Genomic DNA, 121,896 nt, shown 5'->3' with positions numbered 1-121,896 from the left:
TTACCAGCCCTGAATCATTTTTCTAAGGTGCAGTGGGAAGAGCACAGGCTTAGCAATCAGCGAGACTAGGGTGTGAATCCCTCCAACATTTAAGGATTGAGTGACTCAGCGAGTAACTTAACCCCTCTGAACTTCAGTTTCCTCGTCTGTAAAATGGACATAACAATACTTATCCACATGAGATTGCTTTGAGGGGTAAATGAGATAGCATAGTTCTTGGCAATGACCAGGTACTCCAAGAACTACATTCATCCCTTTTCCCCCTTCCCCGAAGACTAAAACATCCTTTGAGCCAGAAAGCATGACGAAAATAAAGGCAAGAAAAAGATGAAACAATATTCTGAAGAATTGCAAGTAAAACGATGATATAGTATGTCTTTAAGGTCATTTTTAACACTTGAAAATTTGTCCTTTTAAACCAAAGCTCCAGGAGCATAAGAGGTAATGATTTATCCACTTCTCTTATTTTCTGATCTTTTTATCTGTTAGGGTGTGAGAGAATGAAACGGAATTAATAGAATGATCTTTAGATCTCTGAGCTAACTGCTATAAAAACTCTAAATTTTATTTTTATTTTTGGTTATTTTTATTTGAAAGTGTAGTGTCTTTGTAGCTATGCTTTCATTCATAAACAGGGGAAGAACGACGAGAGCAGAAGAGAATAAGCCTGCCCTGGTGTAATAAGTCAGGAAGGAAAGTCTTGTTAGCTGGGCAAGCGCTGGACCAGTGACTCAGGTGCTGTGCAAAGGTCCCATCCCCTGCCAACCAACTGATGCCTTCCTCTGTCCTCCATGTTACCGGCTTCCTTGCTGGGATGAAGACAGCAGAGCAATTTTAGGTTAATTTCTCCATCTTATTCTCTAAAGGATTGAGGTAGCAGATGGTCTAAGAAGCGTGAAACTTCGTATAAATCACAAATCACAAATTCTTAATAAATGTTCCATAATAATAATAATACAAGGCAAAGAGTGATCTCCTTTGCTCAGGGCATCGTTTTTGTATCAATTTTTCTTTAAATGCTTTCCCTCAGGTTTCTTTCCTCCCAAGGGAGGTTCATCTAAATCCAGCTTATTTAATGACCTGTCTTTTTTTCTCACTCCATCTTGTTGAAAGTCCATCGACTTCTGGGCCCAAGAGAGATCCAAAGGGCAGGGGCTGCACAGAACTGCAAAGCCAGCACTATTAAACTTATCTAACTCTCACCTTGCAAGCAGATCTTGCATCTTCGTGTCACTCGGATGAAAACTCTGGATGGTAGGGAGGTGGTTTTAGTCTTGTCTCTGCCAACTTGCTCCCCACCCCCCTCCACCCTGGGGGGTGATCAGGAGCACATTCCTTGCTTCTCTGGGTCAAATTCCATTCATAGGTAAAGCATCTGGGTTGGATTAGATTTCTGAGTTCTCTTGCATGTCTAAATGCTCTGCTGAGGTGTGACTGAATGATGAACCTTTATGAGGGGGTAGGGGTAATTTTCACATTCCAGCCTGGCATTAATCCCCTAAACCAAGAGGCCACCACTGCCCACAGAGCCAGCTTCCATGCTCCCTAAGTTCTGCAGGCAGTACTTTATTCACTACATTATGAGTCTGGACCCCCAGCCTTTTGAGTTTTTGACCCCCGAGATCCACTTTTATGCCAAAGTTGGGATCATACTGTGTGTAAGGATGAGCTCATTTCAGTTCTTAGTTGATAGAACTGGCCTGAGCAGACATGGGAGTGCTGGTCATACACTCTTTTTAAAAAAAATCTGGGAAGACTTGGTGGAGATGAGAACAGAGACACAGAACTTCCCTATAGCCTAAAAGTCAGTAAACTGTGTAGAAAGGAATGGTGTGGGGCAAAAGGGATGAACCACTGTTTTCATACTTGTGAGAAAACTTGAGTGTGGTCAGGGTCCACAGGTTTTTTGAACTCCCATCTCACACAGACTCCATGATGCTGGCAAGATGAGAAAACTGAGGCTCAGGAAGGTTAGGCAGCTTAATCTGGACTTCAGAAACCTACGCTTTGCAAGGCGTCTTTGTATAGGTCAGAACCGGAGGTGGTCAGTGTAAAAAGGGAATTGTCCTCCTGGGGGATGGATGGCTCTAGCCGCCTTTGAGAAGCTAGTAGGAGGTATGGTGCCCTTCTCAGAAATATGTGTACACACAGGAACACAAAAAGTGCATATCTCTTTAGGAGGTTCCCACACCCGGCGAGCCCCTGGTACCTATGGACCGTCCCCAGTCTGCTGCAGTGACTCTCTGCGGGGATGCAGCACACATCCTTCTCAGCGTCCTTGCCCACTACCTGTCTGCCAAAGATAGGAGTGTATTGTTAGTGCAGTCCACCTGGGGGACAGACTAAATGTCCTTAGATGCCGCCTCCCTCCTTCAGCACCCTGTGTGCACTGCGGGGGCGCCCCCCTTTTCCGTGGAGCTGTCACAAAGAACAGCACTTGGCATCCTCACTCCTCACTGCCCAGGAGCACCGACTCCACAAAGTTCTGGTGCCCGTTTCTCTGGGATCACTGCCAGCTGGGTATACAGCTCCGGCCAGGAGGGCGCCCGGCGGCCCCCGGAGCCTGGGAGACCAGGGGCGACTCGTACTCCTTTCTCCACTCCGGCTCCCCACAAGTGCGCACGGTTCTTGGCTGGCCCGCGCGAACACGCGGTGGGCAGCCGGGGCGCAGCGGCGCCGGGGGCCGCGCGCGTGTGCGCACTGAGAGGGCGCCTGGCCGACGGTGTCCACCTCTCCAGCGGCCCTGGTGGCTCCGGGCCGGCCTGAGACCACGGCCCGGGCCGCGTCCTCCCTCTGCCTGGCCGGCCTGCCCTAGCCCGGCCCGAAGGAGCCGCGAGAGCAGAAGCAGCGCCCCTACCGCCCGCTTTTCCGCCTCCATCTCCTCCTCCTCCTTCCCCCAGCCAACCGCGCAGTCACAACCGGTTCAGACTGGCCAGGGTGCCCCGCAAAGAAGAGAGAGAGGGGGGGAAAACGCAGGGAATAAGTTCCAGGGGAGAAGGAGGAGAAAGAGAAGGTGGAGCTCAGAGGAGGGGGCCGGCTCCCTCCCTCCAGGTGGCCGCCGCCGCCGCCGCCGCGGGGCTCGGCGGGGGCGGAGGGCGGCGGCTCCCGGGGCCGCGCGCGTAGCGGGACCAATTGCCCAACACTCCGGCAGGAGCCGGGCCGGGCCCGGGCCCCGGGATAAATAGCCGCCCGGCAGGGAGCGGCAGGGGAGAGCGGCGGCCGCGGTCCTCGCCGCACCACCCGCCCGGCCTGCCTGGGCCACCGCGCCCTGTGCTGCGCCCCGGCGCCCCCGCCGAGGCCCGTACCCAGGTAAAGGGCTGGAGCTCGCGGGGAGGGTCCCGAGGGTCGGCGGCTGCCCGCATTATCTAGCCGCCTGGAGGCGGGAAGTGACTCCTCCGACTCTGAGCGGTAGGGGGAGGCAGCGGCGACGCTGTCACCGGCGGCCGAGCAGCTTGGAACCGGCTTCTTGTTTGGGGTGTGTGAAAGTGTCCTGGCGCCCGCTCCTTCATACCCTCTTTTTGATGGAGTGCTTCTCCGCGGTGGGAGAGTTTTCCCAGGAATCTGAGGGCGGCATTTTGCACCGAGTTGGAAGAGAGAAAGAAAGGGGGAGAGAGAGAGAAAGAGGGAGGGAGGAAGAGAAAGGGGGACCGAGCCCTCGGTTTGGGTTCGGGGTGGAGATCTGCCCAGGGACTCCCCAGACTGCTTTTGGGGCTGCTGGTGGCAGAGCGATGAGTGGAGGGAATGGAACCCAAGTGGGCCTCTGTTTCCCAGAGGGCAGCGAGGCCTACAAGTGCTCTGGCTGGGAGCTGGTGCACGCAGGTGCCCCCGGGAGGGTCGGGCTTGGGGTGCCCGAGGTGCTCCTGGGCTGGGAGGAAAGCAGCGCCCTGGGCTGGTGGATTCTGCACCGCGCGCCGGTTCAGCACCACCGGGTCAGCTCCGGCGAGCGCAGGAGCACAGCCTCCGCCACCGCCGCGGAGGCACCGGCATCTCGGCCGCCGGGACGCCGAGCGGGGACTTGGGAAAACTTGGTGCTTAATGCTCCATCTGTGGCTCGCTCTAGGTAACCTGCTCTGGCTTCAGCAGCGTTCAGGTACTTTGGAGAGACCATTTAAAAACTTAGTCATCAAAAACAAGTCAGTGCTTCTTGGAATACCAGGTCTAATCCAGCACAGGTCAATCCATCTGGGAGGATTAGGCAAGATTTACCTTAAATATAATACTTATATAGTAAGTTATTTAATATAACAATTTTTTAAACAATTTCCTGGGTCACGGTTAGTTTGGGTGTATTTTAAAAAAATCTTCAATTACTTGGATGATAGTTCAGATTGCAGGTGGATCCCTCCACCTCCCCCCGTAGGACTTTTCAGTTGTTCCATCAGATTCTGTTCGTTTGGTATGTCCTAACAGTTTCTTGATTTGGGGTGGCTTCAGCTCTGAGAAATTGTTCTGGCTGGTTCAGGCAGAGCACTGAGGCAGGGAGAGAAGATTCTGAATGAAAGCTGCAAATGCAAATAACAGGGTTAGTACCCGTATCATTGCCAGAAATAAATTTGTTTTCTTTTTAAGGCCCTGGGAAGTGGAAATTACATGATAAAATAGTTTGTCTGCAATTTTCCAATAACATACTTTTAGCACCACTGGCTGCCTAAGAACATCCTTCTCTGTTTCTTCCCTTTTGTGTGTGGGTGAGTGGAGTCACAAGGACTCTTCATATCTATAGAATGAATGTAAGGAGGGACTAAAGATGTGGAGAGGTAGATCAGGACCCTGGGCAATCTTTTCCCACTTCTGACTTTGACTCTGAAAAGATAGTGATGGTGTGTATTGGTTGGTGTCTAAATCTGTATCAGGGCAGATCATGGTGCTTTGGCGGTGGATCTGGTCATGAAACTAGAGCTAGAGGATGACAATTAGACAGATTTGGTTGGATTTTCAAGCTTTACTTCTTCACCCCAATTCTTTGAACCCCTACTTTTTGTAGTGTTTTTCTCCAGTGACATATCTCTTGAACTTAATTCATAGAATGCAATTGCGTCTAGAAGGCCAGTGTGAAGGTGCAAAAGAAATGATGTTTTGCTTGTATAACTACAGCTTTCCAAGAAAGTATCACTGAGTGACTAATTTTGATTAAAGAGTGCAAGAATGCATATATTTTGATCTAGTTGGCCTTTTCTTTGAGAGGTTCTTTGTAGACACCAAAGTATCTCCTGTAGATAAGGAGATTGAATGATAACTTAAAATTGAGTTCGAGGAAAGATGGTCCCCACCTTCAAAGAGTTTAATCTGGTGGGAAAGATAGGCATGTTTACAAAGATCTACAACACAAGATAGTATAAATGGAGTCATGACAGGAACATCAGTGGTGTGCTATTGAGTGGCCGAGAAAAGGACAGGTTCGTTCAAGGTTAAGAACTTGTGGTGGCTGTAGCATTTCAGCTGGGACTTGAAGAAGGAAGATTTCCTCGATGGAAAGGAGGCCTGCTCAAACTAGGAAATAGCACAGAGGTAAGGAAGTCTGGTATGTTCAAAGGAAGCAGAGCAATTTGGAGTTTGGAAGTTAAGATAACTTAAGATCATCCCAGCCTGGAGCCTGGAATTTAAGATAGATAAGTTTGGGAGATAAGACGCAGCTGGAGTATGGAGAGCATGACAAGCTATGCTAAGAAATAAGATGTGATTGAACAGTATTATGTTTATATCAACAACGTTAGCATCTTTAACTGAAGTTTATGCCTTGAAGTTCAATTTTGTGAGCTTCCCCCTAAAATAAATAAATGAATAAAATCTTAATGGTATTTACTTCTTATCAATGTTACTGTAAAAGAGTAATGTGTTCCAAAGAGCCTTCAATGTTTCATTTAAATCCAGCAGTTTTTTCCTCCAAAATCTGCAATCTTGTGGTATAACAACTCTTAGTTTGACTAAAACTTTGGATAGGAAAACACCTCCACTTTCCTGGGCCAATATGCAGAGTAAAGCGACTTTCCATTTTCTGTTTCAATTGTCAATAACAATAATAATTATTATTAATGTTTACTAACGTGATATGTTAAGTGAGCCACATACCTTTTTTTTTGTTTTTTTTGAGGAAGATTAGCCCTCAGCTAACTACTGCCAGTCCTCCTCTTTTTGCTGAGGAAGCCTGGCTCTGAGCTAACATCCGTGCCCATCTTCCTCTACTTTATATGTGGGATGCCTACCACAGCATGGCTGCCAAATGGTGCCATGTCCACACCCAGGATCGGAACCAGTGAACCCCGGGCCGCCGAGAAGTGGAACGTGCAAACTTAACTGCTGCTCCACAGGGCCGGCCCCATCCACATACCTTATTTTATCTAGGGAGCCATAATTTTTATCTCAGACTAAGAATTTTAATCGGGTCGCTCAGCTAAGTAAATGATGGGACCAAGAAGTCTGTCTCGAGAGACTATCCTTTGAACAATTGTGCTATCACATAACAAGGGCATAATGCGTGATAACTATTATTAATAGTAGTTACAAATTGGGCCCGCTACCTGTAGGAATGTTTCTCTATTTTTTTCTTTGCATCCTCATTCTCATCACTTTTATTTTATTTTACTTTGTTTTTTAGATTGAGATATAATTGACATATAACATTGTATTACTTTTAGGTGTACAACATAATGATTTGGTATATGTATATATGGTGAAATGATTACCACAATACGTTTAGTTAACATTCCCTCACCACATGTAGTTACAATTTTTGGTGATAAAAACTTTTAAGATCTACCCTCTTAGCAATTTTCAAATATACAATACAGTACGTTAACTATAGTTATCATGCTGTACATTACCCATTGTTCTGATTAATTGTACTTTACAGATTCAATGATGGGACATATTACAATGCTGTAACACATCTTCAAACTGTTATATCATCTTGTACTTTTATGACCCACTCAAAAGAAGCCCTTAAGCTCTTTGAGAAGAGATGGGATGTGGGATGAGAAAAACATTAGTAAATGTGACAGCATTGAACACAAAGACCAGATCTGCCAGATTCTCTTAAAGACTGTCAGTTTCAAGTATTCTTCTCATTATTCCCAATAAACCCTCAAATGCACCAGATCTTTTCGTATTTCAGAATCCCATCTATGTTGTTATGTGTCTTGATTTTTCTATTCTGAAAGTGATATAGCAAATATACTAGTTTGTACATGACATACTAATGTGTGTATTCAGACAAAAAACTGGATTCTACATAATCATGTACAAATTATGCAAAACATATACTAAGCAAAAGGACACACCAATGTAGATAGCATCATCGTAGATTTTTTCACCAGAACTAGTACTTGGGCCAAGCTTTGTGGGATATGGGTTGTGTGGGATAGAGATAAACTGAAACAAGAGCCTGGCAGTCTAGGGAGCATGATAAGAGTGTGGGATACAGGAAGATGATCATATCAACTTGTATCTAAGTGTCAGGCCCTCATTTTGCCTACATTTAACTATTAAATCTCTAGATCTTTTCATGTTTTCTCAGACTCTGAATGGTTCACAAATTCTGTTTTCTCTTCTGAGCCTGGGAGCAGGACTTGGAAATAGGCTGGCTGTTCGCTGGATTGGTCAGTAAGGAATCTTGATTCTGGTCTCCCTAAACCTCAGTTTTCTCATACAGATGAAGAAACTGAGGAGTTGATAAAATTGCTGGTGGCAAGTTTACAAGATTCACCCAGGGGGAACAGGCACCATAAATGACCAGAGCAGACTAGGGTTGGAGGGTGGGGAGAGCACAGGTGAAACTCTAAAAGCAAGTCAACCTTTGTCCTGTGTCAGGGAGACACTAGGGAGTGGAAGGAACTGGAGTGAACATGCCCATGCACTGATGGCCAGAGTTACTCAGTTCCAGCCAATTCTTAGATAAGAAGGAGGGCCCACTGTTGCCAGATCTTCTGATTTTTCAATACAATATGGAAATTCAGATTTTTATGTGAACTCTTCCAGTTTTAAAACATTGACAATTCACTCAAAATTTCTGAAAGTAAAATAAAAATTGGGTGGGCCAGACAAAACACCTCTGGAGATCTAGAGATCAGATTTGGCCTGAGTGCTGCCAATTTGTTAGATCGTTTCCAAGGTTCCTTCTGGCTTCAACTTCTATGATCCTATACTCAATCCGTTTTATCTCTAACCCATATCTTCCCCTTTGCTAAAACATATTCTAGTACTCGCCATATCTAAAATATGAGAGCTTTGGAGGCGCTCTTTGGCAAGTGCTGGACTATGATAGACCTATAAGGCCTTTAAGGTCAAAAGATGTCCTGTTTCAGTGAACATGCTGTTGATATAATTCAGAGGCCTCAGCAGTTAAATACTTGTGTTAATTATCCCTTTCAGAGACAATTAGTGTGGTTTAATTCCAGGACCTAGAGTTGTTTCTCTAAACATTTTCCTTCCTGCTCTTCCTTCTCACCCCACTGTGAGGTAATAACCAGCTAGGAAATTGATCCTGGTTTCTACTTGGGCAAGGTGTATTTATAGACTTGACTTATGGTGCTCAGACGAAGAAATCTTCATCATCTTTACCCTGGCAAGATTTCACCATGTAGTCTGTCTGTCTTCTCAAACATAGAGCTCTTTGGGGATGTCCTTGAATTGCAGCTAGGTGAATAAGTTGAGTTAGGCTTTGATGAGCTGCGTTAATACAGCAGTTTAGTTTTTTTTTTTTTAAGTATATTTATATGGATCCAAAAGATAAAAATGAAAACGAAAGTAATGGATTTGCATATGAATCCAATTCCACATTATTTTGAATAACTCTGACTCCTAGGAGAACTATGCACTAAAATTCTTTAATATAAAATTTTTTTTTTAAAGCTTGGATTCTTGAATTTGACTGGCTAGGATGTGTTCTTTATTTTATATCAATGAGCTATTTTACAAACAAGTGGACTGACTGTGTCTGAAGAGCTCAGAGTAGATATTAACAATGAGAAGGAAGCATCTGAGTAAATAAAACAAGATTGGCATGTTCAGAGAAAGCACATACCTTATTGTGACTGAGCTGACTGTGAGAAGACAAACAGAAGGCTCTGAGCTACCGTTTGTCCTTGTCCTGGCTCTAGCGATGTCACATTTCCTTGTACTTCAGAGGGTACATTAACTGTGTTTGGATGTTTAACATTTAAAACAAAGTCTAAAAGAATCAGGTAATTATCTGATTATTCGAGAGATACCATCTGATGTTATATTGGTAAAAAATTTGGATTAAAAAATCAATTTCTGTATTTCTACCCGTGTATTTGGGTAGTCCTTCAGATTCGATGATGGAAGCAGGCTCTAAGTTTCATGGAGGTGGGGACCACATTGCCGTCACTCCATAATACCTTCTAAATGCACTCGATTCATTTTGTTGATTGAAAGATATTTGATTAATCAATATACAGGAGATTTAGGTAAGAATGTTTTCTATGCATTCCTTCATTCACTTCATAAAGATTTATTGAGTTTTTACTATGTGCCAAGCACAATTCATAGTGCTGGGGATATGGGCGAGGCTTATGGGTTAGATACCTTAACAAATAATAACAATATATTATGATAAATGTTGTAATAGCAAGGCTGCCCAATCGGTGTGAGCCCTGTGAGGAGGAATGACTAACTGTTGGAGAGTCAGGATGGCATCAAGTAGCCCAAGACTTTGAGCTAAGTCGTGAAGGAAAAGCAGGAGTTTGTCAGGAGGCTGATTGGAGAAAGCATTACAGCCCTCTCTACCAGCTGGTGGGAACTGAGGGCTCAAAGGCATGGAGGAGGGAAAGAGTCTGGCTTAAGAGCTGAATTGTGACAGTGACCTGGGGAACACAGGTTTGTGCGACGTCCTAGAGAGGTGTGGGGTTGGGAGCCAGATTGTTGTAGATCTTTAGACAAAAACCGAAAGAATCAGATAACTAGCTGAGTGTTTAAAGATCTAAATATTAATAGCATGTGGACAAAACATGGATTTGGAAAACCAGTTTTTTCATTTTTATTTATAAGTGTTGAATAACATTGATTGATGGAGGGCTGTAAGCTCCATCAGGGCAGCAACAATCATCTTTGATTTTCTTGTGCATTTATGATAATAAATTAAAGAAAAAACTTGTTGTCTGCTAATGGGTAAACTGTGAGCAGTGAGGAACCACTGAAAGATTTGAAAGGTTGGAAGCAGAAGTTGAGATGATCAGAAGCATGGTTTGAAAAGATGGCTCTAGCGGCCGCCTGACAGATGCATTGCAGCAGGAAGAGACTGCAAGCAGAGGGATCCATCAGTAGGCGCTGTGACTGTCCAGGGATTTGCAGAGAAGATGGAGAGCAAGAGTCTGATTGCAGAGCTCTTTGTCTGCAGGACCGTGTTCCTGATTGACATGGGACGCTGGAGAGGAGGAACAGGGAGGGGATGAAAGGGGCTTTCTGCTTTTGGGCAAATGGAGGTATGGTGATGTTAGTTTTCCCCGTGAAATTCAGGAGGAAGAATTATGAATATGTTGAGTGTGAGGGGCCTGAGCACATGCAGATGAGCTCTTGACATAGAAAATGGTGAGAAATTGGTTAGAAATGTGGATCTGGAGTTCTGAAGAGAGGTCTGGCCTGAGAATGGAGACTTTGGACTCTGCCCTTGGCATATCTGTGATCATTTGATGAGGCTAGAGAGAGCCTGTGGGGAGTCATGTGGGAGTGGGCTCAGGAGAGTTAAGGAGGCAGCGGTTTGCAAAGAAGAAGAGAGAGGTAAACAGTATCAAGGCTGAGGGGGGTGCAGTGGCTCAGTGATGAGGAGGTAGGGGGCACCACAGGGAGAAGACTTTTCTTGTTTGGGTGCATGACAGCCAGAAAACACTGAGCTGGGGAATGATTAGGAGGTGAGAAAGTGGAGGCAGGGAGAGGACTTTTTCAGGTTCTTCTGAAAAAGCCTTTAAAAGATGCAACAATATCTATGAACTTTTACTGTATGCCAAGGACCATACCTAGTGCTTCATAGAGATTATTTCTATATTCCTCATAAAAATCCTGAGAGGAAGGAGTTCTTACTATTCCTATTTTATAAGATGAAGAAATAGAGAAGTTTGTTAACTTGCTTAAAGTCACATGGCTGATGGCAGAGCCTTAACTATGAACCCAGGAGAAATGACTCCAGGATCTGTGTTCTAGACCAGGGACTTTCAGTGTTTTGACTGTGACCCACAGTAAAATGTATTTTACAGCCTGGCCCTGTACACGTACTCAGGCACATATATAAAGACTGAAATAGCATTGAACTCAAAATAATGCTGAACCCTTACCATCATGCTGAGGGTGCTCTTATGTTTTCTATTCTCATTTATTTTATTCTGTTCTAAATTCCAGTTTTACAAAGTGCTGTGCACAGTCCACAATTGATTTCACAACCCATGAGGCAGAGTTTGAACAACACTGCTCTAGACACCACTTTGTGTTGCTTCCCAAACTGTAGCTTAATACTCTTTTCTATTAAACTCAACAAACATTTATTGAGTGCCTACTTTATGCATAGATATGGAAAGAACATAAAGCATATAAGATGTGCCTTGATCCCAGGGAATTTTCAGTGTAGTGAAGAGAAAGGGAGAAAGACGAGTCAATGGCTAATTATAATGCCTGCCAGAGTGAAATAAGAAAAGAGAGGTGTAAGCAACATATCGTGGAAGCATACAGGAAAGAGTGATTAATGTCGGCTCTGAATATATGTTGATTTAACTAGTAGTGTTTAGTGTCTTTTGTGCTACGAGAATATTAAAAAGCTTTTATGAAATGAATAGAAATGTCTTTGGTAAAGACTTTGATGCATAAAGACTAAAGGGGTCTGGCCCGGTGGCTTAGTGGTTGGGTTCACACTCTCCACTTTGGTAGCCTGGGGTTTGTGGGTTCAGATCCCAAGTGCAGACCTACACCCTGCTCATCAATCCATGCTGTGGCAGCATCCCACGTACAAAATAGAGGAAGAGTGGCACAGGTGTTAGCTCAGGGACAATCTTCCTTAAGCAACAAGAGGAAGATTGGCAGTAGATGTTAGCTCAGTGCCAATCTTCCTCACCAAAGGAAAAAAAAAAAAAAGAATAAAGGCTAAAGGAGATTTGGAGACCATAATATTCTGTGTATTATACTCAAAGGTCTGAAGTGGTCAGAGTATAATAAATATTATTTAGATATCAGTTTGTTCAGTATAAGCCCCTGAATGATGTCAACAAGTTGAGTCGTATTAAAAGTATCCATTAAAAAAAGTTTTAAAATCAAGGTGCATTCATTAAAAAAAAGTTTATAATCAACTTCCCAAAGTAAAAGAATGCAGCCATAGTGACCCTTTATGAACCCGCATGAAGTGATAACTCCTGGGTTAAACGGAGAGAGGCTTAAATAGAATGTAGTAAAAAGCCTGTGGACACTGGGGTAGACTGACGATTATTAATACCTACCTCAGAGAGCTTTGTGTAGATTAAAAAGATAACATTTGAAAGTCCTTGGCACTGTGTCTGATACCTAGAAAGTGTTAATAGAAAATGGTAATTAAAAGTTATTCCATGATATAGTTAAGTAATAGTATATTTAATCCTTAGAAAAATTTAATTCCACTGTTTAGGGAATTCCTAAGAAAAGATGGTTTCACTATAGGGATTTAAGGACATTTGAAATATTTTTCCATAGCCATGATTCAAGTGGGTTAAAAAAATGATCAATTTAAATAACTAAAAGCCGTCAAGTCTTTCATTTTATGCTTGTACACGAGGACTTGCATTTATTTAAGATGGCCTGTAGTCCACTCCTTTTGCTCAATAACCACACAATGAAATCACCTGGAGCCCTTTAGCAACCTGGCCTCAACCACAGGGATCCTGTATTACTGGGTCCAGCATGGGCCCAGGCATTGGTCATATGTAAGCCCCCAAGGTGATTCTACTGTGCAGCTGGATTTGAAACCCCCTGCAGGTCTTCATGTATGCTCTGATGATTGGAAACACGCTCATGTGGAGATACAACCTTAAAATGGGGTCTTTCATTTGCTTTTTTGATGCACACAGAGTTACCACCTTTTCTTGAGAACTAGTTTAGAAAGGAAGATCTTAGGAGTCTTTGGAATAAGGGTGGGGTCTCTTTGAACTGGGGAGAGAGTATGAAACTGGGGTCTGAAGAATGACAGACAGACTTGACTTCACGCAATGCTTCAGAGACAAAGGAGCCGATTTTGAAAAGTCGTGTGTAGCCCTTGTCAACTTTGATGATGAATTCTCACCTCCATTCTGCCAATGAGTACCCTAATAACTGCACAGCAGCCTCTGGGAAAGGGGTGCTTGTAGGCTCTGTAGTTTCCTGAGCTGAGAAGAAAAGGAAGGAAGGAAGGGAAAGGAAGAAAGAATGACGGAAAGGAAGCAAAGGCAAACCTTGTTTTGAGTTTGGTGCCTCTTTGCTTCATCTTCTCTTGGCTGTTGGTGACCTGAAGGCTCTTGGTGACCTAAGAGCATACCATTGTTGTCTTTGTGGTCTTTCCTCACTGAGACTTCCCTCTTCCCATTTGCTGACTTTTTCTTACTGTCAGGAAATTATTCGAGTTGTTGAAAATGCCAGTTCCAGCGCCTATCGTTTTTTTGGAGGTAGGAATTTGGTAATAATTGTGTGTGTGTGCGCACATGCGTGTGCGTGTGCTTTTGTGGCAGGAAAGGAGGAGAGTCGTGGATGTTCTGGCCAGCTGTATTTGTGGGGCTAATACTTTCAGATTTTGAGGGGATCTATGTCAAGATAAAAAAGCAAATTTTTATAACAATCCATTAGGTTTAAAAGGATAAAAAGTAATGATCACTTATGCTGAGATGACTGTGTGCCAGACGCTGGGCTATGGGCTTTATATAAACTAACTCAATCATCACGACAGTTTGATGAAGTAAGTACTATTCATTCCCCCACTTCATAGATGAGGGAAGTGAGGTGCAGAGATATTTAAGTAACTTGCGAAGATCACAACTCTTGGCTGGTATCAGAGCTGGGATGTGCACCAAGCCCATGCTCTTATTCCTTATGCTAAATTTTCTAGAATACATGTCTTCACGTGTTTATAGATATAAATAACTGTGTGTGTGCTTGTATGAAACTGTAGCTATTGACATAGCAGAAAGGTAGAAATTCTACTAACTATTCTTTGGGACCATATCATGCCATTACCAAAAGATCCTAGCTTCCTCCCCAATACCTTCTCCAAATTGGGAGGTTGTTTTGCTAATTTGAACAAATTAAAGTTGACTCCATCCTCATGTTGACAGCTTTATTATAATTATCACCATCATCATCAACATTATCCTCATCATTAGAATCTCTGAGTTTTGCCTGCCAACCCTATGCCTGCTCTGTTGGAGACTGTAGCTGGTGGCTGGGGCATGTGGCTTGGACCCAGAGAGGTGGGGCGGCCATTTTGGCATTGGCTGCCTGGAGGTTCTTGCAGCTGCTCCTCCCCAGGTCTTTTCCTGGGCTGCTGTACAGCAGAAGGATGGCATTATGGGTGGTTGAGTGATTCTTTAGAGGCTGTGTGCCCAGGCTTGGCCATTTGGGACAATGGGAAAGAGACAGGAAAAGACTCTCCTCTCTTCTGGCTGGCAGTGGTGTGTGCTTGCTCTCTCTGGAGCCGCAAGGGTGAAACTGTGCTCATTCTCTAGCCGAACACCAGCCAACAAATTTTGGGGGTTTGCCATGTCAAACTGTGGGGGTTAATAGCGTTGCCTCTACCAGTGGGGACAGAGCCAAATGTCACAGTGAGGAGGGAGCAGGCAACTCTCCATTCCTTTGTTCTCCTTTTTTGCTCCAGGGTGCTTAGAAAAATATCGTGCTCTCCTGAGAAGGTCCAATTATTCTGCTCTCTTGTAAAGTTCTGATCTTTAGAGAGAGATGCTTACTTTTCTATAACCTTCCAATTCACTTAGGTGAGTTAGCGCGTTAGAGTTATTTTTTTGAGTTGTTTGATAACACTTTTTCCTATTTTCATTAAAAAGAGTTTTGCTAATCTGCAGATAAATGGATGTAACCATCTTTTAAATTTCGTATCACAATGATTCCCTTCTGCATTTTCCCAAACATTTTATAGAGAATCAAGAAAATAACTTGTGCCATGGTCATCACTCCTATCAGAAGTTTTGCTTTTGTTGCTATTGGAATCCTAGATGTGCTGATCAATAGAGATTTTAGGGGGTAAATAAGCTTTGTTCTTGACAGTGTGGATGACAGGTACAGCTAAAAGAACCGCCAAGTGCTGGCTGTTGCACTGGGGTGGGTGGACTCAGGGCAGAAGAGTTTCCACTTGCTCCAGTCCCCTTCTTTACCCCTAACTGCCTCTATCGTCTTCCCTCCCTCACCTGTGTCCTTCCTCCACTGGGACAGAAGATGGCACAGCTGGTCAGAAGTTGTTCTTCTGTCCTATAGGGCAATGATTCTCAGCCCTGGCTGCACATTAGAATGACAGAAGGGTCAGGCTCACCCGGGGCTTGGCATCAGGGATGTTTAAAAGCTCCCCAGATGATTCCAGCGCAATAGGGGTCAAGAACCACTGAGGTTGGGCAGCGTTGTTCAGAGTGCATCTGTGGATGGCCTGGCTCAGAATCGCAGGTTGACTTTTTAAAAAGGCAAATTCTGAGATTCCTAACACACTAAAAATGCTTAGGCCTTGAACTTGAAACTTGAAAGGAAACCAAATCGTAGGAGTAAACATCACTTTTGAATTATTCCAAATCGCAATCTGCCAATGTCCAGATCTTGGTTTAAATATGCTAAGTATTAAGAAATAACTAAAGATTAAAAATTCTCGGAAGCCCTAAATTTATAAATGATTCAGTAACTGCTTGCTGAAGAACTGTGGTGTAAAGCTAACATTTGTTAACATTTTTACTGTGTGCTAGGCACTGAGCTTTGCACTTTAAATTCATTTTCATCTCATTTTACAGATGAGAAAACTGAGGCTCAGACATTAAGTAATTGGCTCAAAAACATAGCAAATAGCATAGTCTGGCTCGGAACCCAGAAAAGCATGTAAGAACAAAGCTCATGATTTTAATCATTACTCAGTTCCTGCCATTCTGGAACCAGACACTAGAAAAATTTTCCCTCTTCCTTTCTACCTCATCTTTACGGTAAAACTAAGAAGATTAAAGGGAAGCTATCAAGCAATTGAATATATTATTAACTCGCTCCCTATCATTTTCTTTACATCCTTCTTCTATATGTACATAAAGCAGCCAAAGATCACTGATGTTTACTTCAGAAACCCTGAATTTATGTTTGTTTTCAGTCGTTAGACACTTCTTTTATGATGTGTAGTCATTTCTGCTCGCGAGGAGAAGCTTTGCTCTCCTTTGCTCCTTTGGGGAGCCACACTACAATGGAATAAACAACACATAATCTCTTGATTTTATTGCCCTACTGTAGACCTGTTTAGGTTAAAAATCTGGGAGTGTCTGTGGGGAGGTGTGTGGGCATGAGTGGGGAGGACCGCTGGCCTCGGGGAGGGGCTGCACATCTACGAAAGGCCTCGTAAAGATATTGTTGATTTTAGCTCCAAATCAGGCTGTATATATGGTGATTGTAACCATGTGTGTGTTTATAGCTTTATTTTTGCTTTATAAATCAGCTTTATTGAGGTATAATTTACATACAATAAAATACAATAATTATAAGTGGACAATATGATGAATTTTTAAAAATTAATATAGTTGGGTTTACATTAATTTTTTTAATAACAGCTTTATTAAAATACAATTCACATACCCTATAATTCATCTATTTAAAGATTCTATTTTTCCTTTTCTCCCCAAAGCTCCCCCAGTACATAGTTGTGTATTTTTACTTGTGGGTCCTTCTAGTTGTGGCATGTGGGATGCCGCCTTAGCGTGGCCTAATGAGTGGTGCCATGTCCGTGCCCAGGATCTGAACCTGCGAATCCCTGGGCTGCCGAAGCAGAGCTCATGAACTTAACCACTCGGCCACAGGGCCGACCCCTCCTTCATCTATTTAACGTGTACAATTTTATGGCTTTTAGTATATTCACAGACTTGTGCAACCATCACCACAATCAGTTCTAAAACATTTTCATCACCCCCAAAAGAAACCTCATACCCATCAGCAGTCACTTCCCATTTCCCCCCAAACATCCTGGCCCTAGGCGACCACTAATCTACTTTCCATCTCTAAAGATTTGCCTATTCTGGAAGTTTCATGTAAATGGAATCATAAAATATGTGGTCTTTTGTGATTGGCTGCTTTCACTTAGCATAGTGTTTTTAAGGTTCGTCCATGTTGTGGCCTGTCTCAGTGCTTCAGTCCTTTTTGTTGCTGAATAATATTCCAGTGTGTAGATATACCACATTTTATTTATCCATTCATCAGTTGATGGGCATTTGGGTGGTTTCCACTTTTTTGACTGATAGCATTAATTTTGACAGTGTAAATGTTTAACAGATATCTTGATTTTTACAGACTCATTTTGGCTTTTGTTTTCCTTCAACATTTAATATGCCAGGAGTCTGAGGTAACTTAGTCTTCTCTGACTTCTAAGACAATCTTATTAACACCACCACAATTGGATTCACAGTTATACTAAAGTTATGATTTCTTTATAGCTATTTCATATTGTAAAAAATTCTTATAGAATTATAAATAGAGAAATACATATAATGAGGATGACTCAGTATGATTTTACAGAAAGTTTTAATAGTTTATTTAGAAGGACAAGAGGGTGGGTTCTTTTTCTTTTCTTTTATAAAATGACATTGATATAAAACTAAATTTATTTTACTTCAGAAGAGAAATCTTAAACTGTGCTGATTATGAAATGTCATGGGAGAGGGACAAAACTGATCCAGCAACTATATCTTTTAAAGGACTAACTTTGGCATTAATGTGACAACGTTCGCTAATATATGAATCAACAAATAGAGTAGACTCACTTGAAAGTTTCTGTCTCTGACTCAGAGGAACTTATATTATTTTAAAGCTTTTTGGTTTATAATTTGTCAAAAATCCGTCTTACCTGTGTAGACATTTTTGCAACTGATGACTGCAAATGTTGCACTTTTTACCCCTTAAACATTGTAGAGTGAAACTACTTTAGAACTAGAAAAGTGAAAGTAGAAGTGGAATAATAGCTGTGGTAGGAGGCCGACTCAAGAATCAGAAACAGGCATTATTACCTGTACACCTTAACCGCCTCTCCTGTGCTTGTCTCCCATTAAACGACATTTAATTAATTAATGTTTGAAAGATGAGCTTCAGTGTGTATTAAAGTATATTTGTTTACCTATATTTCATTAGAGTTCCAAAAGAGTTGTTTGCTTATCTTCATTTTCATTAGCACACTCAAAGAATGATTTGTTTACCTACATTTTTATGACAATTCCCAAAGAGATTTTTCTCAATTCCCAGAATGCCTTTACCAACTGTGGTGCTGGCGAATAAATGACAGATGTTTGGGGGGGACAAAACTCACAGCCGGCAAATAGCAATGTCAACACTAGAACCGCTCTGGCAGAACAGGTCTGCTCTTTCGTTCGTGAAACTTGTGACCTATATAGGAGTCAGAACTGAAACTAATTTCCAGTAGCTTTTGAAGGAATTTTATTTTAACAGCTTTGTTGAGATATAATTCACATATGATAAAATTCCCCCGTTTAATATGTACGGTTCAGGTGGTTTTATCCGTGGAGTTGTGCAACTTGCACCACAGTCTACTTTTAAAACATTTAAAAATAATTTTAAACCGTTTTCGTTACCCCCAAAAGAAACCTTCTACCATTTAACAGTCATTCCTCATTCCTACCCCTCAAACTGTTTTCTGAAGTGGCTGCAGCCTTTTCATCCCCACCAGCAACATATGAGCGTTTCAGTTCTCTACATCTGGCTGTGGTTTATAGCCCTCCATAAAATAAGAGTGGCATAAATGGAAATGAAGGAAGGTCATGAGGTCCAGTATGACTTAGACTTTTTTTTTTGAGGCAGATTAGCCCTAAGCTAACCTCTGCCGCCAATCCTCCTCTTTTTGCTGAGGAACACTGGCCCTGAGCTAACATCCGTGCTCGTCTTCCTCTACTTTATGTGTGGGATACTTGCCCCAGCATGGCTTGACAAGCAGTGCATAGGTCCGCACCCAGGATCCAAACCGTTGAACTGCAGGCCGCCGAGGCAGAATGTACAAACTTAACTGCTGCACCACTGGGCCGGCCCTAGACTTTTCACTCACCTCATGGATGACTAAATCAAGACAAAGTCAACCTGGAATCAACCATTTTTTCCCAGGATGTAGTCACATGATCCTAGACTCTAAATAAAGTGCTTTAGCACCAGGTAATTTGGTAATGATTGAGACTCAAAGAAAAATTTGCTGTTTTAACCTCCTCCTGTAATTCAAGTGAAGAATATGTCTAGGAATCTTTTGTGAGATATTTGTAGATAACATTCAAAAAGAAGTTATTAGAGAATGATTATTGTGGTGGGGTAAAAAGGCAGGAGGGAACTGTGCACTGAAAATAAGATCAAACAATTGTGAATCACTTGGAATTTGGCAAAAAATAGTAGGTATGTTTACAGTTCAGGGACTGAAAGCTTCTGGATCAACATTAAATGTTCATAAATATCAAACATGCAATTCTGATGTCCTGCATTCGGCAGAATAGAGGTTTCCAGCCAGCACAGAGTTGAGAAAATAACAAAGAACTGGCATTATTTGAACAGAACAGAAGGCACTCTAAGCCACTGGAGCTTCAAAGCTTTACCGTGAGTGAAATGTGGACTTTCATCAACACTCCTTTTCGTTTTCTGAAGCAAGTGTCTTGGAACTTGCTGAACTCCCCTTTCCCTCTAACAAAACAAATTCTGGCTTTAGGAGATTTGTTATCCTTTATACTAATGATAATCTAATTTGGTTGAGCAATGATATCTTATTATGGTTAGTTTTATTTCAGCTCTCCTCTCCTGTCCAAGAGAGATTTATAGTATGTGGAATATATTTAAATTTTTTTTTTTAGAAAGATTAGTCGTGAGCTAACATCTGCTGCCAATCCTCCTCTTTTTGCTGAGGAAGACTGGCCCTGAGCTAACATCCGTGCCCATCTTCCTCTATTTTACATGTGGGATGCCCACCACAGCATGGCTTGATAAGCAGTGCATGGGTCTGTGCCTGGGACCCGAACTGGCAAAGCTGGGCCAGAAGCAGAGTGTGTGAACTTAACCACTGTGCCACTGGGCCAGCCCTGAGTATATTTAATTTTTAAGTTAAAGCTAAGAAATATACTTAAATTATAAGTTAATTTTATAATTTTAATTATTTTATTAAATTAAAATTAATTCTGTGATATCCCATCAGACCCTGTAATGTGACAAAACTGCCCCTAAATTACACTGCTTTTCAAATGGTCTCTCAAAATGGCTTCTAATTTTGAGTTTTGTAAGATGTCTCCTCATGCAGACTCTGAGTTTTTTGACACTCTGGTTAAAAGAGATTCCAGGGGCTGGCCCGGTGGCGCAGCCGTTAAGTGCCCACGTTCCACTTCTCAGCAGCTGGGGGTTCGCCCATTCGGATCCTGGGTTGGACATTGGCACCGTTTGGCACGCCATGCTGTGGTAGGCGTCCCACATATAAAGTAGAGGAAGATGGACACGATGTTAGCTCAGGGCCAGGCTTCCTCAGCAAAAAAGAGGAGGACTGGCAGTAGTTAGCTCAGGGCTAATCTTCCTCAAAAAAAAAAGCAAAACAAAACAAAAAAAAGAGATTCCAAATTCTCAAAGAATATACTGGAATATACTACAGTGTTTTTGTTTCCCAGAAGCATATTTTCATACAATTGTATGAATAAGAGCTCAAATCTTTGCATATACTCATGGAAGGCTAGTCCCAATAAAACAACACCTTCTGGTACTTACAGATCTTATTATCTTTTAGGCAAAAAATCCACCACTTAGATAATATAATGGATTATTAATGCCAGGATTTATTATGGAAATTGTGAAAAGAATCTTTTCTTGGGGTTATAAACACAGGCTTTTTGAGACACTTTCTTATTCTTAAATTTTAACTGAGAGTGCCATGTTTCTAATCTTGTTTTCCTCAGTGAGCCCTCTAAGACCTGCCCTCTTTACTTTCCACTGAACCTATCAGGCCTACCCTGATTCCACACCCATGTTTGTATTGTACCTGTTGCTGGAGTCACCCTTTCGTAAATCTCTCCATTGTTCTTTAGAACCAACCTACTTCATGAGGCCTTCCACTCCTGCTCTCTCCTTGATTGCCTTCATTTCCCTCCGATTCCTAAACGGTTAGTATCTATCCACCTCTTGGGTTCTCAATCATATGCTCTCTTGTGTACATATCTTACCTTCCTAACTGGATTATAAGCTTCTAGAGGGCAAGGGCCAGGCTTATATTTATTCTGACTTCCTTTGGTATCTAGTGCAATATAGTTTAAATTGTGATCAAAAAGACTTTTTGAATAAAGATCACTTTTATAATTCTGTGTTTCTGTAATTTTAGGGTAAGTGGGTTAGTATAAATTTCAGTTAATTTAGTTTTTATTTAAAAGAATACCAGAGAAGGGATTTTATCATATTGGATCAAAAGATATGAAGAAGAAAGGTTAATAAGATGATATATTCAGAAAAAAAAAGATATATTTGATATATTCAGGAAAAAAGATATGGTATCTGTATTTCCTATATTTTGTGGTCATAGACTATACTCCTAGGCTTAATCTTTGGCCCATATGGGACCAAGTAGGGGACGGATGGTTAAAATAATCAACTTGAAATTACTGCATACTCTCAATATGTTTATTTTGTTCCACATAAAATAAACGAATACTAGCTAACTTAACAAGTTTACTAGGTTAGCTCATAGAGTGAAGGCTGGATAAACCAGGCTTGGGTATTGCTAGGGAGTTAAAGTAGTGGGAACTGTCAGAGGGTCTCCATGATGTACTACCATTGGGATCAATAAACTCCAAATATTTTTCTTTTATTATAGCGTTTCACTCAAGATTCAGGGTCCTGGGAGAGAGGTCCTGATGGCCTCATTTGGGTCAAGTACCACAGTATGGGTCAAGATCAAGGCACCTTGATTAACAGTCCCACCAACTCTCTACCCGTAAGGAAGATACAAGTTCCCCAAAGGGAAGTGGTTCCATTACAAAAGGAAGGAAATGAAGACCAGACTGTTTGTGAAATCACATTACAAAATATAGAATATCAGAGAACTAGCAGGTGAGAGACATCTAAGGAATAGAGGGAATTACAGAAGAAAGGTGTTACCCTGACAGAAAACAAGAAATCCCTAAATGGTATTCACCATGTTCTACTAAGACTACATATATCTCAAACTATGAGACAATTAAAGGTCAGAAGCTGTTAGCCAACTTTTTGTAAAAACTTGTCTTTCTAGTCAGAGTTGATATATATGGGAGCTTTGTATTTCAAAGATTTCCTCTCCCATGTATTTACTGTGTGAAGAATTTCTCTGGCTCCTGTCCTATGTGTCAGAATGTCACCTAAGGCAAGACAAGGCAAGGCATTTCTGTTGACTTAGGTTTGAAAACTGGCAAGGGAGATATTCCTCGTCCTTTCACTCACTTTCCTCATCTAGAAAATACTGGCTTTATTCATGATTCTGGTGCTTTACCTATGTAAATGTGTACTCTTCCTGACGTGCTGTAACTTGTGGATTTAAATGAAGGACAATCTCATATGCATTTGTTTTTGCACAACCTTTTAGTCTCATTAGATGTTTGGCTATGTTTGGCTAGTTTAGGGAGTTGACTCTATTTTCTTTAAAAGGGATTCTGTACAGGAATTGCAAAGTACTAAATTGTCATTAGAAAGACCAGAATTATGTTGTTTACTTTTACAATAGTGTAGGTACTGGAGAGACTAAACTTCTGATGAAGGGGCATATCTGATTACCTCAAAGGATTTCGGTATTTGGAAGTTTAGAGCATTCTGTCTGCTAACACAATCATGTGGTCTGAGAGAATGGATTTTAGACTCTACAGTTTTGTGCACAAATTGTAACATCTTTCAGTTTTCAGTTATTAAATATTGAGGTTGTTAATTTTTACAAAGGCCTGTGGCAGGTGATGGTGTTATTTTTGCCCAGTGCTCTGAATGTCAAAGTGAAGAAATTTACTGAAACCCAGGTAGATTGATGGGTGTAACCATGACTCTCTTAAGGTAGCCAAATGCCTCACCATCTAGTTAGGGACATGCATGAATGAATGAATGATATTCCTGTTGTCTTTACCTATTATTTGATAAAACTGCAGCCAGGGTGATGGCTGGGCAAAATCTGTGGGCCGAGAAGACTCTGCTGCACTTGATTGTAAACCTGGCATGGTGAAGAGGCACAGGAGGTGTAGATTAAGTGGGAGGCCCTGTTAGGAGCCGGGACGTCAGGCCTTGAGCCTCCAAATCCATGGCCATGTAAACTGTTTCAGAACTTAGAAAAAGAAGGAACATTTCCAAATTCTTTTTAAATATCATTTTGATACCAAAACCAAGTAAAAATTAAAAACAAAAATAGACAAATCTCACCTATGAATTAAAAAATTCCCCCCCAAAATACACTGATATAATCAAAATAGCACATTAACCAAGGAAGATTTAATCTAAAATTCAAGGATGGTTCAATAGGAGAAAATGCAGATTTTTTACCTTAAAAGTTATAAGGAGAAAATCATAATCTCCCTATGCACTAGAAATGCATTTGATAAAATGTAATAAGCGTTCTTTATAACAACACTTAAAAATAGAAAAATATGAATCCTTTCTTCACTTTCTGAAATAAAGCTATCTACGCCTCACAGGCAGCACCGTGCATTTGAAAGCATTCCCACAAAAGTGAGGAACTAGACAAAGATGTATACTCTTATTATTTAACATTATTTTGGATGCCCTATTCAATGGCAAAGACAAAAGAAAGAAATTAGAGGTATTAAAAATTCAGGGCCAGCCCCGTGGCTAAGTGGTTAAGTTCACGTACTCTGCTTTGGCGGCCCAGGGTTTCGCCAGTTTGGATCCTGGGCACCGACATGGCACCACTCGTCAGGCCATGCTGTGGCGGCGTCCCACACAGCACAGCCAGAGGCACTCACAACTGGAGTATACGACTATGTACTAGGGGGCTTTGGGGAGAAGAAGGGAAGAGAAAAGAAGATTGGTAACAGATGTTGGCTCAGGTGCCAATCTTTGGGAAAAAAAGTATAAAAATTCAAAATAAGGAGGTAAAGCTATCACTGTTTGTAGATGATTGTGTAACTGCATTGTATTGTATATTGTATATACCCAAGAGAATCATCCAAAAATCTACTGCAAATGAGAATTTAGTAAGGTAGTGGGATACAGAATTAACATGTAGACATCAATAATTTTTACACATACAAACAGAAGACAAATCCAAGAAATAACCCCAATTATAGTATTAGCAAGAAGGATAAAATACCTAACGATAAAATAAAAAGAAATATTAGGGAAAACTTTAAACATTAAGAACACAATAATAGACTTGAACAAATGGAAAGGCACACGTTCTTAGATAGAAAGACTCGACGACGTCATGAAAGGATCAATTTTCCTTAAGTCAATTTATAAATTTAACTCAATCCTAGTGAAAACATCATCAGATTTCTTTTAGGACCTGACAAACTGATTCTGAAGTACATTTTAAAAAGTAAATAAAAGCCAAGAAAATTGAAAGAGGTGTGCAATGATGGAGAGAGAGAGAAGGAATGTGGCCCCACTAGAATTTAAAATATATTAAAAAGACAAAAAAAAAAAAAAAAGACAGTAATTAAACTAATGTGGAAATGGTGAGTGAATAGACAGATCAATGGAACAGAATAGAAAATCCAGAAATACATCTATATATACCCAAGAATTAGATAGAAATTACAAATGGCTTTTCACCTATGCAACCACACACAGCATTCAGAGAATGCTGAGAAATGCAAGTCAAAACTGTAACGAAATACTGTTTAAAGCCAACAAATTGGCAAAAATCCAGAAGTTTCACAACACACCCCAAATTGCTGAGGAAGATATAAATCAATTCAATCCCTTGAAGCCAATTTGGTAATCCTATCATTATAATTACAATGTACATACCTTTGACTCAACAATTCCTCTTTTGGATTTTACCCAACAGATAGGCGTATATGCAAAAAGATATATGTATATATAAAGTTATTCACTGTAGCATTGTTTTTCATTGTAAGCCATAGGGATTGGTTAAAGAATTAAGAGAAAGCCCTATACTGGGACACAATCCAGCAGGAAGAAAAGAATGAGGAAGCTCACTATGCGTTGATATGAAAGATCTGCAAGAGATTTATCAAGTGATAAAAAGCAAGACGTACCAATGTATATAACATGCTATTTTTTTTGTGTAAAAATTTAGAGGAAATCTATATATATATATTTTTTTAAGATTTTATTTTCTCCTTTTTCCCCCCAAAGTCCCCCCGTACATAGTTGTATATTCTTCGTTGTGGGTCCTTCTAGTTGCGGTATGTGGGATGCTGCCTCAGCGTGGTCTGATGAACAGTGCTATGTCCTCGCCCAGGATTCGAACCAACAAAACACTGGGCCTCCTGCAGCGGAGCGCGAGATCTTAACCACTCGGCCACGGGGCCAGCCCCAGAGGAAATCTATATTTGAGTTATCTTATATATGCATAAACAACCTCTAGAAGGATATAAAAGAGACCAGAAGTGTTGGTTGCCTGTGGAGGATATGGGAGTTAGGTGGGAAATAGGTACATATAGACTGTATACCTTTTGTCCTTTTTTCATTTTTGAACCATATGAATGTTTTGCCTGTTCAATAAGTAAATAAATAAACAGGTAAGTGTACAGCCATATGGTGAGATATTTTGTGCTTATTGAAAAAAAGTCTAAGGATACTCTCAATGTATCGATAGGGAAAAATCTCCAAGGATGTTAAGTGAATAAAACAAGGTTTGGAATAGAATGTACAATACGCTACTTTTTGTTGAAAAAGAGGGAAATCTAAGACTCTTAGCTTGGTTTTGCTTGTGTCTGCATAAAGAAACTCTGGGAGGATTCTCAAGTTGGTGAACCTTGTGATGTGCTGCCAGCTCCCCTCCACTCCCCACTTCAGGAGGGAAAGGTTCTTTGCCCCCGTGGCTGAGAGGACTGCTGGCAGATGGCATTCAGCTGACAGCCCCTATGGGGAATGATTGCCTCTTTTGAAGACAGCCATCTCACCTAAGGTCATGCCCTCTTCCTAGGTGTCTGGCATCCAGTGAATGATCAACATGGAGGTGTGAAGGGCCAGCTCCCCATGCCCAACTCAGGGCATCTCTGAAAGGTCATCCCAGCTTTAGAAATCCCCTTCCTTAGCACCGCACGGCAGCCTCCCCTCTCCCTCTGCTGTCTATTCCCTTCCGTGGGAAGAGAGCACTACGAATAAACCTCCTTATTGCTGAGAGTCTGCTTCCTGGGGAATCTAACCTGTGACAAGAAATCAAAATCAGTGATTTCCTGTGGTTGAGTCTGAGTGGGAACCTGATGATTGGGGACAAGGTTGGGAAGGAGACTTTTCACTCTATGCCTTTTTATAATTAAAAAATGTTTTTGAACCCTGTGGATATATTACTTATTCAAATCATAAATAAAAATTTTAAAGTTAACTTGATGTCTTATGCTTTTCCATGTGTATTTTTAGAGAACCTCTTTTCTGTTTTAATTTAGGAGGAAATATTTTTCATCCAAAATACTGTGCCCCACCACACTCTAAATATGCTTTTCTTTTCTGTTTGTTTTTGTTTAGGACCTACAGAGAAACATCTCCTTGATTTCACCTTACAATGGAATTTAAAAAGTCACCTGATGGTGGATGGGGCTGGATGATCGTGCTTGTCTCCTTCTTTACTCAGTTTTTGTGTTATGGATCCCCGTTAGCTGTTGGAGTCTTGTACATAGAGTGGCTGGACGCTTTTGGTGAAGGGAAAGGAAAAACAGCCTGGGTTGGATCCCTTGCAAGTGGAGTTGGCTTGCTTGCAAGTAAGTGGATAAATATATGCTTGTCTTTACTCATTAGTCATTTAATTACTTTTGCTGCATCGTTAACACTGCAAAGCTTAGGAGGCTATTTTTTTAAAAGTATAACACGTATTTTCCTGCCTTCATTGAGATTATAGCACTACCTTTTCACTGTAATAAATCTGTGTATTCTATAAGATAGTTGTTCATTCATTCATTCATTTGCTACTATGTGTCAGGCAGCGTGCTAGATGCTGGATATGAAAAGATGAACAACAAACGCATTGTTTCTGCCCTTAAGAGGCTCACAGTCTAGTGAGAGACATATGTACTTCTGTGAATAGGAATGAAACAAGGAGATGAGGGCAGTGATCCAGGTATGTCCAGTCAATGCTGATGACCAGAGGACCAAATGATGTTCAGCAGTCCTGGAAGCAGTTTCTATATGATTCATAATTACTCTTGTCTGATTCAGATATACTGTGATCAAATCGCATGTCCTACGTTTGTGTCACCTTCATAAGAAAAATTTGACATGGCAAAGAGTAGTCCCATCTCACAATGATGATACTGTTAAGGACTTTAATATAGTGTTATGTTTAAGATATATGTGGTGTATCTTGTGTGAACTTTATATAATGTCTCCAAAAGTAATATTCCTCATAAACATTTATGTATGATGTAATAGTGTTTCCTATCATCTTTAGAGAGAACAGAGGGGTTTTTATTTTCCTTTTAAGGATTAAAATCATATGACACTTCAGGAGGCTTGCTCCGTGGCCGAGTGGTTAAGTTCTCGAGCTCTACTGCAGGCGGCCCAGTGTTTCGTTGGTTCGAATCCTGGGCGAGGACATGGCACTGCTCATCAAACCACTCTGAGGCAGCGTCCCACATGCCACAACTAGAAGGACTCACAACAAAGAATATACAACTATGTACCAGGGGGCTTTGGGGAGAAAAAGGAAAAAAATTTTAAAAAGTCTTAAAAAAAAAAAAATCGTATGACACTTCAATTTCTGAAGTCATAGTTTGAACTCTGCAGTAATATTTAATGATCATCAGTCTAACTTATTTGAAACTATTTCAGCACAAATGTGCTAAGACGGTGACCTAAATGGGGTCTCTTCCTTTGTGCTGTGAACTTGACATGATTCATTGAGCAAATCGCAATGTGAATTTTGTGGGGAAAATGAAGACATTGAATGTGGTGATTTGTAAGGTATTTTTTGGCTTTAAAATCATTCATGAAAACAAAATGCATTAGTCATTCTTTCTTTTAAATATGTTGTCTTTCCTGATCACTATAGGGGACTTCTTAAAACAAAACAAAACAAAACAAAAACAGTTGCTTCCAATTGATGTATTAGCTTGTTAAATTAAAAACAAGACTTGAAAAACAATGCTGGATCATCTGGCCATGTCAGATAAGATAACTAAACATAACTAAACAAATGAAAATAATACTGTCATTATGAGCTCAAGAGAAACAGGAAATGTTTGCCCAATATTTATTTAAAAGAGTTTTTCAAAATGTGGATTGTTTGTAATGTTGTCCAAGTTCAAGTGGATGATAATTGATATGTCAATAGAGGGGTTTGAAAGTATTCATTTCTAGAAAATGATCTTGTAGGAAAAGGAGAGAATTTTTTAATGTTTTCCAATTAGTCACCATTTCTACTACAAATACTAAGTTAAACAGAAAAGTAATTACCTTGATTTCCAGCAAGTGACAAGGGACAATTGAAATGATATCTCAGTTAGCACAAACTCAGAGAACAAAGCTCCTTTTCATGAACTCTGTCCAGGTAGGACTTGAGAGTTCAGGGAAGCTGACATCTTCTTGAGGGTGGATGGGGCATTGGCAGTCACAGCTGATTCTCAGACTCTGGAATTTGAACTTGTCGCTCTATACTTTCTCCAAGTTCCTAGGTGGATGATCACTTTGTCTCAAGGAACATGAGCAGCCCCCTTTACTTATAGGCAGGACTGGTTACATAATTTGCAGGCTCAGGTGCAAAATGAAAAAAAATTAAGAATTTAAGAGAGCAACAGCAGAGCAGTAAACCAAGTGTGTGGCCCTTCTAAGAGCTGAGCCCTTTGCAACTGCATCAGTCTCAAGCCTCTGAGGCCAGCCCTGCCGGTAGGGGCTGGAGATATAAGCATCCCATGGAAGTCCAGGGGAGACAACAAGGACTGGGAGGAGCATTGGGCTGAAGATGGAGGCTAATTCAAGTCCTGGCTCTACCACTATTTTGCTGAATGACCTTAAACAGGTCACTTAACTTCAGTGTCATCAGCCATGATGAGGAGATACTTGGACCAGTTAATCAAAGCTTTCAAAGATGAGGATAGAATAAGGAGACCAAAAGGTTCAAGAATGAGGAAGTGGTGGGAAAATAATGATGGCTGAAGAGCTATCACGTATGAGGATGTGTATGTGCACTTTAGTTAGTGTCCACTGAACATATGTGATGTTGGCCTCCCTTGGCTCTTCATAGCGTAAATTAAGAGACCAATCCTGAAAGCTGTGGTATTACAGTGTTAGCAAGAGGTGTCTAGCAGTGTGTGAGCCAGGTTAATTCTCTACTTTGTGGACAACTTTGTTCCACAGAGAAACAAACAGATTACTATTACCTTGGAAATGGGAAAAGTATATCTCATGTTGGTGACCCAAATGGTTATCAGTGGCTCTTAACCAGGGGAGTAATTGTAATCATCCATAGAAAATTTCAGCATACAATTGCCTGGATTTGACCCTTGGACTTTCTAATTCAGTCGGTCTGTGGTGGGGCCCAGATATGTGAATTTTTTTTAAAGCCCTAAAAGTCATTTTCTGATGGGAACTACCCCTGTGTTAAAACCATTTCAGTCTTGCACTTTGGATAATTTCCTGATGTACGATTTGCTTTGATTTATTTATAAATGGAACTATTGGAGGTTTCTGCTTAGGTGTGGCACTGCTCATGTCATATAAATCATGAAAAATAAATTTTGTCCAGTTACCCTGGTTCTGGTGAAGAAAATACATAAATGGACATCTTTGCATCATTTTTGATGAAAGACAATTTATACATATGTGTATACATATTTACATACATATTTCTTTTTGACAAAAGATGAGATTATACACACACATGCACACAGACACACACACACACGTATGTCTATACAAAGTTGCTCTTAAGTTCAGGAGTATGTATGAATTACTTGAGCTTGTCTAAAAAGCCAGTTTCCTACCCATCAGTGAGTAGGGTGGGGCCAGGGGTGATCCCAGGAATCTGCATTTTAATTAGTTCCCCAGATGATTCTGATATAGGTAGACCATATCAAATCTGAGAAACATGAATTTGCTTTCTTTACCCAGTCTTGTCCAGAGAAGGCATGGTAGGTGTCATCCTTGACCAGGTCTCTGATCCAACCTCAGGAGTTTTATAATTGAGTAAGGCACAGCAGAATAAGTACATTTGCCAAGCAACATACAAATTCTGCTTTTTGTGTACTTGTGCCTTAAGTTCAATACCAGCCACTTTCACTTAATTGATCTTAGTTGATTCTCTTAACAATGCACTGAGGTAGGTGTCATTGTCAAGGTTTAGTGACCTACCCAAGACAAAGCACATTCTCTAAGAGAAAGAGTGGCACCTCAGCTCTGGTTTTTCTAACCTGTTAAGCATGTTTCTTCATCTTTAATTTGGAGCTAATGAAAGTACCTACCTTATATGATTGTTGTATAGAATAATTGAGATGATGTTTGGCATATGGTAAGTGTTCAACAAATATTTGTTATTAGAGAACAAGAATCACCTGCAAGTAAAATTACTCTCCCAAGCAGTTCTAACCAAACTGTAGAACCCACAAAAGAAAGGGACCCTTCAGGATGAAAGACAAACACATGTCTAGTAGGATAGGCAGGAGGGAGAGTTGGAACTTTGTCTAGATTGTACCTGAGGGAGCCAGCCACGTGGCCAAGTGGTTAAGTTCACATGCTCTACTTCGGCAGCCTGGGGTTCACTGGTTCAGATCCTGGGCATGGACCTACACACTGCTCATCAAGCCATGCTGTGGCATCCCACATAGAAGAATTAGAATGACTTACAGCTAGGATATACAACTATGTACTGGAGCTTTGGGGAGGAAAAAAAAGAGGAAGATTGGCAAAAGATGTTAGCTCGGGGCCAATCTTCCTCACGAAAAAAAGCGTACCCTTAAAAAGATTGTGCCTAAGCATCTAGAATTTAAAGGCCCACCCCTTGTCTCTGACAAATCTAGATTTTGACAGTAGGTCATAGTAGCGTAGTAGAACTATGCAAGCATGTAGTTATGGACTTCACACTGTTCATATTCTTAATTCTTTCTCTTGGAAACTTGAGTAATTGAGGAGAAAATACTTCTTCCTCTTGTCTGAATTATTTGTTTGTCTAGATGATCCTTGGCATGAATAAAGCTGAGTATCAAGGATTCTGCCTGCCTGGGTTATGCTTTGTGAATGAGCTCGCTATCATTACATACATCCATAGAGGCTCCTCTCCTCTGTAGTAGGGGTGCTAAGATAGAAGACATCACCTGTGCTTATAAGGAATTTGTAGTCTCAGGGAAGAGACAGAAAAAAAAAGTTTACTGATAATCTGAGACTTCACAAACCCAAGGAGAATAGCAAGGGCAAGACAATCTCTGGAGTTTTATAGAGATGCCTGTGAAGTGGGCCGGATGGGAGGATGGGCTGTGCAAGGTGGATGGGCAGGGAGAGGGGAGACCATGCGAAGTGTTTGTATGCAAAGGCCTGGAGTCTGCACGGCAGATGACAGGTTTGGTAGAGTAAATTTGGCTGGAGAAGGAGGGAGTGTGTTGGGAGATGTGATGGTCAATGTCAGCTTGACTGGGCTATATTCCCCAGTTATTCAAACACTAGTGTAGATGTTGCTGTGAAGGTATTTTATAGATGTGCTGAAAGTCCATAGTCAGTTGATTTAAGTAAGGGAGATTATCCTAGATAATCTGGGTAGACCTGATTCAGTCTCTTTAAGAGCAGAAATGAACTTTCCCAGAAGAAATTCCACCTGTGGGCTATAGTGTAGGCCTGTGCTAGAGAGTTCCAACCTGCCCTTTCTTGACAGCGTGCCCTGTGGATATTGTACTTGTCTGGCCAGTTCCACAGTCGCATAAGCCTGTTCCTCACGTTCAAACTCTTAATATATATCTTCTTCTGGATACAGAAGGAATGGAAAGTAACTACAAGAGAGGCCTATCATGTGTTGTTTTAAAATGAGCTAAAGCACTCTTTGGTTAGATGGCATTTGTCATTCATCAAATTCAAGGAGAAGGGTAGGGCCACTTTTCAAACAACAGCGTTGCTGAAACAGCATGGAGATCTTTTGTTCTGTAGTTTTGTACTCAAAGCGGATTTAACAGTCCCCCCCCACGTTTTTGTCCTTAATTCTTGCTAAGGTCTTCAAATTGATCATGAGTCAGTAACTATGCTCAGTTTAATAGAGTCAGTATAGCCAACCCAGCCTGCTGAGTGAGTTGTGAGTGCTAGCAGAGCTGGGTTTGAGCATATCTGTACGATTTTACCCCCAAGCACTGTTAACTTCTTCAAGCAGGACTGAATTTCTGCCTCCTACAAGGATTCTGTTACACTGGCCAGTTCTCAATGTGCTAGGTGGTTCCAGGATTGGTAAGAATAACTACGGATTTTGATTAAGCTTTCCACTGTCTCTGTATATCACCAAACCAACCAACAAGCAAGACAGTCAATATACAGGAGATCAAGGATTTGAGTGGGTACAGCTCATTAGTGCCTTTCTCTTCCTTGGGGAGATGAACTTGAAATTCTAGGTCTCAGCAGGAGCAAGGAGTAAGGAAGCTGCTTGTTTGCTAGGCTCTCTGCATTGTAGGTGGAGGGGTAGGACACTCATGGGCCCAGTCAGTCTACTGTTAGGAAGTCCTTGCTGTCCTGCAGGCACACAACCTGGTGACTGCTGTATTTTATTTCTACTGGACCCTCAGCCTACTGACACGCCTTCGATGCTGTAGGCCTGTCCATCCTACCACTTTCGGGACTCTCTGAAACTAGTTGATTTATCTCCCAAAGGGAATAATTTGTTTCCCAAAGCTATCTTATAATAATTTCAAACTGGAAAAACATGTTATGTTTCTGTTCCATCCATTCAGAATGTATTTTCATCTATTTTGTCGACTTACCATACTCATGAAACTGGCAGTTAGCCATTGATGGTTAAGTAGCTAGGAACTAAGGTTTTTTACCTTTTGGCAATTACTGATTATAGCTTTTAGCTGTTTAACCCGCCCATTGTTAACTGTGCTGTTTAGGCAATATGCTGCCTCACTCTCACTAGGCTCCTATAGATAACATCTTCCTGGAGCCTGGCCATGGTAATGGGTGTTTGAGCTACTTTTCAGGAATTAGAACCGCTCTGTCCACTCCAGGTCGCTTGAGACCACCATCTCATCAGCTGGGCCTGCACAGATGTCTGATAGGTGACTTTTTGATGTCAAGAGCCTAAAAACTCCACCCTCAGATCATGCTCACGCCACCATTTTGTGAGCATGTGTCCTATGAAGAGGCATGGAGTCTGACTATGCTTGCACGCATCATCAATTACCTCACCTCTCCTCACCTCCAATCACCTATCTCCCCATTTCAGACCACCTTGCCCCCCATCCCATAAATACCCTGAGTCCCTATTTTTGGGGAAGTGGATTTGAGACCTATGCTCTCGCTTCTTCACATGGCTGCCTTGTGATTAAACTCTCTCTCTGCTGCAATCTCATCATGTTGGTGTTTGGCTTTCCCAGCAGCGGGCCAAAACGAACCTGGTGTGGTAACACTCGTGGCCTGGTTCAAAGCTCAGTTCCTTGGCCCATGGTGCTGTCCCTTCTCCGAAATCCCCAAACACACCATCTGAACCTTTCTTTTGGTGCTTATTGCCTGTGGCCTTGGGTTTTGTTGTGTGTTGGTTTTGCCTTCTGGTCTAGGTCCTGTATTGTGTGTGGTCTTCTCTGTTCCTCTTCTACCAGGATATGAGACTCCAGTGCTGTGCTGTCCAGTACAGTAGACTAGCTACAGGTGGCTACTGAGCCCTCGAAATGTGGCTAGTTCAAGCGGAGATGTGCAATAAGTGTAACAAATACACCCTGGATTTCAGAGACAGTACAAAAGAAAGGAATGTGAAGCATCCCATGAATGATATTGAAATGTTGAAATGATAATGTTTTTGATGTATTAGGTTGTATTACGGTTAAATTTGTTTGTTAACATTAAGTAATATTTAATGTATTATTAAAATTAATTTTACCTCTTTTTATTATTCGAATGTAACTACTAGAAAGTTTAAAATTCCATATGTGACTCCTTCTATTTCTGCTGTGCAGCACTGCTCTAGTGAACGCTTAGGAACTAGTGAGGGAAGGACAATGATCAAATATCTACTATTTTGCCTGATTAATGCAGACCTAAATATAATGTTACTAATGTGATTTTTGATTTTAAGAAGTGCATTCCTCCTCCGTGCTTATTTTAACAGCCAGCAAACATTTAACTCTGTTGTTTCTTCCCAAATTGCTCTGAAGGCTGAAGGAAACAGTTTCATCACTTGTGGATCTTTCTGACTTCCTTAGAGCAATTCGTTCTTCTCATTTTCTAATTGACCCATGATCATAACAAAACACTTTTTCAGCTAGAGTTTTCATTTTCATTTCCCTCATTTTCATTTCCCTCATTGGTTGAAAATTACATCCAATGAGTCTGATGTATAGATGGCGAATACGTTATTTTATATTTTTGTGTTTATTTGTATTTAAGAGGTTGAAATGCTCAAAATACTAGCCTTATCCTTCTTTTTTCTTCACTCCTCACTTTGGTTTATAGGATTACTCCCTAATATATGTAGATTCTTACCTTTTTCAAGTGAACGCGTCAGCATTGTGCCTAAAATGTTGCCAGGCCACTGTGCAGGAGGGTAGAATATCTTTTAAGAGCCCTGCATACACCCTGGGAAGGATAGAGCTGCTCACCTCTTAGGGCCCCACATCACCATCTGCCATCCTTAGGCAGTTCCTCTGTGCTGACTGCCAGCTCTGCTATTTAACAATTCAGCCCAGGATTTTCAGTTCAACCCCCCCACCCCCCACCCACCCCCTGGTCAAGATCAATCTCCTGTACAGAAGGTAGTGATAGTAACAATGGCTCCTAAACACCAATACACATACGACTAGAAGTTCAAGAAAAATTTTCACTGAAAGTGACGTGAATATAAAGGCAATGATGTGTACTATGAGGTGTCTCCGTGTGTATGAGTCTATGTAAGTGTGTGTAAGGTTCCCACTATCTTCTTACAGTCTCTCACTTTATTCTGAAATTACATCCTTCTCACTATTTCCTTGTTAAAATACTCCTTTTTTAATGAAAAGGCAGCAATATTAGATGGTTTATTACATTTAAAAAATGTGTATGCTTGCTAAAATAAAACATTGTCAACCAGATGATGAAGCCTCTTCCTTATGTTTTTTCTAAAATTTTCAGGTCCCAGGGTGTGAAATCACTGGTTCATGTTATGTGAACTAACTTTTGTTCCAAGGGTCCCTTCTGCAAAGTGAAAGACCTGAAGCATCATAAGAAATCTCCCCTGAGAGTAGTCCTTTGATTTAATTAATCTCTTGAGTTGAAACTAGCTGCGTGCAGAGGAGTAACCTGCGGTCTATCATTCTAGAGACCTTGCCTGTTATTACAAAGAGCTAAACGTGGAAATGTGTCATGTTTTCAGATGGGACTTAATGGTCACTTCCAGTTGCAGTCTGCCTTAACTGTTACTGATGAAATACGGGGCAGTTGTGGTTTAAATCTGTGTAAATAGAATCTGGAAATACCCTGGTTCTGAGGATGGGAATAAAATCATTTGCTCTAAACTTTTAAATACCAAAATGAGCGTAAGTGTTATGTTTTCATCTGCCATAAATTCACACAACTACTTAAGCTGTAAGATATTAACAAAAGGACATTGATGTTCTTTACTAGTGTTTTTATTTCTAGAAGAAGATTGAGGTATTGATTGAAATTCTTCTCAGTTGAGGACAATGCTGGGCTGACTCTGGCCTTAGCTCTGTCATTGGTTAGCGATGGATTCGTGGTCAAATCACATGATCTTTCTGAGTTGCAGTTTCATCATTTTTAAAATGAGGTTTTTGGACCATTTCCCAAGCCTCTTTCAGCTCTAAAATTCGTTGTTTTTGACCTCTGACATCAAGATATTTTTCTCTAAGTAAGCAGCAGATGGCAGTGTGAAAGCAGAGAACTTTTTAAAAACAGTTTTCAATTTGTTGTTTTCATCTGTCAAAGAATTACTGCTTGTTTCTTCCTTAAGCTTAATTTTTTTTCAAAGAATCATGTATTAGGCAAAAATGGTTTAAAAATTTATCACATAATTGATAATGATATTATATATTTTATAAAATAGTGGTTTTAGTTGTACATGCTATGAGAATTGTTACCCTTCATCCCACCCCCAGCTTCCTAAACTCTAGATTGCCTTGTGGAGTTAACGTGCATCCAGCAGCCTAGATTTAAATAGTCCTCCTTTGAGGATGAAGCTTGGGACTTTTCAAGTGTACCAGTAATAATCTCTGTGTTGCAATTCCATTGTGCTTATTAAATTTGTAAACACTGACTCGCAATGTCATCAGTTTGGTAAACAACAGAGAGGAGTCATGCCTTTATGATGTCAGACATCCGTTTACGAAATTTGACTCTTAAAATCATTTCTATTTTTGAAATATCTTAGTATTTCTCATTGGTTATACAGACAACTCAACTATTAGATGATAAGTTTGGGCTTTCCAATGGATTTTCTTTTTAAAACACTGGCACAGAATATTCCCCTCTGTTTGTCATATTACTCTATCAGTCTGCTCTTCTGTACTGGCTCACAGGGTAAGACCTGAAATGGCAGGGGCCAATTCATGAACAGAGAGGAATGTGGGATGACTGTCGTGACCTGGTCTTAAAGATGCGCGTCAGCGATTCTCTGGTATTGGCAAGAGTGTTGGGCTTGAGGTCATTGGATCCTGGCTGTGCCACTTACTAACAATGAGACTGTGGATGGATTACACCATTTCTGTTTGAGGTTATTTACATTTTTTTTTTATCAGAGTAAAAGATATATACAGAAAAGTGTACACATCATGAGCGTGTAGCTCGATGAATTTTTTACAAACTGAACACACCCATGTAATGAGCACATTCACATCAAGAAACAGAACATTAACAGTATCCTGGAAGTTGGGCTCTGCTCCCTTCTGGTTATAATTCCCTGTCCTCTGCCAAAGATAACCACTATCCTGACTTCTAACTTTAGATTAATTTTGCCTGTTTTTGTATTTTTTTTTTTTTATAATTGGAATTGTGCAATGTGTACTTTTTTGCGCTGGGTGTCTTTCACTCCTCATATGTTTGTGAGATGCATCTGCATTGCTATTTGTGGTTGTAGACCATTCATTTTTATTGCCCTACAATAGCCCATTGTATGAATATGTCAGAATTTACTTATACATTCTACTGCTGATGAACATCTGGGTTTCCGGGTTTTGGCTACTATGAATAGTTCTGCTATGAACATTTATGTGTATGATTTTTGGTGTAGGTGTTTCTATTGGGTGTATACATAGAAGTGAAATTTCTAGATTATACAGTGTGTTATGTTCAGCTTTAGGAGATAATATCAGCAGTTTATGAGCATTCCGATTGCTCCACATCCTTGCTAAAGCTTATTATTGTCTGTCTTTAGCCATCCTGGTGAGTGTACTTTTTAAAAATTGGGGATAATAATATCTACCTCGAAAGGTTGTTGTCAACTCAATTAAGGTGTGTTTCTCTTTGCTTTCGAATGTTGTCCTATTTCTTCTACAGTGGGCTTGGACAACCTCTCTGAGCTTGTTTCCTTCCGTGTCAATGAGGCTATTGGGTTTACCCTTAATGTCCTTTTATTTCTAATATCCTAAGCTCTGTTGTCTTAGGTACTTTCCGGGTACAGTGCTCATGGGAAAGAATTTCATTATCACTTAATCCTATTACATGAGCAGTTGCCCAGTTATACGTAGAGCAGGTCTGGCTCATGGTCACCCTTGCCTGTTGGTCAACAGTGCACTTCCTCCTCAAAATTCCAGGTTACACATGGAATGTAGGACAGTGGTACTGGTAGACTCATGCCTGGGTGGATAGAGTGGAGGCATTGGCCTCGCCTGCCAGAATATTCTTTAGACAAGGAGTAACCACCTCATCCTCCAACCCCCCATCCCTCTATAGGGTAGCTATTGGTTGTATTCAGTCAATCATCAAGTTTATTTTCATCATCAATTATATGACTGGCCTTGTGGTGGAAAGGAGCCCTGGGTAGGAAAGATGCATGGAACATGCAGGAGACAGAAATCCTCAGAGTAGTGTGATGGCTAAGACGGTGGGTGTTTACTTCTTCCTCTGTTACTGTGCTGATGCTGGCTGTTGCTGCCACTGCCATCGCTGAAGAGCAGGCAAGCATTGACTGGGCATTTACTTGTGCCAGGCCTTGTGATCAGCTTTCCATCTGTACTCTCATTTGTCCTCACAGTTACCCTATTATACACTATCTTATTACACTAATAATAAGAACTATTATTATTCCAATTTACAGATGAGGAAAGGAAGGCACAGAGCAATCAAATAAGTTGCCTGAGATCCAACAGCTAGCAAGTAGTAGGGCTTGAATTTGAATAAAGTTTGACTCCAGAACCCCAGTTTCTCAACTATGTCACCTTACCATCCTGAGACTTTAATTTCCTTATCAAACAAATGAGGCTAACAATAGTATCTGCTTCCCAGGAATGTAGTGAGATTAAAATGAAATGAGATTGTTTATGTGACTCTCTTACATAGGGTCCAGCACTTAGGAAATACACAGTACATGTTTATAACTATTGTTGTTATTTTATGATGGAAAGACTCATTTTAAACTTATGTTGGGATGGATAGATAATGTGATTGTGGAAAGGAGGTTACTGTTAAGTAAGCAAAGATTTCATTTATTATTTTAGGTCCCGTCTGCAGCCTCTGTGTCTCATCTTTTGGAGCAAGACCTGTGACGATCTTCAGTGGCTTCATGGTGGCCGGAGGCCTAATGTTGAGCAGTTTTGCTCCCAATATCTACTTTCTGTTTTTTTCCTATGGCATTGTTGTAGGTAAGAAACCTGGTCACCATAACTTTTCCAAGCTTTGAGAGTTAAACATCATTTTACCAGTGTTAGGTTTGTTATTCAGTTAACATAAGGAGTGAAAATCCTCAGTAATAATTTACTTTCAATGACCACTTCACCAAAAATTGTTGCTTTTGTAAAATGTCCGCCCAGTGAATCAAAATATTTGGAAGGATAAACGTGTTTTGACAAAGCACATTATGTTTTCTTGCAAGACGCAGGAAGGTTTTTCACTTCAGCACTTGCTCTAGTACACAGAAAAGGAAGAGAGGGAGGAGCGTGAAAGTTAGATGTCCCTGACATCTGTCACTTCTCACTGACTTAGGAAGTGGTCCCTTTCATATTGGGTGGTTAAGCGGGGCTCTCTTGAGCTCTTTGTGTTCTAAACATCCTGCTGTTCCACAGCATCTGTCACCAGGGCCCCAATCACAAAGTCACAGCAGAAGTAAAAACTAGATTTTAAAACATGTAATTATTATTACTTTTTAAAAAATAAGGCAGGAGTGAAGAAAACTAGGGGCGTAGGGCGGGGATGGTTGATAACGATCTTGCTTACAGGAGAGGAAAGAGTAGAGGGCTCAGGGCCTGAGGGCGCTGACAGTTGTTTGGCGGGAGAGGGAGATAGGACACAGGGACCCAGGGGATGGGCCGCTTTTGTGATGTATTGTGTTAATTGAAGTCAATGTTAACACGTCACCAGACTCATTATTCCTGGGAGCTGTTGAGAGGGAATTTGAACAAGATGACTCCAGCCTTCAAAGTTTCTTCTCATTTTCTGAAAGAACTTAGTTTTGTTGACTACCAAGATTCCTCTTTTTCACTTGGGAATATTTCCCCGATAATAAGCATTAGATATAATAGCGGCTAATATTTATTGAGTACTTACTATGTTCTAGGCTCTGTGCTTTATATGGCCTTGTTTAATCTTCACATGAACCTATTTTACAGAGAGGGAAAGTAAAGCTCAGCGAACTGAAATTACTAACTAAAGCCCCATAGCTGGGAGACTTGGGGTTGAATCCACTCAGTCTGACACCAGATCCTGACTTCTTTTACATTTTTGTAATTATTTTTAGTGCTTTTAGAACTCTTAAAGTTTATTTTAAATTTAACTACATATCCAAATACTACTCAGATCTTAATCTAAATAAACAGGCCACTTGTTAGTTCTTTGAGAACAGGTAGTATTATGTTTGATATTTTATATTCCTTATGGTGCTTAATACAGTTTGAACCTGTGTGTACAAATATATTAATCTCTGGTGTAAAATTTGAGGGTCTTCATTGAATAATCATTCTGCATTCTTGTCTAAAATCATAAAAATAAAAATATGGATATCTGTGTTTATACATGAACGTTGGATTATTCCTTTTAGGACAAACCCCTTTTTAATAGAAAATTGAATCATTATGCCATTGGTATGATTTGGGCATTTTCCCCAAAACTCTGGACTAACCGTTTAAAATTCCATGGGGTTTTCCTGCTACACATGCTTTCAAGGTTAAGGTGTATAGCCTTTCTGAGTACATATGCAAAGTTGTCACTGACTTAATAATTGATGAAAAGTGAGTGATATCATAGCATTTGCAGTAACTATAGATGAAAATGAATTTTTAAAAAGAAAAACACTAGCTTGCATTGTCTAAGATATATATACATTTGATTGTGTTGGAAGAATATCTAAGGATATATAGAAAGAAAAAGACAAAATTAACTAACTTCCATAACTAAATTTCAGAATTTCTGTGGCAATAGAGAGAACTTTACCAGCCTGTGAAACTCATTTGGATTTGGCTCATGTTGTTGGAACCTTTTGATAGCTAACCCGGTTCCCCTTTCCCGGTGAATCCATGATATTCAATTAATTAGATAGGATTTGATGTTGATCTTGATTTACTCTTTTGGCTGCTGGTGGTGGTGTTGTTACAGCTGGCTTTCCCCACTATGGTAACTCTTACTCCACTGGCCAAGAAACAACGTAAGGGGTTATGTCAACTACCATGTACATATGCTCCAATTAAAAATCAGGACCTGGGGAAATGACTGTAGGATGGGTGTGTGGACTCAGTGGACCCACTGTGAGCCAGACCTGGGCCATGATCACATATGTTACTTGGCGCCCATACTACCCCACTCTCAGGGGTATTAACCCTTAGTTAATAATGCCAACTCATAGCCTATGTCCAACAATGCTCAAAAGTTATCCCACTTTCTCTAGTGTACAGTTACCTAAGTAAGTGGCCATAGTTCTCTTTGGGGAAAGATTCAGGATATCATTATCTATATATTTTCAGTGTTTGTTGCAGTGTCCTTCCTTCTGGAATCCTGGCCTCTCCTTCAGTTAATGGATTCTGGGTCAGAAAACAGACTCAGATCTGAAGACTGTACTGTACAACTCTGAGTTGGCAATGGGTTCTGAATCCCCGCGGCTAGAAGGAAATTGTTAGCTCACGAGAGAGCGCTGGGCTTCGGGTCAAGAGACACAGGTTCTGTGAGCTAGAGCAAGCCCCTTGCTCTCCGTGAATGACTGTCCCCCCATCTATGAAGGCAGACTAAGAAACCTACCTCATATAGGTCTTGTAAGGGCCAAATAAAGTCAAGAAAAATATAAATAAAATAAATAAAAGAGTTGAGTTGGATTTCAATTATAAAAAATCATTTAATTTTAACTTCAATAATTTTTAAATGATTTTAAAATTTTTTCAATAATTTTAGATAACTTTTAAAATTTTAATTTCAGTAATTAAAAAATTCTTAGTAAACATATCACTCACTCTAGTAATTATTGGGGCTCTGTGAACCTCTCCTTGTTAGCAGATTATTAACATTTATTACCATCGTTGACTTCTTTGTGGTTTTATTTCATCAGTAGGCTCATAGTATGGGCTCATAGGATATTTGTGGGATAAATAAGTGGGACATTAATGAACAATGACACTTTCATTCTGTCACTATTTGAGGTAGAGTATCCAGTTAAAAAGGAAGTACAGGAAATTATTACACAGTCTAAACTCATTCTCCTTTCTGTATTATGAGTTTCCTAGGAAAAAAAAGAAAGATTTGGTCTAACGATAACATTCATTGAGCGCCAGTTCTGTGCAGAACTGTATTCCTAAGCACTTTCATTTGTCTGGAATGAACCAGATGGTCTCTTAAGATAGACAGTATGACACAGCAAGGAGCAAGCACTGATAGGCAGGCTCTGGGGTCGGACCATGTGGGTTAACCTTATCTTATCCACTTGCCAGCCATGTGACTCTCAACAAGTTATTAACTTCTTTTTTTCTCATTTTTTAAACTGAGCGTAATAATAGCATCTACTTTATAGGGTTTTGTGGATCGATGAGATAATGCAATAAATATTAGCTAGCATAACCATTATTATTAGTTTTGTGACCTTGGAAAATTATTCAACCTCTCTGAGCTTCTATTTTTATTTATTTTTTATGAAATGGGGCTAATATAACTTCACAGAGATATTGTGACTATTCGTGAGATCATGTATATAGAGAAGCACACAGAGGTGTTTCATACATATTTGTTCCCTTCTCCTTAAATTCCTTTCTGACCTCTCAATTCAAGACCACAGCAGCAGTTGTTTGCTACTAAAGAAGCTCTGTTGAATCAGAAATATTTGTATAAGAGATTAAATAATATAGAAAAAGAAATTAAAGTTATATAGTATGTTTAGAATATAAAACACCAAAAGAATACTGAAGTGTGTTAACTGGCATAATTCTGTTTTACCATTGAATCAATATTTTTAAAAATGTAATCTTGAAACTATGATGTTATTTTGTTCAGCTTTTGTAGCTAGAATAAAATGGCAGCTTGCCAGTTTTCAAGTGATTATAAGCCATATTGCCAAACCTGGTAATTCAGGCTCCTATTTTCTCAATAACTTTACTAAATCAGGAAGGAGAAAGTGTGGTGGGAGACTGGGGGTGGGGTGGGAATAGGGGGTGCAAGAAATATGCCCTTAGTGAATTGCTCAAGCTTCTTCCCAATCATTTCTCTTAGCTTTTCTGAAAAGCACAACTCAAAATCAATTTCTTGTATTCTCTTTTCTTCAGGATATGTTGTTATTTAGCTACTTGATTACTGTTTTCTTAATATTCTCTTCTTGATTTTTGGAAAAATTCAATTTCTTTTCCTTCATTTTCTTGGTAATCTCTGCATAGTCCATTGAGCTGGGGGAGGGGGTAAATCACGTTCACAGACAATCTCATTCTATTCTAATTATAGCAAGTGAGATAAAGGTCATTTCCTGTATATTCATTTTAGCAGTTACAGTTTTATAAGCCTTTTTTTTTTTGTTTTTAATGGTTATACCATTAAAGATAGTCTTTTGTCTCTCATGGATATTCAAGTGTAATAAGGAACTATGATTTTCTAATTAGTCTGAGGCTATAGCTACATAATACCATAACAGGTGAAAAGTGAAAAGTATACCAATATATTGGCTATTTTTTAGTACTTATTATATTCCAGGCACAGATACTAAATTTTTTACATTTTTTATGTCTCTTAATCTTTACAACTATCTTGTGAAACTGTTGTAAAGATAAGGAGACTAAGAATTAGAGAGTTTAAGTAAACTTGCAAATTCCTAAAGTCACACAGCCAGTAAGTGATAGAGTTGGGATTTGGGTCCACTCCTGCCTGATCCCAGGCCTGTGCTCTTAACCAGTCGATGTCATGTTCAGGGTACTCATGCTAAGCATTTGAAGTTTAGAGCCATGTCAATCAAAAAACTAGCCAATTGCTTGAACTTTTTAACTTTCCATACAGATGTTTTAGGCTAGAAACATATACAGTACCTGCATTTGGATACTTTGAGCTTATTTATCTTTTTCAGCATCCTAAGTTATATTCTCACAGTTTCATTTCTAGAAGTAGATATTTCTGGAATACTATATATGATTGTGTATCCTAACCTTTGGTCAAGATAATTAATCATATTGGCTCAGCTGTTCTAAGAGGTTGCTAAAGGCTTGTTTCAAAATGTACAGAAGGGGAATTCCCCTAAATGACTAAGAGACAGTTTGCCCCACAGTGGCCAACTCTCTTGGTTTGCCCAAGACTGAGGGGTTTTCCAGGATAATGAGACTTCTAGTGGCCAAACCAGAGAAGTCCTGGTCACTCCCCGTAACCTCTACCCCACACATGGAGTCTGGATTCTGTAGCTTTGGCCTTATCACTTTTTAACACTGCCACATTAGAATGCACCGTTACTAAAATGTTTCTTTTCATAAAAATTATACCGCAGGGGGAAATTTCCATATATAAATGTAGGGGCTTGATAGATGTCTGTTAAGTTACACACAAATATATGTATATAATGAAAGGATATTTAAAAGTAATTCATAGACATTTTTCAAAATATGTACACGATTTCAAATCTTTTATTGCTTGTGCCTCTTAAAAAATCAAAATTCCATTTTGCATAATTTTATTCATATGCTAGTTCCTTAGAGATGCTTGCTTTTATGTATTCTGAATTAGAAGCATTTTATAACATTAGAGTGTTTTACTTCAGTTATATTTTCTCCTTATAACTCTCTTATCAGTTTAATTGATCTAGGTGTTTTTTAGTTTATAGATAAGGATTGAGAAAAATGAGGAAATGAGGCAGTTTAGTGTTATTTGCCCAAAGCATCACCCTGTAAAGCATAAAAGTTGTAAATTAAGTCTATCTTTTTTCAAACAGTGTAATTTTAATTCTGTATTTCTAATGATACTATCCTATTGCATAAATTTAGTGAAATAAAAAAATCTTGAATATTTTTCAAGCTAAGATAAAATTTCTGGCCTAAGTAAAAACATCGACATGACTTAATTGGAAAGCAGACACAAATATATTATAATATATATATATGCACTCAGACATGCGTACATACAGATGTTGTGCGTGTTTGTTGAGAAAGAATGACAGCTGGAGTAAAAATAGAGGGAGATGGTTGACATTATCCACTGTGACTTAAAATTGGGGAACTCAAATGAGATTTATGGGGAAAAATAGTAGAATAACTTCTGTGGGGAGGTTCATTCAACAGACTTTTTAAAAACGCTCCCTCCGTGCCAGGCTCAGACTTGGAACTAGGATACTCAGATGAATAAACACAGCCTGCCCTCAGATAGCTCACTGTCTAGTTCGGGAAATAGACTTATAAATATTTAACTGGTAACACAACAAAATCAGTGCAATAATAGAATGAAACCAAGGTTTAGTGCTAGTGTAGTGTGTATGTGTAGGGCAGAGGGATGCTAAAGGAGGCTTCATGTACGTTTTTCTGCTTGAGTTGAGTCTAGAAGGACTGGTAGGATGTGGTCAGGTGGGCACCGGTTGGAAGGGGGAGTGAGGGTTGTGGGAGGAGGACATTCAAGGAACTCCAGTGCTCAGAGGCGTGAGATACAATGGATATCAGCTGTGTTTTCATAGATATTTGTTTAAGGAATGCACAGGTCATGTGGGGAGTTGCAGATATGTCAAAGCATGGTGTGTAACAGAGGTTGGATGATAAAGGGTTTTATACAGATTTTATGGCAGGAGTATGACATGATGAGAATTGTATGAGAGTAGGTTAGAAGATAGATTGGTGGAAAAAGTACTCAAGGCTGAGATAGCAGTTAGGAGGCCATAGTTCAGATCAAAAAAGATGAGGAGGTGAATTGAGCCAGTGGCAGTTCAGAGAGAAAGAGTTGTTGATAATTTAGGCAGTGGGTGTGATAAAGACCATGACGCCTGGTTTAATGTGAGGAGATGAGGGAAAAGAGGCCTCTGAAGTTGTGGTCTCACTCAGAGGTGTGTGAAATGGAACATAAGGTGTGAGAAGGAAGTGTTAGAACATGTAAATATATTTAGTTTTCACCTATGTAAGTAAAATGAAACAATTATATTTTACTAATGTTTATGCTTTGAATTGTTAGTAGTACAGGCATTTAGCTGAAAAATTTTTATGCGTATACTGGAGGCCGATGCTCAGAATTTTTTCACTGGCAAGAGTCTTATAAAAAATGATTGGAGACCAAGGAATGCTTTAAGGCAGTGCTTTCCAAGCAGCACAAAAAAAGAAAATTACAGGCCGATATCACTGATGAACAGTGACGCAAAAATCCTCAACAAAATATTAGTAAATCGAATACAGCAATACATTAAAAGAATCCTACTCCATGATCAAATGGGATTTATTCCATGGATGCAGTGATGTTTCAACATCTGCAAATCAATCAATGTAATATACCACATTACCAAATTAACAAAATGAAGAGTAAAAATCACATGGTCACCTCAATGGATGCAGAGAAAGCATTTGACAAGATTCAGCATCCATTTATGACAAAAACTCTGAATAAAATGGGTTTAGAAGGAGAGTACCTCGACACAATAAAAGCCATATGTGACAAAGCCACAGCTAAGATCATACTCAATGGTGAAAATCCAAAAGCTATCCCTCTAAGAACAAGAACAGGACAAGGATGCCCACTTTCACCACTCTTATTCAACATAGTGTTGGAAGTCCTAGCCAGAGCACTTTGGTGAGAAAAGGGAAATAAAAAGGATCCAAATTGGAAAGAAAGAAGTAAAACTGTCACTCTTTACAGATGACATGATTTTATATAAAGAAAACTCTAAAGAGTCCACCAAAAACCTATTAAAAATAAAAAAAGAATATAGTGATGTTGCAGGGTACAAAATCGCCAAAAAATCAGTTACATTTCTACACGCTGACAAGGTAATAGCAGAAAGAGAAATCAAGAATACAATCTCATTTACCATCACAACAAAAAGAATAAAATGCCTAGAAATAAATTTAACCAAAGAGGTAAAAGACCTGTACACTGAAAACTATAAAACATTGTTGAAAGAAATCGAAGAAGACGCAAAGAAATGGAAATATATTCCGTGTTCATGGATTGGAAGAATTAATGTAAAGTGGCCATACTTCCTAAAGCAATCTACAGATTCAATGCAATCCCTATCAAAATCCCGATGACATTTTTCATGGAAATAGAACAAGGAATCCTAAAATTTATATGGAATGACAAAAGACCCAGAATAGCTAAAGGAATCCTGAGGAAAAATGAACAAAGCTGGGGGTATCACACTCCCTGATTAGAAATTACTACAAAGCTGTAGTAATCAAAACAGCATGATACTGACAGAAAAGCACACAGATCAATGGAATAGCATTGAAAGCCCAGAAATAAACCCATGCATCTGAGGACAGCTAATTCTCTTTTCTTTTCTTTTTTTAAAGATATGCCTTTATGTGAGGAAGATTGGCCCTGAGCTAACATCTGTTTCGAATCTTCCTCTTTTTTGTTTTCCTACCCACAGCCCCACTACATAGTTACATATCCTACTTGTAGGTCCTTCTACTTCTTCTATGTAGGATCCTGCCACAGCATGGCTTGATGAGCTGTGTGTAGGTCTGTGCCCAGGATCCAAACCAGGGAACCCCAGGAACCCCAAACTGCCGAAGCAGAGCACGTGAACTTAACTACTACGCCACCGGTCTGGTCTCGCTAATTTTTGATAGAACAGCCAAGAACATAAAATGGAGAAAGGAAAGTCTCTTCAATAATTGGTGTTGGGAAAACTGGACAGCCACATAGAAAATAATGAAAGTAGACTATTATCTTATACCATACACAAAAGTTAACTCAAAATAGATCAAAGACTGAAATGTAAGACCTGAAACCATAAAACTCCTAGAAGAAAACATAGGCAGTGCACTCTTTCACATCTGTCTTAGAAGTATCTTTTTGAATATCATGTTTCCTCAGGCAAGGGAAACAAAAGAAAAAAATAAATAAATGGAACTACGTCAGACTAAAAAGCTGCTGCATGGCAAAGGAAAACCATCAACAAAACGAAAAGACAACCTACCAATTGGGAGAGGATATTTGCAAATCATATATCTTATAAGGGGTTAATATCCAAAATATATAAGGAACTCATACAACTCAATAACAGAAAAACAACCCAATTAAAAAATGGGCAGAGAATCTGAACAGACATTTTTCCAAAGAAGATATACAGACGGCCAACAGGCACATAAAAAGATGTTCAACATCACTTATTATTAGGGAAATGCAAACCCAAACCACAACGAGATATCATCTCATGCCCATGAGACTGGCTATTATTAAAAAGACAGGAAATACCAAGTGTTGGAGAGGATGTGGAGAAAAGGGAACCCTTGTACACTGCTGGTGGGAACATAAACTAGTACAGCCACTATGAAAAACAGTATGGAGATTTCTCAAAAAATTAAAAAGAGAACTACCACATGATCGAGTAGTTCCACTTTGGGGTATTTATCCAAAGAACATGGAAACACTAATTTGAAAAGATATATGCGCCCTTATGTTCACTGCAGCACAATAGCCAAGAATTGGAAACAATCTAAGTGCCCATCAATGGATGGATGGATAAAGAAGACACAGTGTATATAAACAATGGGATACTACTCAGTCATGAAAAAAGATGAAATCTTACCATTTGCGACAACATGGACAGACCTCGAGGGTATTATGCTAAGTGAAATAAGTCAGATGGAGAAAGCCAACTACCATATGATGTCATTCATATGTGGAAGATGAAAAAACAACAACAAACGAGCACATAGATACAGAGAACAGATTAGTGGTTACCAGAGGGGAAGGGGAGAGTGGAGCGGGTGAAAGGGGTATAAGGGCACATGTGTATGGTAATGGATGAAAACTAGACTTTTGATGGTGAACACAATATAGTCTATACAGAAGTCGAAATATACTGATGCACACTTGAAATTTATATCATGTTATAAACCAGTGCTACCTCAAAAAAAAAATGAATTAAACAAGCGAATGAACAAAAAAATGATTGAAGACTAAGCATTGTTTTAAGGCAGTGGTTTCTAAACTTTATAGTCTTGGAGCCATTTACACTCTCTTATTTAGGACCCCAAGGAGATTTTAATTATATGGATTATACTTAGAGATATTTATTCTGTTAAAATTTACTGTATTAAAAGCTGAGAGGGGCTGGCCGGTGGTGCAGCGGTTAAGTTCACACGTTCTGCTTTGGTGGCCTGGGGTTCACCCGTTCGGATCCCAGGTGCCGACATGGCACCGCTTGGCAAGCCATGCTGTGGTAGGCATCCCACATATGAAGTAGAGGAAGATGGGCACGGATGTTAGCTCAGGGCCAGTCTTCCTCAGCAAAAAGAGAAGGATTGGCAGCAGATGATAGCTCAGGGCTAATCTTCCTCAGGAAAAAAAAAGAAAAAAAAGCTGAGAAATTAAAAATTGTTTGTTTAGTAATTAATTTAAAGATAACAATAACAAACCCAGTACATGTTAACATAAATAACATACTTATCAAAAAGAAGCTCTGTTTCCCAAAACAAAACAAAATTTAGTGAGAAGAGAGGCATTGTTTTGCATTTCTGCAAATCTCTTCAATGTCAGGCTTCATAGAAGACATCTGGATTCTCATATCTGCCCTGTACTCAATCTCTTGCAATATGTTTTTCTGATTGAAGAGTATGAAGAAAATCTGGTCTCACACAAAGATGTAGTTACAAAAGGGAGGATTTTTAAATAGCTTTTTCAGGTAATTGTAGATATTCTTCTTCGATACTGTACTGAAACTCAGTAAGTGATAGTTTTCCAAAGGTTAATTGCAGTATGGAACTTGATACCACATCAGTACACTTTTTGTACTCTGTTATATTAAATCTACTTGTTTATTCTGTACTTTGAATAGATCTGCATTCAAGCCTGATTTTGTAACATCATGAATTGGTTATTTGAAAAATAATGGTCGCTGAGTTGTTTTGAGCAAGAACTCAAAAATGTTGACACATTTCATTATCTATCTAAAAGATCACTTTTATTAGTATCCCCAACAGGCTTTTCAGAAAATCTTTATGTTTTTGGAAGTTGTCAAGTTCACAGTGATGGATTCAAGTTTCCAAAATTCTAATTTTTGCTAGAAAGCTTGAATTTCATCATTGGAAAGTATTACTGTCAGTTATTTCCCTTGATAGTTTTATTTTCAAGAAAATGTCTGCCACATACCTAAGTCTGAGTAACCATAGTTTGTCTGTCAGACATTCTTTCAAATACAAACAAGATTACATGAAAAATGGACGAGTGTAGCTGGCTAATAAAACAATCGCATAAGTACTTTTCCTTGCAACCCACAGTTGTCATAATTCAGAGGAAGCATTTAAAAAGACTTCGCCTGCTTGTTTTTACTGTGAGGGAGTGGTATTGAAGCACATAAGGCGTAAAGTTTGGGATCAATACCTTGAATTGTGCAAAGACTTTTGCAGGTTTACTCACCAACTCTTTTCACTATCAGCATAAATGTGAACACAGTGAAAAAAGTAGAGAACATATTAGTATTATTATGAAAATAGTTTTGTCCTCACAATCTCCATGAAAGCTCTTGCTGACCGTCCCTTTAATAACTGCTTTAAGGTCATCCTGATACAGATGTGGGAAGGCATCATGCCACCTTCTGCTTTTTAAAAAGTTTAAAGGAAAGGCATTTCAGATTTCTGCTACATTAGAAAAAAAAAGTGAGACAATCTTATCTGAAACTCCTGGGTCTGAAATAATTTTTAAAACCTTCTTTCTTTTTAGTCAAAGGTTAAAAGTTTAAAAGTTGCTGTTTCAACTTTTCTGGCATTGGCATTTAGTAATCAGAAATGTCTTTTTTTCTTGTCTCTACTGCTTAATGTTTGACAGAGCCCTGACAACCAAATCACAGAAAAGTAAATTCCTTCCTCCTCCCAAGGCTTTCTGAAATAGAGTCTTACTTACGGGTGACGTTTTTGGCTTCAGAAAATTGATTGTTCAGTAACAAGTCCTATTTCATTGAAGTATTCTATGGCATGTAGTCATGACAACCGTATAAATCAACCCAACTCATATTTTAGTTAATGAGATAGCATTTTTTTCCCTTAAATCATACAAAAGAGTGCTTTATTTTAAAAGGTTTATTTTGAGTTTAATTTTTGTAATCTGTCTCATTTCTTTGAGAAGACTTTTTCGGCAATCACAGACGATCATCTGAGGCCTGGGTGGTTTTAAGCACTAATTTCCTAAAACGTTTATACAGTATATTTGTTAAGTCATGTGTTCTTTCTAATCATGGTCCAGGTGCAATTGAAAGTAATGAAAATGATCTTAAGAACTCACCTAATAAGCCATGGTTAAAAGTCAGTTTTCAGATGATGGCTTATGTGTTGTTTGTAGAGTCACCCTCAAGGACACATGATGCTGCAGAAGAAAAGCAAAAAGTTATGAGTTTGAAGCCAGAGGAAAATTTTATGAAAAATAAACTGGGGTTATCAGGTACTTAATAGGGAGGAAAAGATTACGCTTACAAACAAGAGTCTTGGAGACAATCTGGAGATAAATATTGTCCTTGGGTCTCAAGAAAGGGAAATTTAGGTGTAAGATATTTTCTTAACTATAAAAGAATTTCAAATTTACAGAAAAGCAGAGAATAGTATGGCAAACTACCATCTGCTCACCACTTAAATTTAACAACTGTTAATATTTTAGTGTGTTTACTTCCTTTTTTTGTGAATATATTTTAAACTAAAGACATCAAGACATTTTGATCCTAAATAGGGTAGATTGCATCTCTAAAAGATGAAAACCTACAAATATACATTTTACTCTGAAGGGATGATCTGAGAACCCCAGAGGACCTGCCCGAGGGCCCTCACTTTGCAGACTGGGGTGTGCAGGCTACGAACTCTAGCAAGAGAGCTTGAGATGGTGAAGGAGATTTTATAGAAGTGTTGAGAGGACTTAGAGAAGATGAACACTGAGAGGAGGGCAAGATTTGAAAGAGAGACAGAGAGATGGAACGGGCAAGTTTGATTAAATTGTACTATTTTGTGTGTGGTTTAACCATTTTCTATATCTCCCCATAATGTCTTAATTTAAGTTTACATTATTCATTCATGCTTTGGAAATTGGATTATTTTTTTGACTTGACCCTGACCTTAGGGCGGATGTGGAGTGAAAACCGAGGCTGCCCAAATGTGTCATGGGAGCCACACAGCTAACATCGAAGGAGTCTAGGAATCCACACTCGGAAGAGTTTTAGCCAGTCAGTAACAGAATGTCCTATTGGAGATTCTTAATTGTTCCCCACCCCCTCACTTTTTTTTTTGCATTGAAGTAATACAGTCTGTCTTAATTTATGCAATGTCTTCTTATGTTTAGGTCTCGGATGTGGTTTATTATACACTGCAACAGTGACCATTACGTGCCAGTATTTTGACAGCCGCCGAGGCCTTGCACTTGGCCTGATTTCAACAGGTACGTTTTCAAAATAAGTGCAGCATTGCCATTATTCAGCCGTCTCATCACAGTTAAAAGTGACCAAGCACGGACACGTTTAACCAACCACTCCCCAGCTACCACTCAGGTAGCACAATTTTTTTACATTAGTCCTAGAAGGAAATTTTATTTTTCACTGTAAATATGAGCGTAGCTTTAGAAAAAACCCTAAGATATGTATATGAAAAATCAGGAGCTTTAGATGTCCAATATAAAACAGAAAAAGAAAGCTTATGAGAGTCACGTGCTGGTGAGAGCCTTGCTAAGAGAAGCAGAGAGCACTTGAATAAAGCACCTCATCCCTGAGAAAGATAGGAGAATTGAAAGGAAACTGGAGATCCTTAAGGCCACTGTCAGAAAGACTGATGCTGACGTCCCTCATCTCCATTTACTGTGGAATTACAGTTTTCCTAAAGTCCTGATTTATGAATACATCTCACTGACCCGTGCGTGTCCGAACGACAGGCTGTTTACCCTTGTTATTCCTTTAATAATCAAGGGATGACCACTGAGGGGGAAAATGCAAATGTAGAAGCCTTCTGGACTCCCTCTGATATTTTAAAGTGTGCTTCACTTTTCAGATGGATTTTTTTCTAGGCTGTTTAGGGAACTTACCAAAGTTTTCTGTGGTCAATGTTTTATAGATTTGTGTAGGGGATAAAGCAGCCAAGTTTACTATAAGTTGTAAGTTTTCATATGCTGCTTGTTAATGAGTGGGTATTCCTGGGAGGTCAGGCTTTCAAATAAGCTGAATAAATTCAATAGCATATCTGGCAACAAGATCCAAACTAATGTTTTGTTCATGGGGCCAACCCAGTGGCAAGAAAGTGATTCCAAATCAAATTAAATTGAGCTGGATATTTACCCAAGGTGGTTTAAGGATGCGTTACCAGGTGAGAAATGTGAACCGTCGTCTAGGAGGAGACAGAGTCAGAGTCTGAGGACAGGCTAAGGCAGAACTTGGAGAAGAAATAGAAAAAGCAGAAGATGGGAATCCAGAGCAGTTGGTACCCACACTATATTTTCTGTAGAGGAGCTATACTGTAGTGATGAGCACAGACCCTGGCGCCAGACCACCTGGTTTTGAATCCTGCCTGTGTCACTCACTAGCTGTCCAGTGACGGACAAGTTACTTAACTGGTCTGTTAACTGTTAAGTTAAGCCTCAGTTTTCTGAACTGTAAAATGGGATATAATAGTACTCATCACATTGGGTGACTGGGAATATTAAAGGAGAGCGTGCCTAAGACATATTGTAAGGGCTCTAAAAGCATTATAATTATGACCTAGATTTCCCTTCATGTCCAAATTTGCTGGTGCTGAAGATATTGGACATTGTATGCTGAGAGGGCTGTTCTAGCTTTCCACTCAGTCTGGAGAAGAGGGCAGAAGGGCTTGGGACGAATTAGAAATGGAGCGACTGTGGACAGTCAAAATTTGGCAGAATTAATGAGTTTTCAGTTTCGACTTAGATGGAGCTGGGTGAAGCAAAATTAAAGAGAAACATTAATCCGCTGTCTTAGTCACCTCAGGCTGCTATAACAAAGAACCATAGACTAGGGAGCTTGTAAATAACGGAAATTTATTTCTTGCCATTTTGGAGGCTGGAAGTGTGAGATGAAGGTGCCGGCATGGTCTGGTTCTGGTGAGAGTCCTCTTTCAGGTTGCAGACTGCTGTCTTCTCACCGTGTCATCACATGGTGGAAGGGGAGTGGGAGCCCTCTGGGTTCTCTTTTATACGGGCACTAATCCCATTCATGAGGGCTCTACCCTCCCAACGGCCACACTTCCTAATACCATTACCTTGGAGGTTAGGTTTCAGCATATGAATTTTGGGGGGACACAAGCATTCAATCTATAGCATCCATCTTCAGAAAAAGAGATGACAAGCAAAACAAAACTCACAGAATTTTTAAAAAAATTGGAAAGAAACCAAAAGTCAAAATACTTGAAATATTGTGACCTGGTTGAAAGAAAGGAACATGGACACGAAGTGAAGGTTTTGGGAAAGCGATCTCCCTTCCTGGTGAACAGGGGTTGGTAAACTAATGCCCATGGGCCAAATCTGGTGTCCTGTCTGTTTTTGGACAGCTCATGAGGTAAGAATGACTTTTACATTTTTGTATAGTTTAAAAAAAATCAAAAGAATAATATTTCATGGCATGTAAAAGTTATGTGAAATTCCAATTTCAGTGTCCATAAATAAAGTTGTATTGGAAGACAACCATGCTCATTCCTTTATGATTTTTCTCTGGCTGCTTTCATGCTTCAAGGGCAGAAAAGGGCAGTTGAGCATTTTTGACAGAGATTGTATGGCCCCCTATACTTTACACATTTACTGTCTGGCCTTTTATGGAAAAAGTTTATTGACCCTAGTATTAATGAGTTAATCAAAGTGTGAGTGTATCTCTCACTGTTTCAGGTTCCCTGAACATCGGTTAATATCTTTCCTTTTTGTGATAATGTATAATTTAGGCATGCATAGAAGCATAATTGGTGCTTTATTTCACTTTTCCCTTTACATTGATGATTTTTAAATGGGAATTTCCTTCTTGAAGATTAAACATTATAGTTTTACAGTTTACACAGTTCCACCACAAAGTTCTAAATTACTCTTCATTGCCTGAAAGAATTCTTGCATCTTTCTAAGCTGTGGTTGCGTTCTTGTGGGATGTAGGCTGAGGAAAGTAGTGTTCAATGTGTAATTTGATTTTGCTGCCCTGTCATATGCTTAACACATTATAGATGTTCAATGAATTTCTGTTGAATTGATTTGATATGTTTCCCTTATATTTCACGATATTGACAGCTAAACTTGGTTGGTGAGCAATGGGGAAGTTGTTCATTTTCTTAACTTAAGGTCAAAAGATGGAACTTGCAAAACACCAAGAGTATTTTTAAGTATTTAATGGTATTGCACTTTTTTAGAATCTGTACAAAGAAATGGTGTTAGACAAAAATATGAATTAACAGTGAATAGATGCTAAGTTAGTACAGAAGTACATGAAGTAGTCCTATTTTCAAATCTTTTAGTTTGTTTTCTGAAGTACTTTTAACTGTTAAAGTATGTGCCACTTTTAAAAAGATAAGGATTACATTTGCCTACTATTATTACTTCTCAAAAGTCAACATAGAGACACTTATTCTCTTAGTAGCCACAAAAAGATACTATTTTAGCTGCCATTACATTAACATGAGCTATGAATTAACATTTGCATGCTAAGATTTTGTTTCTTTGAGGATGAAGGAATTAGCTTTAAAAATGTTAGGAAGGGACAACCACGGTCCCAAAGAAAAATGTTTTCTTACAACTCTAAGACAGAGCCATTTGGTTATTTGTAAGAATGTTTGATGAGACGGATTTTTACTGCAAGCGTGGCATCCTGTTCGAGTTAAGATGTAATTTGGTATAGACTATTTTAAAGGTATGATCAGCTTGTTTAGAACTATTTGTGTGTGTGTGTGAGGAAGATCGTCGCTGAGCTAACATCTGTTGCCAATCTTCCTCTATTTTATGTGTGATGCTGGTGCAGTATGGCTTGATGACCAGCGCTAGGTCCATGCTGGGGATCCAAACCTGCAAACCCTGGGCTGCTGAAGTGGAGCTCACAAACTTAACCTCTATGCCACTGGGTCGGCCCCTAGACTCTTTTTTTTTTTTACAACCTATTTATATCTGTTTCTTTCCTGCTTTTTCACATGATGTTTCTCAATGATATTTAAATTTTAAAATACTCAATTTTTAAAAAATTGAAGCCAGAACCATGTAGGAACACTGAAAATTAATTGGGCTGATGTACCTTGCCATTCCAGCATGTCTAGTGTGATCTATGCTAAAAAACTGGAGTATTTACAGTGCTGCACAGACGCGCAAACCAGGCATACTTTGTAATTTAAATACCCTATCAAATTCCGCTTTACTCTCCTCATAGTTTATTAATATGAATCATTCTGGTGATTCAGCAGTGGATTTGAACTATCAAACCATTATAAATATCCTAAAACTAAAATATATTCTTCATCTCAAAACATAAAATATGAGAATTTGCTTTTCCAAAGGGAATAAAGGGAATAAATATAAGCATGGAGCCTAGCACATCGTAAGTGCAAAAAAAGTAGTTGCATAAGGTATTTGTTAAGAAGATGGGCTCCTGGAGTTAGACTGATTGAATGTGACCTACTTCTGCCATTTAGAGCTTTGTGATCTGTGGCAAATTTCTCAACCTTTCTAGCCTATGTCTCTTCATGTGTACATTGGGAATAATAATAGGACCTGCCCGACAGGATCATTATAAGGATTAAACAAGACTGGGCAATGGAAAGTGCTTAACACAGTGGCCGAACTATAAATGCTAACTCTTAAAATAAATAGTCTATCAGTGTTCCTATTATTATTATCATTATCTTCAATATTCTTGCTGTGATTTTAATATGAGGGCACACATGAATGCCAGTGTGAAAAAGAAGTTGCATTATGATACTAATAATGCTTGTCCTGAAGCCTTCAAACTGTAAGAGATTACGATTGAACAACTCTCATTTCCTTTTCAGGTTCAAGTGTTGGGCTTTTCATATATGCTGCTCTGCAGAAGCTGCTGATTGAGTCCTATGGACTGGATGGATGCCTGCTGATTGTGGGTGCTTTAGCTTTAAATATATTAGCCTGTGGCAGTCTGATGAGACCTCTCCATGCCTCTGCTTGTCCTTTGCCTGAAAAAACAGCTCTGGAAAATGTACCAGATAGATACTCCATTTACAATGAAAAAGAAAAGAACCTGGAAGAAAACGTTCTTGAGAAGAGTTGCAGTAGAGAGGAAACCTGCCAGAGCACCTTGCCCAGTGGTGACTGGAAACAGGAGAGTTTACTTCATAAGAACCTGACAACGGCACACACAAGAGAGACTGAAACCTACAAAAAGAAAGTTGCAGAGCAGACATATTTTTGCAAACAGCTTGCCAAGAGGAAGTGGCAATTATATAAAAACTACTGTGGAGAAACTGTGACTCTCTTTAAAAACAAAGTATTTTTAGCGCTCTTCATTGCTATCTTTCTTTTTGACATCGGAGGGTTTCCACCTTCATTACTTATGGAAGATGTAGCAAGAAGTTCAAATGTGAAAGAAGAAGAGTTTATTATGCCTCTTATTTCCATTATTGGCATTATGACAACAGTCGGTAAACTCCTTTTAGGGATACTGGCTGACTTCAGGTGGATTAATACCTTATATCTTTATGTAGCTACCTTAATCACCATGGGCCTGGCCTTGTGTGCAATTCCATTTGCCAAAAGTTATGTCACGTTGGCAATACTTTCTGCGATCGTAGGGTTTCTTACTGGTAATTGGTCGATCTTCCCATATGTGACCACAAAGACTGTGGGAATTGAAAAATTAGCCCATGCCTATGGGATATTAATGTTCTTTGCTGGGCTTGGAAGTAGTCTTGGACCACCAATTGTTGGTAAGATATTTGTTTCAAAGTCAACCCATTTTACTTTTCTTTGTAACATCTCCAGATATAGAAATTCAGATTGTAATAATAGTGCAGATTTGCACAAAATAAATCTGCATGGAAGATCTCATGGGAATGATTTCTTCAAAATCACTTTGATATGGATGAAAAAGCCAATATACTTGCTCAGGGATTTGTGTTCATTATTTGGGAGAAGCTCAAAATGCCAGCTTACTCTTATCCAAATATTTGAGAGATTCTTCTCTTCTAACTCCCAATGGGCCACTTTAGAAGTCGGGGTGGCGGTGGGGGGTGGAGGGGGAGTAGTATATATCCTAACCCAACTGTATATAAAATCGATGAAATTAGAATATGGGCTTCATATTCATGCTATTTCTATCAAATTCACTTTTTTCTTACTCTCTTTTCAGGTTGGTTTTTTGACTGGACCCAGACCTACGACATAGCATTTTATTTTAGTGGCTTCTGCGTCTTGCTGGGAGGTTTTATTCTGCTGCTGGCAGCCTTGTCGCCCTGCGATACATGCAACAAGCAACTCCCCAAGCCAGCTCCAGTGACCTTTTTGTACAAAGTTGCCTCTAATGTTTAGGAGAATATTGGAAGGCACTACAAGACTGTTTTCTTATAGCAAAATTTCACTATGGCTGACTCTGAATGAATTTTTTACATATCCTATTCTCTGTGTACTGTATACATAGCCTCTATTGCCTGTATTTTTTTTCTCTTTTTTCTTTTTCCAAGATGTGGGACTATTCTGTTTTGCTAGTATTCATGAGTTCTTGACATTGTAAAAATTTTGGTCAGCCTCAGAAGGCTTTCTCTGTGTCAAGAAATATAATTTCTCTGCACACTCTGTTGGTTCCAACGCAAGGCACCCAGAGGGAACTCTTCTGTTTTATAACTGATGCGGGCAGCCTGATGAGATATGTGTGAAGGCCGCTGGGGACTAACTCATTCTCTTTTCTGTTAGACCAGCTAGTAAATAGAAGACTTCGAGCCAGTCAGGAAGTGAACATGGTTACTAAAACAGCCTTAAGAATTGCAGTGGAGCAAACTGATCCTTTGAAAAAAGATATTTTAAATTATAGTCACTGGTTTTCATGATTCTAATTTATTTACCTTGATGAAGCACCCACTTGTTTCGTGTCCACTGAGCATAAATCGTTTCAATTCCGAAGGAGATTGCCGAGATGCAGGCAGTCTCCAAGCAGAGGAGCCGTCGCTGTAGCCTTTCTTCATGGGTGGCCGCTGTAACCTTGCTCACTTTGTCAGCATCCGCTAAGCTGTTGTTTCCCAGAAAGTGCTGATTTTACCTGTTTCCAAATTGGAAATGCATATTTAAACCATTCCATTCTGGCAAATGGGAAACATCCATTTGCTTCGGGCACAGTGGGGATGAATTGCAAGTCCTTGCATATCTTCTCGATGAAGCATTTATTTGCTACTATTAGATTTTACTGCTATCAAACCTTAATTCAAGGACAGAACTAAAAAGTGTGTGTGTGTGTGTGTGTGTGTGTATTGTGCTCTGAGTCTGTGTGGGACATGGGAAGGGAAAAGGGCAATAGGAAATTGATACCCTGATCCAACTTCATTCAATCTTAAGAAAAATGTTCTAGGAAGAAAATCAATGTTTAATAAATTGACATTTTTCTTTTTTTTTTTTTTTTTAAAGATTTTATTTTTTTCCTTTTTCTCCCCAAAGCCCCCCAGTACACAGTTGTATATTCTTCATTGTGGGTCCTTCTAGTTGTGGCATGTGGGACGCTGCCTCAGCGTGGTTTGATGAGCAGTGCCATGTCCGCGCCCAGGATTCGAACTAATGAAACACTGGGCCGCCTGCAGCGGAGCGCGCGAACTTAACCACTCGGCCACGGGGCCAGCCCCTAAATTGACATTTTTCTAAAGAAATGTTTTTAAAACTTTGCTGTGCATCAGAATCCTCTAGATCCTTTAAAAAATATAGTTGCCTGAGTAGCACTCTTAGAGATTTTAATTCTGTAGGTCTAGGCTGTGGGCTAGGCGTCCATATTTTTAACGAACTCCTCAAGTGATTCTGATAGTACAGCCTGGGTTGAGAATGGCTGTTCTAAGACTGGCAATAGAGAAACATTTATTCTCTTAAATAGAAAACAAAAACCCAATAAACCATTGAGGTAAGGGGTTTTTAAAAATAGCCAAGTGTGGTTCTTTAAATTGGAGGCACTCTTCCCATTGTGCCAAAATTATCTTTTCATTTCTTTTGAAATATGTAAGATTATTTTATACTTCTATGTTGCCTTTCTTCAAAGGCGCCTGAAGCACTTTATAAGCATGAGTCCCCACAACACCTCAGTGAGGTAGGTAACTAGCGCTTTTCTATGCAGTAAACCTGGAGTATGGGGAACTTCACGGCTGAGTTAATCCTACTCCATAACGCAATAGTGGGGCTCCAAAGCGCCTTGGACTTCTGCTCCATACTCAGACTTCTGGAAAGTTTTCTGTACCTCATTCTTTAGTCACTGTCAAGGCTAGTAAATACAATAAGTGACATTTAAAAAAATTAAACTAAATGTTTTTGTGTTGACAGTTCCTTTTTGCCAATATTATACAGGAAATCCAATAACCTGAAAATTTTCACTTTTATGACATCTCCACATTCATCAATGTTGACAGCTGTTCAAGCGCATCTTCACTATGTCTGCTAATGTCGTCCGATGTGTGCATTATCTGTTGTCTAGGGAATGAGTTTTAGGTGATAATAAAATATTTTTTGTTTGTTTTGCATCCATTTGGTTGCTTTTTCTCTTCTTAGTCAGTCCCCCTCCTCCAAATTACAGTGACACTTCACTTGCATGTAAAAATATAAATTACCTGATATTCACTTCAGACCCCAGAATTTGGTGATTGGACATCAGCATATTCAAAAGTAAATTTGCTAAACTGTTTTGACCATGGCCTTCCAGAAAGCTAATATGTCAGTCCTACAGAATCCTTTTGAAGAAGAGGAGACAGGTTTCTCTTTGAGATTCTTATTAATGATCTCACCAATCATTAATGGAATCCTTAATATGTTCCAAGCACATTACATTATTTATCCCTCATAATAGTCATGTGAGATGGGGATTATGGTCCTCACTTATGGTATAAAACATCATTGCCATGATATGGACAATGTATGTATATATGTAATTTCCAAAAGTGCAAAAAAGGAGTTTCTAGTAAACCCTTAGATTTCTAATGTGGCTGGGAAATGGGGCCCAGCTGGGAGGGTTGCTATAAGGCCAATCCTTTAGTGAATAGAGAAGTCATGTTTACATGTTAATTATGTAAATGATTATTCATGACTTGCCCATTTCCCAAGAATTAATGTTTTTTAAAAAAACAACAATGAAATTATATTAATTAGAATATAATCTTTCTTTTGTGACTTAAAAAATACTTGACATTCCAAGTACCTGGGGCTCTGTTGGGGAAGGTGTGAAGTAAGGTTTGTTAGGGACCCTATTCCCTGATTTTGTTTAATACCACCTCACTCCTTTCAGCCTCCTGCCTCTCTCTCTCTCTGATGAACCTCCTAGGAGCCAGTTGGTGATCTAGTTTTCTCTGGGTGACCATGACATCAGCGGAGAAGTTTCAGCCACCAACTTGTAAAGGCCCCAGGAGGAGCAATTCTTGAGAACCAGAAGTTCCAGCATTGGGAAATCATGTGCTGATTAGAAAGTCTCATGACCTCAGATAGCCTCAACTTCTAGCAATCAGTGTAGGATTATCTTAACTCGGGATGTTCCAGGAAATAAAGGAAAGCTCTATTTTGAAGGAAAGATTGTCTCATTTTTTTCTTTTACGTAGAGAGAGTATTATGTTGAACACATAAAATACACAATTTACATTAGCAGTGCCATAAAATTTCTCCTCCATTAATAACAATCTCGGGACTCTTGGCTCTGCAGTCAAGGGTGTCTGAAGGATGTCAGTTAATAAGATGCCTGTTTGAGTAAGGAGTTTAACCCCAATCAGTTAAAATGATCAGCAATCTATGAATACATGGATGATATTTGGCAATACATGTACATACTTATTAAAGTTGTGATTCCTGAGTTCAGATCCCAGCCCAGTTCCTGGGGCTGGGTGATTATGAGCAAATTCCTTAGCCTCTCAAAGCCTAAGTTTCCTCATTTGCCACACACCTCGTAGGGCTATTGTGGGAATTAAATAAAACAACTTGTATATATGCCTGGCACATATTTGGTAAGTGTTAGCTATTATTATTTTTGTTGTTGTCGTTATTCTTTAGTGTGTGGCTTCTGAATACCTGAGGGAGCCATCAAGCGTCCCTGGGCACGGATGTGGGGTAAATGTTTGCATCGAAGGGCCTCATTTAGGAAAAGAATAAGGAGCCTTCTGTTATCTCTAATTTATGCAACTGTCACAGCTCTTGCCCTCCTCCGAGCATGTTCTTGTCAAAATCTTTCATCCGTAGGGATTTGTGACTCAGCACATTTTTCTGGAATTGCCATTCAGAAGCTCTGACACAAAACAGAACAGAACACATGCTGTTCCTCCACAAATCAAATAGAACCCACTTTGTAAATTGAATTGCTATGGGAATTTGAACTGTTTTTTTCCTTAAGAACTCTCATCTGAGCTGCTTGGAAGGCTGGCCTGAAACGGGGCAGAAAGCAAAATGCCCTGATTTGTTTATTGAGCACTAATTGGCTTCAGCTCAGGCCCTTACTTCACTCTCTTCCCAGTTTGCCTTTGAGATTTACTCTTGAGGGAGTGTACGTCCTTGCCAGGTCTTCTGGGATTCTATTCCTGACGGGTCTCAGTCACATTAGTTGCTTTCTACTACATGCATTCCTTGGCCTAAACAGTCACTTACTTTTATTCTTTCTCCTTGAAAACATAAAAAATATACATATTTAACAATTAAATGTAATCAGTTTCTTTCTAAGTGGTATTCTAAAACTTTGGTAATCAGCATGTTTTCAATAAAGAATAATTAACTATGTGCAAGGTGCTGTTATGCTGTAGGTCACCTTAAATCTATGTAGCCACAGAGATATGCCTGTTTTCTCCTCCTGAAAACATTCCTCTTGTGATAAGTCATTATTCCTCTAGCTTAGATCTGAAAACTCCTGAACATCTATAGCTTTAACAGGGCATTTCTAAGAGTAGCCCGAATAACTTTAGGACCATGACAACAAAGGTGATGAGATGTGACTGGCTATATCTACCTCTGAAAGATGCTGGGCCAGGGTTAACAGCTCATTTGCATACAATCTCTAAGGCTTCTGGGAGGGTGCCATTTTGAGAACTCCTGGGCAGAATTCCCTCCTGAGGGAAATGCATCTTCCTGCAGGTCAGGTGTGAACAAGGGGTCAGTGGAGGTGGAGGAATTATTTGAGGCCAATGAGAGTACCACGCTACAGACAGAGTCAGGATGAGCTAAGGTCCCTGAACAGAACTGTAGAGTGTTGGTTTGTCCAGCAAAATGGGACAATATAATATGGGACCTTCCTCTGCACAAGACTGAAGACAACTGTAACTTCCAAGGGATGTGTTTTTTTGTTGTTTTTTTGTTTTTTTATTAATGTTATGATAGATTACAACCTTGTGAGATTTCAGTTGTACATTTTTGTTAGTCATGTTGTGGGTACACCACTTCCCCCTTTGTGCCCTCCCCCCACCCCCCCTTTTCCCTGGTAACCACCAATCAGATCTCCTTGTCAATATACTAACTTCCACCTATGAGTGGAGTCATATAGAGTTCGTCTTTCTCTGACTGGCTTATTTCGCTTAACATAATACCCTCGAGGTCCATCCACGCTGCTGTGAATGGGCCAATTTTGTCTTTTTTTATGGCTGAGTAGTATTCCATTGTGTATATATACCATATCTTCTTTATCCAATCATCAGTTTCTGGGCATGTAGGTTGGTTCCACGTCTTGGCTATTGTAAATAATGCTGCGATGAACATAGGGGTGCAAGGGACTCTTGGGATTTCTGATTTCAGGTTCTTAGGATAGATACCCAGTAATGGGATGGCTGGGTCATAGGGTATTTCTATTTTTAACTTTTTGAGAAATCTCCATACTGTTTTCCATAGTGGCTGTACCAGTTTGCATTCCCACCAACAGTGTATGAGGGTTCCTTTTTCTCCACAACCTCTCCAACATTTGTCGCTCTTGGTTTTGGATGTTTTTGCCAATCTAATGGGTGTAAGGTGATATCTTAGTGTAGTTTTGATTTGCATTTCCCTGATGATTAGCGATGATGAACATCTTTTCATGTGGCTATTGGCCATATTCATATCTTCTTTTGAGAAATGTCTGTTCATGTCCTCTGCCCATTTTTTTTTTAAGATTTTATTTTTTCCTTTTTCTCCCCAAAGCCCCCCCAGTACATAGTTGTATATTCTTCGTTGTGGGTCCTTCTAGTTGTGGCATGTGGGACGCTGCCTCAGCGTGGTTTGATGAGCAGTGCCATGTCTGCACCCAGGATTCGAACCAACGAAACACTGGGCCGCTTGCAGCGGAGCGCACGAACTTAACCACTCGGCCACGGGGCCAGCCCCCCTCTGCCCATTTTTTGATCAGGTTGTTTGTTTTTTTGTTGTTAAGCCATGTGAGTTCTTTGTATATTATGGAGATTAACCCTTTGTCAGATAAGTGGCTTGTAAATATTTTTTCCCAATTAGTGAGTTGTTTTTTGGTTTCAATCCTGTTTTCCCTTGCCTTAAAGAAGCTCTTTAGTCTGATGAAGTCCCATTTGTTTATTCTTTCTATTGTTTCCCTCAACTGAGGAGTTATAGTGTCTGAAAAGATTCTTTTGAAACTGATGTCAAAGAGTGTACTGCCTATATTCTCTTCCAGAAGACTTATTGTTTCAGGCCTAATCTTTAGGTCTTTGATCCATTTTGAGTTTATTTTGGTGTGCGGTGAAAAAGAATGGTCAATTTTCAATCTTTTGCATGTGGCTGTCCAGTTTTCCCAGCACCATTTGTTGAAGAGACTTTCTTTTCTCCATTGTAGGCCCTCTGCTCCTTTGTCGAAGATTAGCTGTCCATAGATGTGTGGTTTTATCTCTGGGCTTTCAATTCTGTTCCATTGATCTGTGGACCTGTTTTTGTACCAGTACCATGCTGTTTTGATCACTGTAGCTTTGTAGTATGTTTTGAAATCGGGGATTGTGATTCCGCCGGCTTTGTTTTTCTTGCTCAGGATTGCTTTAGCAATTCGCAGTCTTTTGTTGCCCCATATGAATTTTAGGATTCTTTGTTCAATTTCTGTGAAGAATGTTCTTGGGATTCTGATTGGGATAGCATTGAATCTGTAGATTGCTTTAGGTAGTATGGACATTTTAACTATGTTTATTCTTCCAATCCATGTGCATGGAATGTCTTTCCATCTCTTTATGTCGTCGTCAATTTCTTTCAGGAAAGTCTCGTAGTTTTCATTGTATAGATCCTTCACTTCCTTGGTTAAGTTTATCCCAAGGTATTTTATTCTTTTCGTTGCAATTGTGAATGGGATTGAGTTCTTGAGTTCTTTTTCTGTTAGTTCATTGTTAGTGTATAGAAATGCTACTGATTTATGTATGTTGATTTTATACCCTGCTACTTTGCTGTAGTTGTTGATTATTTCTAATAGTTTTTCTATGGATTCTTTGGGGTTTTCTATATATAAGATCATGTCGTCTGCAAACAGTGAGAGTTTTACTTCTTCGTTACCTATTTGGATTCCTTTTATTTCTTTTTCCTGCCGAATTGCTCTGGCCAACACCTCCAGTACTATGTTGAATAGGAGTGGTGAAAGGGGGCACCCTTGTCTTGTTCCTGTCCTCAGAGGGATGGCTTTCAGTTTTTGTCCATTGAGTATGATGTTGGCTGTGGGTCTGACATATATGGCCTTTATTATGTTGAGGTACTTTCCTTCTATACCCATTTTATTGAGGGTTTTTATCATAAATGGGTGTTGGATCTTGTCGAATGCTTTCTCTGCATCTATTGAGATGATCATGTGGTTTTTGTTTTTCATTTTGTTGATGTAGTGTATCACGTTGATTGACTTGTGGATGTTGAACCATCCCTGTGTCCCTGGTATAAATCCCACTTGATCATGGTGTATAATCTTTTTGATGTATTGCTGTAATCGGTTTGCCAAAATTTTGTTGAGGATTTTTGCATCTATGTTCATCAGTGATATCGGCCTGTAGTTCTCCTTCTTTGTGTTGTCCTTGTCAGGTTTGGGGATCAGAGTGATGTTGGCTTCATAGAATGTGTTAGGGAGTTCTCCATCTTTCTCAATTTTCTGGAACAGTTTGAGGAGAATAGGTATTAAGTCTTCTTTGAATGTTTGGTAGAATTCTCCAGAGAAGCCATCTAGTCCTGGACTCTTATTTTTGGGGAGGTTTTTGATTACCGTTTCTATTTCCTTACTTGTGATTGGCCTATTCAGATTCTCCATTTCTTCCTGATTCAGTTTGGGGAGATTGTAGGAGTCTAGGAATTTGTCCATTTCTTCCAGGTTGTTCAATTTGTTGGCATATAGTTTTTCATAGTATTCTCTTATGAGCCCTTGTATTTCATTGGTATCTGTTGTGATTTCTCCTCTCTCATTCCTAATTTTATTTATTTGCGATTTCTCTCTTCTTTTCTTGGTGAGTCTGGCTAAAAGTTTGTCGATTTTGTCAATTTTTTCAAAGAACCAACTCTTTGTTTCATTGATCCTTTCTATTGTCTTTTTTGTTTCAATATCGTTTATTTCTGCTCTTATTTTTATTATTTCCCTCCTTCTACTGACTTTGGGCTTTGTTCTTCTTTTTCTAGTTCTGTTAGGTGTCGTTTGAGGTTGTTTATGTGAGCTTTTTCTTGTTTAGTGAGGTGAGCCTGTATTGCGATGAATTTCCCTCTTAGGACTGCTTTTGCTGCATCCCAAATGATTTGGTATGTCATGTTCTCATTTTCATTTGTCTCCAGATAATATTCGATTTCTTCTTTAATTTCTTCAATGATCCATTGTTTGTTCAGAAGCGTGTTGTTTAGTCTCCACATTTTTGCACCTTTGTCTGCTTTTTTCTTGTAGTTGATTTCTAGTTTCATAGCATTATGATCAGAAAAGATGCTTGATATTATTTCAACTCTCTTGTATTTATTGATGTTTGCCTTGTTTCCCAAAATATGGTCAATCCTTGAGAATGTTCCATGTGCACTTGAGAAGAATGTGTAACCTGCTGTTTTTGGATGAAGTGTTCTATATAGATCTATTAAGTCCATCTGGTCTAATTTTTCATTTAATTCTATTATTTCCTTGTTGATTTTCTGTCTGGATGTTCTGTCCATTGGTGTTAATGGTGTGTTGAGGTCCCCTACTATTATTGTATTGTTGTTGATGTATTCTTTTAGTTCTATTAAGAGTTGCTTTACAAATTTTGGTGCTCCTGTGTTGGGTGCCTATATATTTATAAGTGTTATGTCTTCTTGGTGGAGAGTCCCTTTTATCATTATATACTGTCCCTCTTTGTCTTTCCTTATCTGTTTTGCTTTGAAGTCTACCTTGTCTGATATTAGTATAGCGACACCTGCTTTCTTTTGTTCATTGTTAGCTTGGAGTATTGTTCTCCATCCCTTCACTCTGAGTCTGTGTTTGTCTTTGGGGCTGAGGTGTGTTTCCTGGAGGCAGCATATTGTTGGGTCTTGTTCTTTGATCCATCCTGCCACTCTGTGTCTTTTGATTGGGGAGTTCAATCCATTTACATTTAGAGTGATTATTGAGATGTGGGGGCCTACCACTACCATTTTATGTCCTGTTTGCCAGTTTTCTTCAATTTCCTTTGTTTCTCGTCCCACGGTTTAATCTGTTCTGATGAAGAGCTGCTACTCTCTGTTGTTGTCCTTCTACTTACCTCCTCTGCTCTTGGTTTTGTAGCCACTTTCCTTTTTTTGATTTTTCAGGAATGAGGGTTTTCCTGAGGATTTCCTGAAGAGGAGGTTTTGTGGCAATGAACTCCCTTAATTTTTGTTTATCTGGGAAAGTTTTTATTTCTCCATTGTATTTGAAGGATATTTTCGCTGGGTAGAGAATTCTTGGCTGTAGGTTTTTGTCCTTCAGATTTTTGAATATATCATTCCACTCTCTTCTAGCCTGTAAAGTTTCTGCTGAGAAATCTGCTGATAGCCTGATGGGGGTTCCTTTGTAGGTTAGTTTCTTTTGCCTGGCTGTCCTTAGTATTTTCTCTTTGTCGTTGACTTTTGCTAGCTTCACTACTATATGCCATGGGGTTGGTCTTCTTGCATTGATAAAGTTTGGAGATCTATTGGCTTCTGTCACCTGAAGATCCATCTGTCTCACCAGATTTGGGAAGTTCTCAGCCATTATTTCTTTGAATAGGCTTTCTGCCCCTTTCTCCTTCTCTTCTCCCTCTGGTATACCTATAATCCTTACGTTGCATCTCCTAATTGTGTCTGATAATTCTCGGAGAGTTTCTTCATTTCTTTTTAGTCTTACATCTCTCTCCTCCTCTGCCTGCAGCATTTCTATATTGCCGTCTTCCAAATTGCTAATTCTTTCCTCCATATTATTGGCCCTACTGTTCAGTGCATCTAGATTTTTCTTAATCTCCTCTATTGTGTTCTTCATTTCCAGTATTTCTGTTTGGTTCTTCTTTATCGTATCAAACTCTTTTGTGACATAGCTCCTGAACTCGTTGAGTTGTCTATCTGAATTCTCTCTTAACTCATTGAGTATTTTAATGATGGCTGTTTTGAAGTCATCATCATTTAGGTTATATATCTCATTTTCTTTGGGATTGTTTTCTGTGTATTTGTTATTTTCCTTCTGTTCTGGAGATTTAATGTATTTTTTCATATTGCTTGATGTTGTTGATTTGTGCCTTGCATAGAGATAGAGTTTAGTTGCTCCTTCCACTTGTTTCTGCTGCTGTGGTGGGGGAGCAGCTGTTTATACTCCACCAAGCAGGAACCCTATCCGCAGTTGCTAACTGGGCCTGGGCCCCTTCTCGTAGTCACAGTGGTCCTTTGGATTCCCTCTTCTGCTGTGGGGGCCGTCACGGGGGGGCTTCAGGCTGCTGGTGCCTACTGTTGCAGCCCACCTAGATGTGCTCCCTCCTTGGGGTCTGCAACGGTGTTATGGGCTTTTCCAGCAGCCAGGGGTAGGATCACTTATATTTGCCGCTCTGTCACTGTTGGCACCCACAAATTCTCACTTGTCCACTATGGGTCACAGCAGAGCTATTGGCATCTTCTACAGTCTGTGGTTAGCTCACCTAGCTATGCTACTTTTGTCCCGGGGTCTTCCAGCCTTGTGGCTGCCAGATGGGTGCTCTCTACTAGTGCTGTGCAGAGGCTTTCCCTGAGGCTGCTGTGAGCCTGTAGGGCTTGCCCCTAGGCTACGAAGCTGGGTCGCTGGAACTCCACCCAGCCCCAGTCCTGTTCCCCAGGAACTTGCAGAGCCCTTTGCCCTGTCTAGGGGATAGCCAGAGATCCTGATTTCAGTGGTAGCCGGTCAGCTGCTGCCCTGCCTGATATTCTCCTCTCCGGGACCCTCCCGCTGTTGTGGATGCTGGGCGTGGCCCCTCCGCTAATAGCAGACAGAGAATTTTGTCTGCTGCCCGGGCAGAACTCTGGAGCTTCCCCTCCGGGCTGCAGGGCCGGCCTCTGGAGCTCCCCCCAGCCCCAGTCCTCTCTGAGATCTCCGGCAATCCCTTACCCCACGGGGTGGGCAACGGCAGCTGGGGGTCTCCTCACCCTCTGGGATTCTCTCCAGGACTTTCCCGGAGTTGTGAATGCTGGGCGTGGCCCCTCCGCTAATGGCAGACAGAGAGTTTTGTCTGCTGCCCAGGCGGAACTCTGGAGCTTCCCCTCCGGGGCGCAGAGCTGGCCTCTGGAGCTTCACCTAGCCCCAGTCCTCTCTGAGATCTCCGGCAATCCCTAGCCCCACTGTGCAGGCAGTGGCAGCTGGGGGGCCTCCGTACCCTTAGTGATTCTCTCTGGGACCCTCTGGGCGCCGTGAACACTAGGCGGGATCTCCCTGCCAATGGCGGGGAGAGACTCTCCCTGCGGGCTCAGGTGTGTAACTCTAGAGTTTCCCTCTGCGTTTAGGAGTAATTGCGGGGGGTTTAGGTAGTGTTCTGGTCACCTGTTTCCACCGTCGCTCCTCTGTTGTATGCTTGCTCCTGCCCTAGGTATGTGTTGATCTTCTGGGGGCATCTGTTGGAAGAAAGCCGCTTGCAGGTACTAGGCTGTTCGGTCGGGGTCAGAGAGTTCTCACCTATCTCCACATCCTCCTGGAGGAAAGTCCATCCGCCTTCCGATGTATAGTCGCGTGGGTCTCTCAGATGTCCTGAGATGCTGTCTGGATATCCTTTGTTAAGCAATGAGTGTCCAAATAATTATAGACTCGAAGGGGGAGAGATAAAGAGGACTACTCACAGCGCCATCTTGGATCCTCCCTAGCTAATTCTTAAGGGATGTTTTAGCAATCACTAGCTGAGAGGCATAAGAGGGACAGGAGCGGTGTCTGTGCCTTGTTCTCAAAGCCCTGGGAAGTGGTGTGAATCAAGAAAAGGTAACAACAGAAGCATCAAGGAATCCCAGCAGACAGCTGTGATGGAACTGGGAATGGATGTCCCAAAGAAACCTTAGAGAAAGTGTGTGTGTTCTCTCCTCTGATATGTTGACACCTTTAATGAGGTTCTAGTAAGTGTTGCTGGTCAGAACCACTACGCAGATGTGTGCTTGGAGGCATTATGTTTGCATACTATATTGCTCAGAAGGCAGTCTCCTTGGGCAGAAGACCAGGAATCAGGTGAGTCAAGCAATGAACTCAAGGTTACCCTGCAAATGTCTCAGGCGCAGGCCCAGGCCCTATCTATTTATGGAGATGGGGCAGTGAATGTGCATATGGATATTATCTGATCCAACCCCATGACCTCACAGAAGAAAATATTGTGGGCCAGAAAGAGACAGGGTGCAGAACAGAACTCTCCTGCCTCACTATTTACACCTGGAAATCCGTGACATCACTCCTGCCCCTTGAAAACAAGCAAATATTTACTATGTAACCGGAACTTTAGTATTAGCAAGAACTTTCTTCTCTGTTGTCCAATATGGTAGCTAGAAACACGTGGCTAATGAGCACTTGAAATGTGACTTATCTGAATTGAGATGTGTTATAAGTATGAAATGCACACTGCATTTCAAAGACAATACAAAACAAAAAGTAAAATACCTATTTACAAATTTAAATATGGATTATATGTTTAATGATTATTTTATGACTAGATGATAATATTTTGGATATATCAGGTTAAGTATATTATTAAAATTAATTTCATGTTTCTTTTTACTTTATTAATGTGGCTATGAGAAAATTTAGGATTATACATATAGCTTATATGGTATATTTTTGGGCAGTGCTGTCCTAGATATTTCTCTCCAAAAGCATATTTAAAAATTCTTACCACATATTATATTTGGTTGATATGAATCTTAAGTCTCTTTTAATTTAAACATTTCCCTTCAATTTATTTGTTGAAGAAATCAGATTTGTCCTATGGCGTTTCCTACATTCTGGATTTTGCTGACTGCACCACCCTGGTGTCATTTAATATATTCCTTTGTACACTGTATTAGCTGGAAACTGAAAGTTATATCTAGAAGTTTGATCACATTTAGGTTTGATTATTTTGGTAAGAGAAATTCATTGGTGGGTATACACTTCCACCAAGATGCACTAACTGTCTGGTGGTCTCATTATTTTTTTGGTGTCAAGACTGAGCAGGGTATTCAGCGTGATCATCCTTTATAAATTTCCCCATAGTATTTTTTTTCACCTAATGGCTTTTGCAGCTATTTGTGTGCATTGACATGCTTATTATTTCATGAGAGATTGCAGAATGGTGATATTCTAATTCTATCGTTCCTTCATTTATTAGCTGACATACTGCTATAAAGAGAAGATATCCCTAGTTAACTATTTCCCCGAGGAAAAATGGATACAAGAAAAGTAAGAAATATAGTTGATTCTTTCTCTTTATTTATCAATTTCAGGAGAATAAGTTGGTTTTCTGGCATTCTCCGATGTCACTGATCAGTCCCTCTCTCCACCCCACCCCCCCACCCCCCCACCCCCCGCCCTCAAGAGGAAGGCATTATTATGAACTCATGGATTTTAAATTTGGGGTCATGGAGGGTTTCCAGCAGTTGTAGTCTTGTCTTTTTTTTTCTGCTTTTCCTCCCCAAATGCCCCCAGTACATAGTGGTATATTTCAGTTGTGGGTCCTTCTAGTTGTGGCATGTGGGACACCACCTCAGCATGGCCTAACGAGCAGTGCCATGTCTGCACCCAGGATCTGAACCAGTGAAACCCTGGGCTGCCGAAGCAGAGCGTTCGAACTTAACCACTCGGCCATGAGGCCAGCCCCTGTAGTCTTTTCTTTTTTGATGCTCAAATTTTCCCATCAGGTCGACTCCTGAATCCTAATGCTCAGTAGTCTTTGCTAGTTTCTTTACTTACTGATATAACAAGATGTTTTCAGCTCATCTTTTACATTTTCTGTCCCAGATGTGGAATTAGCCAATCCTCCAAGGAGCCTGTGGGGATGGTTTTTAGACCACAATCTGAGCACTTGGGATGCTCATTGCTAGTGGGTTGGAGATTGTTTCTACAAAGTAGATATTTTCGTTTTTTCCACAGAAAACACATTATGAGTTTATACTGATAATTTTCATTTAAATTGGGGATCACATATTTTTACCTAACTTCATTGACTTTATTCTAAATTCTTTTCTTTGATGTTGAAAAACCCCGATTTTCTAATGATAGCATTTGCTCTAGCCTACCACGTGTACACCATTTTCAAAATAACGATATTACTATTATCACTAACAACGTGATTACTGAAAACACTTTAAGATTGCTTTGCAGTTCTTCTTGTCCTTAGGGTAACGAATTCAGGATGTGCACTCAGATGATTATGTTTTAGTCCTTTGAAATAGCTCCTCTCTGGGTGATTAAGTCACCAACTTCATACTCACTTGGGTTTATTTGTGCAGTTTTAATTTCCATTTCTCTTATTATGAGTGGGGTTGAGCATCTTTTCACATATGTAAAGGACATTTGAATTTCTTTCTTTGTAGATTCTTTCTCTAGAGAGTTATTGGCCTTTTTGTTCTCTACTTTAGAAACTATATATTAGAGATACTTGCCCTTTGTCTGTACTACAAGTTGAAAGTGATTTTTCCCAGTTTGTCATTTGTCTTTTTGCTTTGTTCATGATATCTTTTGCCATGTTGAAGATTTTTTATGTTTATATTTGCCACATTTTTTATTGGATGTTTTCAAATTTATATTAAATAAGAATTTGTATATTTTAGATGTTAGCTATGTGCATGTTTTTAAACTTTTATTTACTTATTTTTGTAATTATAATATAAAGTTTACATGTTACAGAGTGAACTTTATGAAAACTTCCATTTATGAGTTTTGGGTCATACTTAGGAAGGCCTTCTCAACTCCAAGATGATAAAAAAAAAATGTATCAAGTTATTTTTGGCTACAAGCCATAGAATACCAAATTAAAAGTTGTAAATATATTAAGAATATTTATTATTTTGCATAGCAAAAAAAGCTGGAGCCAGGAAAATCCCAGCATTTGTTAATTTTGTAGCTCAACAATGTCATCATGGGCCCAGGCTCTTTTCATCTTTTTCTTTTTCAGTCACAATCATGATAGTTTATCCTCTGAGGCTGGGTCTCCTCCTGGCCTCAGAGGGCCACCACTGTTCCAGGTATCACATGCAAACAACTACAGACATAGACAATGGAGATACTTCTTCAGAATTCAGATTTTGAGAATATAGAAAACCATTCTAAGCAGTCCCATGGCAAGTCTCAAATCTAAACTGTCCAGTGCTCATTTCCAAGGCAATCATTGGCATTGGAGATAAATTGACAAGAATGACTAATGAAGATTTAACCCTGGAACTTGGGAAGGGTTACCACTTCCCAAATGATCACCACTTATCTGGGCATAATCTGGATTTTGTGAGCAAGGAAGAAGGAAGAAATCACTATTGGGTAGTTTTGCAGTTCCATTTTTTACATCTAAATCTTTGATCCACCTAAAATTTGTGTTGGTGTAAGCTGTGAGTTAGGGATCAAGCTTATTATTGTTTTTCCTAAACAACTAGTTACCTGTCCTATTTATTAAATAATTCATCTTTTTAATCTACTTTCTTATGACAGTTTCTAAAAGGAAACATCAGGAAAATCTGCTGATACCATGGGAATTTTTGGTCAAGTGTTCAAGTTCACTATTTCATATAAAATTCCAGTGAGACAGCACCTTCACGTCACGCTGTTCATACATAATAAATCCACAATATAAGAACCTGATAGACGATATTCTGTCTCCATCTAAAACATGGACAAACAGTATGGAATATAACTTAAAATGCATGAATCACACAGTGAGAAGTTACATGATATGCTAGCTATTTTTATTTTGAAAATTGAATGCTTAAATATGCCTATATCTTATTTATTATAAAAATAACTAAATGCCAACTATGTGCCAGCCACATAGTGTCCTTGAGAAGCTTAGATTTTAGATAAGGACAAGAGACAAAAGCTAATATACCCTGTGTGTGTGTGTGTGAATGTGTGTGTGTATGTACACATATACATACAAGGGGAGAAAAGCAGAGTTAGAAGGATGAGAGTGGGGATTCATGCAGATGGCAGTGTAGGAAGATTCTGAACTCACCTCCTCCCATGAACACAACCGGCTTACAACTATTCTTGGAAAAATTACCAGAGAAGGAATTGAAAACTGGATAAAAAGAACCCCCACAACAAGGGACAATCCTGACTGAGGTAGAAGAGGTAGAAATTCCTCTCCAGAGGGAAAAAAGCCACCTTTGTGAGCCGGAGAGCTTCACAGTTGGCTGGCCGGGAGCGTCCCTAAGGTATGCAGCCTTCCCTGGAGGAGCAGGGACCTGAGTTGGGGTGCGTTACTTCTATAAGCATACTTGGGACTTGGCACAACTGAGATGAGTGTCATAATATCTGGCTTTGCTGGCTATTAACTACAATGGGGAATACCCTCAGAAAAGCTATTGATATAAGTGGAAAAATCTAGCTCTTAAAGGGCCCATGCACAAATTCACTTGTCTCAGAAAGAAACCTAAAGTCACCAGATAGAAAGGTACACAGTCCTTTGGTGAAAAGAGACTCACCTGGCAGGCTTTGGGTGCATCTGGGTGAGACCTCTCCAGAGACTAAGACATTGGCAGCAACCATTGTTGTGACATAGTAAGGTGTGCTCACACAGATGCTGGCAGATGTCATTGGAGTTCTTCCCCTGGCCTGTTAGCCCAGGGGTCTGCCACACCCACTAGAGTGCAGATCTAATCCAGCTTAGCCAGGGCAGGCAGCCCACCCTAGGGACTGGCCCTACTCAACAGCAAGCCCTCAGGCTAATTGTAAGCCTGCATAGACTGGGTGTCTCGATCCTCTGAAGGCAGGAAAGTGTGTCTGCCTCTGTGGGGCAGGGCCTGCATGAAGAGCAGGTGAACTGTGGGGGCGTTGGTGGAGAGGTGGGGGCCTCTGCAGTGGGGCGACTGGGTCTGCTCCAGGGCATCGGGACGTGTGCATAAGACAGGACTGTTGACAGTTTGTGTTGACCTGTGGAGGGTGGGGCTTATCAGTGGCATGATAAAGCCGTGGTTCACAAACAGCCATATAGGAGATTGGCCCTGCCTTTCAAAGCCTGAAACAATTGGGTGCTCCCATGCCTGGGGCCAACTGCACTTGGCTGCAGTCCTAAAGGAGTTGACAACAGGCTTGCAGGCCTGAGGCCTACAGCAATTGTAAGCCCCTGAGCCTAGCAACCAGCCATGATGGGGGCCTACTCACTTAACAGAAAAATTGCCACAACAGTGTGCTATTAGACCTTGCAGCCAACTGTACTAGGGCTCCCCAAACCCAATTTACAAACAGCCGGCCTGGATGGGAAAGCCTAGATTCCCTAAGTGCCTGCAGTAAGAGCAACCCTGCTGCAGAAGAAGGACACACGTAGCACACACAGGGGTCACCACAAAGATGTCTTGGAACATTTGGAGTGATGACAAGAGGGAAGCACATTGTTGGGCCTCAAAAGGCATCTCCTACATAAGGCCACTTCTCCAAGACCAGGAGAGATAGCTGATTCACTTAATACATAGAAATAAGCACAGAGAAAGAGACAAAATGAAGAGGCAAAGGAATATGTTCTAAGCAAGGGAAAAGGACAAAACCCCAGAAAAAGAACCAAATGAAACAGAAATATGCAATCTACCTGAGAAAGAGTTCACACAAAAACTCATAAGGATGCTCACTGATCTTGGGAGAAGAATTGATGAACACAGTGAGAATGTCAACAAAGAATTGGAAAATATAAAAAAGAACCAATCATAAATGAAGAATACAACATTGGAAATGAAAAATTCATTAGAGGGACTCAATAGCAGAGTAGACGATACAGAAGAATGGATCAGTGAGCTGGACGAAAGAGTAGAGGAAATCACCCAAGCTGAACCAATAAAAGAAAAAAGAATTAAAAAGAACAAGCACAGTCTAAGGGACCTCTGGGACAACATCAAGTGCACTAAGATCCATATTATAGATGCCCCAGAAGGAGAAGAGAGAGACAAAGGAGTAGAGAATCTATTTGAAGAAATAATAGCTGAAAACTTTCCTAACCTAAGGAAGGAAACAGACATTCAGGTACAGGAAACACAGAGAGCACCAAAGAAGATAAACCCAAACAGGCCCACATCAAGACACATTATAATTAAAATGTCCAAAATTAAAGATAAAGAGAGAATCCTAAAAGCTGCAAGAGAAAGGCAACAAATGACATACAAAGGAAGCCCCATAATGCTATCAGTTGACTTCTCAGCTGAAACCCTACAGGCTGGAAGAGGGTAGCATGATATATTTAAAGTGCTGAAAGGAAAAAACCTACAGCCAAGAGTACTTGACCCAGCAAGCTTATCATTCAGAATGGAAGGAGAGCTAAAAAGTTTCCCAGACAAGCAAAAATTAAAGGAGTTTATCACCAAGAAAGCAGTTCTACAAGAAATGCTAAAGGGACTTATTTAAGTGGGAAAGAGAAGACTACAAACAGGAATAAGAAAATTATCCAAAAAACCCTGTCAGGCAATAAAATCATTGGTAAAGGCAAAAATACAGTAAAGGTAGCAGATCAACAACCTACAAAGATAATATAAAGGTTAAAAGACAAAAGTATTAAAATTACCTATTTCAGTGATAAGAGGGTAATGGGTAGACACATAAAAAATAAGAGGTTAGATAGGATTTCAAAAACATAAAACATGGGAGGAGGGGAGTAAAAGAGCAGAGCTTTTAGAAAGCGGTCAAACTAAAGAGACTATTGACTCAATATGGATTGCTATATATGTAGAATATTATACATGTACCTCATGGTAATCACAAACCAGAAACCTATAATAAATACAGAAATAAGTAAGAGAAAGGAAATCAAACATATTACTAAAGGAAGCCTCAAACCACAAGGGAAGGGAGCAAGAGAAGAAGAAAGGAATAGAGAAGAACTGCTAAAACACCCAGAAAAAAATCTAACAAAATGTCAATAAATGCATATTTATTAATAGCTACTTTAAATGTCAATGGACTAAATGCTCCAATCAAAAGGCATAAGGGGGGTGATTGGATCAAAAAACAAGACCCATATACATGCTGCATACAAGAGACACACTTTAGACCTAAAGACACTCACAAACTGAAAGTGAAGGGATGGAAAAAGATATTCCATGCAAATGGCAATGAAAAGAAAGCTCGGGTAGCAACACTCCTATCAGACAAAATAGACTTTAAAACAAAAACTGTAACAAGAGACAAAGAAGGCCACCACGTAATGATAAAGGGAGCAATCCAACAAGAGGATATAACACTTGTAAATATCTATGCACCCAACATAGAAGCACCAAAATATATATAGCAGTTACTAACAGACATAAAAGGAGAAATAGACAGTAACACAATAATAATAGGGGACTTTAACACTCCACTTACGCCAACGGATAGATCATCCAAACAGAAAATAAATAAGGAAACATTGGCCTTAAATGACATATTAGGCCTGATGGATTTAGTAGATATATGTGGAATATTCCATCCAAAAACTGGGGAATACATATTCTTTCTAAATGCTCATGGAACATTCTCCAGGACTGATCACATATTAGGCTACAAAACCAGTCTCAATAAATTTAAGCAGATTGAAATAATACCAAGCATCTTTTCTGACCACAAAGGTATGAAACTAGAAATCAACTACAGGAAGAAAATCAGAAAAGCCACAAATATGTGGAGATTAAGCAAAATGTTACTGAACAACGATTGGGTCAATGAAGAAACCAAAGGAGAAATCAAAAAATACCTGGAGACAAATGAAAAGGAAAATACAACATGCCAAAACCTATGAGATACAGCAAAAGTGGTTCCAAGAGGGAAGTTTATAGCAATTCAGGCCTACCTCAACAAACAAGAAAAATCCCAAATAAACAATCTAACAGTGCACCTAAAGGAACCAGAAAAAGAAGAACAAACAAAGCCCAAAATCAGCAGCAGGAAGGAAATAATAAAAATCAGAGCAGAAATTAATGAAATAGAGACTAAAAAACAATAGAAAAAAATCAATGAAACTAAGAGCTGGTTCTTTGAAAAGATAAGCAAAATCGACAAACCTTTAGCTAGACTCACCAAGAAAAAAGGGAGAAGGAGAGAAGGTGCCAATAAATAAAATGAAAATGAAAGAGGAGAAATTACAACGGACACCTCAGAAATACAAAAAGATTATAAGAGAATACTAAAAAAGCTATGCATTGATAAATTGGATAATCTAGAAGAAATGGATAAATTCTTAGAATCATACAACCTTCCAAAACGGAATCAAGAAGAAATAGAGAATTTGAATAGACCAATCATCACTAAGGAGATTGAAACAGTAATCAAAAACCTGCCCAAAAATAAAAGTCCAGGATCAGGTGGCTTCCTGGGTGAATTCTACCAAACGTTCAAAGGAGACTTAATACCTATCCTTCTCAAACTTTTTCAAAAATTGAAGAGGGGGGGAAGTTTCCTAACTCATTCTATGAAGCCAACATTACCCTGATACCAAAACAAGAAAAGGACGAAGAAAATTACAGGCCAATATCACTGATGAACATCAATACAAAATCCTTAACAAAATACTAGCCAATCAAATACAACAATACATTAAAAAGATCATACACCATGATCAAGTGGGATTTATTCCAGGGATGCAGGGATGGTTCAACATCTGCAAATTGTTAATGTGATACACATAAACAAAATGAAGAATAAAAGTCACATGGTCATCTCAACAGATGCAGAGAAAGCATTTGACAAGATACAGCATCCATTTATGATAAAAACTAAATAAAATGGGTATAGAAGGAAAATACCTCAACATAATAAAGACCATATATGACAAACCCACAACAAATATCATTCTCAATGGAGAAAAACTGAAAGCCATCCCTCTAAGAACAGGAACTAGACAAGGAGACCCACTTTCACCACTCTTAACATACTATTGGAAGTCCTAGCCAGAGTCATCAGGCAAGAAAAAGAAATAAAAGGGATCCAGATTGGAAAGGAAGAAGCAAAACTGTCACTATTCGCATACAACATGACTTTACATATAGAAAACCCTAAAGAACCACTAAAAAACTTTTAGAAATAATAAATGAATACAGTCAAGTTGCAGGATACAAAATCAACATACAAAAAACGGTTGCCTTTCTATATACTAACAACGAAGTAGCAGAAAGAGAAATTAAGAATACAATCCCATTTACAATTGCAACAAAAAGAATAAAATACCTAAGAATAAATTTAACCAAAGAGGTGAAAGATCTGTACACAGAAAACTATAAAACATTGTTGAAAGAAATTGAAGAAGACACAAAGAAATGGAAAGATATTCCATGCTCTTGGATTGGAAGAATTAACAGTTAAAATGTCCATACTTCCTAAAGCAATCTATAGATTCAATGCAACCCCTATCAAAGTTCTAACAACATTTTTCACAGAAATAGAACAAGGAGTCCTAAAATTTATATAGAACAACAAAAGATCCCGAATAGCCAAAGGAATCCTGAGAAAAAAGAACAAAGCTGGTTTCACACTCCCTGATTTGAAAATATACTACAAAGCTATAGTAACCCAAACAGCAAGGTACTGGCACAAAAACAGATACACAGATCAATGGAACAGAATTGAGAGCCCAGAAATAAACTCTTATGTATATGGACAACTAATTTTCAACAAGAGAGCCAAGCACATCCAATAGAGAAAGAGAAGTCTCTTCAATAAATGGTGTTGGGAAAAATGGACAGCCACATGAAAAAGAATGAAATTAGACTATCTCACACCGTGCACAAAAGTCACCTCAAAATGGACTAAAGGCTTGAATGTAAGATCTGAAACCATTAAACTTCTAGAAGAAAACATGGGCAGTACAGTCTTCGACATTGGTCTTAGCAGCATTTTTTCAAATACCATGTCTGACTGGGTAAGGGAAATAATAGAAAAAATAAACAAATGGGACTACTAAAAAGCTTCTGCACAGCAAAGGAAACCATCAACAAAACGAAAAGACAAGCTAACAATTGGGAGGAGATATTTGCAAACCATGTATCAGATAAGGGGTTAATATCAAAAATATACAAAGGACTCATACATCTCAACAACAAAAAAACTAACAGCCTAATTAAAAAACAGGCAAATGATCTGAGCAGAGATTTCTCCAAAGAAGATATATGGATGGCCAACAGGCACATGAAACGATGCTCAACATCATTAACGATCAGGAAAATGCAAATCAAAACTACAATGAGGTATCACCTCACTCCCGTCAGAATGGCTATAATTAACCAGACAGGAAACAATAAGTGTTGGAGAGGATGTGGAGAGAAAGGAACCCTCATACACTGCTGGTGGGAGTGCAAACTGGTGCAGACACTATGGGAAACATATGGAGTTTCCTCAGAAAATTAAGAATAGATCTATCATATGATCCAGCTGGGTATTTATCCAAAGAACTTGAAAACACAAATGCATAAAGATACATGCACCTCTATGTTCATCGCAGCATTATTCACAATAGCCAAGACTTGGAAGCAACCTAGGTGCCCATCAAGGGACAAATGGATAAAGAAAATGTGGTATATATACACAATGGAATACTGCTCACCATAATAAACAATGAAATCTGGCCATTTGTGGCAACATGGATGGACCATGAAGGTATTATGCTCAGTGAAATAAGCCAGAGGGAGAAAGTCAAATACCATATGATGTCACTCATAAGTAAAAGATAAAAACAACGACAAACAAACACATAGCAACAGAGACTGGATCAGTGGTTACTAGAGAGGAACGGGGAGGAAGTAGAGTGAAAGGGGTGATTAGGCACATGTGTGTGGTGGTGGATTGTAATTAGTCTTTGGGTGATGAACATGATGCAATCTACACAGAACTCAAAATGTATTACAATGTACACCTGAAATTTATATAATACTATAAACCAATGTTACTGCAATAAAAGATAAATTAATTTAATTAAAAAAGACTAAAATGAATAAATATGATGCTTATCAAAAAAAAAAAAAAAAAAGAAGGATGAGGGTGCCAGGGTATGGGGCATATTTTAAAATACAATTGTTAGGGAAGGTTTCACTGAGATGGTTACATTTTGGAAATGAGAGAGCAAGCTATATTATATGGCTATCTATGAAGAAATCAGTCTAGTAAGAGGAATCAAGTGCCAAGGCCCTTAGGCAGGAGTGTACTTAGCACTAGGGGTGGAGTGGAGTCAATGAGCAGGAGATAAGATCAGAGAAGTGAAGGAATTTATAGGCTTTCATCCAGGGAGCCTTATGGGCCATTGTAAGGGTGTTGACTTTTCCTGTAAATGAGGTTGAGCTCACTCTAGTGATGAGGGAGTGAGAAAGAGAGAGGCTGAAAGAGAAAGAGACAGAAGGAGGGAGGGAGGAAGGAAGGAGGGAGGAAAGGAAGGAAGGACAGAAGGAAAGAAGGAGGAATGAAGGAAATAAGGAAGGAAGGGGGAAAGAAGAAAGGAGGAAGGAAGGAGGAAAGAAGGAGGAAGGAAGGAAAAAAGAAAGAAAGAACAAAGGAGAGAAAGAAAGATCTGATTAGTGTTTTAAGAAGATCCTCCAGGTTTTTGTGTTGAGAATGGACTATTGGAAGACTAGGGAAAAACAGAGAGATGAGGTAGGAAGTTATTGTAGTAATTCAGTTGGGAAATGACTAGGAACAGATTAGAGGTGGTGAGAAGTAACCAGATTCTGGATATACTTTGAAGGTAGAGCCAAGAAGATCTGTTGACAGGCCTGATGTGGAGTATGAGAGAGAGAGGCAAGGATGCTTCCAAGGCTTTTGGCATTGGCAACTGAAAGGATGGAGCTGTCATTTGCTGAGATTGGAGAAATTTTGCAGGTTGTAAAATAAGAGTTCTGCTATGGGTATATGACGGTTGAGATATCTATTATATATCCACGTGGAGATATTGCGCAGATAATTGGATGCACAGGCACGAAGTTCATGTCTGTGCATTAGGAAGTTATTGGTCACATAGAAAGTATTTAAAGCCATGAGTCTGGATGAGATCACTAGGAGTGAGGGTAGACAGAAAAGAGAAGAAAGGAATTCCATTGTTTAGAGATTTGGAAGATAAGATGGAACCAACAAAGGAGGCTGAAAAGGAGCAAGTTGATAAACAGGAGGAAAAAGAGAGAATAGTGTCCCTGAAGCCAAGTGAAGAAAGTCATTCAAGAAGGAGGAGGTGACCAACTGTGTTAAATGATGCCAATGGGTCAAGTAAGGTGAAGACTGCAACAGTGTTGTTGGCTTTAGCAGTGTAGAAATCATTTGGTGGTCTTGGTAAGTAGTTTGGAGAAGCAGTCAGCACACGGTTTCTTATCAGAGTGGATTCAAGAGAGAATGGGGAAAAGTGATGGGAGACCATGAAGATAAACAACTCTTAAGGAGTTTTATTCTTATATATGATTACAATATTAACTCTGTTGACTAACTTGGACCTGGTGCTAATTAGCCCCAAATTCCTGTTTATGTCCCTAGGTATGGTTTAAATACATGGCCAATTAATTAGTTTTGCTTTGTCTCATGGCCAAAAATGAATTCCTGACTTTGATCATCCATGATAATCACCTTTGGGGTTGACCTGAGAGAGTATGGGACAGACCACTACAAACTCATCCACAGTCCTGAAAAACAACTTGAAATGTCTAGCTGATTCATGGGTGGTCCCTGGCCTTATTTCCTGTGAATGTTATCTCCACTGTGTGGAGTCAACTAGGACAAGCCACTTCCATTGGGCTTGTGGGGTGGCAGGTGTTCTGGGTGAGGCTGGAAAATAATAACCGCCCTTGATTCTACAGCACTGTCTGTTTACAAAGTACTTTCTTACCCAGTATCTCATTTGACCCTCATAACAGCTATGTGATGTAGGCCAGGCGGATGATGATATCAACATTTCACAGAGGAGGAAACTGAGGATTTCAGTGGCTGAGGGATTACTTTCAGATGTAGAGCTGAGATAAACACCTAGAACTTCTGACCACCTATCTTCTGTTCAGTCAGATTCTACTGGCTGACTCAGCCCTATTGCACTTGGCTGGAGTGAGCAGCAGCTCAGATCTGCTCTCCTGGGTCACGTCTTCCTGGTAAGAGGAAGGGAAAAAAGGATGGCATTTAGCCCTCACCGCGGTACTTCAACAGCCTGGGGCTGCCCTGCCTCAGTGTTTGGAATTCATCATCTCTGGCCTGAGCTCTGATGTCTTTCTCTTGGGCCCTTTCAAATTGTCTGTTTTTCACAGTTTGTGTCTCAAAGTTTGATGGGAGGTGACAAGCCTATCAGATCGTGCTGGATGACATCCACTTCTATTAAAATTAAGTGTAGGTTCTTTTAACACCAAGGGATTAAAGCATTAGATGAAATGACATACTAGATGAAATGACAGGGGGCCCTTCATTTTGTGTTCCTAAAATTATATCTTCTCTTTCATTTCCAAGAATGTTCCAGAACTAATTTTAGAGAGTGTAATTCACATGTTAATGTTTCCAGTCAAAAAAATGAAATGCATCTTATACATTATGCTAGGAAGGGAGGGCATAAAGGAAAAATTTAGAACTGAGGTGGTAGAACTGATGGAGCTGATTTTTTTTCTGAGAGCCGATCATTTGTCCTTTGAGATGTTATAATGGCTTTTAAAAGGCATCAAGGTGAGATTGTTAGTATCCTCAAGCAGTAAACACATATTGAGTGTCTGAGAGTCTGCAGAACGTGGGACATTGGTCTGATTACCAATTACACAGTAGGGGACATTTACATATGACAGGTTTAATTATTCCAGATTAACTTCCACTTTTCTAGCTCTAGACTCTTAACGAAATTACTAAGGACATCCTGAACTCAGAAGGGAGAGATGACAGATGGAAATTCCTCCACTAATCACACCGCACACTGTAGCCTGGACAGCCAAGTATCATAAGACAGTCTACACAAAGCAAAGGCTAAGAGATCATGGGAAAAATGGGTGGTGAAGCCACACATAGTCTGAGTGGTCCTCCTCCAGGTCAGCAGTAACTATGTATCCAAAGAGATGTGTGGTGGGGGTGGCAGAGAAGGATAAGAGGACTGCATGCCCCTGGGAGCCCTCAAACCGGCTTCCTTAAAAGGAGTGGACACACATTTGGTGAATGAGTGCTGCTGCAGGTACTCTCATATCCTCATGATGACAGGTATTAGAGTAAACTATTCATAGACAATCTGGCAATATCTATCAAAATGAAAATGTACATACTCTTTGATCCAGTAATTAACTATTAAGAATTTATACTAGTCTTGTTGATATGTGCAAAAATGTACACAAATGCCTATTGCAGCATTGATTGTAAGAGCAAAGCTGGAAACGACCTCAATATCAAAGAAGGGGACTTGGTAAATGCATTATACTATATTGACATAGTGAATTACTGTGCAGCCATTAAAGACAATCATAGACTGAGATGGTATGTGTTTCAAGATACATGAAGTGAAAGTGTGTGTGCATGTGTGTGGAGGGGGTATCTGTGTCTTGTATGTGTGTCAGTCAGGATCTCATCAGGAAACAGAATTTGCCTCAAATGGTTCAAATATTGAGCTTTAGTGAATGGACTGTATACAGAGATGTCCGGGGCACTTAGACACTAGCACCAGTGGGAAGCCAGCACCACCCTGTAGTAGAAACTGGGGTTTTCCACCCCAGTCCCCTATTCAGGTCTGATGTACCCATTCATAGGGGCTGGGAATATCAACTGGCATTGGCTCACTGGGTTGCTCCTTCACTGGGTTGCCCTCAGCCACTACAGCGGACAGCTTTATTCAGGTTGCATTCCCTCCTGGAGTGACTACGGTCAATGACTATCTGATACGGGGATACAAAAGCCCAGCCTTCTTTTCTCAATTTGGGACAATTCTGAAGGGCTGTCCTAGCTCCAAAGCTCCCTGTTACATCACCTGAAGCTTCATTGAACTGTATCTCATGTTAGCTTCTCCTTCTGGTCAATTCTACTTTCCTTATAGGTGGGTCTCCCAAGAGCATTCCTCAATAAGCGATCTGTATGCACCTCTCCATCTCAGTCTGTTTCCAGGAAACCTAGTCTAAGGTACACCTCTGGAGCTGAAGGTGCTGAAGGTGCTGGAGCTTGGAGTAGGGACTGCGTGCAGGAGCTATAGGTGTGGCAGGGTGCAGCTACCACCAGGGGTATGGGACTAAAGTAGAGGAAGAAGAGACACCCACATTTCTCTCTCCTCCCACCCTCCAAACCCCTTCCATTGTCTCTCACCGGACAAACCCGATTGGAAACCAGCCAGCAAGGGAGGTCTGGGTAATGAGTTATGAGGAGCCACCTGTTGGGGGCAAAGGACCTAAAATGGATTGGGAATGGGAGTGGCAAATGGAGAATAAGTAGCACAGTTTCTTCCATTTATATAAACAGGATGAATATATATACACATATATACACACACAAAATACACTTGCTTGTGCACAGAATACTTCTGGAATGATCTAGAATAAAATTTAGTGGTTGCTTCTGGTTAGGCCCACTGTGCAACTAGGGTATAAAGGAGACTTGCCCTTCATTTATTCTCTTTTGACCATTTGAATATCTTTTATATATATGTATGTGTTTAATAGAGTATTTGGAAAAAATGTTAAAGTGAAAGTATTGAGTGCCTAGGTAGGGAATTAAAGAGAGAGCTTGGAGTATTCATCTTACATTGTGATGCATGAATACAAAGAGAGGTCCCTGCCCTCCAGGAATTTGCAGTTTAATGTGGTGCAGATGATGAAAATAATACAATTAGACTGTAGAATGGAGGTGGATTGCAGGCTACAATGGACTAGAGGAGAAAGTGGGTCTAAATCTCTCTTAGCAAGTCTTCAGCTTTCAGGACATAGAGCCAAAGCTGAGGCTGAAATGATGAGTAAGAGTTTCATCACACTTGGACAGTAGGACTCATTAAGGATAATGGGAGGATAATGGATAAATAAAGGCAAGAGAAAGAAGGATCTTGTATGTTATAATCAAGAGTTTAGGTATGGAGAACCCATGGAAGACAGTTGCTTTTTTTTAATTGAAGTCAACTTACATGTTGGTGGTCCAGCAGTAAGATTCAGCACCCTGAGCCTGGGTTCATTCCCCAGTCGTACTGTGGCAAGTGCGTGTTGCTGTGATGCTGAAAGCTATGCCCCGGTATTTCAAATACCAGCAGGGTCTCCCGTGGTAGACAGGTTTCAGCGGAACTTCCAGACCAAGACAGACTAGGAAGAAGCGCCTGGCCACCGACTTCCGAAAACATTGGCCATGAAAACCCTATGAATAGCAGTGGAGCATTGTCTGATATAGAAGATGAGAGGATGGGGCAAAAAGACTGGGGAGGGTTCCGCTCTGCTGTACACAGGATCTCTAGAAGTCAGAACTGACTTGATGGCATTAACAACAAAAAATTAAGTGTACAAGTTGATGAGTTTTGCTAAATGTATACACCTGTGTAATTACCATCCCAGTCAACATTTCCGTTACCCTAGAAATTTCTCTTAGGCTCCCCTCCGCTCAATCCACACTCCCCAGAGTCAACCGCTGTTCTAATTTCTATCATTAAATGTTAATGTTGCCTGCTCATGAACTCCATATGAAAGGAATCACTTAGGATCTACTCTCTGTGTCTGACTTCATTTAACATAATGTTTTTGAGATTAAGCCATGTTAAGTTTGTCAGATAAAGTATAGGATGCCCAGTTAAATTTGAGTTTCAGATAAACAACAAATAATTTTTAGTAAAAGTATGTTCCATACAATATTTGTACTTTTGTTTGATAAATCTGGTAACTCTAATCCATATTATTGTTTTTAGTAGTTCATTGAAAGAAAATGCTGAGTAGTACTGTAAGTATGAATGTACCACAATCTGGTAATTTTTTTATCCTGTTAATGGATATTTAGGTGTTTTTTGTTATTATGAATAAACCTGCGGTGAATATTCAGGTACAGGTCTTTTTGTGGGTATATGTTTTTATTTCTGTTGGGAGAAATACCTGGAAATAAAATTGCTAGGTTGTGCGGTAGAAATGCATTTGTTGTTATAAGAAACTCTCAGTTTTTCATTTTATACTCCACAGAAGAGTGACTTGGTCAAATTTGCAGTTTAGAAATATCCCTCTGGTGGCAATCTCAAGTCGGCGGTAGAAGGCAGTGGCAAGGCTGCGGGCAGGGAGTCTGTAGGAGGCCGTTTCAAAAGTCCAGATGAGGATGGTGGGTGCTTGAATTCTGGTGGAGGAGGGGATGATAGGAGAGACATTTAGGAGGCAGACTCAATAAGCTTCTTGATGAGTTATTAACGAGAGGTTAAGGCAAGAGGAGAAGTTGAGGTGTCTGGCTTTCCTGTCAGGCCATTTCCGAGAACTGGTGGGACGATTTCTGTTTTATCCACTAATCTATATTTAGTATGGTGTCTGAGCACAGTAGGCTACAAATCAATATTTTTTGCCTGACTCTTATGGCCCGTGCCTCTAAGGAGAAAAAACTCCAGATCCCTTAGATGATTACATTTCCATCAATATTTTTAACTAGTATAAATGTGATAAATTCTATATACAAAAAGCTATCATAACACAGAGGAAAGGGAATATGACAATTAATGAGGATTACCTTTTGCCAGACACTATAATTTCAAATTCTTTTTAGCATCTGAAGTTCTCTAAAGTCACATGATCGTAAGACTTGGAAGGACCTTGAGAAGATATCTCATATACATATGCATATGTGTGCCTCACTAAGCTTTCTCTCTCTCCCTCTCTTCAGTATCTTGCAACAGTAGGTGATCACAGCTGTGTCCTTCTCACTCACAATTGATTGACAGTTATTATGCTCCTCAAACAGCCCCCAAATCAGCCACTTGAGTTCAAAGAAGAGTTGTCAGGTGTTAACTGTGACCATACACGTGCAAGGTGGTACCATTCCCTCCTTCAATGCCAAGTCTCTTCCCCTCCACTTTGGGTACAGAGAAGGACTGGCGAGACTGACCTTTCTGCTAGGCCAATGTTTTGCATAGTCCCTTCTTGATTAATCAATATCTTCTGTGTATGAAAAGTAGCATTTTGTAGTGATTAAGAAGATGGGCTTTGAATTCAGATAGACCACAGCACCTATTTGCTGTGTGATATTAAGCAAGTTGCTTAGGCCCTCTGAGTGTCAGTTTCCTCTTCTGTAAAGTAAGTATCAATAATAGTACTTATCACTGTTTAGAATGATGACTAAGGCATGGTTTGGAAACCCCTTAGCGTGGAGCGTGGGACCTTATGAGTGTTTGATAAAGGGTAGCCGCCAGGCTGGCTGTGGTTGGGGAAGGAAGGTGACATGTTCCTTTTTAGGCAAGGCCACTCTACTCTTGTCACCATGGGCTCATATCTGCTTCTCCTGCCTCCTTGCCTAGTGGAAGAACCTGGAAGTCCAGGAAATCTCACGAAGCGCTATGCATTTAGATGGGCAAGCCATTTCCTCCATACCCTCTGTCAGCTCCACAGTAGCTGTGATTAGAGAGTGGAGAAAAAGTGCTGGAGCAGAGATCCTTATTTTCACATCAGTGAAAGCCTAGTTGTAGTTGCCCCACTGTGGGACACAGGCCTGATTCCTTTAGGATCTTTAGATCTTTAGATCTGCTGAGACATTTAGATCTCCCCAAGGGTACAAAGAAAGCCAATGCCTTGCCCTTTCAAGCTGACAAGGGATTCGTCACTGGTGAGCCAGGGCAGCAATATCAGCTCTTTTTCCAATGATCTAGGTGAAAATGGCTTCATTTCCAGGGCCTATTGTTGTAAGGATTAAGTAAGAGCTACAGCCCGAGGAGAAAACTTTCTTATCCTGTATCCTGGAATTTTTGAGTTAAGTGAGAGCTTGGAGAGACTAGACATCTACAGAAAAGAAAAAAAACTAATGGGGATTTGAAGAACCAAATCGGATTGAGACCTCAAAGCCCAGAGTGAAAGTGACTCGGTCATTTTATGCCATGAGGATTTCCAACAAAATAGTTCAACTCCAGATTCTTGCTTTCTTCACTGTGTAAACCCTTCAGAGATTTCCCGCTCCTTGTTCTTCCCAAGTAGCTTAACACCAAGGAGAAAACTGACCTCAGAATCTCTTTGGGAGAAGTCAGCCTCCTTTCTGGATGTGAGAGGCTGATCTGCAGGGCTGCTGTGTGGCCTCCTGACACTGCTCAGGAGTCTGTCCGTTTTTCAGCTCCAACCAACATATATACAAAGGACATATGTGCAACATACACAGTGCGTATGCTCACAGTACTGGGAGCAGGGAGTAAAAGGCTGGTTACAATGTGGCCTGCCATCTATGAGCTCATGTTCTACTTGGGGAGATCGACATACAATTAGAGCACAAATTGATAAATATCATGGTACAGATAAATGCAAGCGAGATGCAAAATATTTGACAACTGGTAGAGTCATTGCAAATGCTGCATTTCTCACGAACAACCATGATGGCAGGGTGAGTAAGTGGGTGCCAGATGGACACAGGGCATTTGTCTGTGTGGGGCCAGTAGCACCACCAAGAATCCCAACTCCCCTGTGGGTCCAGGCCCATTCTGAGGGTGGCGGGATGGACTCGGGGAATGAGGGGCTGACTGTGAACTGGCTGGGTGGCAGGTACTGCAGGGCTGAGGAACTGAGCAGCCAAGGCAGTAGGCAGTGCGGACACAGAGGAAGGTTCATGCACCAGGGCAGTGTTATCATCCCACTGATATAAAAGTATTTCAGTACTTTACAAACGATACAGTTGTACCAGGGCCTTCCTCCTAGAACAACAATATCTGATAGAAATCCAATGTGAGCCACAGAAGTAATTAAAAACTTTTTTGGAACCAAATAAAAAAGTAGAAAGAAATGAGAAATTAATTTTAATATTTTATTTCACTCAATAGATCCAAAATGTTATTTCAACATGTAATCAATGTACAACACGATTAATGAGATAGTTTACATTTTTTTGAAATCTAGTGTATGTTTTAAACTTACAGCCCATCTCAATTCAGAAAGTACCCAACAGCCACATATGGGTACTCCATTGGACAGCACAGGTTTAGAAAGATAGTGGGGAAGGCTGTCCTCTTTATCTGCTCCCTGGCTTTTTGGGAGGTGACCTCCCAGTTGTCTAGAATTTCCTGCAGGATCTTCCCAGAGTTTCCTTCACTGCTTAGCACACCGGTAAATACACGCAACCATTAACAGGTGTAGAATTTACAACTAGACACAGTGGCTTTTTTAGCTCTGAGCTCAATTACATTAATTACCTGGCCCATTGCTTAGTGCTGGCTTCACTACCAAACCAAAGCGTGAGTTAATTTGCTCTTTAAGTTCCTTTGAATTTTCAGACCTAATTTACCTGCAGCCTGGAGCTCCCGAAACTTGGGCACCTGTGGATTTCCTAGGAGAAAGGGGAATTCGCTGTGTGCCGAGGCTTTCCTTGCAAGCCCCTTCCTAGGCTTGCAGATTCCTTTTTCATTCAGCCACCTAAGATAATGGATCTTTGTCTTCCCTTTTTCCCTCTTGGCAGCAGGCGACAGCCGCAAGCTTGGGAAGCATTTCCTGTGCTCCAGCACCACCTTGTGGTTTAGGAGGAGAAGTCCAGAAGTAGGCCGCATCCATCTTGGGATCATTGAGCATAATTAACAGCCTTGAAGGGCCATCTGGCTTTTGTTGTCTCCTTCAGTCTGAGAGGAAATGAGATTTGTTCCTGACTATGGAACGTCTCCTACAGGCTAAACTGCCTGCTGAGAAATCAGGCGGTGTAGTGGGTTCAATTTGAACTAAGCAGAGAGTCATGCAGAAACACAAATCCAGGCTGCTACTGTTCTATTATTTAAATTGAATTGGGTCCGCATTTCACAGATGACTTGGCTCAGCATCTCCGGAGAACTTGGCATCTCTGTCTGCCATTACCGTAAAATGTTGAACTAATGTTTTCAGTTGCTTCAAGTTAGGAATTAGCTCCTGGCTATCGGTGATACACCCTGGAAACTGCGCTCACTTTATGGATCGGCAACCCAACCTGCTGCTGAATTTCACCAACAGACACATTGGTTTGGCCAGCATAGGTTGAATTTAAATGGCATTAGAAAACCGATAGACGGGGCAGAAGCTTTACTGATATCCATAACCTCACATAGTTCCCTATTATCCAGCACCCACACTCCTTAATCCCTTTATCTTCTGCTTGTGCCAGGAAGGTGTATGAGTTTGCAATTTCTTTACTGGTCCAGAGACGCAGATTGATTGCCTGTGGTCACACCGTTAGTCACTGGCAGAACCTTACTGATTCACTTACCACTCTTAACGATTGACTGCTTCATCCCACAGATTTCCTATTAAAAATAAGTCATCAGATTTTTGGCAGAGATATGCTTGTACTCACAGTGATGAATAGGGTTAATATCCTGAGGTTCCAAGTCTCCAAACATCAGAACCTTGGTGGAAGCGTTCAACTATTGTCACCAGTTCAAATCCACGCTCTATCTTTCACTAGCTGTGTAACTTGGGCAGAGGGTCGATTGGTGACATTTCTGTGCCTCAGTTTCCTCTTCTCATTAAATGAATTAATAACATATAAAGGCCTTACAACAGGGCCTGGCACCTTCTAAGGATTCATCGATGATGATAACTAGGACTATGACTAAGACGAGGCCAGTGAGGGTGCAAGTGAATGCCTCATTCCAGTCCCGGCCCTGATGATGATGATGATGATGAAGCTAATACTTATATGGCATTTGCCTTCATCAGTTTGGGCTGTTATAGCAAAGCACTTTTTGGACTAGGTGGCTTATAAACAACAGAAATTTATTTCCCATGGTTCTGGCGGCTAAAACTCTGAGATCAGGGTGCCAACATGGTTGGGTTCCAGTGATGGCCACCTGATTTGTGGATGGCTGTCTTCTCATGGTGTCCTCTCATGGCAGAGAGCAGAGAGGCAGAGTTGGTTGTCTCCCTCTTCTTATAAGGACACTAATCCCATGGGGACTCTACTCTCATGACTTAATCATCCCCCAAAGGCCCCACCTTCTAATACCATCATATTGGCGATTAGGATTTAACATATGAATATTGGGGGGACAGAAATATTTGGTCCATAACAGCATTATTTAGAGTGTTAACATCATTATGTCCAAAGCGGGCTGAGGAAATATCCTGAGGAGCAGCTGGACGGCCCTGATCCCATCATTGCTCTCTCTCCTTCTGAGATTTCACTGTCAGGGCTTCGTTCCTATGGTGATTCATGAGAAGATCTCAGAAGAACACCACATTAAGCTCTTATCCTGTCCGTACATTTTCCCAAGATTTAGCTGACAGGAAGTTTTAACAGGGACTGCCAGGGAGAAAAGCATCAGAGTGCGAGACACTCATGGATAGATAGGCTCACAATTGAGAGGAGAGAGGGGAAAGACTGCAAAAAGGGGTAGACTGCAGGGTTCCGGACACAAGCTTTTCTAACTTAATGACGTCTTGCTGAGTGTGGCTTTGCTGACCCTTCTTTGTCTGACAAGCGACCTGGGGGTCCCATGACCCTGAGTGGGGATCCTTCCATGTCAAGAAATGCACATCTGCCTCCAGGATTTTAACTACATATTCCAATAAGAGCAAGGAACAATGGTGGTAATTAATAAGGTCAGACAATTTACGCCCCCTGCCCCAGTGGCCAAAGTTAATGGTTTTCTGTCTCGGAACCCCCCTCCCCATGCCACCCCCCTCCCCAGCAGGATCAGAAGACACCTGCAATTCCAGATACTAAATGAAAACACACACAGTTCCTGACTTGGAAGGCTTCTGGATTGGAGGCAACACTGTGGAGTCCTGTCTGCTCTTGGCTCACTGTTCAAATTTTTGCTAAGCTCATGGGCTGCCATGCCAGTCACATCTGTGTCTGTGGGAGGAATGTAAGTGGCACAAGAAAAGAACCTCAGAACTAAAAATTCCTTCCCACCAGGTGGCCTCAGTACCTACAGTTCCTGTGTGAATCTCTCCTTTGGGTTAAGGCATTGGGAGTCCTTAAAAGTACAATTCTGCTAAGAGAGCAATTTAAGCTTTTATCTGCCACTTTAACCTTAGTATAAAAGTACATATTACATGGAGTTAGTGGAAGGTGAGTTTTGATGGGGGTGGATGGTATGCATCCAGAAGGAAAATATCAAGCAATATTGCAGGGGGGAGGAACACTCCTTCTCACCTGAAATGTATATCAGAGAGAGAGAGAGAAGGAGAGAAAGAGAGAGAGTGAGAGATTATAGGTATAGAACAGATGATGAGTTTATGATATAGGTAGACAAAATAGATAGATGATATCTATATCAATAGATATAGATAGAAGGATATGATATAGACAGATGATATCTATATCCATAGACATAGAACATATGATGAGTCTATGAGCAGAGAGAATTGTTCCACGGGCAGCATACTCCAGAGACTGACAGTGTTCACCTGGCAATCATTTGGCTTGGGCTATCAGGCAGCAGCCAGGCTCTTCTGTTGCCCTTGCAGGCACGGAGAGGAGGTTTAGTGCTTGGGATGCCTTTCCCATAGCCTAATCCTAAGGGCATGTTCAAACCTCGATGGAGGGGCAGACGGGGCAATGTCAGCAAGTCATAGACCAAACCATTGCAAAGCAAGACCTAGGTCAGGAAAAGACGAAAGATATGTGAGGAGCCGAGCCTCAGGCCACATGTTTACAGGCAGCTGGGTGGAACTGGGCAGGGGTAGGAGTCTCTCTGAGTCTCCTTTGCATTCTAGGGTCTAGAAAGAAACCAGGAGAACCAGGGAGTTGAAACTCCTGTCTTCATAGGAGACAGAGAGTGGCCTTCAAACTCTTGCTCCTTGCTTTCGTGGTGTATTGATTAGGATGTTGGGTAATATTTACTCTCTCATATTAACAGGAGGTTGGCATCCAGTGCAGTTCCAAGGCTAGGAAAGCAGCACAATGGATTCCGTCAGGTACTCAGTTTTGTCTGTCTTTCTGTTCTGTCATCATCAGTATGCTGGCTTTCATCCTCAAAAATATTCTCTCATGGTAGCAAGATGGTTGCCATAACTCCAGCATCACATTCTCACACAATTACAGCTAAAGGTTAAATCTAAAAAATTAAAAAAATAAAAAAGAAGTTTCTTCTCATGCACTCCTTTGTATGAGGAAGGGAAATCTATCTCAGAAGCCCCTTGAAGCCTTCTCCTTGAGGACCACTGGCCTGGATGGGTCACAAGCCCACGCCCTAGATGTTGACATTTTTAGCCTCTAGAGTAGGAGGTGGACTCTGCCAGCAGGGATGGGGTGGGGGTAATGTGGTCAGAGAGGCAACTAAACGTCTAAAATGCAGGGCAAGAATATTAAATTCTCCATCCTCAATTTCTTCATCCATAAATTGGTGTTTCAGAATTATGTTCTGCTATAGACTGAATATTTGTGTCTCCTCAAAATTCATATGTTGATACCTTAACTTCCAATGTGACGGTATTAGGAGGTGATGAGGTCATGAGGGCAGAGCTCTCATGAATGGGATTCGTGCCCTTATAAAAGAGACTCCAAGAGCTCCCTTGCCCTTTCTGCCATGTGAGGATACAGTGAGAAGACAGCTTCTGTCAACTAGGCGGCAAGTCCTCACCAGACACCGAATCTGCTGGCACCTTGCTCTTGGAAATTCCCAGGTTCCAGAACTGTGAGAAATAAATTTCTGTGGTTTATAAACCACTCAGCCTATGGTTTTCTGTTCTAGCAGCCTGAGCTAAGACACGTTCCAAGCAGAATGCCTGATATACAAGATGAGCTCACAAAACTGTGTTGTTTCACTTCCAGTATCAGCTCAAGAATTTCAAGAGTCTGCTGTCCCACTGGTGATGTGTTCTTGGGTCATGAGGGCCAGACAAGATAAATGATGGGCACAAGTGAACTTGACGTTGATAGGGTCTGCCCCTTCCTACTAGACCTCACAGAAAAGCATGGTGGGGCAGTGATGAGGAAGAGGAAGTGGGAAGGGGTAAATTCCACGAGGAAAAAAAAAGCAGTTTTGAATTCTTCCTATTTATATGTGCAAAGCACTTCAGAATGTGGCTACTTCCAAGATCTATTTTATGATCCCACTTAGGAAGTTGATGACCCCATCCCAGCTGCCCTTGTATGGGTGCCATTTCAAATAGCATTGTTGTAAAATAGAGAGGCATTGGGCACTATTTCATGAAGATGTGCCCAGGCTGTTTCCTCCATGTTTAATAGCACAAGGCAAATGTGGATGCTTGTACATTTATATATGGCCATCCTAGCAGGAAGGCTAAAGGGACCATTGATACGGCTAGAATCCACAAATGGCTGGGCAGTCGTGATGCTCAAAGGAGGACAGACACTAAATATGCAAAGAAGGAAAGAAATACGAACATATCATTTTGGAAACTCTAATGAAAGTATTGGCATGATCAGTTTGTGTACAAAAACACTAGATGGATGGTTGGAGGACAACTGAACATTCCTATAGTGCCAAAGTAATACCACACAGATACGCGCCCAGATGCAAGGTGAAAACTTTATAATACAATGTGATATCAGACCATCATCACACTAATCCAGGGATCAGCTGTGCTAAGATATTGTGTCTGCTGATGGGATGCAACTTGAATCCATCAAGTCTTTAGACTGAATTTCTATTGTGTAAGAACAGCTGAACAGCACTGCAAGAGAGCAACAGAGACAAATCCAAGTCCAGAAGGTGGAACATTCTCTGGGATATTGGGGACATCTATTTCATAAGTCAGAGTTAGATTAAAAGAGACTGAAGGGTGGGGCTGGCCCCATAGCCTACTAGTTAAGTTTGGTGTGCTCTGCTTCAGCAGCCTGGGTTTGGTTCCTGGGCCCAGACATATAACCACTCGTCAGTGGCCAAGCTGTGGTGGCGTCCCACATACAAAATAGATGGAGATTGGCATAGATATTAGCTCAGGGTGAATTTTCCTCAGCAAAAAGAAAAAAAAAAACGAGAGACTGAAGGGAAAAATAAAAAGATGCATTACCATTACCATCATGTACTGGAATAGATATTGGTTTGAACAAACCAGCTAAAGGACATTTTGGATCCATTGGGAAACTCTTGTCTTGATATTAGTTGAAATAATAATGTAGAGATCATTGAACAAACAGATAATAAAATAGTATATGATCTCATGTTGGTTAAACACACACACGTACATAATACACATAGAAAATGACCCAGAATGACATGCACTAAGGTGTTAACAGTGGTGATCTCTGCATGGTAAAAATGTGATGGTTTTATTTTTTAAGTTTTACTTGTTTGCATTTTATTATTTTCTATAATGCATATGTCCTGTTTCTGTAATAACAGATTATTTTAAAATGTTGTTTTAGAAATTATTAAACCAAATGCACAAAGAGGGGAGAGAATGGAAAAACCCTAGTTGTTTAATTCTCAATTTTGCTGAAATCTGGCTCAATCTAGGAAAATAGCTATGAAGAACAGCTGTGTTGTTTATTCTCACTCCTTCTTTCATTTCAGGAGCAGTTGTTGAAGCTGCCGGAAGTGGCCGCCCTGAGAATTTTCTGTGACTGTCATGCAATTGTAATCAATCTGGCTACTTTCACTCAGCAAAGGCATTTTCTAAGCAGGGTTCCTGGAACATGTTTTTCTTTAAAGATTGCCACCTAAGATAGCCTGCCAATCTCTCTCTCTTTTTTTTTTTTTTTGCTTTTTCTCCCCAAATCCCCCCCAGTAGATAGTTGTATACTTTTAGCTGTGGGTCCTTCTAGTTGTGGCATGTGGGATGCTGCCTCAACATGGCCTGATGAATGGTGCCATGTCCTCGTCCAGGATCCGAACTGGCGAAACCCTGGGCCGCTGAAGCGGAGCGCGCGAACTTAACCACTCGCCCTGGGGGCTGGCCCCCATGGAACATATTTTAAAGCTTAAGAACTTCCAGGACACAGTATATCGAATTCTTTTGCTTTTTAATAGTTGGAATGAACAACCTCTCCCTGTCTCTGCCCAAGAAAAACTGAGACCCAGAGTGAGGAAGTGGTCTCTCAAGGACGGACAGCTAGTTAGAGGCAGGAACACACGTCTCCTAATGCATGATCCTGGGTTTCTTCCTCCCAATGAATGAATGAATGAATGAATTCATCATATATTTATTTATCATCTGTTCTTTGTGGGTACTGAAGGGATGCAGTGAAGCTGGCACTGTGCCTGCCCACAGTCCTGACTCCCTCTTACAGGAGGAGTGCTTTGTTTCTCGGGGAATGTCCTTCCCTCGGTTCAAGAAATCCTTGTCTTTTTGGTAATGAACTAAAGACCCGAATATGCTTAAATGAATTTTCATATGAGAGATTGTTAGTTCAACATCAAAGTTCAATTAAAGGGACAAAAATGTGCCTGCCTCCTTTTTGCTGGGAAAGTCAATAATCCAATGGTTACATGTGGGAAAATAAAAGAGGAAGAGTTTTATGCAAAATCAGGGCTTCTGTCTGAAGCACAGTGCATCGTAAGGAACGTGTTCTTTACTGCATTCTGTGACACTCAAACAGCCCTCTTAAGAGATTTAGGAACTCAGTCTTCCATTGATTTATCATTTTGCAAGTATTTCTTAAATGAATATTGCTGGCAGAAGCCACAGTCAGGTGTGGCTGGAATGAGAAAGGCCGGACTCAGCATTTAACTTTTAATTATTTCTATTTTCCATAGCGGGAGAACCGGCCCCAGAGGGACAGAGCCGGACGTGGAAACAGATTGTTCCAATAAACAGCATCGATTGTTTCAGCAGCCCAGGCAGAACCTGAATCCTCAGTCCTGTTTTCCTCTGGAACACTGTGTTTTATAGCTCTATAAAATTGCATTGTCTTATACCCCAAAATATAAGATAAATACTCATGAGCTCATACTGAGATGAGTAAATGATTGAATAAATTAATAACTGGGGTAGAAGAGGAAATCTCCTATGCAGAAGGATTCCAAATAATTTATGTAGATACTCCCTCCTCAAGGAGGGGGAGCATAACCCCTGACTCCTTAACTGCAGGCTGAGCATATTGATTTCCTTAAGAGTACAATATAGAAAGGAAGAGGAATAAACAGAGTAACTTTACAATGGAGAAACCTAACAAATGCTGCTTATCCAGTTGATCAAGGTTAACATCACTAGTTACAGATGATGTTAATAATATGGACCCTTGATATGAGGTGACGAAAATGTTACTTTACCTCTGTGATCGTTCTCCCACAAGACCCATAACCTTAGTCAAATCATGAGAAAAACATCAAACAAATCCCCATGGTGAAACATCCTACCATATACCTGACTAGTACTCCTCAAAACCGTCAAGGTCTTCAAAATCCAGGAAAGTCTGAAAAACTGTCACAGGCAAGAGAAGCCTAAGGAGATATAATGATGAACCGTATACTCTGGGTGGGATCCTGGGAAAGAAAAAGAACATTAGGTAAGAGTTAAGGAAGTCTGAATATACTATTGACTTTAGTTAACAGTGTGTCAATATTAGTTTATTAATTGTAACAAATGAAACTGTCCTAATGTAAGATGTTAACAGTAGAGGAAACCATGTGAGTGGGTATATATGGGAATTCTCTGAATTGTCTTCTCAATTTTTTTTTCATAAATTTAAAATTACTCTAAAAAATAAATTGTATTTTCAGAAATACATTCTCCACCAAGGAGAATTAGATCTTATAGCTGAGTCCTTGGGAGGTCTGTTCTGGGACAGACACTATTTAAGTTGTCATAGAACAATGTATATGGCAACCCAGTTGCGTTTTTTTTTCCGGCTGAGGTAGAGTCACCCTGAGCTAACATCTGTACCAGTCTTCCTCTATTTTGTATGTGAGTCACTGCCACAGCATGGCCACCAATGAGTGGTGTAGGTCCATGCCTAGGAACTGAACCCAGGCCACTGAAGAGGACTGCACCGAACTTAGCCACTAGGCCACGGGGCTGGCCCCCTCCACTTGCTCTTTAATGACTGTTTCTTTAGAAGATTGGCTTTGTGGGGTGATATATACTTGGTCTAAATAGTACGTATGAAAACAATAGGCTTTTGTGTAATTTATTTTTAAATGATTTTTTTCTGATTAAAAAGGTAATATATATTTATCTTAGAAAATCCGGAAAATATAAAAAAGGCAAAGAAGAAAAATTTAAAGCCATCTCAAAAAAAGAAGTCTTAATGCACAAGACATTGAAGATATTTGATAGGAAGCTGCGTCTCTTGCCACAGCAATCTCCTTCTGAAGATGCGGAGGCACGTGTCTTTTCTCAAAGGTGCAGGCTGACGGGATGGCCTGCAGCCTCCAGTGCGTGTAAAGGACCCAGTTTCCCTGACCCCCTCCTCTCATTGCCACATCCCTAGCACCAGAGGGAGAATTACTAGTTGAATTACTTGCAGTTAATTTTATTCCAGACTTGAGAAGGCCAGGAACTGCGAATAACATGACTGGCATTTGCCTTTCCTAGCAAGCAGAATGTGAGAAAATTACAGTAAATAGATTATTATCACACATTGCACAAAGGCCCTGTGCTTATTTGTATGTTTTTTTCAAAAAATACTTTTCCCTCATTTAGGGTTGTTGTAGAAAAACCAAAAAGAGTATATTGAGGGGTTCAAATAGGGTTATGTATATGAAAGGAGCTTAAGAAATTTCAGTATGAAGCATGCATTTCTTTTAATTTTCTTGTTTTTACTATCTATACCAGGGGTCAGGAAAATTTTCCCATAAGGATCAGGTAGTAAATATTTTAGGCTTTGTGAGTCATGTGGTCTTTTTAACAACTACTCAATTCTGTAGCGTGACATCAGCCATAGTACAAATGTACATGGCAGTATGCCAATAAAACTTTATTGACAAAAACATTTGTTGGGCCACATTTGGCCAGTGGGCCATAGTTTGCCCGCTCTGAACGATACATTTAGGATCAGGTCTATAACCATCTTAGCGTGCTATTCTGGACAAATTGGCTTTGGTGACTTTAATGCATGGAGTGAAGCTTGAGGTAGTGATTGGGCTCAGAAGTGGTCTCAGAGGTGAGAGAAGGGAGGTGGGGAATCTCATTATCACCAAAGTAACTCCGAGGAAATTAAGAGTCTCCAAGACTGCCCTGTAAGAGGAAGTCCTGGTGGGGTGGGCTGACAGGAGCACATGACCCCGACTCTTCTCAAAGGCTTACTTTCCTCTTTGGATCTCTTCTAACTCCTACTGTCATCTCCATGCTCTCCATCTTCTTTTTAGAATTCCAGCCCACCGTGGACAACCGACCCTTCCCTTTTTTCTCACAATACCTGTGAGGCACAACTGGGACAGTCGGGAGACTGCTAACGGCTAGGGGTAACAAGAGGGAAACATCCTACAGAGAGCACTGTGAATCCGGACCCTGCCACGTGTGTAATGGTGCTTGGCTGCTGGCGTCTCTGCACACTTCCAACTGCGGGGGCTCCAGAAAAAGAGACAGAGCTAGGAAACTATTTTCTTTTACTTTTTCACCTAATCCCTCCCCTGTCTCATTTGTTTCTGAGTTGTTATCTTGAAATGGTAGTTGGGGCAGTGGTGGCTGCAGTGATGAGAGAACGGTTAGGCAAGAATCACCAGAACTGTCTATACACACAAATATCTCCCCCATTAACACTGCTGTGTCTGCTCTTTACCCCATAGAGTCCTAGTTCTGAGAGCCTCAGGAAGCCTGTGCCAAGGAAGTAATGGTCCCAAACAGGCCTTGACTTACTTGGGGAGTTTAGTGGCATGGAAACACCTGAGTATTTATTTGCTCATTTATTTTTAGAGGCAAACAACCTTTGAATATGGTGATATATATTTGCTACCTGTGGTCTGACAAGGCCCTCTTAGCCTCTGAAATGAGTTCGTTTTCTTTGCAATGGCTGCTTCAAAATTTTGGATCCCCTCTATAGTGATTTGTGGTTTGATCCTCTTTCTGATGGTAGCTGTAAAACAGTGCCTGTTTATCCAGTCCTGCACAATCTCACTTTGTTCTGTTTTGATCTTCAGTATTTATTTTAAAGATCACTTTGCATCTACCACCCCTTATGAGTTTCAAATGATATTTGTCCAAATTCAAAGCTTTTCTCGCCTTAAGGAATATTTGCTACAAACTATTTTCATCAAAACTTTCTCTTGGAGCAATAACCCGAAGAGATTTTTACCTGATTCATTTTCCATTGCCTGCATTTCCTAGGGAGGCCATCCCTTCTTCCAAAGTTTCTTTAGAGCTTACTTGATTTAAAGTCATAAACAAGATGTATCGGGGACGGGGGCCCTCACCTTATAACGTGTTCCCTCAACATTCCGACATTGTGACTCAACGTTCAGGAGAGAAAAAAATAGTATCAGTCAGATACATACCAGAACATGAACACAGCAACATTAATTGCAAGATAAAGTCACAGTTTGGCATTTTTAAAGCTCATAACATTTTTGTTCCAGTATAAACCAAAGAGGAAGAAAGAAAAACTCTGTGACCATGTCAGCATGTGCCTTTTTGGGTATTTTAATCATGCTATGCTCTTGTTGAAAGATAATAGTCAGATCAATGCACACAGCTAACAAATGTTCCTCTAATGACATTTGGAATAAATTCAAATTTTATTTTGGCTGAAGAGGGAGTGAGTTATTGGGAAAAGTCTGCTCCACTAGGATATCAGCAGTGTTTGTAAGGCCTGAAGTCTGCTAGGAGATCTGAGAGGTTCTGGCTTGAAGACAGTTTGCTATTTGAACAGATATCTAAAGTTTTATGAATGCCGTTGAGGTCCTTCGGATGATCCATTTGTTAAAAAAAATGTTGGATCATAGTATATGAATTCAGTAGGAAAAATATGACAAAAATTTTTCTTCCCTGCTGTAAGTTAAATAAGATACCTTAAGACTATTTATTCAGTAAGGAGGGAAAATTCAAGTACCAATGTTTTAAAGGAAATTATATTTGTGTTGTATTAAAGGTCAAATCTGTGGGCTAGAAAGAGGCAAGACCAGAATTAAAACCTACCACTCCTAACTACCAGGACAGTATCCTTTCCACTACACTCTGTTGATATTTGAGGTATGAAAAACTAAGAGTTCTTGTTGGAGATCCAAATATACTTTAATCTACTGACGACTCTCATTGCTCTCTTTACTTAAAAGAAATAAGTGATCAACCTTGGCATTAAAAATGTAAATAAGCTCCCATTTATCATTTTGTGAAGGTAAAACTACATTTTAATCAATATGAGCAAACAAAGATTGCCCTATTACTTGATCCAATATTTAAAAATTTTTTAAACTTTTTATTTTCAGATCATTTATTTAGTTTCTCACGTGCTGGTAAGAAGTATTACAGAGAGATTCCATGTACCTTTCCCGCATCTTCCCCCAGTGGTAATATCTTGCATAATTATGGGACAAAATCACAACCAGGAAACTAACACTAATAAATCCATTGACTTTATTCAGATTTCAACAGTTTTACATGCACTCATTTGTGTATCTGTGCGTATATATTTAGTTCTAAGCAATTTTATCACATGTGTAGAATAGTGGGACTACCTCCATGTTTAAGATACAGAACAGTTCCATAGCAATGAACCTTCATGCTACCCTGCACTTCTCTCCCTGCCCTACTCCCTAACTCATGGCAACCACTAATCTGTTCTTCATCTCTATAATTTTGTCATTTCAAGAATGCTATGTAAATGGACTCATCCAGTATATAAACTTTTGAGATTTTTTTTTTCACTCAGCATAATTCCCTTGAGATCCCTTCAGGCTGTAATGTTTATCAATGATTTGCTCCCTTTTATTGCAGAGTGTTATTCCATCATATGAATATACCACTGCTTGTTTAACCACTTACTGATTGAAAGGCATTTGAATTGCTTCCAGTTTTTGGATATGATGAATGAAGTTACTGTGGACATTTGTGTACCAATTTTTGTGTGAGTATAATTTTATTACTCTGGGACAAATGCCCCAGAGTTTTGTAAAAAACTGCCATAGTCTTTTCCAAAGTGACTGTACCAATTTTACATTCCCACCAATAACACGTGAATGATCCAGTTTCTTCACATTCTTGCCAGCTTTTGGTATTATCACTATTTTTTATTTTATCCATTTGGTAGGTATGTGTTGATAGCTCATTAGGGTTTTAATTTGCATTTCCCTAGTGGCTAATGATGTTAAACATTTTTTCATGTGCTTATTTTCCATCTATATATCATCTTCAGTGAAATGTCTGTTCATGTCTTTTGCCCATTTTCTAATTTTTTTTTTTACTGTTGAGTTTTGAACGTTCTTTATATGTTCTAGGTACAATCCTTTGTTGGATTTGTGGTTTTCCAATATTTTCTCCTAGTCTCTGGCTTGTCTTTTCTTCTTCTTCACAGGATATTTCATCGAGCAAAAGTTTTGGTTTTTTGGGGTTTTTTTTGTTTTTGGTGAAGTCCATTTTCCAGTTTTTAATCAGTCTTCCCTTTTTGGATCATGTTTTTGGTGTCCCACTTCATTTTTATCCCTATCCATTTTCTTGCGGCCTGCACGTTTGCAGCTAAAAGGAAGACTGGGTAGAGCAGTGTTGTGAGTCCCTCTGTTTCCATACTTGCAGTAACTCGCTCATGTTGGGTGAACTTGGATTGCTTGCTTTACAGGCAGCTGAGTGATGCAGGCGATAGAGTCCTGATGAGTACAAACTGTGTTTATTAAGATGTTTTCCTCCACGCTCTCACAACTAAGTTTTTCAGGCTTTTTAGTGGTTCTGGTTGTGGGGGTTGCACTAGTTGGCATGTGCTCCAAGCTACAAGCCTAGGAGATAGACAAACGCTGTTTATGTGATGCAAGGGGTCTCCGTAGCATGGGGAAAGTCCGTGCATGGAATTTCAAGGGAACCACGCCGAAACGTGAGTCTTCCAAGCTGTGGGAACTCTCCATGCTTCCATTTTCTCACCAGTAAAATTGGGATAATCCTAACTACTTCATACAGTTGCTATGAAAATAAAATGAAATAATGCATGCAAGGCACTTTACAGAGGATCCGGTGTACAGATGTGCTGAATAAATATTACCTGTATGGTCGTAGCCTTTCCTTTCTGAATGCATTCACTCTCAGATTATTTTCACCTAAAGCGAAGAATTTCAAAGTTCCATAGCTGCTCCCACCGCCTTATCAAGGTCTTTAAGGAGAATGGGGAGGTCTAAAAGAAAAAGACTGGCTGTCTTTCATCTCCTGGGCATGGGAGAGAAGGAAATCTTCTTTGCGTATTTACAGAAGAGATGTTATCCAGTAAATACCTCTCGCTTTGCAATTCTATAACAGAAAATATATCCCTCACAAGTTGTGTCCCCTCAAAAACAAATATGAGACAAAGATGCAACTTTATTAGGAATATGATTAAAGAAAACACTGTAGAGGAATAGGCAAATGAAACAGGAAAGGAAAGGCAGCCAAAAAAATGACACGCTATCAACAAGATACCTCTATAGGCAACAGGCGGTTAATTCCTCGAAGAAATCTGGGAGACAGTGTAGAGGATGTGACTCAGAGTTATCTCACCGGAGGAGTGAGGGATCTGGTTATTTATCCACCAATTTCCCCCAGCATTGGTGCTCCAGAGTGGGGTGGATTAATTCTCTGGCGCTTCCCATCAGCTCCGGGACAGAGAGCACCTGCGGACAAACAGGGAACCGTGCTGACAGTTGGAAACTGAGCCAAGAAAATGGTTTAAGTGTCAAGGGGCTGGGGGCAAGTCTCTGATGATTTCTGCTGCAGTCTGTTTCTTGCCCCTCACAATCCACCTGTGCCCCATATGAGCTTTTCTCTATCTCATACTATTTCTTCAAGTTTGTGGCTTGTCCAAACTAAGCTTACAAGCTATAGTGGACAAGCTACGTCCCCACTGCTGCAATTAGTTTCAAGGACATAATTGATATTTATCATCTCCTTCCTCCCGCATCCATTCTAGATCCCTCTCACTCTCAGTCAGCACTTCAGCATGTGGAGGTTGCTCACACGATGGGATAGCCCAAACCTTCATCTCCGAGGGGCCTGGGGCCCTGGTTATGTCTTAGGGATGCTGTAGTTGTTACAATTGCTCATTTGCGGTTACCGAGGGCCTGGAAGCATCAAGAGGGCCTCCGCTCAATTCTGTGGGTTCCAGACCTACTACCCCTTGCTCTATTCTATAGTGACAAGCCTATTTACCTGTAATTTTCAGAGACAGTGATCTCTGGGGCATGTAGAACTCCTTTCTTTATCTGTCTATGATGGGAGATTTGATGGAACCCTTGATGTTTCCCTGGTAGAAGCATTCCCCTCACCATAGGCCCATCCACATTCTTATCCCCCAGATCTAAATTAATGTGGGAATTTTCCCTGGGGTAAGGATATCATCTTAATTATGCATCTAGGAACCGAGAAAATGACCCACTGAGAGACAGACTTGGGCCAGGACTCCACTCATCACCTAGTCTCCATCCCTTCCACTCAACAGGGGGATGCATGGCAGTTTGCTCAGACCCTACACCAAGCAATCCACAAGTGATCTGGTCGTTCCTTTCTCCTCAGTGTACAATTACATGTGTAAATGGCTATAGGTCGTTTTGGGATGGGATTAGGCGAACTCTCCTGTATGTACTTGCTCTGGTATCCAGGTAAAATGCCTTCAGCGGCTTCAATTGATTAGCTCTGGATCATCAGCTCCTATCAGTCATTGACTGAAGGCTGTCCTGGGGAACATTAATTCCTCGGCATTTCTGGTCTGCCCAGCAGGAGCAGAGCAAGTTCCTGTGGTCAGAAAAAACCCTTTGAAGGAGTTGCAGGCATTGGCAGCGGGAATTTGGGCAGGCATCCACAAAAATGGTAAGCACCGAAGGACCATGAGGTGTAGGGCTCCAACCACAGTGTTGATGAACCCACTAATTTGCAATAATTTGGGTATGGTATTACCCACTGATATCAGAGAGTCAGCGGATTTCTGCGTCAGCTAACTCCAGGATTTATTTTCCCTACAATCCCAGTTTTAAAACTGAATGTGGCCAGGGCCTATTTGTCCCCCTCTAAATTAAAAAACAAAGCTCCTTAATAAAAATCATTGTCAAAGCAACGCGTATGATCATTGAGAAAATCCTGTAACACAAGGCATGGAATAAGAACCATAAGAGCACTGAAGAGAAATTTATTATTCTGATGAACAAGTGAAGGGAAGGAAATAGGCAGAGACCTTGAGCGTCTCTGCTGAGTCCCTTGTCTTCGGTCTCATCTCCTACAGCATCAGAACATCCCCATGGGAAAGATCAGATTTGAACATCATTCTAACTTTATCAAAAAGGAAGATGAATAATAGAAAAATTAACATGTCAAGGTCACGTCATGAGTTTTAGGAATACAACTGTGTCTCTTGACTCCCAGTTTAGTATTCTGATACTCACTAAACTACTCTTTATCTCACCTCAATTGCTATCTTAAATTATATTGGTAAACTCATACTCCACAATCTGTTTCCTCTGGGGGAATGGAAAATGACAGCCTATCTATTATCCATCTTTGCTTTAGAATGAAATGTGACTTTTATGCAACTGCAGTTGTATATGTATGCTGTAAAAATGCCTTGCAGTCTGAAAATGCTACAAATAAATTGGGAAATGAAGACTAATGTGCTACTGAAAGGTTATAATTTTCAACTCTCTTAGCATAAGTCAGACTCCATGTGCCAACGCTCCTTTGAAGTGGGGTTGACAGTTCTCCAGCATTAAGCAGAAACACAATAGAATTGATCTCACACATTTTAAATGTCTTGCATGCTCCCCCCCACCCCAAATGGCACATGGCGCTTAGGACCTCTTGTTGGAAGAGAGAACCTAAAATCCATGTAGCCTGACAGTAATATTTTCCTGTTAATTTTGTTCATATCCAATTTGTTATTACTGAAATTTCCCTTTCAAGAATATTTTACATCAAATTGCCCTTTAACATACTTTCTGTTATATTCTCATGCTGAATGTTGGGAGATTTGTCTACTGGAAGTGTCAAACCTTTATTCTCAGCATCCAAAGTACTTTTAGCAAAAGAGAATATACATATAAATAAAAAAACTGATTTTTCAAGTGTTTCATCTACTCTGTATTACTTATAGATGAAAGATTGGGACTACATGGTTGCAATCATTCAACTCCCAGAAAGTCTCAGGTGCTCAGCCCAGACAATTGTGTGGACCTTTGCTCCAAATCCTTGCTCTTTGTTGGCACAGTGAATGAACATCCAACCCTCTTCCTTTCACCCTCATGAAGCACAAAGGTGAAGTTAATTGGAGGAAAAGGAATGAGTCTGATTCTTCTGTCACCTCCCAGCCAGCCACACATCCAATAGCACCACTGGTAGATTGCATGAAGCCTTCTATTTCTCTTTGGATATTTAAACTACTTCGAGCTTGTAGAATCCACCTTCTTCTTTTATTCTGTGAGAATGGGGATTATAATTATGCTTTTCCTTCTCTCCTATTCCTCAAAGATTACCAACCGCAATTCTCTCTGCGATCCCCACACTTGTTCTCTGTCCAGCTCGAAATTCATTTAGAGCATCTAGGTCCCCATTGACAACCTCCTTATCCACGTGTGGCTTCAATTTCTTCTTAACAATATTAGTTTCACCTTTCCCAGTGTGACAACAATGCTTTTAGACAGAGCAGATGGAAGTAAAACAGAAGCTGAATGAACGCATTTGTTCTTGTGGTTTGTTAGTATTAAATCTTTGCCCCTAAAGCAGATAAAAGACTATCACCAACACTGTCTCCCTCTCTTCTCCCAATACCTCAATTAAAACAAGTCATCATTAGCTAATTTAAATATTTGCTTCATTTTGGGTCTTTTTTTTTTTTTTTTTAAAGATTGGCATCTGAGCTAACATCTGTTGCCAATCGTTTAAACACTCGGATGACCTTCAGCAAGCAGAGCAACATCTTTGAACTTTAGTTTCCTCCTTTATGAATGAGCTGCTAGGATTAATGGAATAGTAACATGTGGGAAAGCCCTGAGTAGGGTACCTGACACATGACAGGAAATCTGTAAAGTTTCACCTTCCCCTTCCTTCTTTGAATAAATTGTGATGGGATTTAAGGAATCAATTTTGAAGCATTATGGAAAGTTAATTTTTACAAATCTTTATCTGTAAAATTAAGGCAATAAAAGTAAGCCAAATTCATTGATCTGGGTTCTGAATGATAACTGCCCTGTTGTCTGTTCCCCTACATTAAACCCACCATATGCAGGGTTAAAACCAAAATCACCCAGCCCCTTTCCCTGCTAATCTAAGTTACATTCATATGCCAATATCAGCTTCTTTAACCTTTGTGTCCCTGAGCTTCACAAGGCAAATAGAAGTCACAAATTCTTAAAAGCCCAGGTGGCCTCATGCTGGGCTCACACTAAAGTTTTGGCTAATTATGGATCCTTGAAGTCTGTTATAGGGAAACTGATGTCCAGAGGATGTCAAGAAACTGAAGCTTCCCAGACTCCAACTCCTCGGCTTCCTGGCACCAGGATCCACCATCCATAACAGAGGCAGAGGACCAAGGACACTCACCTGCAGATTCCCTTATTTTGCCATTCCCCTCCCCGCAAGCAGACTCACAAGGCCAAACAAAGGCTGGTGGGAAGGCGAAAATGTGCAAGTCCACATGCTCCCCCTACCCTACCTAAAACCCCAAATAAAAACCCCTACCTTGCTTCCTTCAAGGATGTAGATTTAAGTTGTATCTCCCATCTCCTCGCCTGACTGCCTTTTGACATTTAAAAAGCCCCTTTCCTTGCCATAAGCCTGGCGTTCCAGTTTTTACTTTCTGCCACTCTTGTGTGGTGAGTAAAAGAACCTGTGTTTGTGTCTGATAGCCTGAACACTTAAAAAAACCCTGAAACTTGTTAGGACTTCAAATTCTCAGGACATATTTTCCAATCTTTTCCTAACAAGATTCATTTTTCAAAGATTATAATTTATGATGCCTGATATCAATACTGTACAATTTTTCAGAGAGCCTTTTAATCAATATGCACTCTTTCTTATAACCAGTTCATACATTAAAGACCCAGATAATTAAGGAAATAGATTTAATTGCCAGCTCTGCACAAACTAACATACTTCACCCTAAGAAATTTTCTTAAGGAATGAGGAATGGAGATTAGTTCTGATCTCTGTTATTTTTATAAGTCAGGCTGGAGGGAAAATTCCTTCTATTGTCTATTATTTGATTTCCATTATTGAACAAGAAGTGTCCATGACTTAACATAAAATGAGGCTCCTTTTGAAATAGAGAACTGAGTGTAAAAACTAGATTTAAAAATACTCAAATCTATATATATTTTTAATTTTTATTTTTAAATTGTTTGTTTTTAAGGCCTCTTTTGATTGCTGATAAAAACCCTATTCAAACTAGGTTAAGTGAATAGAGAAATTTATTAAAGGATACTGGGGTACATGTGGAAAAAGTAAGCCATATGGATGATAGAGGTGCCATTGAGTCTTAGTAAATAACAGCTGGAAACAGGGACTAAAACACAATCAGGACTTGATTTCTGCCTCCAATCTCTGATTCTGAGTTCTCATCCTTTTCTCTTGCTTTAGACTGGCTTTATCCACACGGCATAAAACACGAGCTGGTGGCTTCTGAGTTTACATCTCACTATTCTAGCCAGCAGAGAAAGAATAACACTATTCTTATTACCTCAAAGACCAACAATGCTAGAGAAGGTGGTCATTGGCGCAGCTTAGGTCAGGTGCCCACTCCTGGACCAATCAACTGTGGAGAAGGGGTAGAGTCTGGTGAAAACATGGTAGTTCCTATGAAAATCATTTAGGTAGAGTAGGAGGCAAGTGGGTGGTTACTGGTATAGGGGAGAAAGAACTATTCCTCTACCATCTAGATTCTTCTGGCTTGTCTAAGAACTAAATCGGGGGCCAGCCCTGTGGCCAAGTGATTAAGTTTGTGTGAACCACTTTGGTGGCCCAGGGTTTCGCTGGTTTGGATCCTGGGTGCAGACATGGCACCGGTCATCAAGCCATGCTGAGGCAGCATCCCACACAGCGCAACCAGAAGGGCCTATGGCTAGAATATACAGCTATGTGCTGGGAGGCTTTGAGGAGGAGGAGGAGGAGGAGGAGAAGAAGACTGGCAACAGATGTTATCTCATGTGCCAATCTTTAACAAAAAAAAAAGAATTAAATTGACATGATACAGAATAACAGGAGAAATTTTTAAAAAGTTAATAACATCTATACATGGGAGAAACCCAAGAAAACTGAATAACTCCACAAAATGGCTGAAGCCACCACCTTAAATACCACCTTTAGCTAAAGACAAAGGGGAATGTTGGGGGTAGTGGTCTGAGACTTCGATGGCAATTCACATGGAGATGGAAAAATAAATGTTTGGTGAACAAATCTTTGCCATGCCATGCAAAAACAATGGGACATGGGGAGGACTTTGATTAAATGGGCCTTACTAGGTTTCTCCCTGTCTGCTACACCTAGTTCATATTATTCTATAGTTATCTGTGGTGATAGCTCCTTCCTGGACAGACTTTCTATCTTAAATTCTTTTAGGCAGTGAGGGGGAAGGTCAAAGTTTCTTCCTGAGTCTTTAGTTCTTAAAAATAATCAAGCCAAAAAACATTTTTTGGGGTGGCAAATCGTGATCCCCCCACATTGGGTGGAAAAATGCTATAGGTGTCCTTATGATTGGGCTCTGCTAACTATGCAGAGCCATCTCCCATGTCCTTCTTGTGCTTTCACCACTGTGAATGCTGCACCAATGTCTTTCATCCATGGGCTTTTGTTCATATTGATTTTTCCACCTGAAATACTATTCTTCTTCCCTTCTCCCAGTTACTCCTGCTTCCCCTTTTATTTGAAACTTAAATATACTGTCCACAAGAAAGCCTTCCCTGACCCTCAAGTCTGGGTTTCAACCTAACCTGTGCTAGGGGATCCAATCCTAACCTAAATTTCTCACACCAAGGCAAATGTCATATTATATTTTCTCCAACCCTAAGTGGGCTATAAAACCACTGTAGGTACACAGAGTAGCTGGGTTTAAAACTCAATATCTGACTCCAATTCCTGCGGTCTTAACCCTTATCCTGCATTGATGCCTCTGTTAGCAGCTCTCAGATGAGAAGAAAATGAATTACCTAGATCTTTCAGCCCCAGAAGTCTATATGGCACTTATTTTTCAGGAAGGAAGGAAGGAAATCTTCCAGATACCATTAATACATTGGCCTGTAGGTTCTTTGGCAATTGAACAAGTTGACAAGTTGATAAGTTGATAGATTCTTATTCTTCCTGGTAGTCAATGAAAACGTAAAAAGTAAAATTAGCAATCAGATGGTTTAACCACGAGGGAGAGAAAGAAAAGTTATTAACTGATTAATCATTTGCTGAAGGTTGTTGAGATTCAATAGGTATAAATTATGTAGAATAAACAATGTGCTGAATTTGATAGTTATTTTCACTCTCTGCTTTTATTATGGGCATAACTAAAATTTTCCAAAATCAGTGAATTACCAGTACTGAACGGTTCTTAATCTAGAAATAATTCATAATTATCTAAGTTTTTTCATTTGCTCTATTCTCAGAGTTCATGTTTACATACAAATAGTTTGCAGGTGACGCTTGCTTATCAGAAATTCTTCCAATTCTAACTTTCGTTTATTCTGATGGCAAATTTGTCTTCAGTAGCTTTCCTAGAAGGCAAGTTTCTTATACTTGCCTCTGTGCTGTCTATAGTACAGAATTCAAACATGTGTGAGACAAGTGAAAACTTAGCCCATCATTCAGATGGCCTTTTCTTTTTGGTGCTGGATATATCCATCTCAACAGACTGATGATCCTGTCATTCAGAGTGACATGCCATTATATAAATCCGAAGGCTACAGATGGGCATGTGAAACTGACTTCCAGTTATGCATTAATATTTTTAACTGTGATCATTTCCTGATCTTGTAATTATAGACTACAGAGTTGGGTCTTTAAGTGCAATTTACTAGAGCTATAATTCTTGATTAAATTACAATAAGCACATCAGCTTCTTTGATTAATCAGAGTGTGTGTTCATGCTAATGCTCAAGCCTGTGAAAAAGTCCATATCTATATCTTTGTTCTTGTCCTGCCTTACCTGTAAGTTCACAAACTTCAAGAGAAAAAGATCCATTTCTTCCATTTCTTTTACACTACGTTATACAGTGGCCCCCCCAGCGGTGCTTTAGCCCCAATGGACACCTGAAAACAATGAGGAACTGACGCTTCACTCCTTGGGGTACAGCTGTCTTTGGAGAAGTAATGTGGGAGTTCCAATGTCGTGCTTTAAGAGTAATGCTAATCCACACACCTCCAGAAGCTGCTAGTGGCTTAGGATAGATTTCATGTGACTTGGCAGTAATTTCTTTTATTTCTCTTTTTTTCTTCACCTCCCAAACCCACCCATTAGCAAGTCTGGTTATCTCTGCCTTTAACACATATCCCGACTTTTTCTACTTCTCTCTGTCTCTACTACTATTAACTCAGACCAAGTCCTCTTTTTGGGTGTGTGTACAGCCTTTTAGCTGCATTCCATGCTTCTACTTTTGCCTCCCTCCATCCTCCCATCCTGTCCCATTCATTTTTCACACAGCAGAAAGAGAATGTAAGTCAGATTGCGTGAGCTCACTGAGCATCATACCCTTCAAGTGTATTCCACCTCGGATCCTGTGCACTTGTTATTCCTTCTGCCTGGAAAATTTGGGAAATTCTTCCCCCTTCTATGGCTGGCTCATGTTGTCATTCAGGTTTAGTTCTAATGTCACTTCTTGAAGAGGTCCTGAAATCTTCTTTTTTCTCTTGCAACTCTTCTCCCATCTTTGCTTATTTACAGATATATATCATTCAGTAGACAGTCATATTTCATACAGAGAAAAATAGCTTTCCAGAGGACTTTATCTTTCAGTACTTTAGAAATCAAAAGGAATTTTAAAAGTGTTTCTTTCCTAGTCGTAAAGTTAGTTCATGCTTATTAAGGAAATTTGAAAAGTATAGAAAAGTAAAGGAAGATAACTAAAATCACCCATAACTTCACCTACCGGAGATAACTATTGTTAGTATTCTGCTAGTTTCTCTCTCTTTTTGTGTACGGTCATATATATCATACACTATTCTTTCTGTTTAGGCTGTATATCTTGTGATAATCTTCCCTGATAATCTAGATGGTTTTTATCTCAATATATCTCATTAGAGCTTTGTTTTAAACCCAACCATTTCCAATTGTGTATTAATGTAAACTTCCCACCACATTCTAGACATGTCCTTTCTCATCTGTTCCTCATATCATGCACAGTCCCATTCTGTGATTTTTGCTTAGGCTGGGACCCTCTATGCAAATCTTTATCCTCTTTTCCACCAATGTGAATCGCGTATTCATTCTTTATTAATTTTGTTTATACACATATTTACTGGGGACCTACAATGTGCCAGGCACTGTTCTTGGAGCTGAGGACACAGCAGTGAATATAACAATGTTCCTACTCTCGTGTGTTTATATTCTGTGGCTATATACATAAAATGTTAGATGGTGAAAGCTGGGTAAATGGGTAGAGAGTCATGGTGGTGAGTGAGGGGTTATTTTTAAGTAGTGTGGTCAGGGAGATTTAAGCAAAGACTTGGAAGAGGTGAAAGGGTGAGCTGTGGGGATATCTGGAGGAATGTCCCTGGCAGACAGAATAGCAAGTTCCAAGCCCCTGAGACCGGAGTGTGCTTGGAGGATCTAAGGAATAACAAAGAGGCCAGTGAGGCTTGAGCTCATCTGGTGAGTGGAGGATAGAGGGAGACAGGTCAGCGGGATCAGCTGGCATCATGGAAAGAACTTGGGATTTTCCTCTGTTCTGAGCGAGATGAGAACCAGGGGGAATTTTTGAACAGAAGAATTCCAGGATCCTATGGCTATTTAATGAGTTCTGGTTGCTGCATGGAGAAAGGGCCGGAGAAAGCCAGAAGTAGGAACAGGTGGCCAGTCACGAAGTTATAGAAGAAATCATGGCAAGAGATGATTGTGTTAGTGAGAAGTGGTCAGATTATGGGTATGTTATGAATAGAGAGCCAAAAAGACCTGCTTTTGGAAGTGGGGACTGAGGGAAGGAGAGAAGTCAAGGATGACTCCAGGATTTTTGGTCTAAGCAACTTGAAGAATATATTTACCAAAATGGGAAAGACTGGGAAAGGGCAGGGTTGGCAGGATGGTGGATACTGGAGTGTAACAAGAGTTCAGTTTTGAATGAACTCCACATATAAATGACATTATGTAGCTCGATATATGAGTCTGGATTTCTGGAAAGAATGGAGGCCTGGAAATATGAATTTGAGAACTACTGTGCTATAGATGATATTTGAAGTCATGGGACTGGATGAGGTTACCAAAGAGTGATTGTAGATAAAGGAGAAAAGAAAAAAGGAGGAACTAGAATGGGAGGAGAGGGAAGAGAAGCTGTCCATGGGCTTAAAGTCCTTCAAATCTCAGGTTAAGTCTCAACTTCTTTTCAAAACTTCCCTCATCATCTAGGGTATATTTATCTTTCTATTTCTTGGTCTTTCAACACCACTTGAAACTATACAATGGAATTTAGGGCTCAATTACGTCCTATAGTATTCTGTAGTATTACGGGAATATTCCTCGAGTCACTATTATTTATCGGCCAGGTGCAGTGCTAGGCACAGGTAACACAGTGGTGAACCAGAGAGATGTAGAGCTTCTCTAGGGGAGCTTTTGTCCTAGTGGAGTAACTGTATAGTGACATGCCACCTCTTTCTCCCAGCCTATCTCTCCTATGCCTTTTATTTTGAGTGAATTCTACTACGTGTGGTTAATTTTCTCTCCATTAAGCCCCTTCAGAGCAGGAAGAGGAGCTCAGGCTTCTTTGTATTCCCGGCATCCAATGTCCTGGATGCTCAATAAACATTTGTTGACAGTGATGATAACGATGTTGACTAAAAATTGGATTGATTCAAGGCTTTTCTTGTGATTAGGTTCTGAATTAATTTCAGGTCTATTACAGCAATGAATAAAACCTAAATTGTTCCCTGCTTCAGAGAGCAGAGCTGTGATCAGGAAGAGTAACTCCCACAGAAGTTCCAAGTAAATTTTTCTCTTTCTCTGATGCTAGTTGGTACCATCACCAGAATTTGGAGCAGAGGCATGGACAGTACCAGGAAACTGCTAACAAGTTACTATTTACTACCATATGCTTCCAGCAGATGATTAAACATTAGATGTATTTTTAAAGTTCTCCTGAGAATTTCAAATTCTTTTCTCTTGCTCAGCTACAGAAGGACACTAGGTTTAATTTGCTGCTTTCCCTCACTGCTCCCTGATTCATGAGGATAAATTTAAGAAGAGAGCTGGCAGAGACTGATTTCCACAAGTCATCAAAGGCATGTTATTAAAAGTTAATGTATTTCCCTAGCTAGGTTTGGGACTAATGTAGCGATAAATTGAATGAAGATGACTCAGGCTGTTTACGCAATGAGAAACCGGCTAACGTGAAACTAGAGAACCTTCTGTTTTTCTAGGAGGGAAGGGCAGGAGTTGAGCAGTGTTCAACATTTGTTTCCAAGACATCCACAGCAGCACAAGAAGCCAAGTGACGAGAGCATGTTGCCTTTTTAGTCCAGCTATCCCGAGTTAAATCTCTCCTGCTTGCAGTCTCGCTGCTGTTTCTGGGTTTGGGGCCCAGTGTGGTCCAATGCTAAAGCTGACTTTCCTGGGCACCTATGGAAGTGTGTGGAGAAGGGAGAGAAATTGCCTGGTTGTGGTTGCATCAGGGTGAAGAGTGCAGGCTTTAGGTCAGGGTTTGCAGCTCAGTCCCACCACTTCCTGACTTTGGTAAGTGGTCCAACTACTAGTTCTCACTTTCCTCCTTTTGGGGCTGATAATAAATAGTCCCCCACTAGAGTTGCAAGGATTAGATAAAGTCACAGCTGGAGAATGCTTGAGTGCCTAATGCATAGTATATTCACAATAAATGGTAGCTATTTTGACTATTAATATTGAAAAGTTTCAATTAACTCCATTCCTGAATTGGTGAAAACAGATTCAAGGATTCTTTCTGTATTTTCTCCTTCCTTCTTTTCATCTTGCTGTCTGTTTCTCCCTCTTCTTCCTCTCCTCTTTAAGCCTTTATAATTCTATTGGGCTTCCTAGAGATATAGGACATGTTGCAGGATTTTTTGTTGTCATTATTGTTGTTGAATGTAAAGAATACATGAATAAATACATAATGATAATGTTGCAGGATATAATAGGATGGGCTAAAATTTCATTTCAAGAGACTTAGGGCAACCATTACACAAATCTTCCAACCACGAGAAAAAAGAAAATGAACTTCCCCTTTCTGGACCTCATCTGCCCCCTCCATAAAAGGAAAGTTGGAGCTAGATGATGTATGACGGGGCTTCAAATGTGTCAGCATTTCCCCCTCTCTAGGAACGGGTCAGATGTAGTGATAAATTGTACTGAGCTAGCTCTGACTGTCTTTCTTAGTGAGAAACTATTTTATGAGTGCCCTGGCTCTAAAAAGGGGTACGAAAGAGCAGGCCCTTTCCTAGGGAGTTTTTAAGTGAGGCTGGGTCTTGACCTGCAGAGGAACAGGTGTGACCAGTAATCAGCACTGAACTGGTCGTGGCGAAAAACTCCAGAGAGCCCGTGGCAGGTCAGTTAAACAGCAGGCTGCAGAGCTGAGGTCTGAAGAGCCTGGGACCTCACAGGGGTGGACAAATGGGATGCACTGAGACAGGTGAGATGCTGAGCAGGAATGAGAGATTCTTTGGAGATGAGTGGAGGGAGGTCATGGAACTCTGCTGGTTAGTATGTCCGTAGAGTAAGCAATTGGGTCAAGCCAGTTGTTGACTAAGACTCTAATGATTCCTGAGATCATCTGAGAGAGGCAACATCGGGGAGAGGAGAGGCCTTGCTTTCCTGATTTGTAGAATGGGAATCTGAATACCAGCCTTTCAGGGCTGTTGTGAGGGTTAGAGGCAACATGTGTATGGCAATGTGCTCAAAAAGTGCAAATGATTATTAGTAATTCCTTCCCTTTTTCAGGTGAGAAAACCAATGCTAAGGAAGGTAGATGATTGAGCTATTAGTTTGTGAACTACGTTGGTGTTTCTCCAACTGTAACGTGCACAAAAATTGCCCCAGGGAGCTTGTTAAAAATGCAGAACCTGGTTTAGTAGGTCTGTGTGGGGCCCAAGACTCCACAGCTCTAACCAGCTCCCAGGTGAGGCCTGTGCTGCTAGTTCATGGACCAAATTTTGGGTAGCAAGAACCTCCTAAAGTGGTGGTGAGATTTAAATGAAGTGGTGTAGATAAGGTGCTTAGCCAATAGCCTGAGACATGATAGGCTTCCAATAAATTGTAGCTGTTGGCATTATTGCTATATTCCAACTTCTACACCAGTGTTCTCTCCATTTAATCCCCAGAAGCAGCCCTAAAGGTGGTCAGACTGAAGCTCTTTGGGAGAGGCAAGGGCCTTTAGACAAAGCGTTTGTGGAGCTGTGCCCCTTTAGGTCTGAGCAGGGTTGGCGGGGGAGGGAAGACTCTCACAGGCTGGGTCCCCAGATTCTTTCTAGCTTTTAGGTATCTGGGGAGTGGTTCTTCAGTGGGTCTGCCTTTAGCAGCACCAGCTGCTCCGGGACAAGCCAGGTGTGGGCATCTGTAACAGCTAGATCTTAAGTCAACACGAGGGAAGCCATCTTAGGGAAAAGAAGCAATATTGTAACCATGACCGTGACTCCCTAGTCTCTGTGAATACCTTCTAGCCTGCATGTAGCCTAGATGATTAAGCACCTCTCGCTTTTACAAAATACACAATCTGCTAGTTCTATGACTCTTGTTTACATATATGTCCCAGCTGGGATAAGACAACTTTGTTCTCTGAGCTCCCCAGGAACATGATGATCTCCAGAAAGAAAAATTCTGCATTGGTACCCATCATGAATGACAGAAGAAAGAGATAATGTGGTGCCTTGAAGTTCGTCACGCTGGATAGTCGACATCCCCAAACGCCCTCCTTCCCTGTCCATTTCCCCTATATGACTGCCTCAAGATTTTGTATGATTTTTTTTTTAAAGATTTTATTTTTTCCTTTTTCTCCCCAAAGCCCCCCAGTACACAGTTGTATATTCTTCGTTGTGGATTCTTCTAGTTGTGGCATGTGGGACGCTGCCTCAGCATGGTTTGATGAGCAGTGCCATGTCCGCACCCAGGATTCGAACCAACGAAACACTGGGCTGCTGGCAGCAGAGCGTGCGAACTTAACCACTCGGCCATGGGACCAGCACCAGATTTTGTATGATTTTAAGACGGTTCTTCAGGACACTAGTCCGCCATCTTCCAATTATGCTAGCTAATTGTATACATTTTCCTTTCTCAACCACTGGCTTGTTTGTAATTGATTGGCACCAAATTGCTGGAAGCAGGACAAGCTCCTTTTTGCCTGGTTTCACATCCAGTGCTGTTGGAGAATCTTTCCTGAAGGTGGCCTCAGAGAGGCCAAGGAAGAGAAAGGCCAGCCAAAGGAAAGCTGGCCCCTCTTATTGGCACTCCATGGAGGCAAGTAAATAGCCCAGAAAAGTGCAGACTGTTCTCTGTGGGCCCAGCAAGGACAGATTTTCAAGTTTTATGAGGACATTCTAGCACTTACAATGATATTAAGATTTAATACCTGTGCTCTGCTCAGCTAACGGTATCCTTTTAGAAATGGAACTAGAAACCAGTCCAAGTTTCTCAGACATCAGCCTGTCTGGCACTCTGTTTAAGCGCTCCTTGTACCAAGCTATCACCAGCTGCTTGGGGCAGATACTTATTTGCTCTCTCTGTTACATGACTTAATATGGCTTTTCTTCTCTGCAGATGTGTCAGAGTGCTTGGAAGTTCCTTTCAAGGACCAGCTGATGGAATAATTTCCTATCACTAGTCTTCTATCCCAATGTCTTAATGAAATTTTACTCTGCTCTTCTAGTTTCCTGTTAGATTCAAAGCAGGATTAAGGAAAGATTCTGTACGTACTTCACATTAATAAGATCGAGCACCCAGGAAATCTATGACATAAGTAGGGAGAATCATTGCTTTTCAAGGCAACTGACAAACTTTTAGGCAAAGGCACTGATTATACAAAAATAGATTAATCCCTGTCCCAAATCCGAGGCAAAATCCTGAAGCGAGTGAAACTCAGGTTCTGTCATGATGACTCTTTTGTTTCTATTTTCAGTAAAATCAGCCTTAAGAATTAAATTATTTTACATTTATTGGAATATCCTATCTCCATATTTCTCAAAGAGTGGTCTAAGGACCCTCTGAGTCAGAACCACCTGGGTGGCTTGTAAACAATGTACATCACTTGGCACGACTCCGAGCCATCTGAACCAGAGGTGACAGAAGTAGGGACCTCCAGATCTACATTTTAAACAAACCCACATGGTTTGAGAACCACTGACTTATTTAGGGCAGTAGTTGGGATGGTTAAGAGGAGACAGTATGAATAGGCTTCCAGCTGTAATTTATCTCCTGGGGTCTACATGAAATTTCATTCACAAAAAGTGTTTCCATGACTAAAGGAAGAATTTGAAAATCTTTGATATAGTGGAAAGAAAATGTGTTTTCTTAGCTTCAAATCCTGACTGCCAATTGTCTGCCATGTGACCTTAGGCCAGGGATTGGCAAACAACTGTCAACTGCAAGGGGCCAGCCAGCCTGATTTTGTAAATAAAGTTTTATTGAAACACAGACCCATCCATTTATTTACTACTGTCCAGGGCTATTTTCAGCTCTAATGGTGGCGTTGAATAGTTGTTACAGAGACTGCATGGCCTGTCAAGCCTGAAATGTTTACTAACTGGCCCTTTAAGAAAAAGTTCACAACTCTTGACTTAGGTGAATTAAGGTATCCCTGTCAGCCTCAGTTTTTCTCTTCCATAATATGGGATTAATAGCACCTATCTTGTATGGTGGTTGAAATAATTAAATGATATAATTAATGGAAATTTCCTAGTATGGCTTCCAATAATAATATTGGCTAAAATTTATTGATTGCTTGCTGTGTGCCAGGCACTGACTTAAACACTTAACATGGATTTCTTGTGTTCTTTATAACAAACCTGTGAAGTCTTATTATTATTTGCATTTTACAGATGAGAAAATGGAGGCAGAGAGACTGTGAGTAATCTGTCCAAGGATATATAACCCATAATCAGCTGAGTCAGGATTTGATCCCAGAGCCTAGGTTCGTTCATTGCTATGCTGAATTTCTTCAAATAAGGTTAGTTTCCTGCCTTTCCTCCCCCTTCTGAAGTTGGCACTGCCTGTACTGTTGCTCATAAATCTTAAAATAGGCAAGGCTTTCAAACGTGAGAGGATTCCGAAGTGGGAAAGGGATTACAGAGTTTACCCAATACAAACTCATCATTTTAAAGTTGAGGAAACTAAGATCCTGTGTCCAAAGCTGCATAGTCAGATATGTGCAAAGCCAGGACTAGTACCCAGGGGAGCCCTCACTCGCCAGTCAGTTGACAGCACTGAATGATTGACTAGTTCCCCTCTATGTAGGAGAGCGTAAGCAGTTGAATAAGAACTAAACACCTAAGTCCTTACTGCCCTCAAGGTTCATAACTCTCATATATATCCACAGGTATTGGACACGCTGAACCTCAAATGCATATTAAACTCAGACCACCTTCTAAGTGGGCCATATTGTGTATGTCACATCTCTGTACCTTCCCACCCCCAGAGATTCAGAGTTTTCAGCAGTTTGTACCAGTATGGCCATACTGGTTATTAATATATTGAAATATTTCTGTATCCATTGGAAGTCATGGCTTCCCTGAGTCTGCTTAGTGCCTTCCCACTGACATACTGTCTGAACCCCTCACTTCCCTCAACCACCCACAGTCCAGAAATTCAAGAGTTAACATCTAGCAGGTTCAAGGGGTTTAGAGGACCCTGCTCCAGGCTTCCAATGGTTGAGTGCAAGTGCAGAGCTAATTGCTAAA

At 40.3% G+C, this 121,896-nt stretch overlaps 1 protein-coding gene across 5 annotated transcripts; it reads left to right on the top strand.

Moving 5' to 3' along the window:
• The first annotated feature begins 2,988 nt into the window (after positions 1–2,988).
• SLC16A9 (solute carrier family 16 member 9) lies at positions 2,989–60,860 on the top strand. Of its 5 annotated transcripts, XM_044755290.2 has the most exons (7): positions 21,227–21,296; positions 22,001–22,236; positions 26,815–27,047; positions 39,108–39,251; positions 52,507–52,602; positions 57,174–58,082; positions 58,505–60,860. In XM_044755290.2, exons 3-7 carry the CDS (start codon positions 26,852–26,854, stop codon positions 58,681–58,683), a joined length of 1,524 nt encoding a protein of 507 aa, XP_044611225.1. In that variant the 5' UTR covers positions 21,227–21,296; positions 22,001–22,236; positions 26,815–26,851; the 3' UTR covers positions 58,684–60,860. The 5 variants fall into 5 exon arrangements, with proteins under 5 accessions (XP_014688887.1, XP_044611228.1, XP_070344230.1 ...); XM_014833401.3 differs by lacking the exons at positions 21,227–21,296; positions 22,001–22,236 and adding an exon at positions 2,989–3,309; XM_044755293.2 differs by lacking the exons at positions 21,227–21,296; positions 22,001–22,236 and adding an exon at positions 3,207–3,475.
• Positions 60,861–121,896: the final 61,036 nt, after the last annotated feature.

The sequence above is a fragment of the Equus asinus genome, chromosome 2 (assembly GCF_041296235.1).
Source record: "Equus asinus isolate D_3611 breed Donkey chromosome 2, EquAss-T2T_v2, whole genome shotgun sequence".
NCBI classification, from domain to species: domain Eukaryota; kingdom Metazoa; phylum Chordata; class Mammalia; order Perissodactyla; family Equidae; genus Equus; species Equus asinus.
The sequence above is the reverse complement of the archived record's forward strand: the minus strand, read 5'-3'. Positions and strand labels throughout refer to the sequence as shown.

Excerpts from the sequence above, each read along its gene's own strand:
- SLC16A9 (XM_014833401.3), top strand. The coding sequence starts at position 26,852 with ATGGAATTTAAAAAGTCACCTGATGGTGGATGGGGCTGGATGATCGTG. Across the intron at positions 27,048-39,107 it reads TGGAGTTGGCTTGCTTGCAA|GTCCCGTCTGCAGCCTCTGT; the intron begins GTAAGTGGATAA and ends TTATTATTTTAG. Across the intron at positions 39,252-52,506 it reads TTCCTATGGCATTGTTGTAG|GTCTCGGATGTGGTTTATTA; the intron begins GTAAGAAACCTG and ends TCTTATGTTTAG.